This window comes from Nuphar pumila, chromosome 8, assembly GCF_984573655.1.
Source record: "Nuphar pumila chromosome 8, dmNupPumi1.hap1.1, whole genome shotgun sequence".
In the NCBI taxonomy this organism is placed as follows: domain Eukaryota; kingdom Viridiplantae; phylum Streptophyta; class Magnoliopsida; order Nymphaeales; family Nymphaeaceae; genus Nuphar; species Nuphar pumila.
The window spans coordinates 113,718,535-113,862,713 of NC_143256.1; the positions used below are offsets into that span (position 1 = coordinate 113,718,535).

General features: G+C 38.3%; 3 protein-coding genes and 1 pseudogene across 4 annotated transcripts; 2 read left to right on the forward strand and 2 right to left on the reverse strand.

The window, feature by feature from the left end:
* Positions 1-13,227: 13,227 nt before the first annotated feature.
* On the reverse strand, positions 13,228-44,328 carry LOC149830281 (ribosome-recycling factor, chloroplastic-like). Its single transcript, XM_090016414.1, has 11 exons — positions 44,127-44,328; positions 41,750-41,900; positions 41,481-41,550; positions 41,194-41,289; positions 40,345-40,442; positions 40,109-40,220; positions 14,657-14,698; positions 14,469-14,525; positions 14,315-14,365; positions 14,015-14,071; positions 13,228-13,456 (listed from the first exon to the last, which is right to left on the reverse strand). Exons 1-11 carry the CDS (start codon positions 44,221-44,223, stop codon positions 13,439-13,441), a joined length of 849 nt encoding a protein of 282 aa, XP_089872540.1. The 5' UTR covers positions 44,224-44,328; the 3' UTR covers positions 13,228-13,438.
* A 22,131-nt stretch (positions 44,329-66,459) lies between these two features.
* On the forward strand, positions 66,460-86,699 carry LOC149830282 (sm-like protein LSM4). 2 transcript variants are annotated; one of them, XM_090016415.1, is made up of 8 exons: positions 66,460-66,609; positions 67,056-67,104; positions 67,356-67,397; positions 68,323-68,421; positions 68,538-68,615; positions 83,997-84,039; positions 84,709-84,876; positions 86,450-86,699. In XM_090016415.1, the coding sequence occupies exons 2-8, from the start codon at positions 67,102-67,104 to the stop codon at positions 86,494-86,496; spliced, it is 480 nt and encodes a 159-aa protein (XP_089872541.1). In that variant the 5' UTR covers positions 66,460-66,609; positions 67,056-67,101; the 3' UTR covers positions 86,497-86,699. The 2 variants fall into 2 exon arrangements, with proteins under 2 accessions (XP_089872541.1, XP_089872542.1); XM_090016416.1 differs by having other exon boundaries at positions 66,461-66,609; positions 67,026-67,104.
* Positions 86,700-113,954: 27,255 nt separating this feature from the next.
* On the reverse strand, positions 113,955-127,491 carry LOC149830283 (cycloartenol-C-24-methyltransferase-like). Its single transcript, XM_090016417.1, has 14 exons — positions 127,379-127,491; positions 126,873-126,956; positions 122,894-122,960; positions 120,955-121,028; positions 120,670-120,754; positions 120,517-120,572; positions 119,669-119,723; positions 119,068-119,115; positions 118,669-118,752; positions 118,425-118,541; positions 117,794-117,877; positions 117,490-117,615; positions 114,658-114,755; positions 113,955-114,257 (listed from the first exon to the last, which is right to left on the reverse strand). Exons 1-14 carry the CDS (start codon positions 127,468-127,470, stop codon positions 114,197-114,199), a joined length of 1,131 nt encoding a protein of 376 aa, XP_089872543.1. The 5' UTR covers positions 127,471-127,491; the 3' UTR covers positions 113,955-114,196.
* A 3,644-nt stretch (positions 127,492-131,135) lies between these two features.
* LOC149830284 (putative monogalactosyldiacylglycerol synthase 1, chloroplastic) lies at positions 131,136-133,162 on the forward strand (annotated as a pseudogene).
* Positions 133,163-144,179: the final 11,017 nt, after the last annotated feature.

Consider the following 144,179-nt stretch of genomic DNA (forward strand, 5'->3'; position numbering starts at 1 on the left):
TAAACTCATTTGCAGCTGATGGGCTTTTTATCAACAGGCAAGGGAACAACTGTCCAAGTGTTATTAGCTTCTAATGCTTGAATTTCAACTATCATCGCATCTTTCCACTTGGGATCTTGAACCGCTTGAAGGAAAGATCTAGGTTCAATGGTTTGGGTGATGACTGCTAAGAAGGCTTTGTGAGAATTCAAAAAATTATCATAAGACAAGAAATGAGTAAGAGGATATCGAGTTCCTTTGGAAGTGTCTGTTCCGGACGAAAGGGCGTGTACGGCGATGTAGCATCTATAATCCTTGAGATACCCAGGTTGAGATCTTGGTCTGGTCAAATGGCTTGGGCTCAGATATGAATCAGTATGTAGCTCTCAGATTAGGTCATGAGGTGAGTCTTGCGCAGGGGCTTGGTCAGGTAGCATGATGTTGTTTGGATCTAAAGTTGGATTGTGGTGAGGGTATATGGTATCAGTTAACGATATTTGGTCTCTATTGGGTTCTTAAGATATATCAGAAATTGGTATAAGTAAAACCACACCCCCATCATCTTCTGGTGCATCAAGTAATTTTCGAAAGAAAAAAATATTTTCATGAAAAACCACATTCCTACTGGTGAAAATGGTTTGGTTATCAAGATTTTATACCTGATAAGCATTTTGGTCATAAGGATATCCAATAAACATGAATCATTTCGCATTAGTGTTAAACTTATGTGAATGATAAATGTTGTGAGCATAACATAAACATCTGAATACTCGTAAATTATTGTAACTAGGATTTTTTTCAAAAAAAACCTTATAAGGAGTTTTAGAAGTAGGGCTTTGGTAGGAACTCGGTTAAGTAAATATGCAGTCATGAGAATGCATTCTCTCCAAAATTTTATGAAAAGATTACCTTGGAACCGTAGGGCACGTGTCATATTCAAGACATCACAATGTTTGCATTCTACCACTCTATTTTTGGGAGGTGTATTGATGCAACTATGTTGATGTACTACCCCGTGATTATAAAGGAAATATCGCATGTTGTTAGAAGAAAATTCAGTTCCATTATCACTTCGAAGATGTATTTGAATACCAAATTGAGTTTTGATCATAGAAAAAAAATCTTGCATAAGTTGCAAGGTTTCAGATTTATATGTTATTAGATAAACTCAAGTGCTTCTAGAAAAGTTATCAATAATGGTTAAAAAATAATGAGCACCTGAAGTAGAAGGGGTTTGGTATCCTCCCCACAAATTACAATGTACCAATTGAAAAGGGGCACTAGTTAAGGTGGAGCTTATAAGAAATGGTAGACAAGATTGTTTAGAAAAACGATAAATATCACAATGATCATCAAATGAACAAGCATCTATTTTATTGGAATTAGCAAGAGTTTGCAAACGTTTATTAGAAATGTGACCAAGTATGGAATGCCAAATGTGATCAGGTGTTAGGGCAGCCAAGGCTATCTCACTGGTATTCTTAAAAATATAGAGACCATTTTGCCTCTTACCCACTCCAATTGTTAGTTTTGAGACACGGTCCTATAACAAACACCGATCATTGTCAAATATAGCTATACAATCCAGGTCTTGAGTATGTTTGCTAACACTACAAGAAAAATGTGGATTAGCGACGGATGTTATCTGTCGCTAATCCGTTGCTAAACAGTTTAATGATGGATTGGCGATGGATTAGTGACGTATAGCGTCTGTCGCTTAATCCTAGTTGCTAATTAGCGACAAAACTTATTTGTCGCTACTTTTGTCACTAATTTACGATAGATTAGCAACGAACATGATCTGTCGTGAGTCTGTCGCTAAATAAGCACTGATTTGGGTTAGCGATGGATTATACTCCATCGCTAAAATAGTGACAGAATTAGCAATAGAATATAATCCATCGCAAAACATCGAAAATTCATCGCTGCATATTAACGACAGATATTATCCGTCACAAAATTTAAAAAATAAAAAATAAAAAAAAAAGTGCCCTGAGGCATGCGCCTCATACGCCTTGAGGTGCATGCCTCGAGGCGAGGTGCGCCTCAAGCCGAGGCATACACGTCTTGAATTTTTTAATCAAATGATGGTCAAAGTCCTCATTTGACCAAAAATTAGGGTTTTTTATGCAGTTTTAACTAAGCTGCTAGTAAAAAATCGGGTTTGATCCATAAGACATCAGGTCTCAAACATAAGCCCAAAAAAAAATTCTTTCGAAGTGCACTGCCCCCCCCCCCACGACCCCCCGCCAGGGGCGGCTGTTATCATTGCAAAATTTTACTTTTGCAAGTCAAACTGGCCTTTGAAAAGGATTTTGAAAATAACTAGCCTCTATTTTAAAATGCAGAATAATTTTGAAGAATGGGACTCGCATGTCGGTACAATGTTCAACCATTTCTGATGCCATAACCAGGGGTAATCGAACCAAAGATCAATCATATGTTTTGCTTTGATCAACTTGTCTAAATTGATGTTCTATTTCTAAATGCACAAATAATCATGCATGTGCTATGAATTTCAGAAAATACAAATTTGAGAATATGATGTTTGCTTGGAATAACTGAAAATATTTGGAAAAACTTGGGAAAGAGAATATATTTGAAAATCGTGAATCACATTGAAAAATACTTTTGAAGAAAAGGAAAATCGATTTCTAAAGAATTCCTGAGTAAATTTTGAGAAAATCGATTTTGAGGAAAAAACAGAATGACTTTGAGACAATCAATTTTTTTGAATTGAATTTATGAAATAGGTCAAAAGGGATGGGTGTGTGGCCCTGTGAAGTCTTCTTATGATGCAATCTAAACCTAGATGAATGAATGAATGCAATTTGCAAAAATATTTTTTGAAGAATTTATGAAAATCATTTGAAAAAGAGATATTTGTGTCTTATAGAACTTAGATGAAATAGATTCTTTACATATCCCTGACTATGGTCACGAATATGTATTAAATAATATCTCATTTGGTTCTAAAAGAAGAAAATACTTGGAAAACCTTTGAAATATGCAATGATTTCTGAAGATAGCCTAAGAGTGTAGGCCGATTATGGCTTAGAAGAAGATGATAAATCTGGGTTTCGTTCGTATTCTGACTATGGTCATGAATACGAAACCCACCGAGTTTATCAACTTCTTAGAAGCTAGTGCACGTGTCATTCGTGTAGACCATGATAGATTTGAATATGCATGAATCATCATCCATCACACATTAACATTATTGAAAGAAAGAAATTATATGCAATGCAATCATATTCTAAACAGAAAAAGTAAATTCTTATTCTAAATTTACCATTACAATTTACATAAAAAGGAAAAATAAAATACACTCTTGAATGTTCCTGCAAAACTAAAAAACTTGTTAGTGAAAATATATCAACTTTTTTGGATTTATCCAATAATATCTGAAAATTACTAGATTTATCCAGATATAAGCCTTTTTCATATTTTCTTGAGATAAACATAACAAAATATGATATAAAATTGAATAAATAATAAAGATAAACAACTTTAAAATTCGGAATTTGGAAAAAAATGACAAAAATACCCCTGAAAACAAGACTATGGCCTTGAAATCAAGGTTTTTAGAAAAGATTTTTGTAAAAACTTTGGATTTAGGGCTCAAATGAATTCAAATCAAACTCAAATTGAGTATGAAGTGCCCTAGAATGATTATAAATATGATCAAACATTAAAAACATGAAACTGTTTATAAAAAAATCAAAATATCACAAAAATAGTGATTTTTGCCAGTATTTTACTCGAGCAGGGACTCCGCGGGCACCTTATTTTCATGATTTAATCAAATAATATATCAAATGAACTCAAAAATCTGTAAAAATCGATATGAATAGTTATGATAACTCTAAAATTAAACTGAATTCAAAAAATATGTTTTTAACATTATTTTAATATAAAAATTGAATAAAAGCCTAAAATACACAATTTTGCCTACAAGCACGTATTTGTCATAGTGTCAGACCCGAATTGGGTATCAAAACACCATAGAAATTCATACAAATTTATAGAGAGTTACTAGACAAAAAAAAGAGATTTCTCTTTTTACAGATCGAAAAAATCATCTCCGGTTAGAGAGATATCACTCCGGCAATATATGATTGATTCTGGCTTATATGTAATGAGTTGAAAAAAATACATTCAGTTTCGGGTACAGAAAAATATAGAAAATCATGTTCAAAAATTATAAAATTTTAGAAGATGAAAGTAGACACACAGAGGAAAAAAAAAATTACAGATCATCGATCAGATCTCTGGTGAGGGAGATACGATTGACACAAGTCAATTTAGGGTTTAAACAAGGTATAACAGGCTCTATGAAACCGATTCCGAGTTATGTTAGGGGAAAAATAGCAAACAGGTGCATAAAAATACAAAAATTTTACAGAAAATACTAAATATAATAATGAAGACACTACAACTTATGGATCATCGATCAAATCTCTGATGAGGAAGATATTACCTCGGCAAGTCGTTCTCGAGTCCACATAGCGATTTCACGGTTTAAAAAGTAAGACTCGGTTTTCTATTTTTTTGATAAGGTTACAGAACCCAAAATAATCTGATTTTTTATAAGAAATCACTGACATGTTCACGGTTTAACCCTAAAAAACACAGATTTTTTTGACAGAAAAACATACATGAAATAACATGGTTCCCGCATGCCCAGGATCGAAAATCGCATATTATCGATAAAACTTGAAAAAACTTAATCTAAACATGAAAAATAATAATAAAAACATGCAAATAATATCATGAATTTGGATTTGATGTTTTAAAAAAAATAGAGTGTTGGATCTCTAAAAAAGAGATAAAATGCAATGACATGATATAAAATGATGATAAATGATGAGATATGACATGGAATGTCATGTGAAATGCAAACCCTAGATAAAGGATTTCAAATATTGGACCCCGATCGATAGTTGTACCAGTTTAAAAAGTGATAAAATTGGTAAAAATAAACAAAATGATTTAAGAAATGGTTTTTATCCCTGTAGGGCCAAGAATGACACTGAAAACTGGGGTTTTAACTGGTTTAAGTTGGAATGAACTCGGTTCTAGGGTTTCAGAACTCAAATAAACTGACAAGACACTAGTTCAACTAAACTCCTAGACTGAACGATCAAGAAATGATATCATTTCTTAGAAAAATGGTGAGAAATGATCACTGGAGTGAAGTGAGTTACGAACAAGAACTAGGTTTGAGCTGGAACAAAGATCAATAATACTGAGATGAACTAAAACTAAAGCTTAAACACTAGCTCAACTGACTGGACTTACCTCTATTTCAGCTAAAATGGGCTAAAATGGACTCCTAGACTGTGGGAAATGGATTTGAACTGGAACCGCGCTACATGAACTCTTGGTCACCTCAAGTTAGACTCAAGGTAATAGGGTTGAGTGGATTTGACTGACCCGGGAACAATTGACTGGGATTCGGGTTAGAAATGAGCTTGTTTCTCAGAATATTAACCCATTTTGGTAGGAATGGTCAGAAATAAACATGATCTGCTCATCGTGAGCTCAAGTGGGCTAGAAATGACTGACATTCTAACTGTTTTGGGCTTAAAATGAGCTTGGTTGACTCTGATTGATAAGGATCTAAGGTGACCTAGGGGTAAAATAAGAATTTTACTGACAAAATGGGGGTAGAATGACACCTAAAAGAGGACAGACCTAGGGTTAAACTCCTACACTGACCTACATGTTTGGCATCTATGGTAGGGGGTGTTTGGAAGTGAATGAGGAAAACTTGGGGTGTTTACAGATGCCCCTATTTGTTACTAAGCCGGTTGAAAGTTGAGCTTAGTGACAAAGAAAAACACATTAAATTTAGACTATAAAAATGCTCCAATTAGAAGAATCTAACTGGGTATGAAAGAATTGGCTCGGGTGATGGTGGTAGATCTGGGATGGAGAATAAAGAAAAAAATTCATCTCATCGGAATGAGGCTTAGGCTTAGCCCTTAACCTGGATGGGACAAAAAATACCTCGTAGAAGAACGAGGTTCTGACTTGACCCTTAACCTGAACTGGGAAAATAGAAAAGGGAAGAAAATTCACCTCATCGGAATGAGACTCAGGCTTAGCCCTTAACCTGGATGGGACAAAAAATACCTCATAGAAGAACAAGGTTCAGGCTTGACCTTTGACCTGAATGGGGAAAATAGAATGAGAAAAAAAATTCACCTCATCAGAACAAGGCTCAGGCTTGACCCTTAACCTGAACGGGGATGAAAAACTACCTCGTAGAAGAATGAGGTTCAGGTTTGACCCTTAACCTGAAGGGGATAAAAAAAATGGAATTCTTGAAAGAAGAAACTATGATGGAACCTTTGGATTTTGCATAATAAATCTGAGAAGGGTTTGCAAAAGGAAGAAAATGGGGGTTTCTAAAGCTTGAAAATGAATTGATCTTGAACGTCTCATTGTTGAGGTTGAATGGCTTTTAAAACAGATGACCTTTTGCAAAAACAATTCAGGTTTAACCCTTACCCTGAACGGGAACTGTCTATGGTGGGACAGTGGAGAACACAGAAAAGTGTGTGAATCTGAGAGCCCAGGCGCTCAGATTAAAAACAGAATGAAAGGATCTTGAAAGCTCCCGTTATCAAGTCCTAAAGAGGGATAATAACAACGCAAGGATATATCAAAATAGACACCAAGCTCTCACTTCATGTTAGGATACCTCAAAAAGATTGTCAATAAGATAAAAATTGTAGTTGATTCAAAAATGATTGAAAATAAGCATATTTGTTTTAAATATATTTCCTCTTCTACCTAAAGTATTACCTCCAACTGGGCTAACTCCGCAGAATCCAGAATCAAAATCAAATTTATTGTTGTTGAGTTTCTTCAAGGAAGTTATCCATTTCCTTGATATGAAAAAAAAGGAAATTGTTCTCAGTATCATAAAAGCAATTGATGAAAAGGATATTGATAAAAAAAATTCACATAAATAGAGATAATTCTTGGTAGTTTGATATCTGAAGTTTATCCATGATGATCTTTTTATACTCTTTGGAGACATAGAGATTGAGCTTTCTTGAGATTTGGCAAGAATTTCATCACATCCGCCTTTAACTCGGTTATGTTCTGATTTCCCCTAGAAGGACACGTCACAAACTTCTTCAACTTGGAGATGTTCTGAGTCTTTTTTTGTCCTAGAAATTATATTAAGAATGTTGTCTCTTTAATTGAAATCTCTTGATGATCTTTTATGTTTTTTTGAGACATGAAAAGTAAGCTCTCTTGAGATTTTGCGAGAATTTCATCACATCAGCTTTCATCTTGGTGATGTTCTGATTTTTCCTGTAAGGGCATGTCACCTACTCCTTCAACTTGGAGAAGATTCGAGTCTTCTTTGCTCCTAAGTGGTAGATTGATAAAATTGTCTCATTTGATTGAAAATCTCTTTATGATAACAGTAATCAAATATCTTTTAGGGATTGGTGGGAGGTTCATCGCATCAGCCTTCAACTTGGCGATGATTTAAACTTTCCTTGGAAGGACACGTCAGATACTCCTTCAACTTGGAGATGATCCGAGTCTCCTTTGACCCCGGAGATCTAACTCATCCATCAGTCTTCAACTTGACAATGATCGAGAGATCCCTTTTGCAGATAGTTAATGTAGCTTGATTGGTTGGAGAGATATTAAAATTGAGTGGATTATTTTTCGCTCAGGATATTTCCACTGCCTTATTACCAGAAGAATAGTCTTTAAAAATATGCCCCTCCTTGCTTGTTTATTGCGCAGGGAAGGGGTCAGCTCCCTCCCTGCTTCCCTATTTCGCTGGGGAGAAGTCGAGACCCCTTTCCTCCCTTGGTTTGGGCAGGGGAGGGACTGAGCCCCCTCCCTGCACCCTCTTCTTTAGGGCAAGGGCATCGCCAGTTTTCGACAGGTAGAAGCGAAGCTCCCTGCCTCTGTACTTTTCGACATGCAAGGGAGAAGCCTCTGCCCCTGTTTCTTGCACGTAAAGAAGGTTTGTCGGGGGCACGCTACCCCTGCCTCTGCTTCTTTCACGTCAGGATAGCGGCAACGCCCCTGTCCTCTCTACCTTTCTGATTGAGATAGCATGTTGACGTCTCACTTTTGCAGCTTGTACGACAGATCCCTCTCATGCCCCGCGACCCGAGCCGTCCATCGCTTACACCCGCAAACGCCAGCAATCTCGCAACTCCCCGAGGTAGGGAAAGATTGCACGAAGGACTTGGACAATTGAATTAAATTTAATTAACTAAAAAGGAAAAATAAATAAATATATATGCATATATATATTTATACAAGTACGCATTTAACTCAAGGACACAGTTTCACGATCTTTGTCCTTTACTTTTTGTCATGTCTTTATTTTGCCATCGCGCTTTGCGCCCAGGCTCTTGCTTTTGCAAATGTTTCGTTATTGCCTTGTCATTGCAGATGACGCTCAAGTTTTTGCTCATTGCATGTTCTATAAAAGGCATCCTCATGGAGGATGCAAGAAGCATTTATCACCCTTCCTCTTGCGACAATAGTTGAGTCAGGAGCTTAACGATACATCATCGTCTAAGGAGAGGGATCCCTAGCAAGGGATCCTGGCTTTTTGAGTGAGCAATCCTGCAAAGTAGACTTGAGAATTTAGGGAGTTGCGCAAAAGCATCAAAGACTGCCCAAATCAAAGTATTTGGAAGGATGTGATTTAGTTGATTATGTTCGTCTATCTGACATATCTCAGGTAACCCCGAATCGGGGTTTGAGCAAACTTCTTAGCGGAAGTTCTGTTAAGAAACTCGTATCCCATTTATCGAGGCCGGTATCGAGTCATGCAAGGCATGTAGATACCACGATAGCGGATGAGATTCTAGAAAATCACATGCCAAATGTTGGCACAAGCTGTTGGCTATTTTAAAAGATAAATAATGTCAAAAGTAAAGTTTGAGAAACATTACATCTTTGTGAAACACTTTTATTGAAGCTCCTATTGAGGAACTATACCCCTTTCATCCTAGAGTACTTATAGTCGTGCACTATACGCTAGTGCTGTGATGATCGGATGAGACGGTCATGTGACCTCGAACAGTGCTAAATGCACAATGCTGTAAATACATAAAAATGGGATCGCCTTCACAGGTAAGATGCTCATTTGGTCAAAAGACCAGAGCATATAGAATAAGTCGTCAGTTATTTATCTCTGACGCACTCATTCGCTTCTTGTAGTCTGTCAAGAGAGAGGAAAGAGCGGTACACACTCCAATGGACAGGTTGTTAATAACCACCCCACGGGTAAAAATTCAGCCTCCCCAGTCATTGGAGTTAGGGAAAGGGACTACCAGACATTATCCTAGGTGGTAGATCCCATGAACTTCTGCAGAAGTTGAATGAATCTGCTGCCAAGTACCTGCCTTTGGGGAATCCTCTCTCGGCTAAAGTTGTCTCCTTAGGAGCGAACTCAACTAGCTATTCGGGTTATTGAAAATACATAGAATAAAAACAGATGCCTTCTCAGTTATTTCTACGATTCGTTTGTGCGTACTCGCAGACCAGTAATATCGAAACATAAATTTGTTCACACTAGTTGATGAGTCATAAGACTTTTGTGCATTTTGGGTACGTATTTTTTGTCAAGTAAAAGCTTATCGATGAAATTGCGTATGACTTTGGTGTCTCCTAGATTCTTCTAATTATGATGCTTATACAGGTAAATGACATGTCACGCTTACATAGTTGTATTACAGAAGATTGCATTATGATTGTTTGTGTGAATATATCATACATGTATAACATGATTAATAAGTATCATGAATATTTGATTAAAATGTCTTGAAGATATGTGTGTGAGTTACACGTTAGAAAGGTCGAATGCGATGTGCTTTGAGATAAGAATTGTGAATGCATACGATGATGCAATGATCTGAACTATCTTAGAAGCATATATGGCATGAATCTTGTGTGAATAACTTGAACTATGTAGGAGTTACATATGTTTATTCATATTATGTAATTTGTGTGTTCTCATGTGCATAGACTCATGCTTTGTTTACGCATGCTTTGAGGTCCTATTTGAGGAATGCAATGTTCTCTATGACAATAATGTGAAGTGTGGTGTAATATGCTTATGTATGATGTGATTGAAATGCCACATGATAAAAAATGTTGAAAGCATGCGATAAATGTTCATGGTTCATGGAACCTTATTGGAGGAATGTGTGATCTTGTGATTTGATTTACCATGTGAAGTGATACGATGCATATTGCTGGTATACATGCTTGTGCCCATATTGGTGGCTACTGACCGCAAGAGTGGATAATTGTTCAGAGCAGTCGATTGTATTGATGCATGTATCACTGAGTATGGTATCTGTTGAGGACCTGATCTTCAAAGGATTATCTGTGAGGGTATGTATGATCAAGATTAGGTGACCCGACTAAAGTGGTAGATCTCTATGAGGATGTACAGTGTCCAAGAGCGGCTAGCCGCAAAGACGACAAACTCCTGTGAGGAAGTGTATGGTCCAAGACCAGGTATACCATCTAGGGCGGTAATTCCTTGTGAGGTTGTACATTTCTCAGACCAAGTGATCCAGTGTTGATCTTGTTAATTATAATAGTGGCTATCGACCCTGAGAGCGATCATTTGTGTTGATGCATATATCATAATAATTTTTATTGAATATGACATTTATTGAGGACTGGGTTCCCAAAGGATTCTCTATGAGGGTATGTATGATCAAGATCTGGTAATCGACTAGAGCGGTAGAATCTCTGTGAGGAAGTACATTGTCCAAGAGCGGGTATCAACAAAGACGGTGAAATCCTGTGAAGAAGTGTATTGTCCAAGACCAGGTATACCATCTAGGGCGATAATTCCTTGTGAGGTCGAACATTTCCCAGACCAAGCGATCCGACGTAGAACTTGTGAATTTTGATTACCATAAAAAGTTGTGATGAGTTGTGATGATCTTCTGAGATTGATTAAAATAGTCAGTTATGAATCTATAGATTTGACTTTCTGTTTTAGTATGATTATATGCTGAACTCAGATGTGAGAATCAGATCTTTATTGATTTTAGATCATGTTTCGGACCTTCTATGGAAGGGTGGATTTTTTTGAGAAAATATGACGCCTTAAGTGAGTCATAACAGGTGACACTTGGCCGCGTAAGGCCTTGAGAGATGAAAATAAATTAAGGTTGTTGAGGACAAAGAGTTTGTTAGAAATAGTGAGAGCGACAAACGATGACCTAATAATGATTAAATACAGAGACCCCGTTCAAGGAACGAAAACAAGCTAGAACAATGTCTCATTGTGTCTCTTCATCTGTGTTGAATCAAATAGAAGATAGAATTCTTATAGTCTTTTGTTAAACCCCTTTTTATGACTCTGTATAAACTCTTGCGAAGACAAAAGTTTAATCAACATATGTTTTGTTCAATCGAGTTTTGAACTGCTTACCCGTTTTGAACTGCTTACTTGCTTTAAATTGCTTACCTGTTTAACTGTTGATCTGCTTTAAATTGTTTAGCATGCTGAATTAAATGCTCTTAATTCAGTTTTTTGTAGTCTCTCTTGTGCACCTACTAGTTTTTTGCGAAACTAACACATTCTATGGGTACAGGTGATGATTAGGTACACCACGAGCGATGGCGCGATGGCTTCAAGATTTCTTTTTTCTGCTTTTAGCTCGCATCCTTGACGTTTTTTGGTTTTGTCACGAATTTTTCTTTGGGTATCCGAATTTTGTACTATTTGAAAACTTCTTTAAATAAAAGTGGTTTTTCCAAGTGTTTTTCAAGTAACATGTGTAGTGAGTTTTGGTTCTTTTAGCTAACGTGCCCAAAGTTGTCAGCTTGCCTTTCTAAATTCAACAAAAAGATTGTCTTCTGTTGATTACATAAACAAACTCTGAAAGGAAAGACATTTTCTTCTAGTTTCTTACATGTTTTCTAAAAGGTTCGCAAGTTTGAAATTTTGGGGCGTTACAGTAAATATGCATGTCTATTAGGGACCTTTCTATTTATATTTTATTATTTTTTGTTTTCTTGTTTTTCTTTTATTTTTTCATTTTGCTTTTGAAATGGGCCCACATAAGAGCCGTTGGGATCCTCTCCAACAATCACAAATGTGACCATTGGAGGGACTCCCAACGACTCTATGGGAGCCCATTTGCTTCCATTTTTTGTATAAGGGGTCTTGCCCCAACTTTATATAATGCTTGTTAAAGCATTTTCTATAAGAGATTCTTTATATTTTTAAGCTCTCTTTCATATTGTATGTGTTTGTCACTTGCCACTTTGTGGCCTATTATATTTTGCCCATTAGTGGCTTCTTGTTTGTATGCTTGTGCATCTCTCACCATCACTTTGTGACATTGTTCTTTGCACTAGTGTTTTTTATAAGCAAGGTGCGACCAGCAACCATCCACAATCTTCTTCTCAAAACTAACATCAGATCTTTTTGCGATGAAAAATACACCAGAAACTCGTTCGAAAGCGCAGAAATGATCGGATTTATAAGAAGCTTTCATCGCTTACAAAGCTCACGAATATAAAATACTCGTTTCATTGCCCTAGTGTCCCACTTACAAACCAGACAATGGCCAAAAGATTTATGTTTTTCAACACAAATGATTGAGAAAGAAGAATAGCACGTTTTCTATCAATCATTGAGGGCTTGAAAAGGTTTTGACTAGGCAAGATCGATGAGCAGTAACTTTACACCAACTGAAAATGTACAAAAATACCCCTAAAAAGAATAAAATGTACACATATATACAATAAAGAGATAGCACTCGAGATGGTCATGATATGATACACAAGTCTCGACAAGAAAAACATGATCCAAAGAACAGTTTCTACTAAACTTAATATGTAGATCACATCTGATGGGCCAAATGTACAAAAAAATATGAAAAAAATATGAAAAATATTACATTTTTCACTAGGGGGGTCCTTGCCCACTAGCAAACATTAACCATATATATAGTGGACCGTGGTTTTGTACCATGAGTGCCAAGGGAAATTTAAAGTCCTCACCCGCGACTCTTGTGGCTCGTAAATCATTCAAGTCTACTCCTGGCAATCCAAGTTGAGTTTGAAGGGGATAACTCATCTAAAGCCACAAAGGCTTTGGAACAGTGGACAATGAGTCCTAACTACTCCCCAGTGGATTGCATTATTTTGCTTGTATGCATCTAGAGTACGCAATGTGCAAGATTTACATGCAACATCATGAGAAAAGCAAAAAACGTAAAATAAAATTAAATTAATCAGACAACGTTAGCATAGTGAGACATGTTAAAGCCTGTAGCCTGTACCAAAATAAAACAAAGATCTGGTGACATCAAAAAACATTCTAACATTATACCTAATTCACGTTCAAGGAGAACAAAAAAGAGGGGGGCAATGGTGATTGCAATGACTTAAAAGCCCAGTCTGCATATACACTTCCAAGTATTCTTTAAACCTTCAACAACTCCTGAAACGAAAATAAAGCGGATAACTACTAGGAAACAGAAAAAACTGCATAGATGATATTAAGAGAATCTTGGCCACACTCTTAGAGTACCAGACCCTCTAGCTGACACTCATAGTTGTGGGATTTATTTGATCAATCTGACACCATAGATGCATTCAGCATAGTCCATTTAGTAGGAAATGCACTTTGGATTAAGTGATTTCAAAGTAAAAACATGATTTTGTCAATTGTGAACTTTTAAGGCATTGTTGACTGCTGCATTTTTTAAGCTCTTAAAAAATCTGTTTACACAACAGAATTGAACAATCTCAAACATGCTTTGACTATGAAACATATTAGTGATGCTTAATCCACAAAAAATATCAAGAAAATGTGAAGAAACAGGGATTTTCTACTAGAGGGTAGCCAATATTTTCCCATGATACAGTATTGTCACACTGAGATTCAAATAACCTCCAAAATTCAAGTCTGTCGTTCAGACTTTGCCAATGAGGAATATCCTAAAAAGCATTTGGTAGAAAGGAAAAAGGAAAGAGTTTCATAAAGAGCTTAATATACCTTCTCTTTCTGTTTATAGAGAGAATCAATCTTCTTCATGTACTCATCTGTCAGTTTCTGAAATAAACAAGCCAGCAGCCACGTTTCATGAACTGGTCCACATAATAAATATTCTAAGATTTATTTCAAAATTTACTTGGCAAAACTTAAGACATAAAAGCTAGGACATCTATGTATTTTTGGGGATTTATGACTCGGTTACTGTGACACATTAATAACCATGATCTAAAATTCAAATAAAATCCTATGATCACAAACTTTACCCATCTACCCACATATGTGTGTGTTTTCAAACCATACCTGCAAATCGCTGGATAAATCCTTAACATTGTCTTCGGAAAGCTTTTTCTCCTGAAAAATAAGGAACAATCCACAAGCAATAAACAATTTCAACTCAATAGACAGGAGCAAGAAGTAATCTCTGCATCACAGTGAAAAGCATTGAATGAAGGACCTTCTCAAGTTTCTCATAGGCTTTTAGGGCATCCCTCCTTAAGTTCCTAATAGCGACCTGTATGGTAAAAGCGAAAATATCATTCAGATGGCAGAGAAAAACACAAAAGGGAAATGATGAGGAATGCAATTCATGAAATATCCATGAAGATCCACAATAAGAAAAATGACATGAACTATATGCATTACCTTGCCTTCCTCAGCTTGTTTAGCCACAACTTTAGAAAGCCTCTGCAATTACTCAAATGCAATTTGAAGTGATTGAACTATAGTGATAAGTTGTAAAAAGATTTCTTACATAATGTTAAATATTTTGCTGCATCCTTATGAAAGCACTTTAAAATTCAGAGCTCAGCTTAATCAGCATATCAGTGATATCACTTATCTTTACAGAAGTACCAAATATAAGCATTTCAGCTTCCAGTTTTCACTAGTTTGGTATGTCCTGAAGCAACACTTTGTGAAATGAATATTTGAAAGGAATTCTTATGCATTTAGAGGGCATAAGGTCAACTTGGAACATCTTATAACAGACCTTAGCTCAAGCTGGGCTGATGGAAGAGTATTTATCAGTATTGCATCATATTATTTTATACATACACCATGATATGTATCATAACTAGAGGGCCAAACCGGCTTCGGGTGTGTACCATATCTATATTGGGTATCACACGACACACTCATGTATTGTGTGATACACATACAGGTGAACCGGACAATACACAATTGGCACAACTTAAGTTGCAGCAATTTTTCTTTTTTTGGAAGCATATAAAAGCCCCTTAGTGCCGGTTAATATTCACTTTTAGAAGTATTAAGAGAGGCACACATACACCCTAGAGAGCTTGAGAACGATTTTGGGAGTGATGTTTTGCAAGGACAGGCTTTTCATTTTTCCACTAAGGAAGCATCTTTGCACAATTTTATTAAAGAGAGTTATCAAGGCAGGGTTGAAACCAGAAAATTTGCATAGGAGGGGCCATATATATATATATATATATATATATATATATATATATATATATATATATATATATATATATATATATATATATATATATATATATATATAATGAATGACATAAGGAAGCATCCTTATTCTTGGTGACATTCTTGAATCACTCATCCTTATTCTTCTTGTTAAAAATCTCACATAATATAATGAATGATAGCAATTTGTTAAAATCTCTCCATAAAATTTCTAAATTTTTACTGCTCATTTGTCTTTATATGAGAAATGGTCATTGAAATATTTTCATGCATCTTGCATTGAATATGCTTTAATTGCATGGTTAAGGATACTTTAAATTTGTTCCATAATTGGTTGTCTTGCGTGTTTTGCATGTATATATATTGATATTTGCAAAATGTCATTTCTTGATATTTGTGGGATTTTTTTAAAGAATCTCTCCATAAAAATTTTAAACTTTTTCTACCCATTTTTCCTTGTATGAAAAAATGTTTATTGATAAAATCTCATGCATCTTATATGCATTTCATATATACATATATTTTAAGATTGTTATTTGGTACTTTGTCCTTAAAACCTATTCTAGGTGGGTTGTGATATGTGAGATTGCTCTCATTCATTATTATGTGCAATAAATATGTTATAATTACATGATGAATATATATATATATATAATGTTTTATATTCATTATCTTGTTCACATTGTTATATGCATAAATATTAATTAACTCCTTTTTTCTTCAGAGTTCTTTTAAATTGGTATATTTTATATGCATGTTGTCGTGCTTGCTTAGTATAATTTGAAGTATTTTTCTAAAACTTTGGGATATTATTAATGCATGAGTGCTTAGCTCTTCTTGATAATTTATATGGCTTTTAGTGATTAAATTCTCTTGTGATCAATATTTATGTTTTCCTGAAAAATGTGTTGATTTTGGGCTTATGATTGTCTAATGTTGATCTCATAAAAAATTATTTTTGAAGTATGCTCCTCTTATCTTGTTTGAATTGATACTAATATTTCTAAAGATCTTAATATTATTGTTACTTTGTTTAAAAAATTTTACTCGAGTGTTATTTTTGTTCAAAATATACATATTAGTTTTAAAACCTAAAAACTATGTGGTTATAATATCTTCTTTTGTGCAGTTGGAACCTTTGTTTTGTTTTCTCTATGTTATCAAATATGTGATGCATTGAGAAAGGAATATGTTTGATGCATCATATCATAAAGATGAAGATAGCTGATGAAGGTGTTTGTGGATGATTAACAATGAAAACATTTGAGGACTTGTATTTGCAAAATTCTCTAATGCATCGTAAAGATGGAGATTTTCATTGAAGACACTTGAAGAGTTGGATCCTTCCCATTGATTCTTTTTTGTATTTTCAAACTTTCGATATATCACACCGTGAGTTTGAGGGAGAGTGTTGAGTTGTGTTGAGAATAGGTGGTTTTTAGGTTAAGTTGTTCCTTATTAGAGGTTTTCTGAAATCCTTTTTTCATAAGGTCTTAGTTGTAATTTCTTTGTTTTGCCTCTCTCTATTTAATATAGAGAGAAGCCCTAATGAGGATTAAGTTTTCTGTTTTCTTTGCACAGCAGTCTCCCTCTCTCTTTCTCTCCCTCTCTCTCTCTCTCTCTCAGGTTCGGTTTATCTTCTACATGGTATCAAAGCCACAGCCGATCGTGGGAACGTGATCGACTGTGAAGTGGGAGCGTGATCGAGATATCGACTGTGACGTGGGTGTGATCGTGCTCTACCAAATCTCAGTCGATTCATGGAGGCTTTCATGATCATGATCAAACTTCGATCACGCTGAGTAATGATCTAATCAGGTCAGCACTTTAAATATTTTTTTTTGGCATTCTGCTGGTCGTGGATGCCTGCTGTGGGTGTCGTATCATCTGCTGGGTGTGGATGCCTGCTGTGGGGGTCGTATCTCCTCGTGCCTCTCGTGAATACCTACGCTGTTGGGAGTTTGTTGCGACCTGGTGGTGCCGAGTCTTCCTGCTGCTATGACGAGTTGTGTGTTGGTTCATAAGGTGTCGAAGGATATTCCTGATGGGTGGAAATAACAGAATTTTTTTTCTGTTGTCGTGAGTGCTGAATTCTCGTCGAGGTGTGTTCCTGCTGTTTGGGAGCAACAGAATTTTTTTTTTTTTGTGGCCGTAAGTGTTGAGTTCTTGCAGAAGCTGATTTTGTGATATTTACTGGATGTCATGTCGTATATGTTGGAGAACAGCAAGTTTTGGTTAACAGTGTGTCTTGCGACTGCATTTTATCATGTGTGGTGATGTGTTTGGGTGCAGCAAGGATCGAAATTTCTGTGGTAACTACAGCAACTGAATTTTTTTTAACTCCCTGTTGTGTCGAGTGTTGAAGTTACTCTTCTGTCATGGAAAATAGCAAATGTGATTTCATGCTGGATTGATCTTTATGTTGTGGAACAGCAGGAGTGGTTTCCTGCTGAGTTGAAGAAATTTTTTTTGAACACTTGTTGTTCAAGTGAGTTTTTTTTTGGTATGGCTGAAACGTCGAAAGGTGATTCCAAAATGGAACATATTGGGGAGTATAAGGCGTTTGCCAACCCCTTCTCGTATGGCTCTTCTGTTAGGTTGAATGAAACCAACTATGTCAGGTGGTCCAGAACTTTTATGATGTCGGTATCTGGACATCGTCGAAAACATATTTTGTTGGAAGGCGAACCCTGGTATCAGAGTGAAGCATGTCAGTTGGGCAAGCATCATCGAAGTTCGTTCCCTTTGAGTCAGAGTCAGTCGAGTAATAAAGTTTTTGAACTTCTTCATGCAGATGTATGGGGTCCTAGTAAGATTCCTACTAGGACTCAGTGTCGGTATTATCTTGTTATTGTTGATGATTTCTCTAAGTTATCATGGGTATTTTTAATAAAAGAACGATCTGATGTTCCAAGTCTTATCAAATCCCTAATTCTTGAAATAAAAACTCAGTTTGAATCTAGTGTCAAGATTGTTCGCAGTGATAATGCTCTTGAGTTTAAATCAAAAGATCTGTTACAATTTTACCAAGATCATGGCATCCAACCCCAAACTTCCTGTGCCTATACATCTCAACAAAATGGGGTGGCTGAGCGAAAACATCGGCACCTCCTTGATGTTGCAAGGACCATTATGATTCAATCCAATGTTCCTGCGTCATACTGGGGTGATGCGATTACCACTGCTTGCTATCTGATCAACAGCATGCCTTTGTCTTCTGTGGGTGATCAAATTCCATTACATATCCTAAAACCTAATGCCCCACTTTTTTCTTTCTCACCAAAAATATTTAGATGTGTCTGTTTTGTTCATAAACTTGGCCCTGACCGTGATAAATTAGCAGCTCAAGCTACAAAATGCATATTTATTGGTTATCCGAAAAATCAGAAGGGCTATCGATGTTATGATCCTATTTCTCGCCGAGAGTATGTCAGTGCAGACGTATCTTTCCTGGAATCCTCTCCATATTACTCTAGTTCCGGTTCTCCGCTGCAGGTTGATCCAGCTGAGTCTTTTCCATTACCTATACCTCCTTTTCCTTTGGAATCTGTGCCCTCCTTACCGAACCAAACTTCATCATCTTCCAAATTTAATAATCCTCCATTGGTATATGTGCGTAGAGCTCCACTTCCGCAAGAGCCTTCATCTTCTTCTTCTCCTGAGGTAAGTTCTACTGACAATAGTGTTCTTCAGGATGATGATAACAGGCTTATTGCTCTACGAAAATGGACAAGACAATGCACCTTATATCCCATAGCTCATTTTGTCTCCCATGCCAGAATTGGACATAAGATGAAGTCTTTTATTTCAGCCTTGTCTGCTGAAACCATTCCTCTGAACTATCAGCAGGCAGCACTTGATAATCGCTGAAAGATGGCTATGCAAGAAGAAATGAAGGCTTTGGTATCTCAGCATACCTGGGATCTAGTTGATTCCCCAGCAGATGCTGACATTGTTGGTTGTAAATGGGTATATACAATAAAGTACAAATCTGATGGTTCTATTGAAATGTACAAGGCCAGATTAGTCGCGAAAGGATATACCCAGACATATGGAATTGACTTCTTTGAAACGTTTTCTCCTGTTGCACGGATGGGTACCATCCGTCTTGTTCTCTCAGTAGTTGTTCAGCATGGCTGGAACTTGTGTCAATTAGATGTGAAAAATGCATTTCTTTATGGGGATCTCTCCGAGACCGTTTACATGCAACAACCTCCAGGTTTTGAGGTTGAGGGGGAGTGTCATAAGGTGTGCAAATTGAGAAAGGCGATTTATGGCTTGAAACAAAGTCCTCGTGCATGGTTTCAAAAGTTGTCTGAAGTGATGTCAAGCTTTGGTTTTAACAGATCAGCAGCAGATCATACTCTTTTTATAAAGAAAACTAGCTCTGGCATCGTTGTTATGGTAGTATATGTGGATGACATCATTCTTACAGGAGATGATGTGAAAGCTATTGAAGCCACAAAAGCTCATCTTCACAAACACTTTGTTACAAAAGACCTTGGTTCACTCAGGTATTTTCTGGGCATAGAAGTTGCTAGAAGCCGTGAAGGGATGGTTCTGTCTCAACGGAAGTATGTTCTTGACTTATTAAAGGAAACAGGCATGTTGGAAGCTAAACCAGCAAATATTCCCATGGACCATAAAGTTCAGTTGGTTGAAGAAGGGTCAAAACCTGTTGATAGCAAACGCTATCGCTCCCTAGTAGGGAAGTTACTATATGTAACTGTGACCAGACCAGATATTGCTTTAGCAGTAAGCAAAGTTAGCCAGTTCATGGACAAACCAACTGAGGTACACTGGAATGCAGCCATAATGATTCTCAGATATCTAAAATCCTCTCCTGGAAAGGGGTTATTGTTCAAGAAAGGTGGAACTCTAGAGATAGTAGCTTATTCTGATGCTGACTATGCTGGATCTGTAGTAGATAGAAAGTCTACCACAGGATTCTGTGTGTTTCTGGGAGACAACTTGATTTCATGGAGAAGTAAGAAACAAAATGTGGTTTCCAGGTCGAGTGCAGAATCAGAATATCGGGCTATGGCCCAAACAACTGCTGAATTGATATGGGTTCGCACTGTTCTTAATGATCTCCAGGTGAAGGTTTCCTCTCCAATGACCATGATGTGTGATAATAAAGCGGCAACATATATAGCAAACAATCCTGTCTTTCATGAGAGAACAAAGCACATTGAGGTTGATTGTCACTATGTAAGAGATATGATTCAAGCTGGTCATATCACTACAAAATACCTAAAGTCTGAAGACCAAGTTGCAGATATGTTTACAAAGCCTCTTGCTAGGCCTAATTTTTCCAGATGCTGTGAAAGCTGAGCATGATAGATATCTATGCTCCAGCTTGAGGGGGAGTGTTGAGAATAGGTGGTTTTTAGGTTAAGTTGTTCCTTATTAGAGGTTTTCTGAAATCCTTTTTTCATAAGGTCTTAGTTGTAATTTCTTTGTTTTGCCTCTCTCTATTTAATATAGAGAGAAGCCCTAATGAGGATTAAGTTTTCTGTTTTCTTTGCACAGCCGTCTCTCTCTCTCTCTCTCTCTCCCTCTCTCTCTCTCTCTCTCAGGTTCGGTTCATCTTCTACAAGTTGTATATATATATATATATATGTTTAATATTGTATATATATAGTTTATTTATAATGATGTAATAGGTAATACCCCTAGGGGTATTTTTGCCATTTTACTAATGCAATAGGGACTTTAACCAATCAGTTTTTTCATGTTTTTTTATTATTTTTTTATAATTTTTTCATTGTCTTTTCCGATTTAGAGCATGAGCTCTATGGTCTTTTGACCATAGAGTCGTTGGGAGCTCCCATATGGTCTCTTTAGTATGTGTATAAATGGGGTTTTCTCCCCCTTCTTTCCTTAATGCTTCTCTTAAGCACTCATGCTGAATAAGATGAATATTTTTTACATTCTTGTATTCTTCTGTTAAGTTCTTTGATGTCTTGAATGCACTTAGTGTTTGTGTTATGCCCTTGTGCTCTTATATTGTCCCTTAGTTGGACTTGTGTATGTGCATGCGCACATTGTGTTAGCATTCAGAAGCAGGTTCGAGTTGGATCTAAACCAAGCAAAAATTAACCAATTTCATGCTTGATTCTTTGACCAGTAGTGAGTAATTGGTGATTTGCTTGATTAATAGCCAATTGCAACTTCTATAACTAATAAATATCCTTGCATCTCTAAGTCACTCACTTCTAAGTCACTCACTGTTGTCCAAAGCTCCAGGCCAAAAATGTGGTCCCAAGACTCCCAACACAGATCCATACTTGGTCGAGGTCAAGAACATTGAACAATTGGGTCTTTTATGAACTAGATGCAACTCTCAATATTAGGATTCACTCAAGACCCCTTTGTCTAAGTATTACGTCCTATAATCTCTCCAGCTATTACGTCTTGTTTCATGGACACATGATATTGCTTTTGTAACGCCCCAGAAGTTCGACTTGAGAGAAAAAGGTTCGCATAGAAATACCTTCGAAAATCAGAGTTTGCGGCAAAGATTTTTAAAGATACCAAAAGATTTTAAAAACATAAGTCAATTCTTCTGGGTACGTTAGCAAAAAGACTCAGCGCAAATACAAGCTCATTTTCTAAACCAAAATAGTGAGCAGAGGATAGAAAAAGTACATTTATAAAAGAAAGGGTTTAATTTATACAAGGCAGAAGGGTTATTCATCATCATCGCCTTGCTCTATAAGCCCTGGTCTATTCGACCCACTCGAGCATCTTGCCTGTGAAGGCGCATGTTTATCATTTATTTAGATATCCAAAAGCAGAACATGAAGCCCATTTACTTTGTACTACACGTCATAGCATCGCATAACGCAGCCAAGAGATGCGGCTAAGTTTATAGCCACAAGTCACCAGAAATACTTCAAAGAGCTCAAGTACTGACAGCAATTTCTAAGGGTACCTGCAAGGCAGAACAATAGCATAATCGAAGTCTATATGGCACAAGCAAGAAATGAGTCAGCATAAGCAAGCGAGGCAATAAGGTGCAAAAACATAATAGTCAAGGAACATATAGCGTGGCGGCAGCAGAAAGTAAAGTACTGGAAAGTAAACATGACAAGGATGGCGAAACCGCGTCCTTGAGTTAAAAAGACAGAAAAGAAAGTCTGAGCACATATAGCGCGGCGGCAGCAGAAAGTAAAATGCTGGAAAGTAAACAGGACAAGGATCGCGAAACCGCGTCCTTGAGTTAAAAAGACAGAAAAGAAAGCCTGGGCACATATAGCGCGGCGGCAGCAGAAAGTAAAATGCTGGAAAGTAAACAGGACAAGGATCGTGAAACCGCGTCCTTGAGTTAAAAGACGTACATATACGTATATAAGCAGATTGTTTAATTATCTTTCCTTTAGTTCAGTTTAGTTCATTCAAAGTCCTTTCACGCAACTTTCCCCTACCTTGGGGAGTCGCGGGTTCCTGCACGCCTGCGAGCGTAAGTTCGAAGGGTCTCAGGCCACGAGACACGCGGGCGCTCCGTAGTGCAACCTGCACACGCTAAAGAGATTAGCACAAGTCAAAAGTGAAACAAGAGCTTGGCCGCCAAGCAGAGATAGGCAGGCAGGGCCCCTGACGAACAACCCGAACGGCAGGCGGCAACAAGGGGTTGAGCCCTGCCGACAAACAAAAGAGACGACAGGGGGCCCCGCCCCCTGCCGGCAAACAGAAACGATGACAGGGGGGCCCGCCCCCTGTCAGAAAACAGAAAAGATCACAGGGGGCCTTGCCCCCTGCCGCCAAACAGAGCAGTGACAGGGGGCGAAGCCCCCTGCCGACAGGCCAAACAACGACCGGGGGATCCTCCCCCTGTCGGTAAACAAAACAGTGACAGGGGGCGAAGCCCCCTGCCGACAAGCCGAACAACGACAGGGGCCAAGCCCCCCGTCGACAAACCGATGGTGACAGGGGGCCAAGCCCCCCTGTCGGCAACCCAACGATGACAAAGGGCCAAGCCCCCTGTCGGCAACCCAACAGTGACAGAGGGCCAAGCCCCCTGCCAACAGACCGAACAGCGACAGCGGGGCGAAACTCCCTGCCGGCAAACAGAAGCAATGGCAGGGGTCCAAGCCCCCTGCCGCCAAACTGACAACGACAGGGGGCCAGGCCCCCTGCCGACGAAATCGTCGGCGACAGGAGGCTAAACCCCCTGCCGACCCATCGTCGGTGTCAGGGGGCCAAGCCCCCCCCCCCCCCCCCGACACACCGACAATGGCAGGGGGCCAGGCCCCCTGCCGACAAACTGCCGGCGACAGGGGGCTAAACCCCCTGTCGACCCATCGTTGGTGTCAGGGGGCCAAGCCTCCCCCCCGACACCGATGATGGCAGGGGGCCAGGCCCCCTGCCGACAAACCGACAACAGCAGGGGGCGAAGCCCCCTACCGACGAACCCGAGCTTCGGGAAGGGGGAGAAGGACGCTTAACTGCAGCAGTCCGACGGCAAGTCGCCGGAGAAGAAGGAGAAGGTGGCGGTCGACGCGAGCACGGAGGAGGGGAGCTCACCACCACCAAGGTGGCCGCCGGATGGCCGATCGAGCGGTCATCGGTCGTCGTTCGGCGCGTCGCCGGAGCTGAGCCGAGAACGGGAGAGAGAGAGAGGGAGAGGAAAGAGAATCGAGCGAGGGCAAATGCCCTCGCCCGAGGCACCCTAACCCTTTTAAAAAGAGGGTTGTACCGGCTTCTCGAAAATTCGAGAAGCCGGATCCGGGCTGGGCTCGGATCCGGGATCGTCAGCTGACCAAGACACGTGCCTGGCGCGTGTCCGACACATGTCGGACTCGATTTTTTTTTTTCAGACATTACATCCTTCCCTCCTTAAAAGAATTTCGTCCGCGAAATTTTATTGCGAAAAGACTCAAGCATACAATTCAGGGTATTTATCCCTTACATCAGCCTCTGGCTCCCAAGTACAGTCATCGAAGCCATGGTGTCGCCATCGAACCTTAACAAAAGGTATCGTCCTGGATCTCGTTACTTGCTCGCAACGATCAACAATCTCCACTGGTTTTTCCTCGAAGGTTAGGTCATCGCGAACATCCACGTCGCCAAAGCAAATAACATGGGATGGATCGTGGACGTACTTCCGCAACATAGACACATGAAAAACGTTGTGAATTTGAGCATATTGCGGAGGTAACGCCACCCGATAGGCTGTCCCACCTATCCGCTCTAAAACTTCGAAAGGTCCAATATATCTGGGACTCAATTTCCCTTTCTTTCCGAAATAGAAGACACCTTTTGTCAGAGATATCTTAACAAACACCATATCTCCAACAGCGAAGGAAAGCTCTCGACGACGGCGATCGGCATAACTCTTTTGCCGACTCTGAGCAATACGAAGACGCTCCCGAATACGTTGCACTTGCTGGGTATAATGCTGGAGTACGATGGGTGACTCAAGCCTTCGCTCACCTACCTCTTCCCAATAAACCGGTGCTCGACACGATCTCCCATATAAAGCTTCGTAAGGGGCCATGCCGATACTTGCGTGGTAGCTATTGTTGTAGGCAAATTCGGCCAAGCATACGTGAGAGTCCCACTCTCCATGCCAATCGATCATACAAGCACGTAGCATATCTTCCAGGGTCTGAATAGTGCGTTCCGACTGCCCATCAGTCTGAGGGTGGAAAGTTGTGCTAAACTTTAGTTTAGTTCCCAAAGCTTGCTGGAGCTGCCCCCAAAATCTCAAAGTGAACCTTGGATCACGGTCGGATATAATAGAAATTGAAACTCCGTACAGACGAGCGATCTCCCGAATATACATATCCGCAAGGCTGTCGAGCGACTGGCCGAGACGAAAAGGCAAGAAGTGCGCTGATTTAGTGAGTCGATCAACTATTACCCATATCGCGTCGTGCTTTCTCTTCGTTCGAGGCAACCCGACAACGAAGTCCATAGCGATATCCTCCCACTTCCATAGCGGGATCTCCATTTGCTGCGTGACTCCACTGGTCGTTGGTGTTCGATCTTAACCTGTTGGCAAGTCAAACATCTAGACACGAACTCTGCTACCTCACACTTCATGTCGCTCCATCAAAAATTCCTCTGCAGATCCTTAAACATTTTTGTGCCCCCGGGATGGATGGTATACTTCGATCTATGCACTTCGGTCAAAATTTCCTTCTTCAGGACAGGGTCACTAGGGACCCAAAGGCGATCTTTAAACCAAACACTACCGTCTTCCTTCAGACGGAACGAAGAACCGTCCTGAGCCGCACTCGCCTTAAACCCTTCATAGCGTGGATCAATCCTCTGCCTAGCAATAATTCGGGCAGACAACTCCGGAAAGACTATGAGGTTTGATAAACGCAACGAGCCTGTAGAAGAAAGGAAAGGTTTCCACGAGACAAAATCCTCGATCATCCTCCACTCAGCAGCCAATGTGCTGACCAAAACTCCAGAGGATTTGCGGCTAAGGGCGTCCGCTACAACATTCACCTTTCCTGGATGGTAGGAAAGCGAAAAATAGTAAACCTTAAGAAACTCGAGCCATCGCCGCTGATGCATATTTAGATCCTTTTGAGAAAAGAGGTATTTGAGACTCTGGTGGTCAGTGAAAGCCTCGAACTGCACACCATATAAGTAATGTCGTCATACCTTTAATGCAAAGAATACCGCGGCTAACTCAAGATCATGCGTAGGATAATTCTTTTCGTGCGGTTTGAGCTGACGAGAGGCATATGCTATCACTCGGTCATTCTGCATAAGAACCCCGCCCAGGCCCGTGCCTGAGGCATCGGTATAAATCATGAATCCTTCCTGGCCAGACGGCAAGGCCAGGATAGGAGCAGAGGTAAGTCGCTCTTTCAGAGACCGAAAGCTTGCCTCGCAACTACCGTCCCATACAAACTTAGTCTCTTTTTTCAGCAACTTGGTCATAGGTTGAGCAATCTTGGAGAAATCCTGAATAAATCGGCGATAGTATCCAGCTAATCCCAGAAAGCTTCGAATGTCACGCACATTTCTTGGTTGTTGCTAGTTCAGCATGGCCTCAACCTTCGCAGGATCCACGGACACCCCATCCTTCGAGATGACGTGCCCTAGTAACATCACTTCCTCGAGCCAAAATTCGCATTTGGAGAACTTAGCAAACAAGTGCTCCCTTAATAAGGTCTCCAAGATAATGCTCAAAAGCTCCCGGTGTTGCTCCCAACTCTCTGAGTAGACCAGGATGTCGTCGATAAATACGATCACGAAGGTGTCTAAGAAAGGCCTGAACACTCGGTTCATAAGGTCCATAAAAGCTGTTGGGGCATTAGTGAGTCCAAAAGGCATAACAGTGAACTCAAAATGCCCGTACCGAGTACGAAAAGCTGTTTTCGAAACATCGGCTCCCCTGATCCGAAGCTGATGATATCCGGATCTAAGATCGATCTTAGAGAAGACCCGAGCTTTCTGCAGTTGATCGAACAGATCCTCAATACGCGGTAACGGGTATTTATTCTTGATTGTGACCTGGTTGAGCATTTGATAATCAATGCACAACCTCAAAGATCCGTCCTTTTTTTTCATGAACAAAACAGAAGCTCCCCAGGGTGACACACTAGGGCGAATAAACCCCTGAATCATAAGCTCCTGAAGCTGTTTTTTGAGTTGTTCAAGCTCTGCAGGCGCCATACGGTAAGGAGCCTTCGAGACGGGTGCGGTACCGGGCAACAAATCAATACAAAACTCCACCTCTCGGGGAGGAGGAAGACCAGGCAACTCTTGAAGAAAAACGTCGAGGTAATCACGTACTATATCCAACTCGCCAAGGGGGATAAGTGCCTCAACTGACTCAATAAGATTCACAAGAAAAGCGGAACATCCCTTTCGTAAAAAGCTCTGCGCTTTAAATGCTGAAATTATCTTGGTCTCCCGCACCGACCGTGGAATCCGAAATTCCACCTTCGAAGAGCCTGGAGGAGACAGAACAATTCTACCCTCACGGCATAAAACCTTGGCATGGTAATTGTGCAACCAATCCATGCCCAGGACAACATCGAATTCAGACATCTCGACCAAAATGGCACAGGCTGGCATATGTCGCTCAGCCACGACCACATCTAAATCTGGCAAGTAGGTGATGCAAACTGTATTCTTCCCAATCGGATTATAAACATCTAAAGCAGAGTCTAATCGAAATACAGACAATTTCAATTGTGCAGCAAAACTTGCAGAAATAAACGTGTGAGTGGCACCACAATCGAAAAGAACAAAAGTTGCACGATCTGCAACTAAAATCGTACCTTGCACGAGATCTCCTCTAGTCAACTGCTCGGCCGTAGCTGTATAGACTCGTGCAGGAGCTTTCTTCACGCCGTTGGTCTGCGGTTGCTCTGGCTGGGTCGACGGCGGTGCCTGCAGCTGCAGAGGAGGCTGGGACGCACCACTGGCCTGCCTGAATTCGTCTACCGCCTTCTTGCGGCAATCGCGGATGTAATGGCCCATCTTGCCACAATATAAACAACCGCCTGTCTCGCGGGGACAAGGCTGGCCCGCATGAAATCTCCCACATTTACCGCAAGCTCCACTAGGAGGTCGTCGTGGCAGACGGTACTGGTTCCGCTGCCTTTTTGCCGGGGGACTTGACAGTTTCGCTCCTTCAATCTTCATAGGCAGAACTGGCTGCTTATCTTCTTCAATTTTGACCGGCAACAACGGTTGCTTGGCCTGACCGTGTGGATGCATCCTCCTTCGATCGCCACCTGTCGAAGGTGGCTTCCGGGTCTGAATGCTCTTGGAACGCTCACAGTCATCATTGAAGAAAGTAGCTGTCTCGACAGTCGTTGCTAAGGTTGCAGACATGCTAGTAAGGACTCGGTGCTTGAGTCCTTCCTTCAGGCCTCTAATAAATTTCTTTGTCCGCTCACGCTCATCTTCGAAGAGGTTGGGGCAATGCCTCTCCAATTGTTGAAACTTGGCCGCATATTCATTTAAAGTCAAGCTGCCCTGACACAGCTCCAAAAACTCGATCTTCTTTTTCTCCCTTGCATGAGGGGGGAAATAATTGTCAAGAAATGCCTTTTTAAAAGTTTCCCAAGGCACAGTGCCAATGCTCGAGAATCGAATCCTTCGTGTGGTATCCCACCAAATACGAGCATCGTCCTTTAAACGAAAGGACCCAAATAAAGTCTTTTTCTCCTCAGGAACTGTAAGGACGTCAAAGACTCGTTCGACTTCACTAATCCAATATTTTGCCGCATCCGGGTCTGCTCCACTGGAAAAAATAGGAGGATCCAATTTTAGGAATTTCTCGAAAGAGACCCCCTGCTCAGGAGCCTGACTTCTCTGCGCAGTCCCTTGATTTCGGATCGCTTCAGCTAACGCATTTAGAGAATCCATAATGAATCTCCTGCGTTCGAGCCCGTCCTCTGACAAATCCTCATCTGGTCGACGAGCCATCCTTAAAAATAAATATAAGATACGTCAGAATACACCAAGACAATTAAGAAACAAAGGATATTTTATAGATCTTCAAGTCACCGCATATACAAAATCCCAGCGATGTTGGTATACAAGACAAAAGAAAGAACTTTATCCGCATGAGAGTTCGCAGCCTCTCTTACAAAAATTGAACAACAATTTACAAACACTCTCTTCTAGGGACGTTCAAACTGTCGAAGGTATTCTCTCTTATTCCCCGTACGCCCAAACCTGCGTCGAGGGACAAAAGGGAGTGGCTCATCCGGGGGAACCTCCACATCATACATCGGAGTCGAAGGTGTGTAGTCCAGTGAAACCGAACCACTTGTGGACGAATCTGAAATGTTGATTGGAAAATCAACACCAGGAATTGGGAGAGCAAGGCCCTCTGAGATCACTGGGGCAAAGGTTGTTCGAGGACCGCCAAAGGTAGATCTGACACATTAAGGTCAGGGATGACGGCTTTAGTAGAATTCTGGACTGCAGTTGCCCTATCATGCTCCTCTTTAAGGAGACAAAACTCTAAGGTGTGTCCGGACTCGCCACAAAAGACGCACTCAAGTGGTACTAGGATCGGACCACTACCATCTGAGAATTCCGGCGTAGCTTGCCGATCTGCCTGGACTTGCGAGGGTAGATGTCCCCCCACTCGAACATATACCGAGGACCAGGTTGCTGCCAAAGGTACCTGAAATTCTGGGGGTAGTGGGCTACCCGTCTCATCAGTGAAGGTCGGTGGGGGTGGGCGATTAGCCCAACACTCTTCCCAGGACACCCTACGTCCTCCTCTCTCAACATAGAGGCCCCTACCTCTAACCGAACGAGCGCGCATTCTACGACCACCCCCGCTGTGGTGGCCACTCGGACCAGCTGACGGATCCATCACACACAAGTACTGATCAAAGTAAAAGCAATGCATTAATTTTATCAAAGCAAGAAAATTAAGCATCTACTTACAGTGCGGTGGGAAGCTCGATGATCAAGGCTCAATCGTTCTCGTCCTGGCTCTGATACCAAAAGTTGTAACGCCCCAGAAGTTCGACTTGAGAGAAAAAGGTTCGCATAGAAATACCTTCGAAATTCAGAGTTTGCGGCAAAGATTTTTAAAGATACCAAAAGATTTTAAAAACATAAGTCAATTCTTCTGGGTGCGTAAGAAAATACAAGCTCATTTTCTAAACCAAAATAGTGAGCAGAGGATAGAAAAAGTATATTTATAAAAGAAAGGGTTTAATTTATACAAGGCAGAAGGGTTATTCATCATCATCGCCTTGCTCTATAAGCCCTGGTCTATTCGACCCACCCGAGCATCTTGCCTGTGAAGGCGCATGTTTATCATTTATTTAGATATTCAAAAGCAGAACATGAAGCCCATTTACTTTGTGCTACACGTCATAGCATCGCATAACGCAGCCAAGAGATGCGGCTAAGTTTATAACCACAAGTCACCAAAAATACTCAAAAGAGCTCAAGTACTGACAGCAATTTCTAAGGGTACCTACAAGGCAGAACAATAGCATAATCGAAGTCTATATGGCACAAGCAAGAAATGAGTCAGCATAAACAAGCGAGGCAATAAGGTGCAAAAACATAATAGCCAAGGCACATATAGCGCGGCGGCAGCAGAAAGTAAAGTACTGGAAAGTAAACAGGACAAGGATCGCGAAACCGCGTCCTTGAGTTAAAAAGACAGAGAAGAAAGTTTGAGCACATATAGCGCGGCGGCAGCAGAAAGTAAAATGCTGGAAAGTAAACAGGACAAGGATCGCGAAACCGCGTCCTTGAGTTAAAAAGACAGAAAAGAAAGCCTGGGCACATATAGCGCGGCGGCAGCAGAAAGTAAAATGCTGAAAAGTAAACAGGACAATGATCGCGAAACCGCATCCTTGAGTTAAAAGACGTACATATACGTATATAAGCAGATTGTTTAATTATTTTTCCTTTAGTTCAGTTTAGTTCATTCAAAGTCCTTTCACGGAACTTCCCCCTACCTTGGGGAGTCGCGGGTTCCTGCACGCCTGCGGGCGTAAGTTCGAAGGGTCTCAGGCCACGAGACACGCGGGCGCTCCGTCGTGCAACCTGCACACGCTAAAGAGATTAGCACAAGTCAAAAGTGAAACAAGAGCTTGGCCGCCAAGCAAAGATAGGCAGGCAGGGCCCCTGACGAACAACCCGAACGGCAGGCGGCAACAAGGGGTTGAGCCCTGCCGACAAACAGAAGAGACGACAAGGGGCCCCGCCCCTGCCGGGAAACAGAAATGATGATAGGGGGCCCCGCCCCCTGTCAGAAAACAGAAAAGATCACATGGGGCCTTGCCCCCTGCCGGCAAACAAAGCAGTGACAGGAGGCGAAGCCCCCTGCCGACAGGCCAAACAACGACAGGGGGCTCCTCCCCCTGTCGGTAAACAAAACAGTGACAAGGGGCGAAGCCCCCTGCCGACAAGCCGAACAACGACAGGGGGCTCCGCCCCCTGTCGGCAAACAAAAGCGACAGGGGCCAAGCCCCCCGTCGACAAACCGATGGTGACAGGGGGCCAAGCCCCCCTGTCGGCAAACCAACGGTGACAGAGGGCCAAGCCCCCTGTCGGCAACCCAACGGTGACAGAGGGCCAAGCCCCCTGTCGGCAACCCAACGGTGACAGAGGGCCAAGCCCCCTGCCAACAGACCGAACAGCAACAGCGGGGCGAAGCCCCCTGCCGGCAAACAGAAGCAATGACAGGGGGCTCTGCCCCCTGCCGGCACACAGAGGCGACAAGGGGCTCCGCCCCCTGCCAGCACACGGAGGTGACAGGGGGCTCCACCCCCTGCCAGCACACAAACAAAGGCAGGGGGCAAGCCCCTGCCGCCAAACTGACAACGACAGGGGGCCAGGCCCCCTGCCGACGAAATCGCCGGCGACAGGGGGCTAAACCCCCTGCCGACCCATCGTTAGTGTCAGGGGGCCAAGCCTCCCCCCCCCCCGACACACCGACGATGGCAGGGGGCCAGGCCCCCTGCCGACAAACTGTCGGCGACAGGGGGCTAAACCCCCTGTCGACCCATCGTCGGTGTCAAGGGGCCAAGCCTCTGTCACCGTTGATGGTGATCAAGAAAAAGCTCTAGAAGGAAATGCTCGCATGAAGGCTATTGAAGATCACCAATCCAAGGTAGAAGATTGGGAAAGTAAGCATGCAAAAATTCTTGCATGGTTCATGAACAACGTGGAGCTAAAGATTTGCGCCAACATTGCTAAATTCCGCCTAGCAAATGAAGCATGGTTCTTTATGAAAGGTATGTATACCCAAAAAGACCTTGCTCGTCAATTTTTTATCCAAGAAAAAATCCGTACCATTAAGCAAGGTGAAATGAGTGTAAGAGATTACTATAGCACTCTTAGACCTTTATGGGATGAGCTATCCCTTCTTGAACCCAAATGGGTATCAAGTGAAGATGTGGAAATGAGGAGAGAACAAATGGAGAAAGAACATTTTTTCCAATTTTTACATGGGCTTAGGCCCGAATATGAACAAGTCCTCCCTTCTTCATATATCAAAACCGCTTCCATTGGAAGATGCCATAGCCGAAATATGCCAAGAAGAAACGCGTCTTGGCATGATTAAAGGAGGAGATGAAGTTCTTGCTGTGTCTAAACCCGGCAATCATATGAAAGCTTATAAGCCTCCACACTTTGGGAGGCAAAATAACTATAATGGCAATTATAGGAAAGCCATTTGTCATCATTGTCAAGAACCGGGTCATATAAAACCTAATTGTCCAAAGATAAATGAACCTCCAAAAGGTAAAGTTGCTATTATTGAAGAAATCCCACAAATGAAGGAGTAGCCAATGAAAGAGAAAGAGTCATTTCCCTTGCTCAACTATCCGAAGCACTTCAAATTCTACTCAAATCGCCGTCAACTTCGGGAGCTGCCATTGCCTCTTCTTCTCCTCCAGGTACGCCTTCTTGGATTCTTGATTCTGGAGCATCTTTTCATATGACCCCTATTGAAAATGGACTATCCAATGTATGTAGCAACTCCAAAAATTCTTTTGTTTCCACCGCCGATGGTACCTCTTTACAAGTTAAAAGTTTTGGAACCTTAGACTTTTCAAAAGATTTTTTTGTGTCAAATATAAGAGTAATACCTCAACTTAATTTAAATCTTTTATCTGTCTCTCAAATATGTGATCATGGATGTGAAATCTCCTTCTCAACCAAGGATTGCTCTATACAGGATCTCCAGTTCGGGAAGCGGATTGGGCAAGGCCATAGGAGGGGAGATCTCTACTACATGAACAATTTGAAACTTCCCACTAAATCATTTTGTAATCATGTCCAAGATAAAAATATAGAAACTTGGCCTCAAAGACTTGGACATCCAAGCTTCTCAAAAATGTACTCCTTTCCTTTTGGAAAGAAATTTTGTAATGAGAAACATTTTGTTTGCAAGAGTTGTATTTTTGGAAAAATGAAATTCACCCCCTTCCCAAAGAGAACATTTGTGTCCAAAAGACCATTTGAATTAGTTCATTCGGATGTTTGGGGTCCTTCTCCGGTCATATTAAAAGGAGGATACTCATATTATGTTACTTTCATTGATGATTTCACTCGATATGTGTGGATCTATTTTCTCAATCTAAAATCCGAAGTTTTTAATTTCTTTAAAAAATTTCATATGATTGTCAAGAATCAATTTTCAACTAATATCTCTATTCTTCGATCCGATTCCGGTGGAGAATATATGTCAAATGAATTTCAAGAATATTTGGAAACCAATGGAATTTGTCATCAAAGGTCATGTCCTAGGACTCCCCAACAAAACGGTCTAGCCGAGAGAAAGCATAGACACATCTTGGAAACCACTAGGACTCTTCTCATTTCCAAAGAAATTCCAAAATGTTATTGGGCCGAAGCCGCCTTAACCTCCACTTATTTGATAAATAGAATGATATCCTCATCCCTACAAAGTATATCTCCATATGAAAAACTTTTTGAAAGAACACCCGACTTTAATAGATTAAGAATTTTTTGGTGTAAGTGTTTTGTCCTTACACATAAAAGAGATAAGTTATCTCCCAAAGCTATCGAATGTGTGTTCTTAGGATACGGAGAAAATCAAAAAGGTTTTAGGTGCTTCGATCCCAAAAGTAACAAACTATATGCATCCAAAGATGTTACCTTTTTAGAAAATGAGAACGGCTTTCAGAAAAATAAAGATATTGATGAAAGCGAATATGCTTTCTTATTTGATCTTCTTTCTCAAGAAGATGTGACTCCTCACGTAGAGGATGTTCCTAATGATTTAGAGGATACTCCTCTTAGTAATGTTGAAAATGGAAGTAATGATTTTGAAAATAGGTCAATTCAAACCTATACAAGGCGTGGTCAAGAAACTCCCATAAGCGCTTTAGAAAAATATTCTCAAAGTTCCAACATAGAAGAAACCTCTTTAAGGAGATCTAGCCGAATCTTCAATCCTCCTAATAGGTTTGTTTCCTATGAGTCCCTAGCACCTAAATATAGGGCATGCCTAATTGCATTACACTCTTATCATGAACCATCACACTATAATGAAGTCAAAAACATTCCTCAATGGGTTGAAGCCATGAAACTAGAACTTAGTGCCCTTGAAAAGGCTAAAACTTGGGAAATAACTTCATTACCCACGGGAAAGAAGTCTATTGGATGTAGATGGGTCTTCAAAATTAAAACTAAAAGTGATGGGTCATTAGAACGTTATAAAGCTAGGTTGGTAGCCAAAGGATATGCTCAAGAGTACGGAATAGACTATGAAGAAACCTTCGCTCCCGTAGCTAGAATGACTAGTGTTAGGACTCTTATTGCGGTTGCATCCGTTAAAAATGGCCTATCTATCAATTGGATGTTAAGAACGCATTTCTTAATGGTGAACTAAGTGAAGAGGTCTACATGGATCCTCCACCAGGAGTATCTATTGGTGAAAACAAAATTCTTAAACTAAAAAAGACACTTTATGGGTTAAAACAAGCTCCAAAGGCTTGGCATGATAGATTTAGCAATGTAATGACTAGCCTAAATTTTCGTTCATGTTATACTGACACTGCGTTATTTGTGAAAAGTGCAGGGTCCTCTGTAGTTATTCTACTACTATATGTTGATGATATGATCATCACTGGAAGTGATGAGCAAGGAATCCATGATATTAAGAAAATTTTAAAAGAAAATTTTGACATGTCTGACCTTGGTTTCTTAAGATATTTTTTAGGTATTGAAGTTGCATATTCACCCCAAGGGTATATTCTATCTCAAATGAAACTTGCTGCTGACATTTGTTCCAAGTCTAGAATTTCGGATGATAAGAAGACAGAAACCCCTGAGGTTATCAATGCAAAGCTAAGGCTGGAAGATGGGACATTTCTTGAGAATCCTACTCCCTACCGTCAACTCGTTGGGTCTTTGACATACTTATCCATCACTCGGCCTGACATAGCTCATGCAGTTCACTCCGTCAGTCAGTTTCAACATGCACTTACAACTGTGCACATGAGTGCAGTCTTAAGGATTGTCAGATACATTAAAAACACCATAACTAAGAGAGTTTTTCTTTTCTCCTCATCATCCCTTGATTTAATTGCTTATACAGATGCTGATTAGGGAGGAAATTCCAATGATAGAGTCTCAACCACTGGTTTTTGTGTTTTCTTAGGTGACTATGATTTCTTGGAGATGCAAGAAGCAGCATAAAGTATCATTATCCTCAACTGAAGCGGAATATCGTGCAATGGCCACTACAACCATGAAGCTTGTGTGGCTTAGAAGTCTCCTCTGTGATATGGGCATCGTCATCTCAATTCCTTCGAAGATGTGTTGCGATAACAAGAGTGCTATCTATATTGCAAGCAACCACACCTTCCATGAGCGTACTAAACACATTGAGATGGTTTGCCACTATGTTCGAGATGAATACCTAAAAGGAACCATAGCACTGCCCTACGTCACATCCGAGTACCAGTTGGCGGACTTCTTCACCAAAGCTCTTGCTGCTCCTCGTTTCATGTTTCTTCTCAACAAGCTTTCCGTTGTATCCCCGTAAAGCTTGAGGGAGCGTGTTAAAATACATGTAATACATATTTATACATATATATATAAATATATTTAACAGTCACTACCCGATAAGGGGTAGTTTTGTAATCTCGCCCAATAGAGGCATTTTAGACTTTTTCCTTTTCTTCCTTTTTCTTTTTCTATTTTTTTCTTATTTCTTTTTTTGTCTTTTTTGTTTCTTTTTGTGCATTTAATGCACAGCCATTGGGGGGCCCAACAAAGAGTCGTTGGGCCCCCAACGGTCACAATTGTGACCGTTGGGAGCCCAACGATTCCTTGTTGGGACTCCCAATGGTCCCTCTCTCTTGCTTTTCTCTAACTCTCCCTCACTCCTCTCTTGCCTATAAATAAGTGGGGCCTCCCCCTTTGTAAAGTGTGGCTTCTTCAAGCCCTTTAGTGCATTTATAAGATTTTATGCTTTCTAGCCATTATTGGCTTTTGTGTATGTCCTCTTTTGGACTTGTTCTTTGATTTCTATGTGTGAATGTCCATTGTAGGACATACATTTCTTTTCCGCATATTTCATTACAGTCTTAGCCTAGGTCAAACCCACTTTGACCTAGATTGAGCCTACTTAAGGTGAGCTTGGACCCATCTAACCTAGACCAAACCCAGTTGAGACAAAACCCCTTAGCCTTGATTGCTTGACCTTCTCTACCATTTCCTTCACTAGGTCCAACCCATATATCCCCCTAGCCCACTTGAGGTAGGTTCGAACCCAGTTTGACCTAAACTAGGTCCAATCCGTTTTTGGTTTAAACCTCATCGTTTCGCAGCACCGTTGAGTTCTGCAAGAGACTCTTGGTTGTAACCATACCGGACGTAAAGGACGTGCTGGCCATGACCTAAGAGTGCCTCAATGCCTCGTTGAAGCACTGTCGTCTAGCTTTGGTTAGTTTGCGTACCAAACAGTGCCAAAACTCTTGTTTTCTCGATATATATGTATTTACTTATGCATTTGAGATTATCATCGCGTCAAACAGTGCCAAGGCTCTTGCTTTCCGCAATATATATGTATTTGTTTATGCATTTGAGATTCTCGTCGCACCGAACGGTGCCAAGGCTTCTACTTTCTGCAATATATATGTATTTGCTTTCGTCGCGTCAAACGGTGTCAAGGTTCCTGCTTTCCACAATATATGCTTTCTGCAAGTTATTTATTCTAGTTTCACCCGTCGGGCCTCACATATGCTTTTACATTGTCGTCGCGCTATATTGTGCACAGGCTCTCGCTTTTATTATATAGTTGCACATAAGTAAGCGTACAAATAAAGATCTGCTCTTTGTCACCAAATGTGATTCCAAATACCTATCCTCGTTCAAGACGTTGTTTGGCGAAAAAACCTCTATTGAAAAGGTTTTACTATTTGTGCAAAACAGCTTTTACGTAAACATCTAAGTCACTTGCGTATGGCCTAACTAAGGCCTGGGTTTTCAATAAACCATGGTAGATGTAAAGTACACACAATGGTGCGCATTTATCCCCGAATAAACGTAACGCTTTCTCCATCAAAAAGATGTAGTGCTACCGAAATTTCTAAAACGATGTTCACCGAGCATGAAAAAGCGCAATGCTTTCTCCGTCAAAAAGAGGAGGTACTGCCGAATTTTCTGAAAAAATATTCACCGAGCTTAAAAAAGCGTAGCGCTTTCTCCATCAAATAGAAGAGGTGTTGCCAAAATTTTGACAAATTACTTTTCATATTAAAAAGGAACGACACGCTTTTTCCGTCAAACAAAGCAACTTCTGCCAAAAATTTTGGCAAAATACTTGTTTGAACTACTATGAATGGCACGATGATGCCCTCATTGTCGGAAACCTACCTAGATAGCTCGTTCCACTTTCGCCTTCAAGGGCACCGTACTCGTAAGGGTCGTTGCGCCAGAGTAGTCGTTACACCTTGACTAGGTCAGTACTCATTGTGGCTACATACGTCGAGCAATCGATCCAAAGGGATCGTTGTCTATGCATGCCCATGTGAAACACTTCTACAACAAGACTCATAAGGGTTATTGTGTCGGAGTTGGTTGTCCACCTTAAAAGGGTGAAGCGCTCGTGAAGGCCGTAGATACCGAAAGCGAAGTCTTACATGCATATGAATAAAACATAACGGTAGACCCTGGACCACACGGGTGGCCCGTGTTTCGGAATACCGAGCGGAGTTTGGGGTACATATTTCCCTTGGTGCAGAATGCACTCGATTGCCTATGTAGCACTCGACGTCCTAATAAGAAAGATTATGTCATCGAACCCCTTCAGGACTTACGCTCACAGTGGAATGATGGTAATGGTACAACTGCGAGTGACCTGTATTATGTTATGAACCAAAGAGTTCAAGAGACTTTCCGTCAAAGGTCAGGTTATCCTTAAGATATAGGGATTGAACCCCGCTACTGCAGTAGAAGGATGCATCCGAAACGACCTGGTGGGGATCACCCAGTATGAGCTTTGATTGTCGCCCCATTACGGACATGGTCACTCAAGCATCTAGAGTATACCAAATAAATAGCATAATAAACCCCCAGATGGATTCGTTTGACACCGAAGCTAAGTTCTCTTGCATACCATGGGTGAACGAGTAAATATCCAAACAATGCATTAGTTATAGGTTCAGCAATGAATGAATGAATGTGCATTAGTATTACTCATGCATAACCTTGTGAAAGGTTTTGATATTGGTATCCACACGGCTAAGTTAAGCTCGAGGAGCTCTTACTTTGATTCGTGGGATACTGATACGCTAAGTCGTAGAAACTTGAGCTACGATATTTCAATTGTGGCCTTAAAGAGGCTTTTCGTGTTTATACATTAAGTCGTGGAGACTTGAGCTATGTTGTTTCCAACTGTGACCCTAAGAGGTTCCTTGTATTTTCACGGTTTATACTTGCTTTGAATTTGAATGCTTTCCTACCAGACCAGCGATGGTTCTGACCCCGTTTTATGGGGATACAGGTATTGAACCTGCGATATGATATGCAGAACAAGACGGCATCGAGTTCAAGGGTTTCTCTAGACTGTGTTAAACATTTCATTTATAAAACCAGTTTTATAGAATACTGCTTTTCTAAGCAATGATATCTGTAATAAATAACTTGTTTTAATAAAAAAAATACTTTCGTGATAAATGAGTGCTTGGCCACATACCTGTGACTTGCCCGACATCTTCTAAAATCGACGACTTATTATCGCCTATTTATGTTGCTAAAAACCTTTTCTAAATTTTGCTGCAAAGAAAAAAAAAGAGAAATCCATGAATTTTTTACCATGTTTTGTTTTGGAAATCCAGGGCGTTAAGGGGTCGTTGGCATATAAGCTTATTTATTTATTTTTAATTCTTCTGCCCCTCTTGGTTCGCCCCTAGATTAAGATAGAAAAAAAATCTCTCTTTTGGTTGTTTAATATACATACCATTTCATAATTTGCAGTTTTCTTGTAAGATATGCATGTCATTCATAGCATATTATCTTGATTATTGGATATTAAATGTTTAATGTAGTTCATAATTGTTTGATATGTGATAATTATGGCTCTATTTTGTTGCTAATATTATTTTTCTTGCATTATGATTTTTTTAGGAATTTTTTAAAATTTTTAATTTTTTTTTTGTAAAAAAAGCATATCCTGCTTTGGGCCCGACTGATGAGGTACTGGAACACTTTTTACAACCTTGGTATTCATGCTCAGCTTTCAAGATCCACAAGTTGTAGCTTTCAAGTTCATGCTCAGCTGACACCTCGAATTCCTTTCAAAATATGTAGACACTAAGAGGTGCATATCCAAACCCCATTTTCTGATTTTAAATCTCTTAACAAACCTGAGTAACACACAATGACTTTTATACCTCTCTCTCTCATGAAAAAAAATAACAGCAATTGGGTCTGGGTATTGGGTCAGGTTGGCTCAGGTCTAACACAACCAGAACCATACCCGTATGGGTACTTGGGACCATGGGGCGTACAGATTTGACCATTTTTTTTTCAAATTAGGACACGAGACATAAGCGCGTGCACACATATCATTCAGGATCACATTCATGTTAATGGCAATATAGGTGGATAAGTTAAGATGTTTTTGATGCATCAGATTGAAAGCCCCAGCTTCAAGAATATTAAAGAACAATATAGCTTCTGCAAATATTAGACAAGATAACAAACCTTCCTTCTTTCAGATGTTAATGGTGGGATAGTTAACCGAATCACCTCTCCATCATTATTAGGAGTCAGATCAAGATCGGAATTGACAATGGCCTTCTCAATAAGCTTTAAGCTGCACATGAGAATGCATCAGGAATATCAGAATACAAACTCTCTGGCTTTATAAACTGAAAACCAGAAGATGCCCAAAATACTTCAGAAACAGATAGAAATGAAAATTTAATATTTCATGTTACCTTGATTTGTCATATGGCTGGACAAGGAGAGAACTACTGTCTGGAGTACTAATCTGTGCGATGCTCTTTAAGCTTACAGGGCTACCATGATACTCAACCTGGAAGCAATTAGGGCTGTAGTCAATACATAGATCTTTTAGTTAATACAATCCCAAGCATATCTGCATACCTAAGTGCATATACAATGCAGTTATTTACTAATACAAGCAGAACATGTTTTGCAAGCATGCATGGGTGCATGCAGGGGGAGGGGTACGTGTCAGCGCATAGATAAGTTATTGCTAACAAAAAGTTCTCCAGTAAAAAGAAATTTCATCTATTTTCAATTGGGGGAACTAAGATGCCAATGACCAACGTATAGCAATTAAAAGTTTTACCAACAAGTAGTCGTACATAGAAGTTCCATTTTTGTGTCAACTCTTTGGTGAAATTAATTCACCCAACTGGGATGTCACCCAGCTTACAAACACGAAAAAAAAACTCTTTGGCCAAAATAACGTCAGTAGGCTTCATAATGCTTTGTCTTTGATAGCTTTATAGGTTTCTTCATGATGTCATCATCATGAAGAACGAAGAAAAAAGACACTTTTCAGAAAGTAACCAACTAACCATCTAAATAGGAAAAACTTTTCAACGGCTGAGTATCAGACTTAGCACTAGAGATGGATGAGGTAACACCTTGTCCTTTTCTCCAGTTGCACAAGCCCCATCAGAAAAGTAGAAGACTTGAGCTTGACAAAAGGTGATAAAGAAAGGCACTCTTTGGAGAGTCTCCTGAAGACTACAGATGAAACAAATACATACAGGAAGAAGAAATAACTGGATTAAAATGCATGTTGTACTTCTTACTTCAACGCGATCTAATATGGTCGGACTTGCTCTTCCAGTCCTCACTGCATTAAAGCTTGCTTTGATAGTATCAATAGTCTTTTCCATGTGATTTTTCTGAAATGATAAAAAGGGAGTGAAAATGCAAAATGTCAAACTAAACTTATCTTAAACCTATGAACATCACCTAGCCAAAAGAAAAATATGACCAGTCTTCACTTGACTAAACTTGCATCCATAAATGACGCATAAATAGATCCCTTATCCATGATTTACTTGTGTTTTCACATCAACAGCTAAAAACTTACAGCATCGTTCTCGATCAAAGATTTTTCAGCTTCTATTTCCTGATTGGTGGCACACCTACAAACTCCAACCCTGAAGAGGTGGCAGAAGGAATGAAATAGAGTGAGATCCACTCCAAGCAACACTATGTTGTTATGTCTCCCGTCAACATACTAAAACTGACAAAATCCCCTAACATGCATACTCCACTTGAGATATATTAAGATTTAATTCCCTGGAATATCAATATCATGTTTTCTGAATGAAATTTCATGTTTCAGCTGACTCTAACCTGTATTTTAGTGCACGTGTGGAAGAAGCATTTCTGAAACTGTTCCTAATGCTTTCTTGATGCTTTACATAATTTGCCAAAGAACCAAGTGCGGAGGCACTTGAACATATGGACAAGTTTTTGGTAGAATCTTCTTTTCCACAACATGCAACTGCAAGATTACCTTCAACATCAGATGGGTTATTGCATACCAAAGCACACAGTCAAGGCGACACAAACAAAAAGAAGCATTAGACAGGAAAAAATTGATTGATTAAGTCCTAGCATAGCCATGAACAAATCAAAGAAGTTGTATAACACGAAAAGCAGAAAAGATAAAACAGGAAGCAACACAAATATCAAAATTAAAAGCTTAGATTGTAGTATATATGATTCCCATGAAAACCTAGCCACAATTTGACAAAAGAATACTGAAAGACACTAAATCAGATCATGTTAGAAGCATAGTATCCAATAAAGACCTTGATTTAAGTCCACTTAGAAACCATAACATGCAGTAAAATCAATTGCAGATGTACTGAAGAGACAAAATGTGGAAATATGCCTCACCTATTTCAAAATTAATACTACTATAGACCAACATGGTAAATATCTGCATAATGTTTATTGAATTCAATTAAATAGCAACCATGTACATGTACAAGCACTGCTTAATGAACTGAAATTGCCGACTCTGGATCAATGTTTATTATGCTTCTCCGAAAAAAATATTAGACAAATCAAAGCACTATGAAGACATAATGACAAGGCATCAATCGATACAAGTAGAAATCAAGCTCACTTCTATTTGGTCAGGATGCTAGATATGCATACAAATACAAAAACATTCAAAAAAAAACAAAAGGGAAAGGGACACCACCTGCTTATAGTATTATATAGAACCAATTAAATGTATTGAATGCATTTTACACAAAAGCATCATGCATCATCTCATCGAGCTGAAGTTCATTTTCTAAACCATATTACTCAGTTTTATGCCTATCTTGGGCCAAAATTTATGTCATTCCACATTTATGGGTCTACATTGTATCAGCCAACTTTTCATTGGTCTCCCCTTCCTCCTGTTCCTCCTGGTTCCTTGACTTTTCATGCATAACGATGTCATTTCGATGACTCCAAAACATAACTTACTGGACACATCTCAATTACATCTACACATTCTTTCACCAATTTTATTGTCCAATATTCTACTTGATCATGCGACATACAAATTTATCGTTTGCTGATATAACCATCTGTTCAATTAGAGACCTACTCAACAGTCACCTATGTTCTCTGAACTTCATCATCCTACATCCTATGTCATCGGGACTCTTCAACTAGGTGAAGCACCCGCACCCGATGCGGTCAACCTGACCCTTGGTGCAGTCAACGCACCCAGGGTCGTTTATGTCCAACTTTCGGACTATATATATATATATATATATATATATATATATATATATATATATATATATATATATATTTTTTTTTTTTTTTTTTTTGCCGCACCTCCCCCCCCCCCGCACCCAAGTGTTTTTAAAGTGCTGCACCCCGGCACCCACACCCATGTGACATAGCCTACATCAAACTTGCACCTACTTAACACACACCTATGTTCTCTCAACTCCATTATCCTGCATCAAACTTACACCTACTTAACACACAGCTATGTTCTCTCAACTTCATCATCCTGCATCAATCTTGCTGGTCACTTCCTCCTTAAACTGGCCACCTAATTGCATAATATAACAAACCCTTCTAGTTAAGGGCCCAGTGATGAAGTCCTTGTTCTAATAGAACTTGTCTCAGATGGGAATCGGATGCATGTTGGATAGGCTTACTTTAAGAAAACAAGATAAATATAACTCTCGCTGCAATTTCTTTGACATCATACAGGAATTCCAACACAAGTCAGGCTTAGTGGTAAGTTCTGAGAAATCAGTCTACATTCCTTTCAGTATTTCGCCATGCGTCACACGGATACTCGATTTTGACTCCCGTTTTGTATCCCCTTATATGTCAGTCATATTGGAGATTTCACAAAAATGGCAGTATCTGTCCCCGTATCCGTAGCCATATCTATGTGACATAGATTTCGTCAAATCGACTTTATTGGAAATTAAGAGTCACTTGATAGCACTTTCTCTCTCCAATGTGAATAATTAGCAGAACCAAATCGAGCAAACACCCATTCGCACACCAAACAATAAGAAAATGAAGGTCAGAAAGACAGAATTCTCCGTGTAAGATTACATAATAACCAACAAGCATTGGCAGGCACCAAACTCCTCATACGAAGAGCACTAAGCATCAAATTTCATGAGATCTTCAGAGGTACCCAAGTAGGCAAAAGGTCACAAAACTGCAGAGATTAGAAAGATAAGCAAAAACCGACCTGTTTGAGAGTGGTTTCTTATGAGAAAACTTCTGGGTACCGCCCATTTGACGGAAGAGGAGTGCCCCACAATGGAGGAAGGCAATTGTGCAGCCATTTCTTTTGGGTGTCTCTGTAGCCACACCAACTATGTGGTGTAGAGTTCAGAAGAGGGAAAGAGGAGAGCAAGAGCGCCTAGAAAAACACAGTATATGAAAAGTGATGGAGGGGGGGGAGGCAATGTATGTTGATGCCATGGGGGTGTTGCTTCATTTTGTAGTCCGCTAAATTCCTAGGGAAAATATGACCCTCCGATGCCATTTGATAGTTTGGGGAAAACATATCCGTGAAACGTTTTCTCCCACAACAAGGGATTGCATAGTGCAGTCTTGCTCGGTCAACGAATCCTGACCTTAATGCTCGTTTTCGTAGGCCACACTGTAATGACACAAACGGCATGCTTTCTTTTCTGGCCCATGGTTGGCAAACTCGCCGAGTCATTCATTGACTGACTCAGCGACCAAGCCAAGACTCGAATGGTTTCTGGCTTGAGTTAAAACCAAAATTGACCAAAACTCGGTTTAGATTAGGTATAAGTCGGTATACCTGTTCGAATTCCTTGTTTGATAAGAATCAGCAAATTGAGTACATTTTGCCTTGTGAATTTATAAAGGAAAGGGATTGTGTCTGTCCCAGGCCGAGTTTGGAATGGGGCATGAGCAGTGTGGATCTCTACTGAGTGGAAAATGCATTGAGCGTAAGAACGTGCGGTATGCGTCAGCTTGATCGGTGACGTGCGGTGGTAGCATGGCATGCGATAGGCAACGATATCGTCGTTAGTGCATCGTTGTATGGTGGCACAGACGTGGAGCGTTGTTTGGCTAAGCAGTGCCAGCGGACTAGAGGGTGTTGCCTTTGGAGAGTGCTAAATAACCTCTCAACTTGTGGAAGTCCCACACGAGGCGACTGGACGCACGGGGGTGCGTGTGGGTTAGGAGTAATTCCCTCAGGAGTCACACTAGGTGATTCCAACCGAGTAAAAGATACTCGGGGCTAGGCAAGAGAGAGCCTATGCGCCAGCGAATGAGTTTGGGTGGTGCTCTTCGCTATGGCATGAAATCATCAACTGGTCTTCGGACTGGGGGTCGAAAGACTTGGATCCTTCAGTGACGAGGTTTCAACTGGCTTGTGCATGGAACTGCGATGTGCACCATGGCATGCCAAGCTAAGGCAGGTTGGTGCCCTTCTCGGAAGTGCTTAGTTGGTATGGGACGACTATGCACAAAGTGGCATTGATAACATGGAACGCATTTAAAGATGCGCTTGAAGAGCTTATGCTAGGCAGTTGTGCGCGGGGTAGTGCACAGGGCCAATATTCTGATTCAGTACATTGAAAGTGTTGGTGGGTGGCTTGTGGTCGTTAGTCTGGCCATATTGGCTAGTCTAGCGTGCTACAAGTTGCGAGCTATTCCATGTCCGTGGCAAAAGTGGCTATGAGATAGCGATTAGAAGGCTTGTGACGGCAAGGAGGACCGTTGCGCCGCATGGGCTTATTGAGCGAAAATTAGCCTGTGACAATTGGCATCAGAGCAGATCGATATCTTGAACAAGAAACACTCAAAAAGAAAATGTTCACGGAAACCTTGTTATTCATGTGCGACACTGAAAGGAACAAAGATGGTTTATTCTTGCGATGCAAAATTGCATAACTGAAGATTGGTGAATTGAATCGTTGAAGCAAAGTAGTGGTTGGATGGTATGGGACATCTTTACCACGATATTCTGAAGTGTAAGGTTGTTGTTCAGTTGCTGGCTAAGGGAACGCAAATAAACCAAAAAGATTCTCACCAGTTGTGTGTTAGGCTCACAGGTGGAGCGTAGCGTTTGCCTTGTGCATGCGGAGAATGCACGTTGGATTCGGCTGGAAGGATTTGCACCTTTGGGTCGGGGAGACTTGATAAAACTTGTGCTCTCTCCCAAGTTTGTGGGTTAGCGGAGTGCCCACGTTGAGCAAAGATGCTCGTCGGTTTGATCCCTTAAATTGAAAGTTCTCTGAGAAGTGTGTGTGCAGAAAGAGTTGTTGTTCTTGAATCGTTGATCCCTGCGAAAATTCTCTGCTGACTCTAGAAGAGAGTTGCAGCATGCGGGCTTCGGGAGGGGAGCAGCAGCATTGGGTCGAAGGTGCCTATGTGAGGAGGACGCAGCAGCATTGGGCCGAAGGTGCCTATGTGAGGAGGACGAGTGCCACGAAGACACTCTGAATGATCACATTGGGTTAATGCTCTAGCAAAGCATTTCCCACTTGAGGACTTAGATGGATCATTGGAAAACCGTAAATGTTGTCTTAAAGGGATAGAGATCTCTGCGGGAAACATTGGTGGTCATCTTTCTCTGAGAGGATCACAAAGGGCTCAAAGTGCCCTTGCTGAGGTTGGAAGGCAACCCAACCAGGAGCTTCATGACGACAAGCTTGTCGTGCAGGCAAAAATGTCCTGCTTGAGTTGGAACTACACTGGGGTTCCACGAGCATGGAATGCTCATTACGAGAAAGCGGAAAACTGTTGTCTAAGCGATCAGAGATGCGCTAAGGTATGGGACTTGGCATATTGAAGATTGTGGAGATGGTGGATGGACACCAGAACAAGTTGAGTTGGAAGAAAAAGAAGTTAGCCAAAAGTTAACACAAAAGGGAACTGACAGATCAAGCTAACTGTGTTTTTACCTACACCAACATTATCGAGGACGTATAATGGCTTGGGTGGGGGAGCATGTCCCGGGCCGAGTTTGGAATGGGGCATGAGCAGTGCGGAGCTCTACTGAGTGGAAAATGCATCAAGCGTAAGAACGTGCGGTATGCGTCAGCTTGATCGGTGACGTGCGATGGTAGCATGGCATGCGATAGGCAACGATATCGTTGTTAGTGCATCGTTGTATGGCGGCACAGACGTGGAGCGTTGTTTGGCTAAGCAGTGCCAGCGGACTAGAGGGTGTTGCCTTTGGAGAGTGCTAAAGAACCTCTCAACTTGCAGAAGTCCCACACAAGGCGATTGGACGCACGGGGGTGCGTGTGGGTTAGGAGTAATTCCCCCAGGAGTCACACTAGGTGATTCCAACCGAGTAAAAGATACTCGGGGCTAGGCAAGAGAGAGCCTATGCGCCAGCGAATGAGTTTGGGTGGTGCTCTTCGCTATGGCATGAAATCATCAACTGGTCTTCGGACTGGGGGTCGAAAGACTTGGATCCTTCAGTGGCGAGGTTTCAACTGGCTTGCGCATGGAGTTGCGATGTGCACCATGGCATGCCAAGCTAAGGCAGGTTGGTGCCCTTCTCGGAAGTGCTTAGTTGGTATGGGACGACTATGCACAAAGTGGCATTGATAACATGGAACACATTTGAAGATGCGCTTGAAGAGCTTCCGCTAGGCAGCTGTGCGCGGGGTAGTACACAGAGCCAATATTCTGATTCAGTACATTGAAAGTGTTGGTGGGTGGCTTGTGGCCGTTAGTCTGGCCATATTGGCTAGTCTAGCGTGCTACAAGTTGCGAGCTATTCCATGTCCGTGGCAAAAGTGGCTATGAGATAGCGATTAGAAGGCTTGTGACGGCAAGGAGGACTGTTGCGCCGCATAGGCTTATTGAGCGAAAATTAGCCCGTGACAGTGTCAGTTGAGTTGCTTATCCTATTTATTTGTTTCACGTACCTCTGTGTTTGGAAACTGGCAGTGGGATTGGGAGTTTCTGCATGCATGGTCAAATTACATTGGTGGTGGGTGTTTGGAAATTGGTAGTTAGCACTAGGGGTGGCAATCAGGTCGGGTTGGTGGGTCAACATACCTCAACAAGAACCCGACTCGTTTATTAAACGGGTCAGCTGTGGCAAACACGAACCTGACCCATTTATTAAACGGGTAACCCGACACGACACGGTTAACCCCGTTTAATAAACGGGTCGGGTTGAGTAAACGGGTTAGCGGGCGGGTATAAACACCCCAATTTTTCACTCACCTCCCTTACATCTCCACCAAACATCATCATTCAACCTCTGAAATCGTCGGAGGGCAAAATGGTCATTTTCTGAGCCCGGACCTTGCAAAAGTCCAAATTTCGTCTCAAACTCTCAATTTTTCTCTATTTTTATCTCAGATGTTCAAGATTTTACTCCTGACAGGAGACAAACATCTCCAGAGTCTTGGTTCAAGATTGCATTTCATAAGACATGACATTACATATCATTGCATGAGCATTTCAAATCACTGCGCTGCACAGCATGTCATTTCGAGGTCCAGAACTCTTGATTTCAAAATTTCCAATCCAGATTAGAATTTCAACTCTTTTCAAAATTGATTTCAAAACCCCGGGTCTTCAAAATTATCAATTCTTCCCATTTTACCCCCAGGGCTCTGAATTTCAAAATATTTTCTCAGGAAAACGATCTGGATAGTTTTTAATATGGATTTCAGTCACTTCACCTCAGATTTTGCCCTTTTTGACAATTTCAAATATCTTTCTTTTACAAAATCGCCCTACAGGAGCCAACTCTTTCCAAAATTTCCTGTTTTACCAATTAGTCCAGATTTTATAAAAATTCCAAAAAGAGGTTTCGTTGTTTTATCCTTATTTCAATAAAAAGCAATGTGGGACCCACATTGAGGTGGTGCCACACAAGCTTTTCTTTTGAAAAATTTGAATTTTGAAAAACCCAAAAATATAGGAGCCTTGTCCCCTGGATTGGTGCCACTTGTCTTTTCTCTCTCCTCCCATTTCCATGCCAAGTGTTAGTGTGGGGCTACCCTAAGAAGCCGCCACATGTCATCCCATTTTATCTGCCATGTGTCACCCTATCCATCCTGCGCCATGTGTCATTTCAAAGAACACCAGGAGATGCCAAGTGTCATAGGTTGTCCTGTCTAGAAAAGTGGAGCTTGTCTCCTCTGAGGTGGTGCCACTTGAAGTGTGTCTCCTGCAGGGGACACGTGTCAACCTCTCCCTCCTTCTAGAAAAGTAGCCTGACATATGTCTCTCCCTACTTTTCTCAGAAAAGTAGGAGACATGTGTCACTCCTAAATTCCTACAGAAAAGGTAAGCTTGTCTCCTCTGAGGTGGCGCCATCTGGAGTGTGTCTCCTGCAGAGGACACGTGGCAAGCTCTCATTTCCTCAGAAAAAGTAGACGCCATGTGTCGTTTTCTGCTTTCTTCAGAAAAACTAGAATTTAAAAGTTCAAAACTCCTCATAGGTGGCGCAAATCCTGAACTTCTACCTTTTCCAGGTTGTCTGAGATGGCGCCACATGGCCTGGCCCACCTTCTCTCCCCTCTGCCACGTGTCATTCTCTGCTTCTTTCAGAAAAAGTAGAGGACACATGTCTTCTCCCTACTTCTTTCAGAAAAGTATGAGACACATGTCACTCCTGGCCTTCTTCAGAAAAAGCAAACCATTCAAAATTCAAACAAGGCACTAGGTGGCGAAAATCCTGAGCTCTGATTTTTCTAGATGGCCTGAGGTGGCGCCACATGTCCTTTCCCTCCTTTTCCTCCCTCTTGCCACATGGCATTGTAGGAGCCACCCTGAGGTGGCACCACATGTCCACCCTCCATTCCTCTAGGGCCAACCTCCATTTGAAATTCGAATTCTCCTCTGAGGTGGCGCCATCTAAAGAACCTCCTCCAGCAGGCTGACACTTGAAACCATCCTGGACTGCCACATGTCCAGATCTCCTTTCACCAGAAAAAGCAAAATTCAAATTCCTCTGAGATGGCGCCTTCTGAGCCCACTGCTCTGACCTTCTGACATGTGTCAAACACCTTTTGAGGTGGCACCATTCCAGGACTCCACTTGGCTCCATTTTTATTTTTTATTTTATTTTTAATAAAGGTAGCCCACCATGAGGTGGCGCCACCTGAGGACTCCCTACAAAAGGTGAGTTTGAATTTCAAATTCCAAGAGAGCACCCTCTGAGGTGGCGCCTTCTGGGAGTTCCCTGTAGAGAGAATCAAGCAAACTTTTGAAAAATTCTAAATTCCCCCTGCTGAGGTGTCTCACCCACAAAATTTCCATTTTTTTATTTTTCTCAAAAATCAAAATAGCCTCATGAGGTGGCGCCACCTGAGGACTCCCTGCAAAAGCCAAATTCGAATTTCAAACCCCCAGATGGCACCCCCTGAGATGGCGCCACATGGAGGGCTCAGATTGAGCCTGTTTGAAATTCAAAATTTTCAGAAAATCTATAAAAACAAGGCTCCACGCCCAGAAGAGGGGAGCATCTTTGGAGACCATTTTTGTGAACTTGAAAATCCGACCTAGCCTCCCTAAAATCTGATTCTGAACTTTGGAAATTGTGCCCCCTTTGGCTCATTGGAGAAGGTGGAGTAAAGTTCGTGCAGTGGTCAATTCAATTCAAGCATAGGTCGATTTTGGTGAACCATCCGAAGCCCGGAGCGAAGGATGAAGGAAGCTCGTGATAGCCTCCCCTTTCAAGAACCTCTACGCTGCGTAACAAAGCAAGGTGCACTTCTTTTCCCCTTGATTTGATGCCATGATTCGATTCGGGAGTCGTTTGAAGAAAGAGCTCATCCGAGAGATGGATTGAGCTATTCTCATAAAACGACATATATAAAAATATTTAATTATGCTTCCTTGATGATTTTTAACATGCATGTAGTTAGCTAGATTTAATTTGCATTTTATTTCATTCATTTAGCACATTTCATGAATTAATTAGGATTAATTTAGCATTTATTTCAATTCTGCTTATTTTCAGTAGGTCTCTGTTTTTGTCAGTCAGTCCACACGTCATTTCATGCATTTATTTTTTATTAAAAATCCCAAAAAAATCACGGAATGCGCCCTTAGGTGTCCCTGAAATTTTGCCAAAAATTCGGAGGCATTTGAAATTGTTTACTGCGGTAAATATTCAAAATAGCAAGTCGGGTTTTTTTACCCGAGATGCGTTTTGAAAATCATTTTCCGAATTGTAAAATCGAGATATCCCTCATGGGAGATCCAATTTTCGATCCGAAAAATGTTCTAAACTCGGGAGAATGTCTAATTTTTAATATGATGTTTTCAAATTTTTATGATTTTTTTTAATATCTGACAAAAATCCGAGAGTTTGGGACACGTGTCAGAGCCTAATTTGGGCAGCTAAGATCTTGGATCGACTTAGGGCTATGGTTTCTCTTTGTGTATTGCTCTAAATCCAAAACTGTAAAAAGTGAAAGTTATGTCCGAGGTGTCCTCTGTTTGCATCTAAAAGCCTGTGATTTTTAGAATAGAGTTGATACCTGCTTTGGATTTTGTTTGTCAGTCCTTTGTTTTGCTACATTTGTCTGTTCTGTTAGTTTAGGCAGAAATAGTTATATTTTTATCTGTGTTTCTGTTGATCAAATGCCGAAGTCATAAACATGAAAGTTGTTCATATAGGTGTCATGCATAGCTTTGATTAATTCCATAAATTTCCATGACTGTTGTATATTTTTTTGGCATTTTACATCAGATTAGGGTGATTTTCACCCCTGTCAGAACTAAATCCCTGTTGCCGAACTCACCTTGGCTCAAATCCCAAAGCTGTAAAAACCAAAAATGTTCCATTTCAAGTACTTTAGCAGTCTGCAAAATATCAAAAGTTTTCATGGTGTGAATCTTGCATTATCATATTAAGCATTGCATTTGGTTCGGATCCATAGGCAAAATCCACCATTTTAGGACTTTCTTTAAATTTTAGCATTTAAATCATATCATTTTTATGATTTTTAGCATTTTAGGTTGTTTATCAGAGTAAGTAGATGCTTCATACTGAATTTGGTGCAATTTGGAATCCATTTGAGGTTCGGATTAGCCATAATACCAAAACAGGGTCCCGCAGGACCCAGATCCAAGCGAAAAACAAGCGAAATTCGTTATTTTGGATAAATTGCAAAATGCCAAATTCTGATTTTACAGTCTTAATGTGTTTAGCAGCATGTCATCATGCCTCATACTGCATTTCATCATCATTGGATTCAATTTGAATTTCGAAATCTCAATTTTACCAAGTTTTCCTTCAAAAAACCCTAATTTTAAAGGTGTAACTTTAATTTTAGGGGTATTTTGGTCATTTTGACCCCAATTCCGAATTTTAAACTGTTTTTCACTGAATTCCCTGCATTTTCATCATTTCAAAATATCAAGGAAGCATGAGAATAGGGTTTATATCCAATTAAATCCAATAATTTCATAATATTATTGGAAAATCTTGGAAAAACCCACATATTTGAGCTAACCCAATTTCAAGTTTGGCAGGAACAATCAAAAGAAGGAGCTGAAGTCTGCAAATTTCTTTTATTTCCTTTATTTAAGTGATGTAATAATGTAAATTTTGGAATAAGAGAGTTAATTTCCTGCTTAGACTAGGATGCATATCATATAGTTTAAATTTATGCAATATCCTGATTATATGATTCATGCATTTTATTTCAAAAGCACTATGGATGTTCACGAATGGTACGTGCACCAACTCTTAGGGAGTTGATGGACTCGGTGGGATCCATATTTACGGCCCTAGTCGGAATATGGACGAGACCCAGATCCATCATCTTTCTACTAGTCACATAGAGCCTACACTCTTAGGCTATCTTAAAATGCACATCATATTTCCAAAGTTTTCAAAATCATGTGCATCAAATCAACTAAGTTCTGAACATATTCATGGCCACAGTCAGAATATGTGAAGGATTTATTTGGACTTAATGCACATTTTCCAACCAATCCCTCAGAAAATCTTTTCAAAGGGCATTCATTTACTCATGTCATTTGCATCATGAAATCATTGATTTTCTCAAGATTTTCTCAAGAAAACTTCATTCTCAAGAAATCGATTTCTCAAGAAACTCTAAGGATTTTTCAAAATCGGTTTTCCAAAGACAAGTTTTTCCACAGTTTTCCCTGGAAAATGATATTTTCTTAAGAGATTCAAAAGAGTTTTCCAATCTTTCTCCAAGATCAAAATCGATTTCCAAGTATTTAAAGGGTAAAAATTCCTAGGATTTCAATTTCCCAAGTTTTGAATTTCCTTCTCCAATGAATTTACCTATAAATCTTCCATCATTTTCCTAAGAAAACTCTCAAAGTCCAAGTTTTCCTAAGAAGTGTTTCCCTTTTCAAAAAGTTCATCTTTTCTCAAGAATCACTTCCATTTTCCCAGGATTTTCAACCATTCGTGATTTTCCCAAGTCTTTATGAACTTTCCTGAGATTTCAAATCTTTTTCATCTGAGTTTCCTGAGAAATTGACTTTCAGCTTTTTCCTGAGAGAATCTTTTCAACTCCAAATATTTTTCAAGCATACATCATGTTTTCCCAAGCTGTATTTTCCAAAATCTCATAGCACATGCCTGAATTCTCTGTGCATTTAGGATAAAACATAACTTTGATAATTTCGCTAAGTCAAGCACAATTTTGGTCCTTGGTTCGATTACCCCTGTTAAAGGCGGCAGGAACGGTCGAACCTCGTACCGACAGGTCGAGCCCCATCCCATGGATTTTCCCGCAATTTTCAAAACGGAGGCGAGTATTTCAAAACAATTTCCAAAATTCGGTCAAGTTTGAATCGCGAAAGCGTTCCTCTCTCTCAATTCCGCAAGGAAGGGAAGACGGGGAAAAATTTCGCGACGATAACAGCGGGTTGGTGGGTCGGGTTCGGGTGAATGGGTAAACGGTTTGGCGGGCGGGTTGGCTAGTCGGGTTCGGGTAAACGGGTTGACCTGCCCGCCTAACCCGTTTATTAAACGGGTCAGCCGGGTTGGCATACCCCTAACACAAACCTGACCTATTTAATAAACGGGTTAGGCGGGTCGACCCGTTTATGACATGAACCCGTTTAAGCCAAACCCGAACCCGGCTAAGAAGCGGGTTGGCGGGTCGTGTCAGATTTTGCCACCCCTAGTTAGCATGAGAGTTTAGGCATTTGAGATAAAGTGAGATTGTCTCTATTTATATTTTAAATATTATAAAGGCATTAGCAAGGGTACTGGGTGCAGAAAATTTGATGGTTTATAACTTTGTTTTAATGGATATTCTTGTTGTGCATATTGAGAGTGTAATTAGAAATTTATAGGACATTTGCATCAAGTTTTTATAAGAAATAAGTCTTACTGACATGGTACATCGTAATTTCTTATGAAAAATTAATTACCCAATGAAAGTCATTGTCTGGAATGCAATGGGCCTCAATTCCAGTGAGAGGCAGCTCTTCCTTACTGATTGGAGGAAGGATTTATGTCCAAATCTTTTAGCAGACATTGAATCAAAACTAGAGCATGTTGATTCTAGTTTAACCAATTCTATTTGGCGAGATTGCAATTTTGCTTTTAAGCCTTCTTCTGGTGCTTCTGGAGGGATTATTATTGCCTTTTGGCGCTATGACTGGGTGAGTGTATTACAGACTGTGGGAAATTTCTCATTATCAATCAACTTCTCTGGTCTGTCTCTTAAGGATCCATTACTTCTCACAGTAGTATACGGACCTACTACTAGGTCTAGTAAGAGAGCATTTTGGAGCGAATTGCTTCATATAACTGCACAAGCTCCTCCTCATTGGTGTATTCTTGAAAATTTCAATTGCTTACAGTCTTCTGATGAATGCAACCTTCTTGTCAGATCAACTAGAACGATGTGGGACTTCAACAACTTTCTGGACAATTGCAGTCTTTATGATATTCTAACAGGAGGTCAATCTTATTCTTGGTCCAATAAACCTAATGTACCATGTCTTCGTTAATTCATATCATGACCTCTCGGTAACCATATGCCCTTGTATTGTTTCGGATCATGGTTCAATCCTAATGGAATTTGGTCGGAATCTAAAGCCTAAAAGGATATTTCTGTTTGAAGACTGGGGGCTTTCTCTGGTGGGTTTTGAAAATGTGGTTTGTGAATGGTGGGCATGCTCAGATGATGGAAGATTGGCTGCATTTCGTCTTATGAAAAAATTGAAGATGATGCAATTTTTTATGAAGTCGTGGGAGCAATTTTCCATGAAGTCATGGTTTTTTTCAGATTTAATGATATTCATAGATGGGAGTGTGTTGGAATTTTTCGTTTCATAATCAACATATTAGTGCAAATCAGATTATAGATTAACATAATAATCATGATTAACAGTTGATTAAAATCGAGATAAGGTATATGCATGTCGAGTTTCATATTATAGCATAATCCAAAAAGAGACAACAGAATAAACAAATGCATAGAGCAGAATAACAACATCAAATGCAACATGTCAGTATTCTGTTATAGGCTAAGGCGTATAAAAACACTCTCCTTAGAGAAGATTCGCCCCTACATCCGGTGCAAAAAGGGTATGACATCCTTCCCACAAGATACAATAGCCGTAGCGATCTGGATCAGTGCACCCCGATGGTAGATCATCCTTCGAAAATAACCTTAAAAACTACAACTACAGAAGCCGAACCTGGTTTCACGAAAGCAAGAGAGAGAGAAGGTGAGGGAACTGCAGAATCGTCTATCCTGGTTGAACCCCTCTAACCACGTTTTATAGATGTGGGAGAGATTTGTTCGAAAGAACATGACCCTTGATGAGTTGCCCATTTCGAGGAAGGAGGGAGGGTCGTCCTTCCTTCTTTCCTTATTTTTATTTTAAAAATCCAAGGCAACTAATACTTGCCTTTGTTTTACTATGATTTTCTACTTTTTTTTTCTTTCTTTTATTTCCTATTTCTTCTTAGCTTAGGCAAGGGATAGGGATGACCCATGTGGTCCCTTCCCCGTAATAGCTTGATTGGCTATTAAGTCCTTTGACTCATGGCTTAAGCAAGTCAAGGCTTACCAAATGTTTTTGGTAAGTTTTGACTTTGCCAAAATTTTCAAAATCGCTTTAATTTTTTTTTCTTATATTGACTTGGACTTTGCTTTTTACACCATTTGAGAAAATGCACCCCCCACTTTTGGATCTGAATGTTGATATGACCAACTAACAAAGTCTATGTGAAAAAATGAACTCGAGGCGAGGGACCCACCCCCAAACCCAACCGTTAGACAATCAATTCATGCCAAACTCAATGGTTGCAGCATAACAAGAGACAATTGAGATCTCACCCCTAGAAGCAAGGGACCAAATGAGGCTTGATCCATCAATGGAAGAAGTAGGAAAGAACAAAAAACCTGAAAAGCTTTAGAAATTGCCTTCTATATGGGTGAACCTTTTTTCTAAGAGTTGTGCTCAAACCAATCGAGCGGAGTCACCCAACTTAAATTTGTACTTCAAGAAATATGGAAAAAAAATTATCCCTAAATCCAAACACTACCACCACCAACATAAAAGAGTTATATTGAAAGTTGATAGCCTTTTAATGCCTAGACCACCTCAATTATGAGAGGAAGTAACCCTTTGCCAATTGACAAGGACTTTAGCTGGACCCGAACCATTCCAAAGGAGGATGGAGAAAATCTTATTAATCCTTTTTTCCATTTTTTTTTTGGCATGAGGAAAATGGCAACACAATGAAGCATCAAACCATTCAACACATGGTGAATAAGGGTGGCTTTGGACGATTTTGAGAGATAGATACCATCCCAATATTCAATTTTAGATTGAATTCTCTCTTCAAGAGCTAACACTTTCAGTGGAGAGCGCTTCTTCAGAATTTGAAGCCCCAAAAAAATCCATTGGGAGTGGTGAGTGACTACAACCAAACAATATTTCAGCAAGACAAACATTTATTGGGATGATTTCCTCCAAGGTGATGTGTCACAATAATACATTAGTAGTATCAGAAGAAACTGTGGAAAAAGGAGGTTGTTCAACCGAACAAAAGAGCACCTCGGATCAACAAACAAGTCTCTAAAATAATTGGTTATGTCGAAAATCAAAGCAGTACCCTCCAAAACTTAAGAGTTCAAAAGGATGAAAGGAATCCGATTAAGACATCTTTTATGCGATGCTGTAAGATGAAAATTTTTATTATTATGCTCCCCACTTTGCAGCCAACAAATTTGTGACCTTTGCTTCCATTTAATGTCTACACAGAAGCGCCAAATGTGAATGCTTTTCTCAAGATCCGAAAGATTAACCTTGAGGTGAACCAAGTTGGGGTCAAGGAAGTCACTAGATTCAACATGTTTCTACACATCAGGGAGCTCACTCTGTTGGATGTAGAAAAGAGGAGAGGGATTAATTCAAAGGAGAAAACAATTTTAGGGACCACTCCTTTTGGAGTACTTTTGGACAATGGTGATGTGGAATAGTCCCATATTGAAGAATCTCAAGAAGGTTGTGGGCTTTATAACCTACATTGATATTCTAACCTTGTTTCAAAGAACAAGGAATTGGGATGGTTACCACACACACGCGTGTGCGCCCGCTACGCCGTGCCGAGTCGGGTTCGGGTTTTGGTAATTGGTCTTTTAGGGCCATGTCCAATGTTTCCCGCTTTTTATTTTACTGTTTTTTCTTGGATTAAATAAAGGGAAAGAGTCATGCCTTTTCGGAACTGGTGAGCCTTTGCAGGATCACACCCGTTCAGAACTGGTGACCCTTTGCAGAGTCACATTTGTTCAGAACTGATAACTATTTGCAAGTAGTCATGATTATTCGAAAAAGAGCTAAGTAAGGATTTTAGAAACTCTTGCTCAACCCAATGTGAGAAAGAGAGATTATGAGAGAGAGAGAACCAAAGAAAACCAGTCAACCCTATCATCTCCATGTATCTTCTTCAACCTTGTGGAGGTCTGAACCAACTAGTAACTGCACAACAAAGAAGATTCTTTATGTGAACAAAATGTCGAGACGATCGTTCACTTATTTTGCTCTTGTCCTTTCTTCCAACTTATTTTTAAATCAGCTTGGAACGATTCAAGCTTGTTGGAGTCTCTATGTACAAGTTTCAGGAGTTTGGTTTTGGGGTCTTCGTTTACTAAGTTATCTAAAAAGTGGTGATGGGTTTGAAAGTGCTGAATTTCCTTAGTTTGGGGACAGATTTAGAAAGAGAGAGATATGTTTTATTGGGCCCTTGCTGCTTGGCCGAGACATGATTTTTCATGGCTTGGTACTCGTCTTTTAGGTCCTCATGGTGACTGATATTCCTCTAGAATATGTGTCTCCTGTAAATTCTTTCTCTTTAGCATTCTTTCTGTCTGTGTATGATGAATTCTTTTTGTCTTAACTGTTGCTTTTTTAATAATATCTTCAACTTTACTCACAAAAAAAAAAGAAAAATTAATTACCATTTATAATTGCTCCCTCTCTCTCACACACACACATACTCTCTTTCTCCACACTTATTTCTCTTCCTTTGATTACCAATTTACCATAACATTTAAAGGCTTCCTTTCTTTCTCACTCTTTCTAAAACGTCTCCCTCTCTAATAGGCATAAAACGAGGACTCTCCCTCTCTTTTTGTGTGAGTGATACACCATCTCTTCCTTCACTCACTCATTGACCATACAATAACAACAACAACAACAACTACGCCTTCATCCCAAAACAATTGGGGTCGGCGATATGAACCAAAAAAGAAAATCATTCTGGGTCTTCCACATGAATCCTTCTCCTCCAATCATTTCTATCCAATGCCATGTCCTCGGTGAGGTTCAAAGCATTCATATCCTTTCCTATCATCTCCATCCAAGTCTTCTTAGGTCTACTCCGACCTTTTTTAACTAATATATTTTCCCATTTCTCCATCCTTCTAACTGGAGCATCATTAGGCCTTCGCTGAATATGTCCAAACCACCGTAAACGATTCTCTCTCATCTTATTTTCAATGGATGCAACACCTACCTTCTTATGTATCTTCTCGTTTCGAATCTTATCTTTTATTGTATTTTCACATATTCATCTAAGCATACGTGTTAAAATGGAAGTTCGACTAAAGGCAAATCAGTTATACAATTCAAATTCAAATCTAAGATTTGAATTTGAATTTTCCATATCATCATCCGGATAAACCAAGAGCTACCTTCCTATTATTTTTCATTCACAGCATTAAATGAAAAATAATAGCTGTAACGTTACCTTATGTAAATAAATACCATACGTAGGCAGTTACCCATATGTAAATATAAATTGAATGGTTCAGCGTGGTTACATACCACAATTTTCACCATCTTAGTTCAGTGTTGATCCTCTTGGTTTTAACATGGTATCAGAGCCAAACTGAACCAAGATGGCTGAGATGATATCTGAAGGCGTGGCCAAGGAGACGACCAACCCAAATATGGATGTAGACAATCCATTCTACGTGCATCATTCCGACAGTCCGGGCACCACACTGGTCTCACAACCGTTGAACGGCGACAACTATGTTGCTTGGTGTCGTGCCATGACCATGGCGCTCACTGCAAAGAATAAGATGGGATTCGTAGATGGGACTATTCCGAAGCCATTTGAGCCACCATCTCTTGTTGCGTCATGGACGCGATGCGATAATATGGTGCAGTCATGGATACTTAACGCCCTCCACAAAGATCTGGCCTCTACAGTGCTATATGCAGAATCCGCGGCTGAGGTATGGTCTGAACTAAAGCAACGTTTTTATCAGACTAATGCCCCTCGTATATATCAAATCCAACAACAAATTATAAGTTGCAAGCAGATGCAGTCATCTGTGGCAGCATACTTCACAAAATTGAAGGGATTGTGGGACGAGCTTGCATCATACGTCACCCTTCCACAATGTTCCTGTGGAGGAATGAAAGTTGTTTTTGAATTACAGCAAAGGGATCAACTGATTCAATTCTTGATGGGTTTAAACGAAAGTTATAATGGTATACGAAGTCAAATTCTTTTAATGGACCCAATTCCTACTGTCTCGAAAGCCTACAATCTCATTATTCAAGAAGAAAGACAGAGGGAAATTAATACTATACCGGTTGGTTCAGAATCCATTGCAGCGGTTGCTTTACAAAGGCATGATCAAGAAAGAGAGTTTTCAATTAGAGGAAGAAACAAAAACCGGATGAGATGCGATCACTGTGGAAAAGTAGGACATATCAAGGCAAAGTGCTACCAACTCGTAGGATACCCAAGTAGATCTTCTGATGAACAACAACGGCGCATCAAAGCCAATGCTACTAGTGCATCCAGCATGGATTCCAAGCCATATTTCCCTCCCGAACTTATCCAAAAATTTACTGAGTTCATAACAAAGGAGTCCAAATCCAATGGTGAGCCAAAAATAAACCTCGCAGGTAATGACCAAACCCTCTCATACACTAATTTGACCTGGATTATTGACACAGGTGCGACACACCACATAACCAATTCTTTAGAAACTCTAAGTTTACCGAAAATAGCAAAATGTTCACCCGTGAGCCTTCCCAATGGAACGACTTCTCAAGTCACTCATGTTGGAGACGTGACATTGAGCCCCAATCTTATCCTTAAAGATGTCCTTCACATCCCCACATTTTCTTTTAACCTTATTTCCGTCCCAAAACTATGTCGTGATTCCAATTGCAAAGTCACCTTTAATGAGTCCATTTGTAATGTGCAGGACCTTCACTCGATGACTACGATTGGAACGGGTAGACTATCAAACGGCTTGTATGTGTTGGACAATGCATGCGTTGCTGCCACATCTTGCATGGGTGTCAATTCTCAAACTTGGCACAATCGGCTTGGACACACTCCTTATTCAAAAATAAGTTCTCTGCTTAATACTTGTTTTCAATTCAATAAAATTCTTGATGATTGTGAAATTTGCCATTATGCCAAACAATCTCGCTTGCCCTTTCATTCGAGCTCTATATCCACTCATGAGATCTTTGAATTAATCCACTGTGATATATGGGGAGGTTACCACGTTGCTTCCTTATCAGGGGCTCACTATTTTCTCACTATAGTCGATGATTTTTCAAGATGCACATGGACTTACCTTATGAGACATAAATCTGAAACCTATGGGTTATTAAAATTTTTTTTTGCATTAGTGAAAAATCAATATGGAATTTGTGTAAAATGCATAAGGAGCGACAATGGATCTGAATTCTTTTCTCATGAATTTCAAAAACTTCTGAATGATTTAGGCATTGATCGCCAAAACAGTTGTGTCGCCACACCCCAACAAAATGGAGTGGTAGAGCGCAAACACAAGGATTTACTCAACATTGCCAGGGCTTTGATGTTCCAAGCAAACCTACCTCCTCAATTTTGGGGGGAAAGTGTTTTAACGGCAGCCTACATTTTGAACAGACTCCCATCGCACCCTATTTTGAACAAAACTCCTTATGAAATCTTGCACAAAAAGAAACCTAAATATGATCATCTCAGAACCCTTGGATGTCTATGCTACGCTGTCAACATTCATAAGAAAGGTAAGTTTGACACTCGTGCCATTAAAGGTATATTTGTCGGATATCCATATGGGCAAGCTGCATATAAGGTTTATGACATTGAAAATCAAACCCTCTTCACCAGTCGTGATGTCAGATTTTATGAGGCAAGTTTTCCGTTCCAAAACGCACCAAAATCCCATGATAAAGAATGCACCGTATTACCCCTTCCCATAGGTGATCACAATTTGGATGAAGTTCAAGGATCATTACCTATCACTGAATCCACTCAAGCCAACTATCAATCAAACGAGTCAGAGCCAAACAACACTCATCCCGAATCAAGACATGATCCCGCCCAACTCCAGTCCATACCACTCGAAGAACCAAATCCGGAACCACAAACTCACAATGAGCATCCTAGGCGCTCTGTGCGGACTCGGCATATACCCATGCATTTAAAAGACTACAAGTGTTTCTCGGTCTTTCCCGCTTTCCATTCAGAAGCCTTGAGTGAAGGAATTGCACAATCCAAAGGTACTCGTTATCCCCTCATTAACTACCTCAACAATGACAATTATCTCACAACTCACAAGCACTTCCTCGCAGCCTTAGTAAAACATCAAGAGCCAACAACCTTTCTTCAAGCCATGCAGGATGCAAAGTGGCAGGAAGCAATGAGCGTTGAAGTACGAGCATTAGAAGACAATCACACTTGGACCCTCACACACTTGCCTTCAGGAAAAACACCCATTGGATGCAAATGGGTCTACAAAATCAAGTACAAGTCAGACGGATCCATCGAACGATATAAAGCACGACTGGTGGCAAAGGGCTACACACAGACCGAGGGAATCGACTACAATAAAACTTTTGCACCAGTCGCAAAAGTCACCACGATACGGTGCATACTTGCATTGGCAGCAATTCACAACTGGCATTTATTCAAAATCGACGTCAATAATGCATTTCTGCATGGAGATCTGGAAGAAGAAGTATATATGCAACTTCCTCGTGGTTTCACCCGGAAAGAGAAGAATATGGTATGTCGACTTAACAAATCCATATACGGTTTAAAGCAATCTTCTCAAAATTGGTTTGCCAAACTGACAAACCAACTCAAATTCATGGGTTTTGTGCAATCCAAGGCAGATTATTCCTTATTTTCAAAAACAAGTGACAAAGGAAAAATATTTCTCATCATATATGTAGATGACATAATCATCGCTGGAGATGACTATGAAGGAATGACGTCATTGAAAATCATCATCAACGATAAGTTCCAGTTAAAAGATCTGGGGAAACTAAAGTATTTCCTAGGAATTGAAGTAGCACGATCACGAAGTGGGATCTTCTTATCCCAAAGAAAATATTGCCTTGAAATATTGCAGGAGGCTCGCTACTTTGGAGTGAAACCCTCTCACATCCCTATGGAACAAAATCTGAAGTTGGATAATGAACAAGGAGAGCTACTCAAAGATCCAACCCACTATTGGAAAATAGTAGGTAAGCTCATATACCTCACTATCACAAGGCCCGACCTAGTACATGCGGTCCAGATTCTGAGCCAATTCATGCATCAACCACGCACTACACATCAGGAAGCTATGAACAAGCTACTCAGATATGTGAAAGGCACCATAGGACGCAGAATTCTCATGTCTTCCAATTGTCCGATTCAGATCAATGGATTATGTGACTCAGACTGGGCATCCTGCCTAATGACTAGGCGATCGACCACCGGGTATTGTGTTATGATTGGAAACAGTCCAATAAGTTGGAAGAGCAAAAAGCAACATACGATATCCAGATCATCTGCTGAAGCGGAGTACAGATCTATGGCGCTTGCAAGCTGTGAACTTACTTGGATTAAGAGTCTTTTGAAGGATCTGGGAATTCAACATAACCAACCCATGAATTTGTACTGCGATAATCAAGCAGCATTACATATTGCTGCAAACCCAGTTTTTCATGAGAGAACCAAACACATCGAGATCGATTGCCACACTATACGGGAAAAAATACAAAATGGAGAAATCAAAACATGCTTCATTCCCTCGTCAGAGCAAGTAGCCGATTTATTCACCAAGTCAGTTGGACGTGATGTGTTTGAGAAGTTACAATTCAAGTTGGCAATAGCTGATCCAGGATTACCAACTTGAGGGGGCCTGTTAAAATGGAAGTTCGACTAAAGGCAAATCAAATTCAAATTCAAATCTAAGATTTGAATTTGAATTTTCCATATCATCATCCGGATAAACCAAGAGCTACCTTCCTATTATTTTTCATTCACAGCATTGAATGAGAAATAATAGCTGTAACGTTACCTTATGTAAATAAATACCATACGTAGGCAGTTACCCATATGTAAATATAAATTGAATGGTTCAGCGTGGTTACATACCACAGTTTTCACCATCTTAGTTCAGTGTTGATCCTCTTGGTTTTAACAATACGCATCTCAGCTACACTCATTTTTTTAATATGATGTCTCTTGGCAGCCCAACATTCTGTACCATATAGTAAAACAGGCCTAATTGTCGTCATATAAAACTTTTCCTTCAATCGTAATGTCATTCTACGATCGCACAACACTCCAGTTGCACTTTTCCATTTCATCCACCCAACCTTTATCCTATGATTTACATCTTTATCAGTTTCTTCATACTTTTGAATGATAGATCCCAAATATTTGAAACAGTCATTCACCAATATTTATTGCTCACCAAGCTTCACTACACTCCCATCACTACTTTGTTGCTTACTAAACCGACATTCTATATATTTTGTCTTACTCTTACTCAACTTAAAACCTCTTGCTTTCAATGTCTGTCTACATAATTCTAACTTAGCATTAACCCCAGCTCTAGACTCATCAATCTAAACACTATCATCAGCAAACAACATACACCACGACACATTTTCTTGAATTGATCTCGTAAGCTCATCCATCACTATAGCAAATAGGAAAGGACTTAATGCAGATCCTTGATGCAACCCAACCATTATAGGAAAATTGATTGTTACCCTTCCATAAGTGCAGACATTGGTTACTACTCATTCGTACATATATTTAATTATACTAATGTACTTGAGAGAAACACCTTTCTTCATCATTGTCCACCAGAGAACATACCTAGGTACTCTATCGTATGCCTTCTCCAAATCAATAAAAGCCATATACAAATCTGTGTTCCTCTCTCTATATCTCTCAATAAATTGTCTAAGAAGATGTATAACTTTCATTGATGATTTTCCAGGCATAAAACCAAATTTATTTTTATGGTCACTCACTCATTGACCATAAAAATAAAAAACGGGTATGAATGAGGTTGGTCATTTCTATGCATAATTGTTAAGGTCATTGATTATTTAGCAATCTAGGGATATAATCATGTTGGATTCGGGTGAGGTCTTATCAGACCCAATATCAAATTAGGTCAGACCGTTGGACCAAAATCCAACTCAATTTAATACAAGTTCCGGTCTGGTTCCAACTACAACTAGAAATTGTGGACTCATATAAGTCAATAGGTTGGGTTATGTATCTGGTTGAGTCTTCAATATGCATGTTTTTTAATAGGGTATAAGAATTAAACTCAAACCCAGACCATCTTGTTTCAAGTATATTTCAATATGTTTATTATTCCAACTATTTTTACTTTTCATCTTGATAAATGTACTTGATATGGACCTGTTTTACCATTTGATTTTATAAGGCCTAGCTATTGGTTCTGTCTAGTTTGCATTAAAGTGTGGGTTTGGCAGCCTTCAAATCAGAGAGGCAGGGATTGCAATGGATTGGGTATGACCCAATCCCGACCCATATCCAAACCTAAAGGGTCAGGGTTTGGTTATAAATAAGAGAATCCGATTAACTATCCAGTTAAGATCATGACGTCTGATTATTAAACGGAAAAGATCGTATTGTACAACATATTTGTATAAAATACGTGATTTATGTAGAAATATTATACATTTTTTGTTTTTAGTAAGATTTAGTGAGATTAGGAGAGCGTTGGGACATAACACGCAAAATCCGAGTTTCGCTCGTGTTATGGGTAAAAATGTGCTAAAAAAGTCAAGAACTTGCAAAATTGGACATCAGATCGATTTCGAAATTTGTTGGAAATTTGGGAGAAAGCATTAAATGTGTCATACAATAAGGTAATTTTCCGATTACTAAATGGGCTAAGAATGGTTTGTGATTTTTTTATCAATCCTGGGTTTGACCTAAGTTCTATTTAAGATCCACACTATTTTAATGTAAAAAAACTTTTAAAAATGTTATTTTTACTGGTTACGAACGGGTCTGGTTTAAGTTTTATCAGACCGAGATAAGTTTTTTCTTATGAAAAAATATGATCAAACTCAAATATGAATCCCATACCCGCAACTTAGTCATATCCGAATTTGGACCCATCCATTTTAGCCAGGGTCCAACCAGTTGACACTAGCGGTGGCAAAATCTGACACGGCCCTCCAACCCGCTTCTTAGGCGGGTTCGGGTTTGGCTTAAACGGGTTCGTGTTGTAAACGGGTCGACCCACCTAACCCATTTATTAAGCGGGTCGGGTTCGTGTTAGGGGTATGCCAACCCGCCAACCCGGCTGACCCGTTTAATAAACGGGTTAGGTGGGCAGGTAAACCCGTTTACCTGAACCGACCCACCAACCTGTTTACCCGACCCGACCCGCTAACACGAACCCAACCCGCTAACCCGTTTACCGACCCGACCCGTTTATTAAACGGGTTAACCATGTGGTGTGGGGTTACCGTTTAATAAATGGGTCGGGTTTGTGTTTGCCACAGCCGGCCCATTTAATAAACGGGTCGGGTCCGTGTTGAGGTATACTGACCTGCCAACCCGACCCGATTGCCACCCCTAGTGGTATTCTGGTATGAGCTTTTAGCCATTTGAATCTGAACCTGAGTTCGAATCTGTTTAGCCAACATCCGATTAATCGAATATGGTATTTAACCGTATCCGACCCGAATCCGAACCGTTTACATTCCTACGAATGTCAACAACTATTGCAAACTACCATTTTGTTTTTGTTTTCATAAATGAGAACGGCTCATGCTAAGCCGAGGCGGCTCGAGAGTTTCTTTCTTTAGGACGGCCCCAAGCTCAAGTTGTTCAGCCCAATTTTTAATCGCACTCTCCTCTCTTCCCCTTCTCCACTCGCAAACCTTAAACTCTAACACCTCCGGCGAGATTCCGGCTGGACCAACGCTTGGTAAGCCTTTTATTTTCCTCTTTTCTCGACGAAAAACCGATTCTTCGCCTGAAAATAGAGGGGTTTCTCCTCATTCCTTGATGGCTTTTCCTTTTTCCTTTTCTCTACAAGCATTTCATTTTAGAGATCCCCCTTCTTCTTTTTCTGCGCAAGAATTTTTGGTGATTTCGTTCAGAATCCATATTATTTGTGATGTAATTTTTTCTTCTTTTATTAGGAAATAGTTATTTTATTTTCGCTCGTAAAGATTCTAGGGTTCGAAATTAGGGTTTATGGGGTGGTCCTCTTCGTTTTTTGTGGTTTATCTTTTGGTGTTAAGTAACGCTATTAGACGAGAGAATTTGGTCTGTTTATTTTTTCGTTATTTTTAAAGCTTTCCGGGGCCATATATATGTATTTTTTATTACTTTATGCAGATTTTGGATTGACATAAAGGGGTTTTCCAGGTGCACTAAAAATCGACTTCTGCGTGGGAGCTATCGTTCTGCGAAGATGGTATCTTGCTTTCTGGTTTTCTGCAAATTGGTGGTTACAGGGGCATTTAGATACACCAGCTTATCCAGAAGTTTGGGATAACTTATCAACTTATCCCAGATTTCTGCGTTAAGTGGATGCACTGTATCTTCTTGTTTTGTTGTTTTGCAGTTATGGGGTCTGGGAATGTGGGCAATGGGGGGTTCAGTTTTTTGGGTTAATTGTGCTGAAGGGTATTAATTTTTGTTTTTTGTTACTTGGTATCATTTCAGCTTCCTCTATCCCTGCTCAAGACAGCCCAGGGGCATCCTATGGTATGCATGCTAACATTTGGTTCTGTAATGAACTGCTTAGATGTTCCTTGAGGCGTGAATTGTGGCGATGATATAATGTTTGCACATATGAACGTGTTAATTACTGAATAATGTTTTACTCTTGGACATTGGAAATGTGTGATAAAACAGTAGAAATTCAATTACGACCATAGGCGGAGCTGGGGGGGGGGGGGGCAGAACTGGGCTGTAGCCCAGTCCTGCCTCCCGGCCAAGTTAATTTTTTTTTTAAAAGCCCAGTCCTAGCCCAGCCTTGATTCCATATGAAATAGATTTTTATCGATTTTTGTAGCCCAGTCCTAGCCCAGCCCTGACTGCAGCAAATAGTTTGATTGTTCATATGAAATAGATTTTTATTAATAATTGTAGCCATTTTTTATTTTATCTCAATTTTTTTTCGGGGTCGCTGCCCCCAAACCCCAGACTATCACACAAAATATATATTTTTTGCTACACCCCTGTTTGCCCCCCCCTCCCCCCCCTTCACATGAATCCTAGCTACGCCCCTGATTACGACGTATCTGTAAATGAAACAGTAGGAACGCAATCTCAATGCCTTTCTGAGTGCGAAGGTGGTGTTTGATATTTAGCGTGCAAGGGAGCCTTAGAAGTTATTATAAGATTCACTAAATCATCTTTTACTAGGTTGATGCAAGGGATCTACAAATCACTGTCCCCTTTTTTCCCCCTCTTATTTTTTTTTCTTACATAAACTTTCCAAATATTTTCTCGTTGGAAAATTTTGGTTGTGTTGGTGTCTTTTTTTTTTCCACTTTTCTGCTTGTTAAGTGAATTGTAATCGTAAACAATTTTTATGGTGCATGTGGTGAGGTCTGTTTATCTGGTGCCAGTAGCATGTAGGAAAATTTATGATTTACTCTGCCTTTGGTGGTGGTTCTTTTTGCAGTTAGTGGAGCTTAAGAATGGAGAGACTTATAATGGTCACCTAGTAAATTGTGATAGCTGGATGAATATTCATTTACGTGAAGTAATTTGTACCTCTAAGGTGAGATTTCTTTCTTCTGACTAGAAAGTTAGCACATCTTTCTTCTTTATCTTTTTCCTGTTACTTTTTTTTTTCTTTCAGTTGAAAGGTGGGAACCATTATATTTTTTCCTGTAGGATGGAGATCGGTTTTGGCGAATGCCAGAGTGTTATATTCGTGGAAATACAATCAAGTATCTTAGAGTTCCTGATGAGGTATGTGTGCAGGACTCATCTGCATTTGGGTGACACATTGAAAACTGACTTGATAGGCTGAACTATGAAACTTTCTGGTTCTGGAGAAGTAGACACAGCTAGTCATCACTATAATAAATTGGCTGTTGTATTTTATGGAATGAGGTGAAAGCATAACATGCCATGGTTATCTAGATTTGGTGGAATATTTTCTCTGCTAAAATATGAAGTTGACTGATCTAGCATGTTTCCCAAGAAAATCTTTTACAAATGGAGAGTATGTGGAATCCGTATCAGAAAATATGGTGTTATGGAACATTCAATTTTTTGCTGAGCTGAGTTGAAATCCATCTCCTGATATATATATATAAGTCTAAGGTGTGGAACAATGAGTTGAAATGCGTAATATCTTATTGCTTGTATTTTTTTAAGTGAATCCGACCTTATGGATATGATCTACATGGTCTGTTTGGTGGGGATTGACGTTTGACTAATTGAAATCTAGTGTGTGTACATGATTGTTTGGTGATTAAAAAATAACGACCCTAAAAGCTCTAAATTTTTATGACTTAAAAAATGTATTTTTTTTGTCAAAAAACCACAATCCAAGGGTTGATCTTTAATAAATTGACTATGCTGAACACATCTGCAGGGTCAAATTGAGTGAAAACAACTTGCACCTATGTGTTTCAACTCGTTGATACCTTGATACTTAATGCACCTGTACTAAAGACTTTTATATATATATATATATATATATATATATATATAGTCCAACCAAAGGAAATCTACAACCGATGATAATCGACGGTGTTCCTTCTCTAATGATCTAGTTTTTCATCGATCGAACTTTACATATTGGATTTTTATCATTGATTCAGTGAGCGAAATATTTTGGATTATGAGTTTTCGATGTTTAGATGTGTTTTTGAAAGAGCTAAAAATCAACGACTTACGATACTTTGTATTGTAGGTTTTAAATGTATTATGAGCCATCGATTTTTCACGTTTCGAAAAACATGTCTATATGTCGTATAAGTTTTTGTGTAAGGCATATTTCTTACTAAATAAATTATAAAGAACAAATATATGAGGTTCGAGCGATGAGATGCTCAAGCATTGGAGAAGGGGAGCTGTTCTATCGTTGTTGGTTGGGCCCAAAAATGAAGGAATTTTTTTTATGTGCTAGAGACAACCTATGAATGGAGTTGGGAAATACCTCTTTTACTATAACTTTTATAACAAGATCCTCATATGTGACAATAGCTTTTGGAGGTTGATTTCCCATTGCTTCCAACCACTGGTGAAATACCCAAGTGTATGATTCTAGAGTTTCATCATTTAATAGAGCACAAAAAGGAAATAGAATGGTAGTGATGATTTACTTCGGTGAATGGGAAAAATGGCATTCGAAGATATCGTATGTGCAATCAAAAGTCACTACATCACCAAAGTAATGATCTTCTCGTGCTCACCTACCCAAAAAACAATTGCATATTTGCCCTTCTTCTACTTGGATGCTATAAAAAATGGGGATATTCATCATTTTTTCTTCTAAAAAATTAAATTTCAATTTATGAATCCTTTCCATAAGTTTTTCGTACTATTTTCCTCATATGTCCTTGAACTTGATTTTGTGTAAAAGGAACTCTGTCATATCCACCATCCTCATGTGCAAAAAAAGGCATTACTTTAGATGCTCATTCCAGCTCTGTGTAATGTATCAATCTATGTCACATGGACTCGGCTCCAAGGTCGACGCACCCGCGTTGACACGCACTGACACGAGTGCGGCTCGGACTCGGTCAACCCGACCCTGGGTGCGGTCAATGCACTCAGGATCATTTTGGTCCATTTTTTGGTTTTTTTTTAAAGTTTCCTGGGCTACAAAATTTTTAAAAAATTTTCTTGGGGGGGGGGGTGCGCTGCCCCCCTATAACCCCCCGCCAGGGGCGGCCCTTGCCCGCTGACCGCGCAGCGGGACCTGCACCGGGGGGAACCCCCCCCCCCCCCCCCCCCCCCCCTTAAAGGAAAAAAACCCTGAATCAGGCTTCACAACTCATCACCTGTCCCCTAATGGGCACAACTTTGACCGAGTCTTTTATTTATATATATATATATATATATATATATATATATATATATATATATATATATATATATATATATATAAAGACTCCGCCTGTGTATAACTGTTTCGTTATACACTGCCAGTCCCAAGCCCGGATAAAGGAGGAGGGTTGCGGTAGGCCTGTGACAGCCAACATAAAAACTTAGTCATACCCTATGAATATGAACCAATATGAGAATTTCGTTGGGGCGTTCCCCACTGAGCGACGCGTTGTACTCTATAGGTTTGGAGGCAGTGATAAATGGGCAAGGGTTGCTAGGTCGTCGCCCGGAAGCGACGCGTCACACCGGCGCCCGGGTGTGGTGTCAAATAGGCAAGGGTTCCCTCACTTTGTTGGACGGGTGGGGGTAAAGAAGTTAGTCCAAGACCATAAACTTAGGTTAGCCTCTTGGAACATAGGGTCTTTAACTGGTAAGTTGGTAGAGTTAGTAGATGTTATGTGTAGGTGAAACATTGATATTTTATGTCTACAAGAGACCAAATGGGTAGGTGAGAAAGCAAAAGTGATAGAACCTTGGGGATATAAGATTTGATATACAGGAATAAATAGGAATAGGAATGGAGTAGGGATTGTTATGAGTCGTGAGTTTATAGATAATGTAGTTGAGGTCCGTAGGAAGGGTGATAGGATTTTACTTATTAAATTAGTATTAGGTACAAATATTATTAATATTATTAGTGTTTATGCTCCTCAAGTAGGTTTAGATGATTCCATTAAGCGTCAATTTTGGGAAGATTTAGATGAAGTAGTGCAAGGGATTTCTTATGGAGAAAGGCTTTTTATCGGCGGTGACCTTAATGGGCATGTAGGCATTAGTAGGGATGGTTTTGAGAGTATCCATGAAGGCTATGGTATAGGAGAAAGAAACGAAAGTGGAGAAAGGATTTTAGATTTTGGTTTGTCCTATGATATGATCTTAGCAAACACTTGGTTTAGGAAGAGGGAGTCTCACTTAGTAACATTTAAAAGTGGGGTTAATACGAGTCAGATAGATTTTTTCCTACTTAGAAAGAAAGATAGGGGTTGTTGTATTGATTGTAAGGTTATACCGGGAGAAAGTGTAGCTACACAACATAAAGTCTTAATTTTAGATCTTAGAATTAGACAATGTTGCAAAAGGGATAGACATAGGATAAATCCTAGAATTAAGTGGTGGGCACTGAAAGGAGCTAAACAATGAATGTTTGTAGAGCAAGCAGTTAAGGAAGCTGATTGGTGTCTCGAGGAGGATTCAGAATCAATGTGGAATAAGATAGCGGGTGGCATGAGAAAGGTGGATAAGGAGGTATTGGGTGAGTCTAAAGGCAGTGCACAGCTAGGTAAGGATACATCGTGGTGGAACGAGGATGTCAAATTAGCTATTAAGGTTAAAAGAGAGTGTTATAGAAATCTAAGTAAGAGTCGTGATAAGGAGAATTTGGAGAAATATATGATAGCAAAGAAGGAAGCTAAAAAAGTAGTTCGGAACGCGAGGGATAAGGTATATAAGGAGGTTTATGACAAGTTGGATACCAAAGAAGGCGAGAAGGATATTTATAGGCTTGCAAAGATGAGAGATAAGAAATCGAGGGATCTGGGTATGGTTAGATGTATCAAAGATGAAACACAAAGGGTTTTAGTCAAAGATGAGGAGATTAAGGAGAGATGGAAAAATTATTTTGATAAGCTATTTAATGAAAGTCATGCTCAGGATCTTGGAGACTTCTCTATTCCTTTTCATGAGATGAATCGTGACTTCATGCGCAAGATTCAAAAGAAAGAAATTGCAGAGGCTTTGAAGAAAATGAAATCAAGAAGGGCAGTTGGCCCAGATGGTATTCCTATCGAGGTTTGGAAATGCTTGGGAGAGAAAGGTTTAGAATGATTGACAAATCTTTTTAACAAGATTTGGCGGACAAATAAGATGCCTAATGAGTGGAGGAAGAGTACTTTGGTGCCTCTATATAAAAATAAGGGTGATATACAAGATTGCACAAACTATCGTGGTATAAAACTCACGAGTCATACTATGAAACTTTGGGAGAGGGTGATTGAGTCTAGGTTGAGGAAGGTTGTCATGATATCGGAGAATCAATTTGGTTTTATGCCTGGAAGATCAACTATGGAAGCTATACATCTTCTTAGACAACTTATCGAGAGAAATAGAGAGGAATAAAGATTTGCATATGGTTTTTATTGATTTAGAGAAGGCATACGATAGAGTACCTAGGGACGTTCTCTGGTGGACAATGATGAAGAAAGGTGTTTCTCTCAAGTACATTAAAATAATTAAAGATATGTATGAAGGAGTAGTAACCAATGTCCGCACTTGTGGAGGGGTGACAACCAATTTTCCTATAACGGTTGGGTTACATCAAGGATCTGCTTTAAGCCCTTTCCTATTTGCTATAGTGATGGATGAGCTTACGAGATCAATTCAAGAAAATGTGCCGTGGTGTATGTTGTTTGCTGATGATATTGTTTTGATTGATGAGTCTAGAGCTGGGGTTAATGCTAAGTTAGAATTATGGAGACAGACATTGGAAGCAAGAGGTTTTAAGTTGAGTAAGAGCAAGACAGAATACATGGAATGTCGGTTTAGTAAGCAACGAAGTAATGATGAGAGTGTAGTGAAGCTTGGTGAGCAAGAAATACCGGTGGATGATTGTTTCAAATATTTGGGATCTATCATTCAAAAGTATGGAGATGTAAATCATAGGATAAAGGTTGGGTGGATGAAATGGAAAAGTGCAACTGGAGTGTTGTGCGATCGTAGAATGCCATTGCGGTTGAAGGGAAAGTTTTATAGGATGACTATTAGGCCTGCTTTACTATATGGTACGGAATGTTGGGCTGCCAAGAGACATCATATTCAAAAAATGAGTGTAGCTGAGATGCATATGCTGAGATGGATGTGTGGAAATACAATAAAAGATAAGTTTCGGAACGAGGAGATACATAAGAAGGTAGGCGTTGCACCCATTGAAAATAAGATGAGAGAGAACCGTTTACGGTGGTTTGGACATATTCGGCGAAGGCCTAATGATGCTCCAGTTAGAAGGATGGAGAAATGGGAAAATATATTAGTTAAAAGAGGTCGGGGTAGGCCTAGGAAGACATGGATCGAGGTGATAGGACAGGATATGAATGCTTGGCATTGGATAGAAATGATTGGAGGAGAAGGATTCATGTGGAAGACCCATACTGATTTTCTTTTTTGGTTCATATCGCCGACCCCAATTATTTTGGGATGAAGGCGTAGTTGTTGTTGTTGTTGTATATATATATATATATAGCCGAGTCCCCGTGTCCAAAATTTTTGAAATTGTGCCGCACCCGCACCCGCACCCATGTGACATAGGTCTCAATTGATACCTCTTGCTCTTTGCTCATAGTAGAAAATGATTTGTGATACTTCAATTTGCTAGGAGAAGTCAGTCCGTGATTATACTCTTCTAACAAACTTTTAACAACCCATTTTCTAGTTACCTTATCAAGTGCAAATTGACATCTTGCTAACCACCACATCTCTTTTCTGAACTTTCGCCCTTCACATACTTTCTTCTTACCCTCCTTTGAACGTACATACTCTTTATGAACTATAGCCCCATGATTTAATTTTGAACCATTTTTCGAATGCCAAAACCACTCATTTTTGCATAATCCATGTAAAATTTGTAGCATTCGTCTGCATTTTCAATTTGCCTTCCAGCATGTGGTTTGAAATCAATAATTGCTTTCCAGCATATGATTTGAAATCAATAGGTACCGATGGGCAATGCAATTTGAAAGAACCATCATCAGCTACAAAATGTCCATTGCTACCTTCATCAATAGCTACATCTTCAACATCATCATTATCCATTGTCATATCTTCGTCTTCACAATCACTATGCTCTTCTATGTCCTTTACATTTTCTTCTTCAATTAATTCTACATCTTCTGTCATTGTAACATTTTCTTGATCCGACTCTAAAAACAATATGCTTACAGCATTTTGATTGATAAGATGACCATCCACATCCATTATCTCACCTGCCACAAAAATGCATGATATTTCACTCAGTTAGCAATCAATAAATTGGCATACACGTCAAAATTATTATTTTTATTAAAATTATTAATAGTTAAATAGGTATTTTATTAAAATTATCAATAGTTAAATAGGAAAACAACATATTAGAATGACAATATCTTGTTGGGATCATGCTAGTTTGAAACATTCACCAACTAGGGATCTAATATGATCAAGTTATTAAGTGAAACTTTATCAAAGAGATTCAAGAACAAGCAAAAAGGTTTTTCACCATCATAGAGACACCTAGTTTTGTGTTTATTTACATGACCTGCCAATCATCACCATACACCATATTGGTCAAAAAGGGTCACAAAGAAATAAAGAATGCAAAACCACCATGAAAGGGAGAAGAAGCGACAAACTCTAAGCACAATTGCAGCTCAATCTCCCAAGCGTGTGATTGCCATCATGAAAAAGCACAAAACAGGGGACAATATCCATAGAAAGTGAGACAACACCTTTCAATTCAGAGTGGGATTTCAGACGAGGTGGAACAAGCTATGAAGATAACTGTAATGGCTGCCCAGGCCCCAGGGTCATCAACGTGCACTCTATCCATGCACAGAGAGGATTCTGTTTTGGCAGGACCCATGCAGAGGGAGAGAGAGGCCGAATTCTATTTTGGAAAGTGAAGAGTCATGCTTTTTGTTTTGGAATTTGGGGACCCTAATTTATTTTGGAAACTGAGGAGATAAGGGAAAACCATCCGATTCATGCTTTTAATGGACAGTCCATGATGGCTTGGACGGTTCCCTTTCTCTCTCTCTCTCTCTATATATATATATATATACACACACACACACACACACTCACACACACTCACACATGCTGTTATGACTGAAAGTTAGTACAGTGGTTTTTCGATTGAAACTTGCAGGTAAACCTAGTTGTCAAAAGCGGCACCTAGGCACCTACTAGGTCGTCTAGGCTTATGAGTCGGGCCCTGTTTTACTGCCTACACCGCTTAGGCTGCGGGGATATGATTGTGTTTTTTTTCTTTCTTCTTCTTCCCGTCCCAAACCCTTTCTTTTTTCTTCTATTCCTTCTTCTTTCCCTTTTTTTCTTCTCCTTTTCTTTTTTCTCCTCCTTTCACCCTCCCCCTTCTCTTTTTTTTCCTCTTCTTTTTCTTTTCTTTCTCTTTTTCCCATTTTTTTCCTTTTTACCTTCTTTGTCCTTTTTTTTTTCCTCCTCTCACCCCTCCACTCTTCTTTTTCTTTTTGTTCCTTTTCCCCCCTTTTTTCTTTTTTCCTTCTATTTTATTTCTGTTCTTTACATGTATGCCTGTGTTTTTCACAGATATATGTGTGTGTATCTTATATATATATGTTTTATGTTCATGCAATTTTACGAAGTTTGCGATATGTTACACTTAACTACACACTTATACTTCATTCATAGTTACAATCATATTTTTTTACTAAATTTAATATTTATTGTATCATTTTTGCTTTGCTTTTTGTTTTATCTTTTTGGTCTCGCCTAGGCCCCGACTAGTCCTTTTAGGGTCTTCCGCCTAGCGCTTTTGACAACTAAACAAGTAAATGAACACGTGTATCTTTTTCTTTGTGTCATGGTTTGTATGGTTAGTTGGATACATAACACAGAATGCTAGACTGTGGTCAGGCTATGTTACATAGGCATAGGTGCGGATACTGGACACAATATGAGCACACTTGGTATGACAAAAGTTTTGTAAAATTAGGTCATAGGGACATGATTGTACAATAAATGCATAATATATACATATATATGTATGTATTTAGGTATATATGATTATGTGCATTGAAAATCCTTAATCTAAACTCTAAAGTGATAAAAGCACAAATATCATCTTAACTACAAATTCTTAAGCAATAATTCTAAATAATTTTGATTAAAGTCATTGAAGAATACATCTAAGTTGAAAAGTGAAATATAATGTAATCAGTGACAAATTTAAAAGAAACACAAAATAAACATCCAAGATCACAAAAAGAAATATATAATGTTAAGGACATGATATTGATTGTTCCTGACACAAGTTTACCATGTCCATGAAGTGTCGTTGTGTGTCCAGTTGTCGATGTGAGATATGCATTCTAAATGAAGTGCCCATGTGATAAGGGATTTAGGCTATCATGCAGTGTTAATTGTGGCACATACTAAAAAAATCAATTACCCTGGTTTAAACTTTAAACATTCATTCTCTGTCACATAGATGCGGATGTGGGTACGGGACACGATACTGATACACTAGGTATGATACGTAAATTTTCAAGAATTAGGATTCAGGGACACATCCATACATACATTTTATATAGTTATATAATTACATATAATATATATTATTTATACATTTAAATTTTTTTTAGCTATAGGCTATGTAACTGTGACACGCCATTTGGGCGGCCGTATTCGTGTCAATATAGATACAGATACCGGATGCAGTGCGGGTATGCCTTGAGTCGGGTCCCGCACTGCATCGGGTCAGGTCTAATTCAGACCCGAAACTCAAAAAACCAAAAACAAACAAAAGCAAATTGCCCCCTCCGAAACTCTCGACTCTCTCTCTTCCCCTGGGTCTCACTCCCAAAACCCTCGTCTTCCCCTTCTCTCTCTCTCATCTTCTCCCCTCTCTCGCTCGGTTCCCCTCTTCCCCCTTTCTCTGGTTTGAAAAACGAGACAAATACTAGAGAGAGAGAGAGGACAATAGAGATAGGGGGAAACGAGAGAGAGATGGGGGGAAAGATGATAGGGGGAATAGAGAGATAGAGGAGAGAGGGGGGAAACAAAACTAGAGAGAGGGAAGAAGAAGGAAAAGAAGAAACTAGAGAATAAGAAGAAACAAAGGAGAGAGAGAGAGAGAGAGAGAGAGAGAGAGAGAGAGAGAGAGAGAGACCTGGGGTGCTGGAGGGAGAGAACACACCCACCACCACCCAAACCTGCTTCTCTTCCTTCACTGGCAGCGGGGTACCCCAGCGGGCCAGGAACTCTCTCTCTCTCTCTCTCTAATGTCTTTCATAACACCTGCACACAAACTGGGTGTTATGATAAGATCATGGTATCATGTCTGAATGGACCCAAGTCTTATTAAGACCTTGGCCAGACCAGATCTGGATCAGCTTCAACCTAGGTCCGAATCAGACCTATGTCAAAGCTGACCCAGATCGTAACTAGACATATGTCAAAGTCCAAACCCAAGTCTTATTCAGACCAGATCCGGATCTGTTTCATCCTAGGTTTGAATCAGACCTGTGTTAAAGCTGACCCAAATCGGAACTAGACCTGTGTCGAAGTCCAAACTATATATATATATATATATATATATATATATATATATATATATATATATATATATGTGGTAGCTGTGCAACCCTTAGGTGCGCAGCTACCTACTGGATGCTGCTGAGTGTCCATCACAGGCGTGATGGACGCTCAACAGTGTCAAAAATGCCGAAAAATGGCTTTAGCGGTGCTTTCAAACTGCGGCTAAAGTTCTTTTTAAAAAAGGACAGGCATGTCCTTTATAGGCTTTAGCGGTGGTTTTGAGCTCCACCGATTCCTTTTCAATGCGAAAAACTCGCTTTTCAGCGTTTTTCTGCATTTTTTGCACTAGCCATCCATCACGCCCTGCGATGGAGGGCCAGCGTGACCCCGTAGGTAGCTGCACACCTAAGGGTTGCGCAGCTACCACTTTATACATATATATATATATATATATATATATATATATATATATATATATATATATATTGTACCTGTACCGGTACTAAAAATGAATGCAATTATGTAACATGAATATGTCATGAAAACTGAACATTTTTATCATATGGATTTTTTGTCTAAGTTACCAATAATTACATATATATAAAAAGAGAAACACCTCTAATCATGTAAATACATATGATACCAATAATACACTGCAACACACGTCCCAGCTTGCTATGCAAGCAGGCAGACATGGTAAGCAGTGGGAAAATTTGAATTTGGAAAACCAAATTCAAATGAAAAAAAATTAGGACTCAAAATTGTTTTGACCGTGTCTGATTCTTGTTTGACCGTGTTGGGTGCAGCATTGACTGTGTCCTATGTGTGTCGTACAGAATACCACGTCCGAATCCGTGTTGCATTGCATCGGCACATGATTCAGATGTTAAGTTGTGTGTCCTTGTGACAGTCTTCATTGCTGCTGATGTTGTCACTGTTATATCAAGCCTAGGATTGTGTAAACCAGGAATTATACACGTCAACTAGACAATATGTTGCCTAAGCCCCTGTCAGCTGGGACTGGATTTGTGTAATACTTTTTGGTGCCTAGAGTTCTCACTACAGTTATGGTTTGATTTCTTTCTCATTAAGGTTAATCTGTTTGCATAGGATTTATATACTCCTTAGATTTAGCATGAAAATATTAAGGTTGTCTTTATATGGTGCTGATACATATTTTTTGTGCAAAGAATGTGATTTTTTTCCTTTTTCCATTTCTTTCTAATTTACCAGGCGGTTTTCTTCTACTGAAAGAAAGTAAAATGGTTATTGTCGTTTAGAAGGAAAGGCACTAAAATTTATTACTTTACACTCTTGGATCCTTAATGGGAAGAAAATCATGCTTAATGACCCTGGCTGACAGTCTAGCTTTGTGACATAGTCAAGTATTATAGGCATTGACTAGTCAATCTGTGATTGGGGTACATGTGATCCTAAGTCAGCAATTAATCAGTCTCACTCAGCATGCAGCTGATAGGGTTCACATGTCTTTGTAGCAGAATCAATGAATTCCTTCCCATTGAATTGAAGAGAAGAAGCAGAAAAAAATGTGTGATGACAAGGTCAATGCCAGTTTCCTAACATCCAATATATTTCACATTCTTGGAAAATAATAATTAATCCAGGGCCCAGGCATAACCTCCTGTCTAATGCTTTCATTTCACCAACCAACTGCAAATGCTTTTTCTAATTTTTTCGAAAGACATCAAGATATATTAAGAGATTTTGATTGGTGGATTTTCTTCTTTTTTGGAAATTTTATATTTAGATTCTTTTCAGTCTTTTCCCTGACTTTTTTCTCAATTCGTCATTGCTATAATGCTTTCTGCATGCCTTTGATTTTTTTTCAGTATCGCCATAGATTTCCAACAATGCTCGATAAACAAATGCAGATTTGGCTATGGTCCATTAACATTTGTGGTTTCTTTGATCTGTTTGATGTTTCTTTGCGTGAACTTAAGGAGCTGGGGTTCTTAATATTAAATTAATTGTGCATCCTCATCTAGAAATGCCTAAATGTGAAATCTTTTTTGTGGTAATTTTGGTTTATACAAACATTCCCAAAGATCTTTTGAAGCATAGTTGTAATTAGTCATACCTCTGTAACAAGTATTTTTTTGATAGTTTAAAATACTGTGATAACTTTGCCAAAATCCTCCCTAGAGAAAAGGATCACTGAAAAGTCATGATATTTATAAAAATATTGCAATGGTGGATGTTTTCATATTATATGACATCAGTAGGAGGTTATCGAGAGATTATTCTAATTGTATCTCAAAACTTGAAAAATGTAACAAAAAAATTTCCCTCATTTTTTGTCTTTTATTGGAGTACACGAGACCCTAGGTAAGATTTTCTGGGTGAAAAGCAGATTTTCTTAAAATATCTCTTGCTAAGAGATGCTCTCAAGTAGCATTTTGGACATTTGTACTCCATGGTAATGCAATGACCTTTGTCTAAGCTTTCAACTTGGCTGAATTCTTCATTAACCTCATCCAAATAAAGTCCTTTTCATAGGTATTAAAAGCGTTAGTTCAGCTGAGTTCCTAAATGATGCAGGCTATGTTACACGGGTGCGTCCGAGTTGGGTGCGGGGGTGGGTACCGCCTGCACGCCAGGTGCGGCATGGGCTGGGTTGGGTCCAGACCCGGCCTGTCCCACTCGAAAACGTTGTTTTTTTCTCGTTTTCATTCTGGTCAACGGAGAGAGAGAGAGAGAGAGAGAGAGAGAGAGAGAGAGAGAGAGAGAGAGAGAGAGAGAGAGAGAGAGAGAGAGAGTTTCATACCTGTCCCCTATGTCACAGGGATTTGGCCAGACAGGTGACCGCACCCAGGGTCATTTTGGTCCATTTTTGGATTTTTTTTTTAAATTTGCCCTATGAAATGGGCTGTGGAATTTAAAAAAAACCTGCGCCGGGGGAACCCCCGCCCCCCCCCCTCCTCTCTCTCTCTCTATATATATATAATTTTTTTTTAAATTTTTTTTGCCACACCCCCGCACCCAAGGTTTTTGAAAGTGCCGCACCCACACCTTCTCCCGCATCCATGTGACATAGCCTGTCCTCACCTCTCTTTTATTTTTCCTCAAGAAAAGGGCCCTTTCTTTTTACCTAAATAATATGGGTTGGGTTTGAATTATTATCCAATCCAAACCCAACATATAGGTTTGGATTGGGTTCTAATCCAAACCTAAACCCATATATATGGACGTACCCTCGTACCCATAGTTTTAGAAATTTCCATGTCGGACTCTCGTACCCATACCCATGTGACATAGTATGCAGGTATCCATACTTAAAACTTCTTTCCTTCCAAATCTTCTCTGATCTTAAGGCATCACTTTCTGCATTCACTTCCAGCATGGCTTCTCATTTTCGCTTCTTGTCGGCAAACTGTGGTCCTGTTCCCCCTCTTTACCCCAATAATTACTGACTTGCCCCTAAGTACTGTTGAAGTGCCATCTTTTTATGATCCTGATGGGATATGGTGGTTGTGACATTGAGTATCAGCGTCTATAATGTGGCAAATTCATAGGTTGGATCTTATTTGGCATGCTTTTACCAGTCGTTTCATGTATTTTTTTTTGTTTTCCATGATTTCATGGACCTGTTATGGCAGTTATATGTGCTTGGAAGAAAAGTTTCATGATTTGATTTGGTTGCTTCATTTAACCTCTATTGGTTTTCTTTAATACTTCCTGAACTGAGAGGGAGGCTCTCTATATTTCGAAAAAAGCAAAAAAAGTTTTGCACTATTGTCTAGACCTTCATTGGGTTAATTTACCACATTCTATGTTCTTCAGATTATTCTTTTGTTGGCTGGAGCATGTGTCCATCTGTTGATTTTCATTATGTATGTCATGGAGATTTTTTTTAAATAACTGTTTCGATTAATGTTGATTGTTAGCCAAAATGTCTCATCTTACGTCATAGCACATTTTTTTTCATGTACTAGTACCTGATCACCATGTGTGATACATGCAAATCTTTAACCTTGGAATTTATGTGCGGCTAGATTTTTATCTGTGGATGCGCACACATCCGTGTGTCCTTGTGCACATGTACAGGGGAATCCCTCTTTTCTGATATTGCATTGAATCTTCCGTCTCCTAACCACTAGAGACTAGAGGAATGCTATCTGAGCTATCTTTTTAATGGCTGTGCAAAATGAGTACCCAATGATCCTGTCTTTAACCAATGAGCGATGTCTTAATGATCCCCTCAGATTTCTCACAGATGACACTGAAAGAGACACATTTATCTACCCCATCACCTGTCAGTGAGCTGTATCCATACCTCTATTATGCTATTATGCATTTCCTGAAGGCATCCTATATTCTATTTATTTTTAAAAAAACTGCTTGATAATGATGCTACTGTAATGAAAAAGAGGCAGAAGCACCAATAGAGCAAAAGTCACTCTTTAAGAGTGACCACTAGAGCCACGAACACAAACACCAAATGTGCACACACAAAACTCTCAAATATAGAAAATGACTTAAAGTCATAAGTTGGATATTATTGAAGAAGGGAAGAAAAGGGTGAAAAACCCATGCTTACAAGAGGAGAAAACCTCCTCTATTTATAGAGGAGGGAGGCTCTAAGAAGGGACCACAAAGGGGCTCCCTTGTAGACGTTGGGAGCCCCAACGGTCAGAAATCTGACCGTTGGGGCCCCAACGACTACAAGAGTGGGGCCCCTTGTGGTCTTACAAAAAGACAAAATAAAAAAAGGAAAAAGTAAAAAGGAAAAAGGAAAAAGGAAAAAGGAAAAAGGAAAAAAAGTAAAAAACAAAAAATACATTGGCTGTTTTACAAGAATACCCCTATCGGGTATTTCACTAAAAGAGAAACAGTGTATATATATATATATATATATTTATATATATATACTTATATATATACGGATGTGTATATATATATATATATTTTAACAGCTACAAGCCATAATTTTCCCTGAACCATTTTTCGTTTTGTTTATCTCGAAATGGGCAAGGCTTGGGAGAGAGACTTGGGGATTTGTAGCAGCTGCAAGTCTAACTCAGCTATCTGATCCACCAGGGTGCACCCAAACCTGCCCAAACAACAAGCAGCGGGTTCTGCTTATGTTGGTTGGGGAAAACGGAAGCCCAAACCTGTCTCGTAATGTAGAGGGTAGTTCAAATATATATATATTTTTATATAAAAACACATAATCACTTGGTTCAGCCAGGTTGGGTCAGATATCTGGCAAAATCATAGCTCAAACCTGACCCACATGTTACTTGGGTCTGGTTTGGGTCATCCCAAATAATATTCAGGTCCTTATTTCTGTGCCTATGCCTGGATATCCAGGTTCAGGTTGGCCTTGGTACCTGACAAAAACCTGACCCATTCATGTCGTAGTCCATTTCAGCCTGAACCAAGTCCTTTAGTAAGTGGATGTTCATTATACCCCACAACAGAACCGGCTAGACCTTAGGTTTGCTAGTCTTGGCCAATTCATGTTTAGGTCCGTGGCTACATTGAATTAATTAGTTTTGGACTTGGTCTTAGGTGGAGAAAATTGTATAAGGGTTTTGTATTGGATGTACTCCAACTTCCGGATACTCCGAATTCTTCCTACCTGCCTGATATGTTGTTGCTTTAAAACTATCGGTTTAGGAGATGATTTCATTTCCTCTCTTTCTTTGTTGCTGGCTTAGCTTAGTTTCTCTCTGGGTGCTTCAATGATACACCCGTTGCAAGTTAGAGAACATCCTACCTTTATGCTTCTGTAACTTTCACATGGTTGGTAATGTGCCCTTCTCTAGATAACTTTAGAAGGACATAGTGATTTGGAACACAAATACATGTAAATATCTATTTTCCATTCGGTCTATTGCATTTCAAAATCATGGTGTCCTTTTGATTTCTATTTCTGCAGCTATTTGTTCTTAACTGGTGTAAAACAGGGGCCACAGTTGTTGATTTGCACTTTTTGTATTTCAGGTGATTGATAAAGTCCAGGAAGAAACTAATAAAAGTCGAACAGGTGTGGTGTAATCTTCATTTTTTGTTTGTTTTTTCTCTCTCCATCAGTTTCTGCCAATGCTAGGAAAAACAGAAAAACATTTGCTTAATCGTGCATCTTTGACAACACGACTTTTTCTTTTCCAGTCAAAATCACTTTTTTCATTATTGCAACAAATTTTTTTGACAGCATAATAAATGGTGCATGGTTGTAAGGGCCATAGTCAAACATCACAAGTTTATTCCACTGCTGGTTGGGATAAAATGCATATAGCATGGTTTGCCATTGAGCAAGGATGGTGTATTGTCTGATTGCTTGATTGAAGCTTCATGTTGAAATGCCAAGGGTTTCAATTAGTCAATGCACACATACATAGACATGCAAATGAGTACATGCACATGGAGGCATTATGGTATTTGGCCAGTTAACATTACTTTTATCATGTCATTAAGGTGTGTACTCTGTAAGTGTGCCACTATATGGTGTGATTGCAAATACCTGCCAATATTGCAGAAGTAAACGACAGGCATGAAAGTTGTCACTAGTTCTGTCAGGTTTAATCCAAAATTTTTGTTTTATGTGTTGGGCAGATTTTTTACTGGTGGAATTGTTTCTTTTTATTTTGTTTTCCTTTTTCTGAAGTAATAACTGTGAATCCTTACTGAAACTTTTGGTGCTACATCTGTCCAGATAGAAAACCTCCAGGTGTAGGGCGTGGAAGGGGAAGGGGCAGAGAGGATAACGGCAGTGGAAGAACTGCAAAGGGCATTGGACGCAGCCAGGAAGAGGGAGCTGGGAAAGGTGGTGGCAGTGGTCGCGGTAGGGGTGGACCTGGAGGCAAAGGTGGTGGGAGTAAAGGTACTTAAATCAAACTTGTTACCCAATTTTGAGCTTGAAAGGAAACGGGAAATTGATAAAATAGCACCTAATAAATGGGCAATAATAAAAAGCACACCAAAGCATTTCAGATTGTTGGTGCACACCTAATCTTTTCTGTCAAAAGAAAACAAACTTTCTGGTAGGTTAACTTGGGTTAAGTTGTGATTTTTTCTTTGTCCAATAACAAAGTTGATGAGAAAGATGGATGATGATGGTAGGCGGTGCTGAAGGGTATAGATAAGAAGTGAATGCTGCGGGTTGAGAGCATAGTCACAAATATTGTTCGCCGGAATTTTTCGGCAAGAGAAAATCTTGATTGATTTTGAAAAAGATGGGTTTTCTTGTCTAAGTTTTGGGAAAATATTGGCAAATAAAAAAATAAGAAAAAATAAACATAATTTCCTCTTCCCTTATTTTGAAAAACAAGGAGAGGGATTGCATCAGCTGAGCCCCAATATATTTAAATTACTAATTTGTTTTTTAAGAAAAGGAACAATTGCAAGGGGTTGATGCATTGACCATTCCCAGCTATCCCTTCCGTATTTGAGAGGAGAAGGTACAATAGGGAGCTCCCATCGGAGAGAGAGAGAGAGAGAGAGAGAGAGAGAGAGAGAGAGAGAGAGAGAGAGAGAGAGAGGTTCCCCATGTCCCAACTTACTCGTCTTAAATGCCCATGTGAGATTACATGCATGTGTCATAATTATACGTAAGTTGTAACCTACTTCAATTTAGTAGGTTGACTGCATATATATTAGATGCGCCTATTCATTAGTGTTAGAGTTACGTACATAAGACGTTGGGAATTTTAAGTCTCATATTGATGAGGCGCAGAGAGGAGTCCTCTCTGCCTATAATAGCTCTCAAGAGGGTGCTCTTTCACATAGAAAAGCTTCGGGTCCCGGAGCCAGGCTGGAGTATTTAAACGAAAGCATTGATATTGCATTTTTTTTCAAAATTTTGCTAAAAAAATGGGAGAAATTGAATTTAATCTGTATTTTGAAAATATTGCACATAAAACGGGAAAATAATTTTTGCATTTTCGGCAAGAAATTAAAAAACGGTGATATTTGTAACTATGGTTGAGAGAGAGAGAGAGAGAGAGAGAGAGAGAGAGAGAGAGAGAGAGAGAGAGAGAGAGAGAGAGTTTTTGGTTTTTTCTGTTGCAAAGGTGAGAACACTGTTAAGACATGGATTTAACAGTGGATTAGACTGTTTGTGGAGTTTTTTTTTAACCAAAAAAGTACTTGTGCTTTAAATTTTTTTAAAAAAACGTGGTTTTCTTTATTATTACCTAAACTTAGGTGTTTTTTTGAGAATTTCCCAAAGAAAAAGATCATCTTATGATCTATGCTACCACAAGGGCTGACGTCCTATATTGATTGTTGCACTTGGTCTTCTTGGTGGGGTTAGGGCTAAAAGCAGAGCCAAAAGGGTTTTCCATGGATGAGAAATGGGAACTGTTAGCCCCACACGAGGGTCTGTCTCTGTAGAATATATGGTTTTATTTCCTCTATATGATCTTAATGCATGTTTATATCTTCTGTTGAAATAGGTGGTGGGCGTGGACGTGGTTTATCTGCTGCATATTTAGCGGCATGAACAAGGTATACAACTGATGAAGCCAAGTGCTACAGCATTTTGTTGAATGCATGATATTTCTACGCAGGGGTGAAGTGTGTGGATGTATGACTTTTGTATCAGCGTGATCTTGTGCTTTGTGCTGATAAATTGGTGGGTTGTGAGACAATGGATTAAAAGCAGTATTCAGCAAAAGAAGTGATGAAACACATGCATTCTGTTTCTCTCTGTCTGCTATCGTAGATCATTGACCTACCTTTTGATGTGTTTTAGCTCTGGTGCAGTCTTTCTCTCTCAGTTTGTGATGGTTGTTGCGATCTAGTATGCTCTAGAAAATACAAGTTTTAGAAAATGCGATGTTCATGATTATTGGTCTTTTTTATGATGAAAATAAGAGCCGTGGAATTCAAGTTCGTTGTTCAAATCTTGCATGTCTAAACTGCTTGCCACTCTTAATAGTTAAATTTGATTGCGGTGTCTAATAAGAAAAGCACACTTTTACATCAGGAAAACACGACCCAAGGCTTGATCCTTGACAAACAAACCATGCTGAATACATCTGTGGTTAGATTGAGTCGATACAATTTGTACCTATGATTTTGAGCTCATTAGTTACCTTCATTATTTGTAAATATTTTCTCACATATATAGTATTCCTTTTTTTTATTTCATGGTCATTGTTTGTTTCAGGAGTTTGTATTTGCCATATAAAACGGAATACACGCAACCTCTTTCATGGTATAAGGTTGTGCTTCCTTAAACCTTGGTATCCACACAATCTAGTATTTTGGGATTGAAATTGATACTAGTTAAAACATAGATTCAACTAAAGTTATTCAAATATGAGTTTCAATTGCCAAGATTAGTGTTGCACAGTTTACTATATCCGAGATTAGTCTGCTGAGTGTGACTTTGTAGGCTAAGCTAGCTAACACCTGGGGTTTACTACCAAGATGGGCAGCCCTGTGGGTCCTGTTCCTAGGCAGGTTTCTCGTCATCATAGAAAAAAGAAAAGGAAAGATTCTGTTAAGTTTGTGGCCAATATCACCAAGTTGATGGGCACCCACGTTCGTACTATATGGAATAAAATAAATGATTGTAATTTGACTTGTTTTCTTAAAAGCCTTCTAATTTTTTATATTCTTTTTATGTTCAAAATCACAAATATTTGGATTTAAAAAGACCTCTTACCCTTTGTACATGTGAACTTTTTTTTTAAATATGTGATTGTTTCTTTTGGAACAATTTCTGTTTTCAAGTATGTATCTTTTCAATCAGATGTCTAAAACTTGTGTTTTTAGCTGTTGAAAAACTAAAACACATGCCTATAAATCGAAAACCCTAAGAGGGTTTTTGTTTTTGAGTTTCGAAAACGGAATAGAAACATGCATAGCACCTTTTGGGGTTGCATATTTTTTGTCTGTTTTATGTTATTTTCTTGCTATTTGTACAAAAATATGGAAAAAGAAAAAGAAAGAAAGATTGAGATGTTAGCTTTTCAATGTCACCAAGATCACTTTGATCTGAGTGGTTGAAAGAAATGTTATTTGAAAGATAAACTCTTCATTCTAAACATACATAGGCAAGAATAAGAAAGTCTATATAAAAATATAGGCGGATTTGAAGAAGTTTGCATAAAATATAGGCAGAATTAAGAAAGTTTGCATAAAATATATGTCGATTTTCTCAAGTCTGCATAATAGACTTGAGGAAGTCTGCATTCCTCAAGTCTGCATAATATATATGTCAACTTTCTCAAGTCCTCATAAAATATATGAGGACTTAAGAAAGTTTGCATCAAATATATATGGACCTTTTCATTTTATTCAAGTTTTAACTCACATATAATTTTATGTGAACTTTGTAAAGTTCAAAAAAAAAAACCTACGGACCCTATTTTAAGTGGGCATATGCAGTACTCGAGGAGCAGAGCAATATATTGCTTGAACTTTATAAGTTTTGCACATGCAAAAGATAAAAAGGATATTCTAACTTTGTCTATTTACAATTTTAGACATTAGGAGAATATCATAAATTGTAAAATTTTTAGGAAAACATGATATTTTCACAATACAGTAGGACAATTTTCTGTTATGGATTTTCATATACATTGTACTCGTTAGTCAAATTTTTACCTATTTGGATCTACTTTTACTTGTTTTCTACGTATATAAATTTAAGCACATTTTTATAAATAAGAATCGTGCTTTTACTTTTAACAAAGTGAATGTTTGAATCACCAACTATTTAAATTATAATGAAGAAAAAAAAAAAGATTTTTAGCTAGTGGTGACAGGGGTAGATGGTGGTGGTAGTGGTGATGACAATGGTAATGGTGTTGATAGTAATGGTGGTGGTAATGGCGGCGATGATAATGATAAAAGTGGTTGCCATGTCTATGAAAATAATAGTAGTGGTGGTGGTAGTAGTAACGATGATGATTAGTGATGCACATGAGCCAAGTTCGAATTGAGCCTGGGCTGTTCTAATTTGGCTCGTTTCAAAATGGCCATATTCAAGCTCGTAGCAGAACTTCAATGACATTATTCAGACTCGGCTCGATTTTGAGCTTGAGCCAAGCCGAGCTTGAACAACATTCTAAAAAGGTCTATACAATGAGAAGGTGAGATTTGAACCCGACCATGAGAAGGTGAGACCCGACCATGTTTTTTTGTTTATTGTGGCTTAGAGAAATATACAAATATTAAAACCCCTAGATTAAGGGTCCAACTAAAAAAAAATATGATGTAATAAACTCGATCTCAACACCTTTGGAAGAAGAGGATAACGCCCATACCAGAAACCTAACAATAAATCATATGATTTAAATTGGAAACATTATATATATATATATATGCACGCCTAATCAAGTTTTTTCAGCTAAAACAAGTCCAACGGCTTGATCAAGCTTGGCTCGTTTATGGACACCGAGCCTAGACTTGTGTTCAAGCTCGTCTCATTTATGTTGACGGATAAACTCAAACTGAGTTTAAATGAGCCAAGCTCAAGCTAGATCGGTTCGCTGGGCATCCCTAGTGATGATGGCAATTGTGATGGATGGTGGTGGGGATAGTGGCAATGGTGCTCGCGGTGATAATGGTGAAGTGGTGGCAGTCGTAGCCGCGATGTTGATGGGGATGATGGGAGTCAAACGAAAGAAAATAAGTAATTATAAAAAAACAGTTTCCCCTTATTTTTGAAAAAGTTAAATTTATAAAGTACCATTAAAAATAAATAAAAAAATTTCAAACACCAAAACTTTGTATTTAAAATAAACATAAATGGAAACTAAAAAGTCTGCGGTACATGTATCGAGCTAATGAGAAACTCGAAAGTATGCTCACAGGCTCAGCGGTTAAAAGCTGTAATTTGCAGTCATTGGTTATGTCTCATTGGCGAAATCTTTGTTATTTAGTAGAAAACGTTAAAAGTCCTACGAGTTGTCGCTATGCAGTCAGTTGATATGAATTATGAACACAAATACAAGTATACAATACTAACTTGGCAAGACTTTTAGATTTTGTAAAATCTTTTCTACTTAGGTTTTGTTTTGTTTGGGAGCCTTGAAACCTAGGTGTATTGTGGTTTCCCTAGCACTCTCATTCTCTCTACTGTCTGCGAGCAGAGATGTTTCCAAAACATTGCATTGAGAACAGAGTTGATAGACCACATTTTCACATAGATGCTTTTGGCAACTCCATCCTCAACACCACATTTTGGTAATACAATATTTTGGCAGCACATGAAAATGGCATTTCCATCTCAATTGCAGGGCTCCCAAACATGGCCTTAATGAAAAACCTTTGAGGTCAACTATAGCAAGGAAAACCTCAAATTGCCATGACGAACATCAACATGCTTTAATTCTATGGAAAATCACCGTATTGTACGACAAAAATAAAATATTTAAAAAAATGCCTTATAATTTACCAAATTCGCCGAATGGACAATATCGCAGGTTCTTATTTTTTTTTATGCTTTTATCCCTTGCAGGTGTGAATTTTCGATTTTCGCATGTCATGACGCTAAAATAATTCACCCAAAGAACTCATCAAGAAAATCACATATGAAGTGATTTTTTTAAAAAATATTATAAAATTTTAAATAAATATTGTAAAATTTGTGATGAGTTTCGTGCGATCACCTACGAAAATCATAAAATTTATGGAAATTCGATAATTGCGAAATTATGAATGATTATCACATGCAAAATTCAAAATATTTATGAAAGTTCTATATTGCAAAATTTCTTATTTGCATCTCCCATATATTGCAGAATTCTTTTTTCCTAGGAAATTCCATCCCATATAATTGCAGGTTTAGATTTTTTTTTCTTGTTTGTATCAGGAAAGAGCGGTAACCCTAATCTTCCTCCCTCTAGAACCCCAACCCTTCTGACGATTCATGTAAAAGAAGGACATTTGTCGTTTTTCCTCTATTTCCAAAAGCAAAGGTGAGATTTTTCTTTTCTTCCTTACTGTTTCATGGTGATTGTAAGGTATGGTCTAGCATGAAACCGGAACAACTTTTTGCATCCATTTGCATGCAAGGATTTTGGTGGATTAGTTGCATGTGACGTGTTATGTAGGTCACGTTCTACTTTAGCATATTCATTTTGTTGGGCTATGCCGAGTTTTTTCTTCCTTCTTCTTGAGTGCTTGGGGTTTCCACGGCTTCCGTCATGGCCTAATGGGGGCTCCAGCTGAAGGGAGAGCCCAGTGGTGTGGCTGGAAGCTCCCTCGCGGTTGCGGCACCTCGACACCCTCTTGTTTTTATATTTCTTTTTGTTTCTGCTCTTTTTTTCCCTCTGCTTGCAGCTTTGACGTGGTCTGGTTCGAGATGGTCCAGACCTGTCAAGGGTGGCCTCCTAGCCGAATGAGCTTCGAACAAGAGCCTTTGGCCATGCCATAAGGCAGGCATCCGAGTGCCGTGGGCACTCGGTTTGCTTTGGGCTGCAGGCAATGCAGTGCAGGCCGCCGGTCTGCACCATTTTATTTTTTTTCTACAAGGCTGCAACCGTGGGTGGTGGCCCTACTGAACTGTCTAGGTTCGGCTGGGGCCGGTTTGAACCCTAGTGGTTCAGACCCTGCATGAGCCCCTAGTCCAAACTGGGTTCAAACCAGAGCTCATGTTTTGGGGGCCTTGTTGCAGGCTGGAACCAGGTGTAGGAAGCACCTGGGTTCTTATATTTGTGGTGGTTGCAGTTTCCCAATTCAGGCTACCGCCTGTTCTGGGTGAGACCAGGCCTTAGCCACCCTGGTTCAGACCAGAAGTGGGTGAGGTGTGCAGTCTGGTTTGGTCCTGCACGAACCAGACCTTATAGTCTGCCGGTGTGTAGGTTGGACGCCCGGACTGGCGTAGTTCTGGGCTATCCTCTGTGGCTGCCTCTCAGTTAGGAGTCATGTCGTAGCCGGTGTAGGCAGCAGGCCATGACCTGCTGCTGACCGCCCTTTTATTTGGAGTGTGTGTAGGGTCGCAACCCTGCTGTGTTAGCAGCCTAAGAGCTGCTAAGTCTTGCAGTCCTGCGATCTGTTGTGGTGCTGGGCTCAAGGCAGCAGTCCATTCACTGCCTTGGCGCCCCTTTTTCCTTGTGTTCTACGTTATGTGTGTGGCCGTAGAGCGCAGTCCCTTAAATCCCAGCAAGTGGACGTTAAAGCATGATGCATTCCGTTGCCCTCTTGTCTCACAAAATGCATGCGGTAATGATGTGTTCCTAATTGACCGTGGAAGCGCTAATGTAATTCTCATACGTGTGTGGTAATTCCACTTGCACATCATGACACTTATGGATGATGTTCACTGTGACATTTTATGTGAATGATATAGCCATACATGGCGTTTGACGGAGGTTCTTATCACTTGGCACTTGCACCTATTCTCACGTGATGTCGTGGATGTTATTTGATTTGTGTAAATATTGTCATTTAGGGATGTTCGAGGGAATGTATTAAATGCATGGCATGCGGCACTCTCACACTCGGCACACCATGACACATATATTGGATTATCGATTTCATACTTCGAGTGTTGTATCATTGTTTGTGTGCTATCTTATCGTATATTGCACCATGTCACTACACTGTTGCTTGTCGCACACTACACATTCGTTGTATCTCAGCAAAGGGTTGAGATTTGTACAATATAAGGTATTGGCACAAAACACTTTGTGGTTTGTGACTCCACTGGAGTCATGTTGGGCAATGATCCCAAGTTCGTGAGAGAGCTCACGTGTCGTGATACCCTAAAGAATAAAAAAGGTGTTGTATCGCTTTCACAGGCGATGTGCTCTTTCATTAGCCGTGTGAGGCTTGAGCACGTGAATGAGTGGGCCAAGACCTCGTTTGTGTGACCCTGCAGGGATCACAGGGCCTGTGCTCCTAAATGCCTCAGAAGAAGGTGTTGTCAATCAGTTTAAGAAAGATAAACCGCCTATTTTCCCATTCACAGAATGGTTCACCTTAGAAAGGGTGGATGGTACAACCTCGAGTGACAGGTCGTTACTATGACACATTTATAGGAGCTGAGGCGTCCTTTGACCTCCAATCACTCAGAGTTAGGGGGGTCGAGGTTACTTGTTGAGGTACCTCTGCTACTGCAGTAGTGAGGATTGCAATCCATTACCTATGCGTGGTTTCTCTTAGCCGTGGGCTGCCCGCATGAGGTTACTCGGTCTGTAGCTTTCCCGGTTACCACCTTAAAAATTGAATAACAGACGTCGGGTGCATGTCTCACAGAATGCGAGGTTCCTTCGCGTACCCAATTGAGTAAGCAAGAAGAACATAATCACTAACCAATCAGACTGACTTATTTTGTTTGGGTTGTTTTGTGTAGGTTTACGTGTTGCAGTACTTGTGCTTTCCTGTTGTACTTTGGTTATATATTTATGACTATCACATCATACTTGTGATCTGATTAGTCCTTGTATCACTATGCACATAGTTGCTCACTGCATCTGTACTTCAAACTCGCGTATCATTTTATCATGACTATGGTGATGGTCACATTGCTTTCTTAGTCTTGAATAGTGTTGGTAGTGTTTCCATACACGTACACTTTGCACCTACCTGCTTACACACACTTGTACTTGTTTCGTACCTCGATTCATGTTAGTTGTATTGTGCTGACTTTGTAACTGTTGCCCTGCTTTTGTTCCATAAAATGGTATATTCAAATTTGATGTTTCACCAACTCACAAGAGTTTTGACTCCGTTTTATGGGGATGCAGGTGATGAATAGGTTCAACTGCGATGCGATGGTGTACGGATAGAGGCTTGTGACCCATACTTAGTTTGCTAATCTTGGCTTCATTTTTTTTTGGGTTTGAGGGGATTTTTCTCCAGTTTGAGAGACTGAAAGAAATGATATATATTGTCTCATTTTGTACATTTTGGTACTATTGGCTCTTGTAGTATTTTGAACTTTGTATATTTTGGATTTTGGTTATGTATGTATTTCATCTGTGGCCCGCTCAGACTTGCGGCCTTTGCCTTTCCCTTTTTCTTGTATTTCTTCTATTTCACTTAAACATTAAAAAAAAAATGCTCAAAAACCAAGGGTTTTTCCAAGGTCGAGGTTTGGGTGCATCACAGTTGGTACCCTCGACACGTCCATCCCAGCCTCAGAGGGACAAAAACCTTAGATTTGATCTTTTTGCTTTCAGCGAGCTTAGACTAACTGTCTGTTGCTAGTTCGGGGCTCTATCAGATTCAAGTTTGAAACCTTTAAAACCAACAATATGCAATTCACACAAACCAAAAGTAAAGACGATAACTGCTTTGCATTTAGGCAAAATTCAGACCTAAGCAAGGTTTAAATCACCTTTAGTTGATAAAGAAGAACCCTTAAGAAGGGTGAATGAGTCAGGAACTCACAAGGGAGAGAGATAAGAGGGAGGCGAGTTTTAAAGAGAGATTGAAAGGCAAGATCTATTTTTCATTTCATATCCAATACATTAAAATGAGTCCGGTTTTATAGGGTAAGAGAGCTCTTATAAAATCTTCTCAAATAACAAAGTATAATTAAATAAAAATACCCACTTAGGTAAAACCTATTTTGTACTTTGAGTCTTTAATTGAAAAACCCATTTCACAAGAATTACTTGGGATTCTCCAAGAATCTTAAGAGGGTATTTGAAGGGGCTGCACTACCTTTCTAGAGGTCTTAATGTCTTTGGGTCATCAAGAGGGTGGGGCCACACATCTTTCCTTGGCCTTCTAGGAAGGCCGTCCCTTCTGGGTCTCACTTGCATTCATTGCATCATATTCCATGAACATCTCTTAGAATTACACAAAGAACAAGAAGCAGCCCAACTTTTGGGCTCTACGGTATTATAACCAGTGTTGTTAGAGGCGAACGCCTCAGTACCTGAAGCGTACGCCTCAGAGGCGAAGAACAAGCTCAAGAAACTGAGGCGTTGTAGGGAGGCATTTGCAAGGTTGAAGTGCACACTTCACATGGGTGAAGCACACGCCTCGCATCGAGGTGCGCTTCGCTTCTAAGGCGTATGCATCATGTTACTCTTTTTTAAGTTGGATCAGGAGATTCAGGACCCTAAATTAATCTGACTTGTTTAAACTTTAACCCATCTTAACTCTTAAACAAACAAAAACTTGTAGCTCAGTCTTGGAGTCTTGGAGGCTTGGAGCAGATGAAACAGTGAAGGGAAGTAGCAGCAAGAATTCAGAACTCAGCAGTAGCATTGGCGGTTCAGCGCTTTGCCAGAGACATCACCATGAGCTACCTGTTGGACAAGGTATTTTTGAATCTCTAATCCCTTTTCTGCTCATCTGCTGCTATTTTTTTTAATACTGAAGGGGAACATGATTCTTGGTTCAATATTTTTTTTAAATACTGAAAGAGAACATCACCGCGAGCTACCAGTTCAATATTTTTTTTTGAATACTGAAGGGAAACACTTAACAGATCCTCCAGATCGATTTTTTCTCAAGCTTCTTTGACTTCTCAGAAGGGAGAAGAACTGATGAGATATTAGGGTAAGAGGAGTATCATTAAAAAACAAGATCATTTCTTGCAAATGATGAATTTGGAAACCATTGCAGAGATTTGGGTAAAGTTCCATTGCAGAGATTTAGAACTAGTGCATCAAATGTTTGAATGAAATCCACTGCCTTATAAGAGTATGTTTTAAGAATACTCTTATGAAAATTTTTAGGTTTTCAGTAAAGATTACATATATGATGAAGGTAGTAGTTGAAACTAGTTTTTAGGTTTCTCTGCATGAAGATGGTATCTGTATTCTAGCTGATCACCAACTAGTAAAGATTAGGGTTTTTAGGTTTTGTTTTACATCTACCAAACTGTTAAATATTTGATATTATTTAAGACTTGTGATGTTGAAAAGATTTGACTTCATGTTATTTGCCTTTAAGGAGACATTTAAGACTTATGACTTGTAAAATATTTGATGTTATTTGACTTGAAGATGTATCTTATTTATATTTTGTTAAATATTTGAAGAGATATTTTTAATTTTATTTATTCATTTGTGATTCTGTGAATGTTAGTTTTGTACAATAGTTGAGGAATTAACTTATTTTATATTAATTGTGCATTTGAACTCTATTATTACAACAAAATTTTTGTGCATGGAAGGTATTTCTAAAACAGGCCGATTTGGAGATGGCCCCACATGTATTCAATATAATTTCGTGATTGTAGATATAACTTGTTTTATCTTGCACTATGAGTCTAACTTAATTGTGGTTTACATGTGCATGCATATAAGAAAATGAATAATACGAGTTAATTATAGGAAAGCAATATTTATTTTATACTGTCATTTATTAGTGGTTCTTATTTATAATTTTTATAATTTTATTAATATTATATATTTTATTATTTTGATCATGAAGCTTACGCTTCAACGCCTCGCTTCATAACAGGCTCAACGCCTCGCTTCGCCTTATCACATTTAACAACCTTGATTATAACTCAGTCTAATGTTTCTCCGAGTCCACGACCAACCTCTGAAGAAGCAGAAAATAAAGGAAAAAAAACTCAATAAATAACGAAATCGGTTCCACACATAGCTATCTTCATAACCTCTCAAATATTATGATGCTCCATTTCATGACCATGTTCAGAGCAACTGGGTGAATGCCCATCACCTTTTGGGCCAAAATCAGTCTCAAAGCAGGGCTGGCATAATTTAAATGTGCTGGCGAAAGGCCTTTTCCCACTTGAACAGATTCGATGTATTCTCGTTGATAAAAACAGGGGAGAGGGTTGTCAATGGGTTGGATCTGGTTCGAACCTGTGAGTCCAAACCCAAATATGTTTTTGAGGTGCTGGTATGGGTTCCTGACTCGGGTCCTACAAGTCTGCTATGAGAAAAAATCACACCCAGGTTCTATAACGATTATTACATGAATCAAACCTGATCCACACCCTGTAAATCAATAATACTTTCTATATTGTTTATATTGAAAAATCAGGGATCTTAATCAGCACTCGGGTTCAGACTTGGGTCCGGTATGAAATTTAACAAACCGCTCCATATATTAATCGGACCCTTCAGGTACAACCTGGTTTCTAATCAGACCTCATTTTTCATCACCGAAATCTACCTATAGGGTTTGGTATGGATGGGCTCGGGGTCAAACCCGACTCATTGATATTCATAGGCCAAACAATAAGAACATTACTGTATAGAATAGTCCTATTTGAACACTTGTGTCCAGCACAGAGTTGTTCTGGACAAGCCAAGTTGAAGTACACCTCCCTGTTTTCTTATTTTATTTATTTTTTTGGTTTTTTGTTCCAAGTGTTTTGAGCATCACTGCTGCAGGAGGCAAGGGCAGAACACTATGGGACACATCGCTGGACGCATGAGACGCCGTGTAGGATACATTCACCAATTGCGTCAGGCATGTGGGACAATGACAACAGCGATTGTGTCCGTCCAATCAAACGCACCTCAAAGCTTGACCCTCCCTCTATTGAAAATGGTTCATGTACATGCTGGTGAAGCTCGCAATTCTTAATTCCTCCTTCCTTTTAGTTTATGGGGGCTGGACCACCTTTCAACCCTTTCAATTTCTTAATTAAAACCATTATCCGCATTATCCAATCATTCACAGCACTTGGGCACCAACCTCTTCCCAACTGCAACAATCCTTACAATCATGACATGATCTTGTCAGAAATCCAGCATTTATCTTGAGTTGCAATCCTACACATTAAATCATCTTTTTAGATTGAAAATCTTATGAAATTATTGACATTTTCCCTAAAAAATAAAAGACATTATTGACATTCACAGCTGTGCAATTCCGACGATATAATTGTAAATTTTTTAAAATATCACCCGTTTCCAGTGCATCAGAATATCACTTAATTTTTTATATTTTAAAAATTTTCAGTTTATATATATATATATATATATATATATAGAGAGAGAGAGAGAGAGAGAGAGAGAGTAATTTGTAAGTTCCAGACCTTTTATCTTTTAGTATGTCCCCGACCCCTAGAAAAACATATTTTATTGTGTTTTCTACTTAATCTAAACATGTACATGTTAGCTCTTAATTTTCTACTTAATATAAAGCATGTACATTTTTTTTTGACAGGCAAGCTGGGGTTTGGCAAACCCCTACCAGATATCTCTTAAGCTTCACGTGGTAGAGGGATTCTAACCTCAGCCTTCAACTTGACACATGACCCCACTTATCACATGGGATACCACCGTGGTAATCTAAACATGTATATGTAATATCGTGTATTTTCATACTATGTCAAGTTCTGAGATTTCAGAAAAATTGGCTAAGTGTTGTAGAAAAAATGATAAATGCTCGATATTAAGTAATATTAATTGAATCTGGGTCAGGCTCATGTCTCATCGATAAGACCTAAATGAGCCAAACAAAATATGATAGAAACTTTTATTTTTGACTTTTAAAAATCAATCCAAATTCAAGTTAAATTCAAGTAAAATTCAAGCAATACATCGTTAGATGTGTCTCAAAATGCTGAATTCAATGATATTTTATTTTTTTGAATTCAGGCTACGGTTGACCCAAAAATCACATTTTTGCAAAAAAGGCCCGTCTCTATGAAACCGAGTTTGGGTTGGATCAGACCAGATCCGATCCGTATGATCCAAGATAATATGAATCTGGACTAACTCCTTGACCCATATTAATTAGGATCTGATCCAGTTCAGGATCTATATGGATATTGGACATATGTTTGGATCTTGGATCCAAATCTAGATCCAAGACGTAGGTTCAACAAAATTAAAGCTTTAAATTTAATGTAAAGGTTTAAATTAAGAAAATTTAAGGTTAAAATGACTCTCGGAGGGATAAGGCACCCTCTAATTTTTTTTGAATATTTACTAATTAATAAATAATAAATAATTAATTAAATTAATATTAAAAATAATTTAATTTTAAATTCCAGTTAATATAGTAGTTACCAAATGACGGGGGTCTCTAGAAGAGCCCAATTTTGTTGGATAAACAAGAAAGTAAGTAAAGAAAAAAGGTAATTAATTGGATAGTTTAAGGAGTTGGAAAAGTAAAAAAAAAATCCTTGAATGAGATTAAGAAAGGGAGGTTGGAGATAGAGTGCCATATGAGAAAGCTCTATCTCTAGCCCATATGAGATTCTATAGGGGTCGGCGTCACCCTCTAGAGGCCTCCTTTATTATAAAACTTAAAAAAAAAAAGAAAGAAAGAGAGAGAGAAGGAGAAGAAAGCTCTTTTTCTCTTCAATTGTCCGATCTTTCTCCTGATCTCTTTTGAGCTTCAAAAAAAAGGTATGGGCTTCTCTCTTGGTTTGAATGTGGAGAAATATCATAGATGAGGTTTATGTAATGTTTTTGGTGGAATAAAAAAAGAAGAAAACAATGAAAATCCGATTTTACTAGGTATATATATATACATAACGTTACATTGGTTATGTATATATATATGTGATACTTTCTTTTCTTACTATATATAAAATATTAAAACAGTCCATACATTTTATTCTTTTACCCTGTGAATGCTGTTTTAATTTTGGGTGCACATAGTTAGATTTGTCCCACCGTCTACAAGGATAGATATGTCCTACCATGTGTACTGACAAGTCTACCCACTACAATGCTGGACAGATCTACCCATTGCAATAGTGGGCAAATCTGATGAGCCTCACAAACATGCAGATCTGGTCTAAATCTATGGATGCGAATGACAAAATTTTCGGCCTATTATGTGACAGATTTTCAGCATGTTATATGATAGATTTTTGGCTTGTACATGACTAGTTTTTGGCTTATGACATGACAAGTGTTTGGAATGGACATGGCTTGTACATGACTAGTTTTTGGCTTGTGACATGACAAGTGTTTGGAATGGACATATAACATACTAATATCCCAATTTAATGCAAGATATAAAATTGTTCATGTTGCACATAGTGTCACCAAAATCCAAATTTCGTAAATTCTGGTTTTAGGATTGATTTTTGAATTTATTTCAAAATAGTTTTTTTAATGGACTGTGAACAGCCCAGCTGACTGTAGTCGGTTGAGAAAGTTCTCCTTTACACATGCCCAACCGACATGGTTCAAAAAAATATGGGACACTAATATGCCCAGTCGACTGAGCATACTTCAAATACTTTTTTACCCAACCAAGTCCAGTCGACTGAGCATATTTTATAATCTATCATGCCCAGCCGACTGCAATAGGCTGAGCAATTTATAAGACTATCAAGCCCAACTGACAGTAGTTAGCTGGGATGATCTCAAGTGTTACACCCCATCTGACTGCAGTCAGTTAATGTAGACTCAAACACAAATAAATAATAATAATATGATGAAATGGGGTTGATGTCTGTGGGTTTTTGCCCAGCCGATTGTCATCGGCTAGGACCCCTATCCAACTTTGTTTAATGTTGCTATTCAGGCCAACATCAAAATCACCTTTAAAGTTTTATCTTGAATTCTAAGTTAACATTAGGTATGCTGCCACAATTAGATTGAATGTGATTTGTTTTTTTGCTGCCAGGCGAACTGTTGTAAGTCTGTTTTTTTTAGCCTACACCAATATGCCCAATATATATATATATATATATATATATATATATATATATATATATATATATATATATATATATATATATATATATATATATATATATATATATATATATATATATATATATATATATATATATATACAATGGAAACCTTCCAGATATATAGAAAATGTACTAACCCTACCTACTAAGATTTTTTTGATATTTTGTGTTCAGCATGATTGATTTACTAGAAATTGACACTTGGATCTTGTATTTTGGATGAAAAAAATGGTATTTAAAACCTCAAAAATTTATAAAAATTATAGGTTATTGATTTTTGAACCTGATAAAAAACTATCCATGCATAGGAATCAAATGATTCAAGTATCAATTTCTAATAAATCAATCATTCTAAACACATCAGTAAGGTCAAAATTTTGAAAAAATACCAAAAATTGATGGTTCCAAGTAATTGGGTACCATCTGGTAGGGATGGAATCCAGTAGCTTTTCACTATATATATATATATATATATATATATATATATATATATATATATATATATATATATATATATATATATATATATATATATATACATCGGGCTTGTGCACGTTCATAAGGAATAGTGAATTTAGAGGTAGTTATGACCATCACTAAATCAATTTTTTTTGCCAAGACATTTAATGATGGTTAAAGACTGCCACTAAAGGTGCTTTTACATTACATTCGGATGTATTGAGGCCCCTTTGATTTTTGTCTAATGAAAGGGGGTTTGTCATTCATGTATATATACTGTGTAGGTTTCACACCATTATCTCTTAGTCCTTGTCTCAAACACCTTTAAAAAACACATTTGCATGTGTTTTTTACTTAATCCAAACCTATAAATGTGTTCATCATTACTAACTCACTAAGAACCACACTTTGATTCAAATTAATTTAACAAGATTTCTTGATTTTTAGTTACTCAAGTTTTTTGTGTAACACTATTGATTTTTTTTTGTTAAGCTAAAAACACATCTAAACATAAAAAATTTAAACTAATACATATTATTTTAAATAAACTAATAAAGTATTAAGATAACATATATTGTAATGACCCCAACTCATCCCCATTGAAAAGTGATTTTTTCTTTAAACAATTGCGGAAACCAAACCCAAAAATCCGAGGCCTTACAGACATAACACAATCCAAACTACAAGAAATTTTACATTAACCCAACAATCAATTAATTAACTTTATTTATCATTAATTAAAGTTTAAGATTATAATCAAATAAATATCAATAATAATAGAGTCACATTATCCCAAAGAAAATATCATAAAATAGTCACGCAACCTCGTAAGCCCTATATAGCAGATGTCAGGTCCTGTGAAAAACATAAAGGGTACAAGGTCAAAAACAAAGATCTTGCGTACGAATTTCTCTAAATATCCAAATAGGCAAGAAACACATAAATCAAATCTATGCAATATTTTTAATGGAACATAAACTACAACTATCTCATAATCCAAATAATCAATCATGCATTTAATAATAATTAGCATGCAACAACAATATCTCACATGAAAAAAGAACATGTAAAGATGCATAAACTAATTGCAAAATATTAAATATGAATGATATCAATGCACATGCATGAGTAACTTATTAAATTATCATCAAATTTTTTTTTGTATGCATGTTTCTATTAAATGCACACAAATTTAGTTTCACTTTTCATTAAAACTCGCGCATACTAAAAAATGAGCACAATAATTCTCGAAGTTCAAGATAGGTTCTCAGTTTTAGCTTAACACATAATTTATATTTTATTACTGGGTTTCACACTTGACCCTCGACCGATATTATGAATCAACACTATCTATCAGAACATTAGAAATCATCATCTAATGTTGGGATACTAAAAAAATCAACATCCACTGATGCCACTTTCTTGGTATACCAATAACAATAACTTTGTCTACACACCACCCCCAGGCAAAATAGTAGAAACTCCTTAAAACTGTGGCTGAGAGGCAAACCACCATATCAGATTCAAGGGCACAATCACACACGAAGTTTTAGTATCATCACGATTCCCCAAAATCACTACCCAAGATTCCTACACTATAAAAAAGACATCTATGAAGAAACATTAATTACATTGTTTTATTTCTTTTATCTTTTTTTATCAAAAGACAGATTCTTTACAAAAGCTTCATTTTGTAAATCAACATGCAAAATACAATACGGGACCTTTGCCTGTTATAAAATTTAATAGTGCAATTAATTTAGAAATCAATAGTTTAAAATAGATTTTGCAATGCATAAAATAAAACTTAGAGCAACACCTGTTTGTGGCCCACATGGCCTACAGTGGTTCACATCTAACCATTGATGCATCTTATGTAAAAACTACAGTGAACATGTTATGACACAATTATCCAAATATGTCCACAAATGCACATTTATTTACACACACTATGAATATACACGAATAAACAATTTAAATATGCATATGAACACATACCTACAATATACATTTTTATTTTCATGATTCACCTGATGCATATCATGCAAACGTGCACATGATCATTCTAATGCAACAACAATGTAAATTTCAGAATTCACGTGTTCACTATATGCATATTTAAGCCAACATAATATTAAAGTTTATGAGCATATGTAAATAACCATATCTTTACCAAATTCGAGCACGCTCGGGTTTCCAATCAAAACATATTGAGCCCAAACCTATCCTGCATGGGAGAACACTAAAACTTCATTGGCAATCAGCTGGGCTTAAGCAAAACCATCCCAGCCCCAACCAATAATCATATGCAAGTCTCATGTTACCTTCTGCACATATGTGGTCTCTTCACGACACTTAACCATATGATTTCATTTTGTGACATGTTATGACACATGAAGAGTCATATAAAAGTATGCATAACAGTTGCATAAAAACATGCCTAACAGTCACATAACATATTTTTAGTAACATTAATAAGGCATGACAGTCCTGTAAAAGTGTGCATAACAGTCATATAGAAGTATGCATTATGTAACATTTTATAGAGCATGAACAGTCTTATCATGACATACATGAACAATCACATGATTATGCATTTAACCAGCCCGATAATTTATCATGTAATAGGTTGAAAATCAACTATATTACAGGTTAAAAATTTTGTTATGTAACAGGCCATAAATTGGCTATATGATAGGCTAAAAACCTGCCATATATCAGACCAAGAATTCGATCATGTACAGGCCAAAATGGTGAGACGTGTGTCCATGATTAATTTGTGACAATTAGGGTGGTCACGACCACCACTAATTGTCTTGGTGAAAAAAGACAATTAGCAACAGTGCTGTTGCTAGTCATTTTTCAATTAAAAAAAATCATCTGATGTTGATCCACACACGATCAACGACATAAGTTTCTCCGATAACAATGAATGATTTGCTCATCCACTGTTACTGGTTACTCTATATGTATAAAATAAGAAAATATATTTGTTACAGTCCATTGTAAATATGATAAACTTGTGAAAGTGAGAAAACTCTTATTTTTTTTCAAATCTAACACCATAATGTGATCTACACGTGTTATTTAGTGGGAACCAACTTTTGGATCACAATAATCTGACCTCTATACAGGTTTTTTCAGCGATCCAAAAAATCAATACTATCAATCTATCGATTTTTCTCAACTCATAAAAATATGTTTTTGCGTCAAAAAAGCATGATCCAAGAGACAAACATACTAAATCGAGCATGCTGAACACACCTAGTCTAGATTGTGTCAAGACAACTCATTCCAACTCGATTGCAGGTACAATCAATTATAACAAAAGGAACCCAATAAGTGTAAGTTCAATGGTGAAGGGTTTTCAAGTCCTTTCTTGATAAGCAAACTAGTGATAAGCCATGCAGTGCCACCTAACCATCTAACTATCTCATTCGACCCCTCCTAAAGTGCTCACCTTTTTAGCATAAAAATGTGAGTTTGAGTCTTGGAGTTCTTATCAAAACACAAAAATGCTAAGATTGGCCTTAATCCAGTCCTCCCCAAGACACTGAAGTACGAGATTGCACTGAGCGTACGGGCTTCTTTTTTTACTGTGTTTTGATATCGAGTGCTGGTTTCTCATTAGCAAGCTGAACAGGTCTGTTCCTGTGTTTTCCCAACGGGGACAAGTTGGCTTGCTTCCACATATCCTGCCTTTGATAAGTTTAACGCATGACATGGACACAAATATGGATTTTCATATTTATTTATTTATTTAAAATTTCACAGTATTGGTGTGATCTAGACGCTTGGTTTTATAGAAATAGACTCTTGATCATCTAATTATAATGTATAAGAAGGATATTTTAAGGGTTGAAAATCAATGGCTTAGATTTTTTATAAATATTCAAGCATAAAAAATCACATTTCTTGATCCGATTACGATGATTCAATAGTTGATTCCTAGCAAATGGACCATGCCGAATGCATTTACAGAGTTAGATTTGCAAAAAAAAAAAAAACATGAAAATCTCGATTCATACCAGCAAACATATTTGGTTGGTAAACATACTTCATTTTTCCTGTATACATACATACAGAGTTACTAGAATATGAGAACTGAAAATATGTATGAGAACTATTTTGTGAACGTGATTTTCATGGATTTTTTGTTCTTCTCTTTTGAATCTAACCTTACAGATGTGATCAACATGTTTAGTTTTATAAGAACCCTCCCTTGAATAATCCAATTTTGATTCATAAATGAGATTTTTTTAAGGCTTTAAAATCAATGGCTCATACTCTTCATAAATATTCAAACATTAAAATATTACAGTTTTTTCATAAAAAAATATACGATCCAATGGTTCACCATGCCAAAAACATCTACACGGTTGGTTTTGCAAAAAAAGTGTTGAAAATGCCCATATTTCTAGTTCTCATATTCTAGTTCTTATGAGAACTAATGCGTAAACTATGATTTTCATGGAGTTTTTGTTATTTTCTCTTGTGATCTACATGCTTGGTTTTATAATAACCTGCTCTTGAATCATCAGATTTTAATGCATAAATGAGATTTTTTAAGTCTTTAAAATCAATGGTTCATAATCTTCATAAATATTTAAGCATTAAAAAATCACATTTTTTTTAATAAAAAATACATGATCCAATGGTTGATTCCTAGCAAATTCACCATGCCAAGTACATCCACATGGTTGGATTTGCAAAAAAAGTGTTGAAAATTCCTATATTTCTAGTTTTTTCATATTCTAGTTCTCATATTCTCTTCTATCATAGCCAAGTTGATTTATTGTCTAATAACGAGTGATTTATTGGCTAATAGCAGGTATTGTTGCTTAGAAATTTTATCAGAGGTCGTGGGAAGCTCTATTCTTCGGTTTAGCCAGGTGGGCATTTAGGGACTTTGTAAAAGCTTTGTTAACCGTTGACAAGCCACTGTGATAAAATGGCTGTAAGATTATTATAAGCTTTAATCAATTAAATCATAAGAAAGCCCAGATCAATCATCTTACATAAGGACTATGTCACTAAAAATTCTAGCTCAATATGTTTCAATTTTTTTAGAAAAAAGTATCACCAATTAGAAAATCTCAAAGGTAAAAAAAAAGTATAAGAAACTTTTCAGTTTCAATCAAAATTTTATATCAAAACAATAGAAAAAACCCTTTCCATAACAGAAAAACAAGTATCCTAACAATTGTTTGGCGATAAGAATATAGAAACAATGAAAGCTAAACAAATGTACAAATATGCCCATCCGTGACTTGTATAAGTCGCTAAAAAGGATTAAACACAACAGTATTAGTCAGTTTAACGGACTGTCAAGATCTAAAATTTACATATTCTCATATTCTTTAATATTTTTACAGATTTCTCTGTGGCCCTGACAGGTCCTCATCTTCCTAAGGTCAACTCTAGACCTAGATACTTCTGGGTTTAATATGAAACCCATTACAGTTTATATACCAGGTGACCAGCTTCTTAATTTCCAGTTAAAATAATAGATTTTATCTGCATTCACTGGATCCAGTACCATAGTATCTCATTTTCCAACATATCTGAAACTTCATTATATGGTCCAATTCATATCCAAATACAAAACCAGAGACACTATTCAAATACCACATCCAGTCTAACCTGAGTCAACCCACCATCGATTCATTTGCAACCCTATTTGTCCATAACTATTCAACACCTATGCACGAATCAGGGGCGTAAAATCCCGATTGGTCTTCAAGATGAGGTCAATCTAGCACACAATCATATAGTTTCAACCAATGTTATCAGTATGCGTGTTGGCCGATACGTATCGGCGATATAGTTCACCCCTGAATCGGCTATTTTTAAATAAATACAAAAATGCTAAAAATTAATTTTTATTATTATTTTAATGGTTTTAACATGTGTCATATTATGATTGACACATAATATTTTTTTATTATTTTCTGGCTAATACAGAATGATTCACTTGAGTATGATCAATACCGATACAACTGAATCGGTGACCCAACGATTCAGGGATGGTACCTACCGATACTGACAACATTGGTTTAGAAACATGATCTAATAAGAGAACATTTTGATCAAATCTGAATCGAAATGACTCTACCATAATACATAAATAAAAGTTGTGCATCAACCAGTGTCTGTCAAAGTTCCAAGACATTGCCATCCCTTAGGTAGTGTTTGAATCGCGGGCGAGGGACAAAGTGGTCCCGCTCACAGTGTACTGCATTTGATAATGCTGGAAAACTTATGCCACACGGGATGTACTGCATCTCATGGGTGATGCGCCAATCACACCTGATGAGTGACACGACCCGGCTGGACTAGCCCATTAGGTGCGTGCCTTAGGGTGTGCTTAGTTGGTTCTAACCTTGAGCCCTAGGCTAGTTTGTTGTATTTTGTCACATTTAATTTAGTTTTAGTAGTGTATGAGCGAAATATTGGCCAACAAGTTAGGATTACATGTATTTTGGTTTTGAATCCATCGTTAGCCCAAATGTATGCGAGTAGGCCTACTTGGCATTATGGATTGAATTGAATTGAGATTTCCTTTGACCCTCTTCTTCACCTCTTTTTCTTTTCTTGTTCCTTCATCTTCTACTTTTGAAAGGGAATCGAGCTTCACATATTTCATAAGCGAGTGTCCTAAAGCTTTCCTACTTTCGAAGTAACTTTCTTGGAAAGCGAGCTTCCCTAAGTAGGGAGAAGCTTTCGGTAGTACGATCTAGCCAAGCTTATCAAACTTAAATATAAGATTAAGAATGTATCTCATTTGCTTTTCCATTGAATCTTTATAACATTTACCATTTCACATATATTTTTGGTATCACATTCTTTTGGACATCTCTCCTAATTCGTTAAGTTTTAATATAATCATAATGTTGCAATCTATCACTTTAAAATTGTTGAGAAAATGAGTAGGTATAACAACTGAGCTTGATACAAGGTAGGCTTAATGGTACATGCTGATACTTGTTCTAAGATCAAGCCCTTGGTGCAATGGGCTACATGTAGCCTTGTTCCTAGGATACAACCAAGCTTTGCCTGCTCGCATGGTTGATTCATGCCCTGAGACTGAAATACTTGACCTGACCATCTTTGAATATCCTCTTGACTTGAATCGATGTAGTGCTTAGACTAAGGAGAGAGAGAGAGAGAGAGAGAGAGAGAGAGAGAGAGAGAGAGAGAGAGAGAGAGAGAGAGAGATCTTAAGTGCTCGATAGTAAAAATGATAATAAATATGTAATGGTTAGTAATAAAGTCACAATACTTTTTTATTTTAGATAGGCAAAAGCAAAGCCACAATAGGTTGCAATAAAGCTACATCGGCTAATAATGAATGACTCAACAACTAGTCAGGTTGGTCATAATGCTAATTAGAGTTAATGGGCTAGGTGCAGTCAATGGATCAAAAGGGCAGTCATAGGTCCAAAATGATCTTGAAAAACGAAATGAGTTCATTAAAAGGGCTGACCAACAATCAATTACAAAGTTGGACACTAAGACAAATTTGGAACCATTACGACTATTAAAGGGAGCATGCAAGGGTGTTGAATAGGTTATGACTGTTAAGAAAATGAACTTATATTTAGCTGATCCTACCCAAATCAAGGATCTAACATAGGTAAAGAGTCCCAGATGATGAATCCTAGAGAAACAAAGATTCCCTGCAGTAGAAGGTCTCTTCATATGAAGACTTCTGACCCAAAGATGTCACCTCAGGTGAGACACCCAATTTGAAACTCCTATCTATCAAGGAGATCAATCTTGTATGGACTCCAAGAAGCTTATAAATTGTAGAGTCCTTCTAAGGCTAGATTGTACTAATGACAGACCCAAACAAAATCTCTCACATTTATGTGGTTATTTAATTAAAACTATCCTCTCCCTCTTTGTGCCAAGTAGAGAAAGAGAGAGAGAGAGGGAGTGTTTCCCATGGTCATAGGTCACGATAAGGACTGAACCCTGCAAAAATGAGTTTCTTTGTGTGTGTGTACATTCTAAAAAATCATGTATTTGATTCTTTATATAGTATCAGAGCCACACCTAGCCCTTGCTCTTCTAATCATTGTTTAATATGGCATCAAGTTCAACAAATTCATCTTCTCTAAGTCCCAACCCTATAATTTAATTAAACACATTCTCTTCCCTGGTGTCCATCAAGCTGGACAAAGACAATTATCTATTATAGTGTTTCCAAATCGAGTTCATAATGTATAGTTAGAACCTTATTAAATATATAGATGACTTATTCTTTGTACCAAGTTCATATATACGAGAAGGTGAGTTGTTAAAACCAAATTCAGATTTTTTTTTTATGAAAATTGACTAATCAACTTGCATTAAGTTAGATCAAGACCACAATTGTAGAAGCTTTATTGGCCCAAATTATTCATGTTCTATATGCGAGGAAAGCATGAATTGCATTAGAATAATCCTATGCCTCACACTCGAGTATTTGTATCCTTCAGTTGAAGCGTGACCTCCAGAATATGAAAAAGGAGGAAAAGTCTATGTTGAAACATTTAAATCATATCAAGTTTCTTATAGATTCTCTATACATAATAAATGAATTTGTCTATGATGAAAACTTAGTTTAATACACTTTGAATGGTCTCTCCTAAGAATATAAGAGTTTGATGACCACAGTTACTACTTTCGCTCTAAATAAGCTGCCTAAGTTTTTTTGAGTTTTTCTTTACTTTTAAATAAAAAACAGAGACTTCAAATGTTGAATCCAAAGTTTTCATAACCTATTGAATCATCTACCACATCCTTTTTCTCTCAAAAAGGGCATGACAGAGGCCGTGGTGGTAGAAGAAGAGGGGGACATTTCAATCCCTTCTTCTAGAATTTCCAAAATCCTCAAGGATAGCCCTAGACATGCCAACGTAATTAGAGAGACGGTCAGATCACTTGCCAACCTATTGAATCATCTACCACATCCTTTTTCTCTCAAAAAGGGCATGACAGAGGCCGTGGTGGTAGAAGAAGAGGGGGACATTTCAATCCCTTCTTCTAGAATTTCCAAAATCCTCAAGGATAGCCCTAGACATGCCAACGTAATTAGAGAGACGGTCAGATCACTTGCCAGTTTTGTAGCCGCACCAATCATACATCTCACATATGCTATGACATACCAAAAGATTTTGTTGTCATGATACTCAATAATATGCAAGACTTTGTGTGGTACCCCAACATTGAGGCCATACACATGTTAATTCAAAAGTCTATGATAAGCAAGAGTAAATATCATGGGACAAATGGTGTTATGGTAGAAAGTGATTCACAATTACCTATCTCCAATTAAGGTAATATATCTTTGCGGTATGGAAGTAAGTATTTTAAGCTAACAAATGTTCTTCATGTTTCCACTATATATATTGTCAATAGCTAAGTTGTCTCAAGATAATCAATGTCTATTTCAGTTCGATGCTAATGACTTTTGTGTTAAAGAAATACAAAGTGAGACTACTCTTCTAAGAAGATAGAGTACGGGAGAACTTTACCCATGACCAGAAGGACAACGAGGATAGGAAAATCAGTCTCCTAAAGTCAGCTTTGCTACTGTTAGCTTAAATAAATTTAGATGTTCTAATGAAGTATGACACTGCAAGTTGGGTCATCTTGGGGTTAATGTTTTGAAAACATTAGTGAATAATAAATATTTTTTTTGATAAAAAGAATAAACATGGTTTATGTTCTACCTATGCAATTTGTAAATTTCACAAGTTTTCCTTTGCTAGTGCATAATTTTCTGCTTGATTCACGCAAATCCATGGGGCCTTTAATTGATGCCATTTCGTGAAGAAGATTATTTTTTATCTCTTGATTATTGATGATTTTTTTAAGTTTTCATGGTTATTTCCTCTAGTTAAAAAATTGGATGTCCTTTTATGATTTATAAAATTTAAAAATATTATAAAAAAAAACTTGATAACCAAGTCAAGATATTTCACTGTGAAAGTAGAGGAGAATTTGTCAGTGATAGCTTCACATGGTTATTAAATAGGTGTGGTATTAAATGTTGAGTGTCTTGTCCTCACACTCCTGCACAAAATGGTGTAGTAGAGTAAAAAACAAACGTGTTGAAACTGGGCTGACTTTGTTGTATCATGCCTCCATTGACCATAAATTTTGGGTAAATTCCTTTAGAACTGCCGTGTATCTCATTAATTAGCTTCTTATAAAGTTATCTTAGAATGTGTGTTTGGGTTTGACCATCTAATTTTTTTGGATGTGTGTATTACCCATATTTGGTTTCTTATGCCAAGTCCAAACTAGATCCAAAGTTCAAACCCAACATTTTTTGGGATATGGTGCCAGCTACAAAGGGTATATTTGTTATGATCCTTTTGCCAATAAGACATTTATCTCAAGACATGTTGTCTTTGATAAAAAAAAACTTCTTTATGCCGGAAAGAAAGAGCCTGTTACAATACAAGAATTATCCCAGTGGATAAAAGGTCTTCAATTTAGTCCTACTAAAAATCTCACTTCCAGTGGGACAGCTTAAGAGAGTCCACCTATGAATCCAATACTATTACCCAACCACGTTGAAAGTGTGTTATCAACTGAACCTTCCCATATATCCAACCCAGAAACCATGTTACCTCTTGAGCCGCCTGACCAACCTAGTCTTGCAAGTGAGTCTCCAAGCAATAAACCTTTAGCTGTCCTCCCAAGTCCTATGCCTCTCAGATCCCATCATATGGTCACAAGGTCTCAGGATGGTACATTAAAATCTAGATTATTTTTTTTTCAAATATTTCATTACTCTCTTAAGTAAATGGAGTCAAGATGATAAAGAATCATCCTCTTTTAGTCAAGTTGTTTCTGAACTTAAATCATTTCATGCAATGCAATAATAAATTAAAGCTTTCTACCAAAACAAAACATGAACCCTTATCCCCTTGATGAAGTCATGAATCTTGTTGGGTGTAAGTGGATCTACAAGGTTAAAAGACACTCAGATGAAACCATAGTTTAATATAAGGCACACCTAATAGCCAAGGAATACAATCAACAAGAGGGGGGTCAATTACTTTGAAACCTTCAGCCTGTCATTAAACCCACATCTGCCTGGATGATTTTATCTGTTGTTATTAGCTTGGGATGACTCATTCATCAATTAGATGTTAATAATGTTTTTCTACACGGTACTTTAAAAAAAAGTATTATATGAGTCAACTACCTGGTTTTGAAGATGAGACATCACAATTCTGTATGCAAGTTGAATTGTGTCATCTATGGGTTGAAACAAGCTCCTCGAACATGGTTTGCGAGACTTTGTGTGTACCTGAACAAGTTGGAATTTATTGAGTCCAAAGTTGATCCATCCTTGTTTATCTATCACAAGAATGATTTTTATATATTTGTTCTCATATATGTTGATGATATTATTATTACAAGGAACTCATATGAGAATGCTAGACAAGTTATTTACGATTTTTGCAGTGAATTTTCTATCAAATTCTTGAGTCCTTTACTTTTTTGGGGATTAAAGTGTTTAATGAGCCCTTAGGGATAATGTTGTGTAAGAGAAAATATATTATGTATCTTTTGGTTAGAATAGACATAACAGACTCCAAACCTATGGTTACTCTTGCCGCTCCTAATGCAGTTCTTTCTAATCATGATTGTACTCAATTAGAAGACACAACTCAATACAAAAGCATCACTGTGACCTTGAAATATGTCATATTCACCAGACCAAATGTAGCCTACTCGGTCAATAAAGCCTGTCAGTTTATGCATGAACCTATTGAAGGCCACTGGGCGCATGTGAAACAAATTTTAAGGTATCTTAAAAGGACCTTAAATCTGGGTTTACAAGTTCAGAATTCAGAATCTCTCTATTTGTTTGCATACTAGATGCAGATTGAGCAGATTGTAAATCTACTAGTAGTTACTTGACCTCCATGAGACCAAATCTACTATCTTGGATCCCAAGCAAACAATGGACAATTGTCAGGTTCAATACAAAAGCTAAGTATAAGGTAGTGGCTGAAGCAATTGCTGGCATAGCTAAACGTGACATCTGAAGAAGCACCTTGTTTATGGTGTGACAATCTGGGCACCACATATTTAGCTATTAATCTTGTATTTCATGCCTAATATAAATATATTGAGATGAACTATCATTTTGTTCAAGAAAAGGTTTTCATAGGTGATATTATTGTAATATTCATTCCTTCTCAAGATCAAGTGGTAGATATTCTCACCAAACCTTTGACGGGATCAAAGTTTGGCCAATTTAGAGACAAGCTCAATTTCAAAAAGGTCAACTTGAGGGATCTTGTTAAGAAAATAGACCAACATTCAGTTGATCCAGAAGACTCCTGCCTAGATCTAGGATCCAACGTGGGTACAAAGTCCCGGATGATGAATCTCAGAGAAACAAGGATATTCAACAGGAGATATCTTTATATGAAGACTCATGACCAGAAGATGTCAGATCCAGGTGGGACACCTGGTGATACTCCTCTCTATAAGGGAGATAAATCTTGTATAGACTCTAAGAAACTTATGAATTGTGGAGTCCTTCCCAAGGTGGATTATACTAATGAGTGACTTAAATAAAATCTCTCTTGTTATTTAATTAAAGTTATCCTCCTTCCTCTATGCATAAGTAGAGAGAGAGAGAGAGAGAGAGAGAGAGAGAGAGAGAGAGAGAGAGAGAGTATTTTCCGTGGACATAGGTCACTATATAAGAACCACGTAAAAAAATGTTGAGTGCGTGCATTCTCAGAAATTGTGTCTTTGATTCTTTACAATGATCAAATATGAGAAATTGTGTGTTTGATTCTTTACAATGATCAGATGTGAGAACTGAAATTCTGTGTAAAAATGTCAACCACAACTAAGTTTCTATAATTTTGAAACAATTACTTAACATCAACTACCATTCAAAACACTGAAAATTATGATCACCACAAATTACTAAAACGTTGACAAGTTTTTAGACAAAAACATAAAGTCCTTGCATTGAAACATCACTCAATGCAATACAATAACAAAAACAAAAGAAAAAGAAACACAAATGCTGAAAGGATGACACTGTCTTGCAGGATGTCACATATTACGAAATTCAACATAGACAATAATGCTACAACCACATCCATAAAATTTGGCCTAAAGTTTGGCGAACCGCATGCACATCTTTTTAGGAGGGCGATAAGGGCTTCCGAACCAGGAAGAAGTACAAAGGAGTGAAGAGCTCTTTCCTGAAAAAGATAAGAAATAAATGTTTAGATAATAGTTAACAAGGGATGTAGTTTCGTTACAATGATTTATGATTCATGACTAAATGGACTGTCATAACGTCCCTTGAATGAGCATGCATGTGTCTCTTGATGAGATGTGAGCCCACTAGAAATCTAAATGGCTATTTTTTCATGTCTGACAGTCCATGCAAAGTGCCAAACTTTCATGTCTTTATATATGTTTATTTTGCACTCCTTGCGTTTTCTTGTGTGCATATGTGCATGCACGCATGCAAGAAACTATAGGTCATGCAACATAGTATGTTGGTACAAAGCAAAAGAAAAAACAAAAACAATTCACTTGATATTATAAACTGAAGGTTGATTATAATTCTATGTTATGATTATGGATATAACTCACCTTGAAGCTGCATGAAGACCCTCCTTAGCCTTTTGAAGAAGTGCAACAACACGCTGACTTCCTTTAGGTGCCAAGCCTACGTATTCAAAAGTCTTGATCTGGATTCATAGATGATAAACAATCATAAGCCTTTGGTTGTGCTGATATATCCATTCGCCAAAAAAATAACGGGTATGTGGGTACGGTGATATATATATATATATATATATATATATATATATATATATATATATATATATATATATATATATATATATATATATATATATATATATATATATAAGGTGCACCAAATAGAAGATTTAATTTTTCAAATTTCTTTAATTTTTTTATTGATCAGACCCTATAGATATGATCTCATAGCATTTTTTAGTCGAAAACAAGTTCTGGATCATGTGATAGTTTGGGTTTGGATCAAGTCTTATCAGACCCAATTCTGAATCGAGTCTAAAAGTAAGACCCAAACCCGACACAATCTAATTCGGGGTCAGGTACAACTAGAAACTGTGGACCCTTATTCATACTGGCCAAACATTTTAGGTTGAAACAAAAAGAATGATATATCATATTAAAAACTATATCAAATTCAATGAGTTCTCAAGTATTATTTTGGGATGCACTTCGATCCGAAATTTCCATGCCAAAAGGGCAATAGGAAGTATATGCAAAAACGTAAAGTTTAGATTACTAAAATGCAATGCATATTAATTCTAATCTTATCAAAAACTTTAAATGTTTAATTGAAGATATAATATTTACCAATTAGAAACTTTCAAATGGATCAAGTGTGAAGTGGGTTCGGGTATGGGGGGATTCAGGTGTATAATCAGTTCAGGTCAGTTCAGTTTTAAAATATGGAGAACAATTTGAGCCCAGATACATAATCAGGTTGGATCCATTCTGGTTTGGTCCTTCATTTACAATACCCAAGACCTGACCCATTTTCAATATGGGTATATTTTTTAGCGGACCCAAACTCATGGGTCTACCAATATCAGTTTGGGTCGAGTATATGTATATATATATATATATATATATGTGTGTGTGTGTGTGTGTGTGTGTGTGTGTGTGTGTACCCGACCGAGTATATGGTTTCTACTCGGTGTGTGTGTGTGTATATATATATATATATATATATATATATATATATATATATATATATATATATATATATATATATATATATATATATATATATATATATATATATATATATATATATAGAGAGAGAGAGAGAGAGAGAGAGAGAGAGAGAGAGAGAGAGAGGATTATCCTATTCATTTTTTCCATAATGTCAAAGTTATGACCCTCCAAAAATCACAGTTTTTGGTGTTCTATGCTAGATGACAGTTTTAGGTTTTTTATGATAGATGATGCATTTTATCAAATAGATAGAATGAGTTGAGTAAAGTCCAAGATTCAGTTGACCCATACCTGATGTACCCAAGTATGAGTATGGATATATATGACATGGATACAAGAGGTTGGTAGAAGTACCCATGTTACATGGGTCAATATTAACTAACCATTGCTAAAATTGGAAAGAAAAGAAAACTCTTATTCTTTTGTAGTTGGGCCCAAGTCATAAAATATGGCCAAGTTAAGACACCAAAGTCCCAACTAGGTGGATATCGGGTTGGGAAGCCCGCAGGCTCTCAAGTATCTGGCCAACTCCGGACAGGCTCCGGCCCCCTTTTGAGAAACTTGTAGGAAAATTGCCAAGCTCGAGCTTGGGTCCAGGCCCCGGTGGGACTCTCATAGAACCTATTAAACTAAATATTGAATCACATAATGGGTCATGTTTTATTAAATCCACAACATAAACCCGTTTGGATTTTAATGAGTGTATGTGTTAAAGTAGTAGAAGGCTATTCCTTTTATAGCTAATGGAGAGCCTTCAACTTCCTTCAATCCATTCATATGAGTGTTCTTCTTTAAGGTATTTAATGTAAAAGCCACCTTTAATAAGTGCATTACTATTAATGTCCTCTTTATCTCTCTCATATAAAGTCATATTCTCTTTCTCAAAACAAGGAGTATTGATATTCTTTTTGACTTTTAAGCAAACGTTGAAAATGTATGTTTCTGGTATTGGTCCCATATTGATCAAGGAGAAAAGGAAAGACCTTTCCTAAACCTATGGATAAAGGGTCCTTGAAACATACAACCTTGGGTTTTTGGGCTCTTGGGTTACTTTTCTCTGACCCAACCCATTTTCTTATTCGGTGGGTTTCGGGTAAAGCCCTGATACCTGAGTTCAAATAAATAAAGTCGGGATCTCGGCAGACCGAAATTCGTGTCGAGAATGCCAGGCCCTAATAGGGTCTGGATTGGGCCGGCCAGACACGACCCGATGTCCACCCTTAATCCCAATAGCACGTGGACTTTTCTTAAGCTTGGTACTCAATGTGCACAGATCAAGAGTTGAACCACAAACAGTCTTTGTAGTTGGGTGTCTAATCAAAACCAATCAAGCACAATCCCATTTTTAGCAACACATTTTACATACTACGTACTCCTGACTTTTGCCAAATATCAAGTGAGATCAAGTTAAGGGATGTAAGTACCAGAAACAGGTCCTTGCACTACATAAAATATTGATGCAAGCTTAAACACAAAGTCCAAGTAGTTGCCTACTTGAATGGGCTCAAACCTTCCGTGTGGGCACTAGTGTATATCGTATGTCTACCATCTAGTGAAAGTTATTGCATAAATAGATGACTATTTTCACATGTTATCAAATTTCCAGATAAACTAAATGAAAATAAACAAACCAAGTTAGTAAGAAAAGAACAACTAGTTTTCAAAAAAAGTAAAAATAGATATTAGTACCATGGCCTTAGTAATGAAACGACCGAGCGCTGCTACAGGCAAGGTACCAATAGCAAAAATACTCGAATCAATTGTCGAATGCCAGGGAACAGGAGAACTCAATGCAAGATCCATCTCTCTCAAAACCTGCACGTCAACCAAGAACCAATTGTATCTAGGTTTTTATGTTTGATGCTGACATTTATATGTCTACTTGAGCTAGTGCGACCAGGTCTTTGTGCCAGGTGCAGTTTCTTCATGTCATAAATATAAGAAAAAAATAAACGCCAACAAAGTATAAGGCCAACGAAGCATGAAGTGTTACCTCAAAGCCAACCTGCTTCAAAGCATCCAGGCACTGCCCAGTTGTTCTTAAAACTGGAAGGCCAATACCAAGCTCTAAATCCTCCTGTCATGAAAGAAAAAGAAAAGAAAAGAATGTCTCATTCTGTTTGTGCTTAGGCCTTACCAAATTAAACAAATATTAATATCATCTTTCCTATTAGATGTATGGTTCTTGCGAAAAGTTTACAATATTTCAGTAGGTTTTAGATTAAATGCAAATAATCCATACAACCAGTCTGATGCCAATGATGCATTGAGAAGATATTGAATTATTTACAGAAAAGAAGAAAATAATTATAGCTTTTAAAAATGATTAATAAAAAATGGGAAACAGTTAATTTAGTGTGCAAACTGCCTTCAACTAGATGGGTTAGCCATCAAATACCCTGAAGCTTCTTATGTAGTAATTCTCCATGTTTCCCTTCAAAATTTTAGGGGTTTTAGGAGACAACTTTAGTGGATCCCATTTCAGTCACATTCTAGAAAATACAAGTGCTACTCATTTCAGTCACATTATATATATATAGATATAGATATATAGAACATAAGCATGATCACCAATAGGGCATGAAAAAATGCATGCACTGAATAACTTCATTTCAGGTCATCACCTTTATTTTCTGGTGTTCAGGGTTGTTGGGATCGTAGGAGTTTGTCATACATAACTCATATGCAGCAAAACACTGACCGGGCTTTAAAACTCTATAGACCTCCTTATAGCATTTACCCTGTTTCCACAAAATTATATCATCAAGTTAAATTAGAGAATCTTATCAATCAACATTCAGTGATCTACACTATTATATTAAAGGACAAAGAAAGAAAAAAGCCTAGCAAGGCCATTAGAACACATACTGCATCTGGAGAATAGCAGGTGGCTTCAATTGCATATATTGCATCAAAAGTATTGTCAGGAAAAGGCATTTTCATGAAGTCAGCCTATGGAAAAAACATGAGAAGTTAATAATTTTTCATGTCACGTCTCTCAAACATGATCTGCGCAAAAATTATGCTATTTTTTGTTGTTAATTGAATGGAGAAACCACATCTAGGATCAGATTCCTGGTAGCGCTGGTCTTAGCCTGATGTACCTACGGTCACCATCTGGGCTGTGTAAAACTCCATGGGCATACAAAACTATATTACTACTAGAATAGAATATAAACCCTAAAACAACAAATAAAAGAAAAAGAGGAAAATAAAATATTGGCAAGAGAAGAAGAAAAGATGGCAACCATATTTAAGGAAACAAACCTTTACAAGATTACAAAGCTTGTCCATTCCATTCACACGGTTAAGCACCTGTTTTGTCATGAGCAACTTAGCACAATAAGCTTCGAGGTCAAATAATAGGGTCCTGTCTTTTGTATAAAAAGAAATAGCATACTGGAAACTCTGAAACTTGCAAGTGCATATAAAGAACTTTTTCTCAATACAAGGTTACTACATTTTCCCAAAACAACATATTCTTGTCAGATGCATAAGATACCATTGGTTTCAGACTGTCTAACATCTCAAATACACTGAATCTGTGTGTGTGTGTGTGTGTGTGTGTGTGTGTGTGTGTGATCATGCAATTTTATCCATTTCAATTTTTTGTTATTATGTAATTTTCTGCAAAAAAAGCCACTTCTTCTATAATGTTCTGAGATATTGCTATGTTCTGCTTCTTTTGCGTGTGCATGCATGCACATGCACATTAACCTCTTCAAACCAAGCTTTAAAAAGGCACACAATTATTCCAGTACAATTCCCAATCAAGCAATAGCTTGAAATGTTTATTAAATTTTCAAAACCAAACTCTAGAACCATATGTTCAAACTCACAAAGCGACCAAAAAAGAAAGAAGGCTTACATTTGCTCTTGATATCTGGTATTCACTGATGTTCAACCCCGTAATATATACATGACTGCAAATATGGCAATAAAAAGATAAACCTTTTATATTCTTTCTGTGGATTATATCAACAGACAACTAACATAGATGAGTAAAATTTACCTCTACAATTTCAATGCAATGAAGAAGTCCAGAAATTTAACACATAAAAAGTACTAAAATAAGAAATCTATAAAACATTTTAATGTCATGAACATCTAAAATAATTGAATAAATTTGAAAATTTTGAGAATGGGCAAATATAATATTTTCTACATTTCAGAGTTTTATTTCGAAGGCTATTTGTAGCAAGACCCATGATGTCCAAATAGTTAGTTCCATGCTGGAAGGTAATTCACCATCTACTAGAAAATATGAAGGATAAAGTGGTGGTATAGACTTCGGGGAATTCTTTGGCTACACCACACTAAAAAACAAGAGAAGGAATAATTTCCTCTTATTATTCACCAATGCCCTAGTTCCATACACCAACAAAATTAAATTCTAACTATGCTTTTCTCTAAGTTTTTCTTTTTGATGACGAAGGAAAACCCTCACCTAGATGGGCCCACCTTCGTATGAGGTAAAACTCCAGGTTGAGTACTCAACCATCGAGTCATACATGCCCCAACCGATTGGACCATCGACCATCAGCCAGGCACAGGACCCTATTGACCACATGGGTTACTGTCGTGGTAAAACATTTTTATGTCATGAACTTTAAGTTAAATGTGTATAAATCCAAATAGAATCATCGATCATCATGAATACATAATACTAAGAAGAAGACTTCTGATACCTAAAATAGAGTTATGCATTGAAAATACCTGAATCTAGCAATTTCTCGAAGTGGTCCTCCAATACCACAACCAACATCTAACACCTGCATCCAAAACACATTTCACTTCCAGACCACCAACTACATAGACAAATAGGAGGAACTTGCCAATGGTTACTGAACAAATCTTTTCTAGATGCACCTTCATTCCGGGTTCTAAACGAAGTTGTAAAGCAAGAAAGTGTTCATGACGCTTTATACTTTCCCGAAAAGATTCTCCTTTCCACCTGCAAAATGCAAGAGTTGCAGGTCTGTTAAACAAAACATTGAACACAAAGATATGGGCAACTAAAAACAAAAAGTTAAATCTGCTGTTTTCTGCAAGAATCCTCTTACATGTGCTGTTGTACTCAAGAAAAGTGAATGCATGCACATATGAACTTAGCAAAAGCGTATTGATCAATGTAAGAAAAGTAGGATTGCGAACCTGGCAGCAAAATGAAAGGACTCTCCCCAAGCAAATTCAGAGAAGCATGTTGTAAGATCAAAATATATCTTCACCTGGTACATGAACGAGAAAAACACATCAAATGCAAATTGCAACAGAAAAAGGTGCTTATATGTTAAGCGAAATGCTGATTAAGATTCAAAAAATGAACAAATTTAGCACAAAACTATCCTGATGAGAACCTTGATTCTCTCAGGCTTTTCCTATGCTTTCCACACGTTTCATCTATTCTTCTTATATGTTTTCTTAACTTTTCATATTTTTTATGTGTTTTCTCACTTTTCCGACTCACTTCCACGTACGTTCTCTAAATTGGTAGTCATCATTTTTAGATTTTGTTAAAAATTTAATTTTTACACTAAAAAATCATTGAAGTTTAATATTAGTCACTTTTATTTTAGTTTTTATTTGTGTGTCATTTTGATTCCCATTCAATTTTTATATATATATATATATATATATATATATATATATATATATATATATATATATATATATATATATATATATATATATATATATATATATTATTCCTCACTTCCCGCTTCCTATACATGTTAAAATGCATCGCTTCTTGCTTTCCTGTATCATTTCCCACTTCCACTTCCTAATATGGTAACCTTGGTATAAACTAAATGTCGATTAAGCAATCTAAACATTAATATATTTCAAGTTTTAGCTTTTTGTTAGCTCCAAAGGGTTTGGCAAGTGGAGGGGGCCTTGCCATTTGGTGGGTGGTCAGGGTTCCATTCCCATGAGCATCAGCCCCTGACATTATTCAAGGCAAGGGATAAGCCCTTGCTCAGTCACAGCTTGTCGGCCCCCAAGGGACATGGGGTGTACCACGGGTTTACACCGTCGGGACAATGACTGTAAGTACCACAGACTTAGCCATACGAGACTAGGTCCTCGATCTCGATGGTGGTTTCCACATCTTTTGTGAAAAAAAAAGTTTTTTGCTTTTTGTTGTTGCATATATTATGGTGTGATACTGAAATTCTCTAGTTAACTGTTACCAATATTAAATTAGATAAGTGAAAATCACCCCATATGAAATCAGAAAGGTTCCTATTAACATTTAATTACACCAATTCCCTTGGAAAAAAAGTCTAAAATCAAGTCAAATCTACAGTTTTGTTGATCCACCAAAGACAGTACCTGAAAAAGAAAATATTTAGTTCCCCATCAACTCCAGTTGCATTTTTCTTTTCCTTTTGCCTTCCATTATTTAATCGGTGGCTTGGTTGCTTGATAGAACTCGGACACATTAACATTGTGATTAAGTAGGCATTTATCCAGGCTCACAAAAATTTTCTGTAACTCAGCTCAACAAGTTTTAGTGTAGTCAAACTGGTCAAATCTTATTTCTCCATTTGACTTATAGACAATGTTTTGAGGTCCAATAAGATTTTAATGATATTACTTCAAAGTTTTAAAAAGATATTTGATGACATGCACTTGAAAATAATTCAATACTCAATGGCACATATCGTTCCTTGAAATTGCAAACTAGCTGAAGAAAGTGTATCCATTTGATTTGTAACACTGGTATGTATCTATACAATACCCAGGAGTGGAATAAGTAGAAGCAAGCAGAAATTCTTGATATTTATTTCTTAAAATAGATTATCAAACTAACTGAACATGACAAAAAATATAAAAATTTCAAAAGAAGGAAATCAACTTGGGCCAACTCATTCAATGTTTGGGATACTATTAATTCACAACCTGAGAAAATTCACAAATCAGAAATGCAAGTGCTGTTGTAAGAACTATGGCTTTTAGTGGTCAATAGCTTAATCACTAAAAAATATAATAATGAAAAAAACTAAAAGCATAAAAAAAAGGAATTAAAAATAAAAGGGAAGGAAATACCAAATCTATAGACATTTTTTTTTGGTTTAAACAGAAATATTACCAATTCTTCATAATTAGATTTTCTGTCCTCCTCTTCACCTCCAAAAGAAGCATGATATTTCTCATATCTAATATATCACAAGAACAAAAGGTCAAATTATGTAAACAAGGCTATAAATATGCAGATTATTTGCATAGTGCAAATAAACAAGAGAAATAAATACAAGAAAAAATTAACAGTGAAATCTACAATATGAGCATGACAAACAGAATATCAACTACTAGAGACCAGTATCTGATGCTTATGAAAAATTTAAATTTTCTTCTTTGGATAACACTTGAAAAAAAATTATTAATAATAATATATCATTGTGTTCAGTATCTAAGCAAGAGTCTTTACCTCTGGTTATAGAATACGACTATGTAGTACTGTTAGACCACGAGAGTGAAGGGGTCAAGTGCGGGTCTTTACTGGCACACTGCTTTGTATTTTGTATGCTGAGATGGATGTGTGGAAATACAATAAAAGATAAGATTCGGAACGAGGAGATACGTAAGAAGGTAGGCGTTGCACCCATTGAAAATAAGATGAGAGAGAATCGTTTACGGTGGTTTGGACATATTCGGCGAAGGCCTAATGATGCTTCAGTTAGAAGGATGGAGAAATGGGAAAATATATTAGTCAAAAGAGGTCGGGTAGGCCTAGGAAGACATGGATGGAGGTGATAGGAAAGGATATGAATGCTTTGAACCTCACCGAGGGGAAGACATGGATGGAGGTGATAGGAAAGAATATGAATGCTTTGAACCTCACCGAGGACATGGCATTGGAAAGAAATGATTGGAGGAGAAGGATTCATGTGGAAGACCCAGAATGATTTTCTTTTTTGGTTCATATCGCCGACCCAAATTGTTTTGGGACGAAGGCGTAGTTGTTGGGTACAGTTTTTGTATAGTTTAATTGGCTAGGGTGTCAACTGGGTTCAGGTTTACCAGGATCCGACCAGGACTAAACCCTATAGTGTCTGGGTACTGTGATAAATAAGAAGACCTGATTAAGACCCAGGTTCTGACCCGTCCGATTGATACTTGGATCAGGGTATTATTTTATCTGGTCTGGGCTCAATCTGAGTTTCGATTAAGACCCACAAATTTTCAATGTATAATTGATAAAAATATCATTTTACCAGGTATGGTCTGGGTTTGGTTCTTATCGAGTCCGGGTATGGTTTCTCTTATAGTGATTCTGATTAGACCTGAGTCCAGATCCAAGACCATACCCAAAATCGAATCCAAATCTAATTTCACCTGGGTCCGAACCAAAACCGAACCTTTGACACTCATATTCTTAAATAGCAGGGGTGTAGCAAAAAAAAAAAAATTTGTGCCATAGTCGGGGTTTCGGGGGCAGCGCCCCCAAAAAAATTTTTTTTAAATAAAATAAAAAATGACTACAATTATTAATAAAAATCTATTTCATGTGGACAAATCAAACTATTTGCTGCAGTCAGGGCTGGGCTAGGACTGAGATGGGCTACAAAAATGGATAAAAATCTATTTTATATGGAATCAGGGCTGGGCTAGGACTGGGCTTTAAAAAAAAAAAAAAAATTAACTGTTTCGGGAGGCAGGACTGAGCTACAGCCCAGTCCTGCCCCCCCTAGCTACGCCCCTGTTAAATAGGTTTGCTGATGTTTCATCATACTTGCGTGAGTAATAACAATAAAACCACTAGCTTTTTTTTTTCTCAGATTTCTTTCTTAGGTGAAACAACCTACAGATCTCATCTACAACAAACCGCTACACAAAAAGTTCTTTTTAATTTTTGATTTTTTTATGGTGAACGGCTCCAAAATCAAGAACAAGGCACAAGATAAAAGGGACCAGAATATGAAAATAACTTCAATGTCACGTTAATATCGATTAGCCTAAAGAAACAACATGAGTCTAAAGCTTATGATGTTGAGGACCTCTACAAAGAAAAATCTTTCTTAACCATACTTACTACTAACAATTTAATTTTTTACGTTAACCAAACAGCTGGTCAAAGAAGAAAAAACTTGTCAGATATTTATTGGAAGCTTTTCCGTTAACCATCCGTATATTTCACCTTATTTTTACCCGTCCGTTAGGACGGGCTAGGGGTGTAACCGGGGGTTGGTTTTGGGTTGGGTCTTATCAGACCCGATTCTAAATCAGGTCTAAAAGTAAGACCAAACCTAACCCAATCTAATTCGGGTTCAGGTACAGCTAAAAACTGTGAACCTATATGGGTTAACGGGTTTGAGTATACATGGGGTCGGGTACATCCATGTTGGGTATATTAAGTTGGGGTCTTTAGTAGACTCATTTTGATTGGGGGCAAGTTCGGGTCTGGGTATGACTGAAAGAAGTAGACCCATATAGGTTAACGGGTTCGGGTCTTAACAGGTTCAGGTTTTAGCTCGGATCTTGATATGATCTGTAATTCTAGACCTAGTTACACACTAATAAAATATTTGTATATTAATAGAATCAACTGTTTATTAAGGAAATTACATGCTAATAAAATATAAGATTAATAACTATTCTAAGTAATGTCAAAATATGAATATAACATGCATATATCATATTCAAAATGTATCAAATTCAATGAGTTCTCCAGTATTACTCCGGGATTCACTTCAACCCACATATTTCATGCCAAATTAAAGGGCAATAGAAAGTATATGAAAAAATGAATGAAAGTTTAGATTATTAATTAAAGTTTATCAATTTATTTGAATATATAATATTTACCTTAGAAACTTTTAGATGGATCGGTTATGAAGTGGGTTTGGGTACAAATCCGTTCATGTAAGTATATAATCGGGTTGGGTATGGATTGGTTCAGGTTCGGGTGTATAATCAGTTCGGGTACAAAGGTTTGGGTGCATAAATGGGCCGGGTTCGGTTTTAAAATATGGAGAACCATTTGGATCTGAGTACATAGTCAGGTCAGGTACATTTGGGTTAGAGTGTTCATTTATAATACCCAAAACCCAACCCATTTTCGCTACAGATCTATATTTTGAACCCACCTCAAACCCACGGGTCCACCAATATTGGTCCGGACGGGTATACCCAACCCAGTTACACCCCTAGGATGGACCGCTTATTTATTAAATACGGTGGTGCCAGTCACTCATTTATATAATAGCAGGTGTGTGTGTATAAACTTCTTTTAAACGAAACAATACTCCATGTCCATATCACAGCCAAAACTTTCAAATTCTGTCACTTCGTTCATTAAGTGCCATTACCAAAATATACAGAATGTACATACCCTCGTGGGGTCGTTGATGTGGCCAACGGGATGGGCCTTGAGATGATGATTAGGAACAAACCATGTTGGTGCAGGGGTGTTTTTAGCTTTTAGAAGTTAGACCACATAAGTTGACAGGGTGGTAATTAATGGCCCCATTACAGGTTTTCCTTGCTTCAATGAGGCTTTCTCATCATTATATATATATATATATATATATATATATATATATAATATGGATATTTCCAACCCTTTTTTGCAAATCCAACCGTGTAGAGGTATTCGGCGTGGTGAATTTGTTAGGAATCAATGGTTGGATAGTGTATTTCCCATAAAAAAAAATATGATTTCTGAATGCTTGATGATTATGAGTAGTTGATTTTATAGCTTTGAGAAAATCTGGTCTATGCATCGTAATTGTATGATTCAAGAGCTGGTCCTTATAAAACCAAGTATGTAGATCATTTTCGTACGGTTAGATTTAAGAGAAAAGAACAAAAAATTCATAAAAGTTGCTGTTCATACGTTAGTAATCATATTCTAGTCTCTTATATATATATATATTCACTGAATGTATAAACTATAAGAGCATTTATCATTGTGCAAATATGTAAAAAAATAATGATAAAGAAAAAACATGACATCAACTACAAGCAATCTAATAGGTAGGTAAGAAGAAAAGTAGCTTCAAAAGTGCATATACGGAATTCAATCAGAGCATCCTATGAGTTAACCACTATATCATGCATCAACATACGTATGGACAGCCGAAAGCACCTCCTTCCTATCCATCTTTCCTCCAATGCCTGTAGCAAGATCTAGTGCTCCAGATTTCGACATCCTGCACCAGGACAGAAAAGAAAAGAAGCCGGATAAAAAATCTATAAAATCAATTGGAAGCCAGAATAAGTATCAGAAATTAAAACAGCCGAGAATAAAACAAAATTTGACGCCGACAGCAATAGATACATACATCTTCTTTCCTTCTTTAGAAAAAAAACAAAAAAAGAAGGAAACAAAGTTTCATTTGAACTCTTAGTAGACAAAAGTAACCAGAGAAACGACCAAATTTCACAGTTATTTTCCTATTTTCCAAATGAATATGCCAAGAAAGAGAAATCCTGCATTCCGTAACTTCCCGAGAATTGAGAAAACCTATTCATTAAAACAATCCATCGGCGAAATTTAAACGCTCAAGAGAGAGAGTAATCTCATCATATCTCTTGATCTCTCAGCACTACAAGAAGAAGACGAAGAAGCCACCTTCTCGAGCGATTCTCCCAGTTCACGACAAACCTCTGAAGAAGCTGAAAATAAAGGAAAAAGAACTCAATAAATAGAAATTGTTGCTCCATTTCACAATCATCTTCAGAACAACTTGGTGACAGGCCATTTTGCCAAGAGGGGCCGGCAGAATTTAAATGCGTGGGCTCCATAGTCCTCCTGCTTGGACACATTCGATGTATTCGGTTGATAACCAATAATAATCATGTGGCCTCCATCTCTAAGTACAGCATGTCGGCTGTGGGGCTCAACAGTGACATGGAGGGCAACCAGGTGCAGTGCACACTTTTGGTGTGCAATGTGATTGCACTTAATACATGGGGACAGGGTGTGGAAACATAAACCTCCTGATTAGTTTCGCACTCCTGATGCATTGTAATGAATATCAAGTTTTTCTGGCTGACACCACCTTCTCTCTCTTTTTTCTCCATAATCAGAGACGTAAATCACACTAGTTCTGTCTGCCAGCTTTTCTGGTAGCGTAAAACTCATGGAGCTTACCTCTTGCCCCCATGGAGTCGCCAAGCTTTGGCTTGTGCAGAAGAGGGTGATGCCCATAGGATTTGAAACCCCGTCTAGCAGCTTAGGCGACCACATCCCACTACGCCAAACCCCTTAGTTCTCTGCCTAACCCCTTCTAGCCAATACAAAAAATGAAAGTCCAAGGGTGTCAATGGGTTGGGTTTACCCGCCCTCGACCAGACCAAACCCTATAGGATCAGGGTATGCTTACAAATAAGAAGACCCGATTAAGACTTGGGTCCGGACCTGAAGGTCCGATTATATAATACATGGACCCAGCATAGTTTGTGAAATTTTATACAAGACCCAGGCCCGACCCGAGTTCCGATTAAGACCCACAACTTTTCAATATAATAACAAATATTATTTTACCGGTTATGGTCTTGTTCATGTAGTTCTTCCGGGTATGATTTCTCTTATAGTAAACCCGATTAGACCTGCATCCAGACCTGATACCACACCCGAAAACCTGGTCTAAGTTTAGTTCCATCTGGGTCCGAGTCCAAACCCAGATCTGTTTTAAGGTGCTGCTACAGGTCTGGATTAGGTCCGTATAATCAGGTTAGCTTTAAAAAATACCATACTCGGATTCTATAAGGATTGCATGAATGAGATCCAATACATACCTGTTAAAATAATATTTTTTATCTTTTTTATATTAAAAAATCATGAGTCTTAATCAAAACTCGGGTTGAGACCTAAGTCTAGTATGAAATTTCACAAACCATACCCATCTCCATATGTTAATCAGACCCTTTGGGTCCAACCTGTTTCTAATCGAACCTCCTTTTTCATCACCAAACCTGGACTCTATGGGTTTTGGTCAGGGCCGGCTCTGGGTCAAACCTGACCTATCGACACCCATATAGAGGTGAAACAACGGACAAACTTGTGTATGTCTGAACAATGTTGTGTTGGCTGGCGCAGAGTTATTCTGGACAAACCGACTTGAAGTACACCTCTATTTTTTCTTATTTTATATACTTATTCAGTTTTTGTCCAAAGTTATTATGGACAAACCATCGACCCTTTCAATTTCTAATTAAAACCATCTTTTTCCCAAAAATAAATAAATAAAAGCATTAACAGCAACATCCCATCATTCCATAACCTGGGAACCAACCTCTAACCAATTGCATCAATACTGCATTTATCTTGGGTTGCAACTATAGCCATAGATCTTAACGGTATCAATCCAGCAACTATCTTGGGTTGCAATCATAGACATAAATCTTGTCACACACACACAGCTGTCAACGGGTTGGGTTGGGTTGGGTCAGGGTTAACCAGTACACCGTCCATATAACTAATAACCCGGTTCGACTTTTGTCGAGTCATGAAAATAGAATCCAAATGAGAACTCACATAATTTTAGAAATTTATTTTTATTAAAAATATATATAAAATACTCGAGTTGGGTTAGGCACCCAATAAAAATCATGACCCAAAACCGGCCCACATATTGCTTGGGTTGGGTTCAAGTCAACCCAGATATTATTTGGGTTGGTACTTTTCATGCCCATACCCAAAAATTTAGATTGGACATCCAATACAAACCGCACTTGTTGACAGCTATATATATATATATATATATATAAAGAGAGAGAGAGAGAGAGAGCTGAACATATTAGACCCCATTTCTCGATCTATTCCATTATGCCCCATAAGTTTTAGGTGTTTTATGATAGATCTGAACTGTTAGATGTGTTTAACATGCTCGATTTAGTGTGAATCAACTCTTGAATTATGCTTTTTTTTTTTATGAAAAAAACACATTTTTTTTAGCCGGGAAAAAACTGGTGCCTTCATAGCCATTGATTTTGGATAACCAAAAAAACCTCTTTAGGTCAGATTCCTGCGATCCAAAGTCAGTTCCCACTAAACAAAACCTATAGATCGGATCTATGGTGTTAGACGTGAGATAAAACAAACTTAAAACTATGACTTTTGAAAGGGGGCCTAAGAAACACATTACTCATAAACCGATGAAACCAACCAATCAATCACCAAATCATTTTTCGAATGAAAAATAGAAGAAAAGCAAACACTAATTAATCATCAACTATTACAATACAAAACCCTTAAAAAAATCATGAGTGTACTAACCCTGACCCTGAACAAACCCTAACAAGCATTCACTCAATAGACTGAAAAATTGGAGTTTAAAATGCAAAATCAAGACCTGAGAAAGGATTGCGAGAGAGAAAGGACCATTGAAGAGAGGTTAAATAAAAGGTGAGAGAGGCGAGATGAGAGAATTAGAGTTCAGGGTCGGGGTGAGAGAGCAAGAGAAATGGAGTTCGGGGTCATGTGGATGAGGTGAACGACCTTTCACATGTCCGTCGTGTCTCACATTTGTTAGAAGACTTGTGATGAATAACCATTTAATAGACAACTTTGACTCGTGAGAGCAAGCGACCCCTACGCTTCTATCGATTCTCTCACAACCCACATGTCAAGCCACTCACAATAATTGCTTTCCCGCTCATAATATTTGCTTTCACATCTTACTTGTAGTTCGAATCAATCCATTTTTTAAGACCAAAACCAAAGTTTGGTATTACCTAGAGTGAGTAGGGTAGAAAATGAATCCGGTATGCTCAAATATCAGATCTGAGTTTGACATGGTATTTGCATATATGAATCCTTCAAGTAAAATCTGAATGTGCATTCAGACAAGAAATCAAATTATTTTCATATTGGGATCAAAATTTAAATTCGGATATATAGTTTATTTGAATCAAACACTACAAGAAAAATGCTAATTAGTGACGAAATAATCCATCGTCAATTTATGACAGATTACCTAGAGAAAACTAGTCGTCCGTAAAATTGAAATTAGTTACAGAATTAGCGACAAATTTTTTTTATCTCAAAATCCGTCGCTAAGTAGCGACGGATTTGCGACGAAAAAATTCCGTCTCAAAATTTGTCGCAAATTAGACGCAGATTAGCAACATTTTTTTTCACTAATCTATCGCAAAGTAGCGACATATTTTGCGGCAAAATTTTTTTTGTCGTGAATCCATCACTAATTTGCGATATAAAAAGGTCCGTTTAAGACACGATCTCTCTCTTCCCTCCTCCCCCATTTAGGGCGTCAAACCCACAGCAGAGGATCATCGAGCCCAGGTGATCGCTTGCATCGGCGACCGGATTGGGGTTAAGGTTTCCCTGCAAGGAGGCCAAGAACCCTCTGTGGCTGCCGAGATCGATGCCGACATCGAACGGGTTGGAGCAAACGGTGTCGAGGAGGGAAGAAAGGCAGGGTTTCTGCGGGAGGAAGGAGGGGTCGAGGTTGAAGACAGAGAAAGAGAAGCAAGAGGAAGAGGAGTCGACGGTGTGGCACAGATACTATTTACAAATGTTTGGCACAGATATATGTTACAGACTTGTGGTCGGATCATACACCTTGGCCTTTTAACCAGTTGCCTAGTAGCTACAACTTCTTGGTGAAATATGGGGAACTCTAGAGGATGACGTATTACGCATCAGCTTCGTGCTTGGTCCACCAGCCACATTTCACGGCGACTTCCGCTTTCATAGCTCGGTGAGGTTTCTTGTTTCTTGATGGATAAATGTTGAACATATTGTTTTACGCTTTCAGTTGTATTTGGTGTTGAGTGCTCGCCGACTGTTAACTATCTATATATGATTGGAACATGGGTAAACTTATCTATGTCAAAGCTACTGAAAGTAGAATGTGCATTGTACAAGTGCCTTCAATTTATTCATATATTTTGTGGATTAAATTGCTTAACAAATATCATTAAAAGAGAACATAGGACATGAGGGATATCTGAGATTGATTATGGTTTCAACTGTGGACTTGTGTTTTATAGGCTATAGTTGTTTTTTCCCCCCTTTTTTTTTTCTGGATAGGAATCACCAAGTATTTGCAGCATGTTCCAAATTTGTCAAATATATGCCAAGAAATTTTTTTCTATATAAAGTCAAATTCTGTTGAACGTGTATGTTATTTGAATGTGAAATGACCTGAAGATATCTTAATATGTTTCGTTTATCTTGTCCATCGCATAGTAATCCATTTGAAATCTATTGTTTTTACATACTTGGGCCTTTGTAATATATTTTTTTCTCATATAGGTGCATGTTTGTTTGAATGTTGAATATTTCCTCGAGTATTGGTATGATCCCTACATTAGAGTCTGTTATGGGACAATCACCTGCTGGAAATTTGCAGTGCTTAGTTTCTTACACTTAGAACTTTCAATTCAAGATTATTGATGAGTTTGAGGCTTTGAGCTACTGATTGGACTTGAGATATAGGAAAGAGTCTGAGAGCTTCAATTTCACACACATTATCATTTTGGAAGCTGGAGTAATTGGTAAACATTTGTATGTTTCTACATCTATTGGTGCATCAATGTGCATTTCCACTTTTCCAGAGAGGTTGCAAAAGGACTGATGAAGTACCAACCAGATATCATAATTAGTGTACATCCTTTAATGCAGCATGTGCCGCTTTGAATCTTGCAAGCAAAAGGACTTTTGAAGAGAATAGTGTTCACTACTGTTGTAACAGATCTAAGCACTTGCCATCCTACATGGTATAGCTCCCTTTTTGTGCACTTAGCACTCTGTCGGCATCTTTCATATCATATAGTTCTTTAATCTATTTGCTGAAGGGATTTTTATGTTGATTAAGTATAATACCTCTAATTTCACTTCTCTGGTCAGGTTTTACAAGCTTGTAACTAGATGTTATTGCCCAACTGCAGAGGTAGTAAAAAGGGCTTCAAGGGCCAGACTGCATGCTTCTCAAATTAGGGTGTACGACTTTCCTGTGCAACCTTCTTTTGTTAAGCCTATTCAGCCAAAGGTTCTTTTTTAAGATTGTTCATTTGCTTGCCATTCATTTATTTTGTTCCATTTACATCTATTCTGAGATGTTCTGTCATAATTTGACTAAGGTTGTCTTCTTTGTCATGGAACTTCAATTTATGAGCTTTTACGTTTTTCCTCATCTTTTTGACACTGCCTTTTAGGATGAACTAAGAAGGGAATTGGGAATGGATGAGCAGCTACCTGTTGTTTTACTCATGGGGGGAGGTGAAGGTATGAGGCTCATTGAAGCCACTTCCCATGCTCTTGCAAATGCATTATATAACGAGTCTATTAGAGAGCCAATAGGTCAGATTATTGTTATCTGTGGAAGGATTTTAAAAACTTGTGAGTAGGTTGCAGTCGATTAAGTGGAACATACTTGTTCAGGTATAGACAACCATCCTTGCTTATATGTAATTGAAAGTTTGAAACTGCTTTCTTTATGTTAGTTTTTCGTATTCCTAATTATGCTTGGAAGTTTTGACTTCAGATCCTCTTAAGATTGTGCTATTTTTTTTACTCACATTCTTTTCCTGCTACTTATTGGGTTACATGTTAAGATTCTTGTTATTTTGATATTTCATCAAAACACATGGATCCTTGTTGAAATTGCTTTTAATATTCATTAGGTAACATAATTTGGTGCACCTTTGAGTGGAATTTGTTCATGTTCAGAGGTTTGGCATGCCTTAATGCTTGTTATCCTTTCAATCATTTAGCGAAGGAGCTTACGATTGAGTAATGCTCAATTCAAGGCATGTGCGCCTCGGCTTGAGGCGTGCCTCAAGGCGTATGAGGCGCACGCCTCAGGGCTCTTTTTTTTTTGCGACGGATAATATCCGTTGCTAATATTTAGCGATGATTTTTCAATGTTTTGCGATGAATTATATTCCATCGCTATTTTAGCGACAAAATTAGCGAAAAAATATAATCCATCGCAAACCCAAATCAGTGCTTATTTAGCGACAGACTCACGACAGATCATGTTCGTCGCTAAACCATCATAAATTAGCAACAGAAGTAGTGAAAAATCAGTTTTGTCGCTAATTAGTGACCAGGATTATGCGATGGATGCTATCGGTCGCCAATCCGTTTAGCGATGGATTAGTGAAATTTTCTTATAGTGAAATTTTGATTCATTTGCATTTTTACCCGTAAATAGTTTTTTTTGTTCTATTTTTTTTTAAATCTAGTATTACAACATGTATTTCATAGTCATATTCAACATTACCTCCTTCGATCTGTTTCGGATCTGGATCTGATTCCACATTTACAAGTAACATTTCATATTTGGATCTTGAAGGATCTGACCTGAATTTGATCCATTTGCACCCCTAAGAGTAAGGAGTTCAGTTTATTCATATCCAAAATCTCCAGTGTCTCATTTAATGGCCAGATTATTCATGTTCCCAATTTTTTACGAGCTGGTGTAGGACTCGCCATTAGTCCACACTAGATCCATTATAAGCACGTTGTTGGATGAATTTCAAATCCATGTAGATCCAGATTGCAATTGAAACTTAATATATTATAGGTTTAAAATTTAGATATCTAGTTCAAAGAATGGGATTATGCTTTCCCTTTTTCATTAGGTCACTCTTAAGATCCTTCAAAAATTATAGTTTTAGGTGTTTTATTCTATATTTGAACCTTTAGATGTGTTTATCATTATTTACTCAAAAAGAAAATATGTTTTTTATTAATCATCATTATGCTCTTTTTTTAAAATATTTTAGAAAATCAATGGTTGATATCTAATAAAATATCCATATTCTTACATTAAGTCAGTTGAAATAAAGCTTGTTTATTAATAAATGAACAAAGATAAACGCATCTAACAGTTAATATCTAACATAAAACACCTAAATGTATGATTTTTGGAAAGTCTTAACGAAAAAGGGGCAGCCTAATCCCTATTCTCTCTAGTTCAAATTTAAAGTAGGAAATTATTTTTTCCATTACTCACTTTTTGTGCCCTATTCTTTGTATGTCTATTTCTCATTGCATTAGGGTTGTTAATGAAGAATTAATTGCAGGATCTATATTTAATGAAGTCTCAACTATGTATCCAATCCAGCTGAAATGGTATGATGCAGAGTTGTTTTGACTCAACCTAGTTTTTGTGCATGATTCTAATATTTGTCCATTATCATTGTACCAGGGCTGGAAATGCTGCATTAATTGTGTGGGTTATATTTAATGCAGCCGATTGTAAGTATAATCTAGTTGTAATATCATGATGCAAGTTATTTTGACTCAACTTCACCTTGCAGATTTGTTCAACTCACCATCATCCTTAGTAATTCCTCGAAAACTATCCTCGTCAATGAATCATGATTAATCAACAAACAAATCTAGCAATCTTGACATTTGGATTACTCAGTAAATTGTGATTAATCAGATAAAAATCATGATTAATTGCTAAAAAATAGTAACTTAACTAGGTAATTATGTGACTAATCATGATTAATGGACTATGCAGTTATGGATCCTTAAATTTTTTATAGCACCCCAACCCTACAAGTTCGGTATTTCAGGCTGAGCAATATTTCAGTATTGTCAAGACGCCCGAGGAGGACCGAGTGACCTTTGTCTTGATCTACCTCGAGGAAGATGTCATTTTTGGTACTACTAGTTGGTATCTCAGCTTGGGATACCTACTCGGGAGGGTTTTTAAGATCCCTAGTAATATGATTTTGTCCTTCTGCTTATGCCAATCACTATTTCTCATTGTCCAAGATTCGTCAATTGGGCGACGTTATCGACTACCAGGCAGAGTTTGATAGGTTAAGTCACCTCATCACCGATAGGTTTTAAGAATCACTAATTGGAACGCTTATTGTGGGTCTTAAATCAGACCTGCAAGTCAAGGTTCAAGCCGCAAGACCAATATCCTTGATGCAAGCTTTCAAATTGGCACACGTGGCCGAGGAGAAGCTGTTACAGAAAAATTCAAGTTGGACCCGACCAAGTGAAATGTCCAGTCAAAAGTACACATCCCTAGGGAACCCGGCTTGTAGCTGGACCGTGTCCTTCTCCATAGAGGAGGCTGCCTATCCTAGGTCTACTGAATAGGCCACGATTTGCTCTTGGCCACCTAGTCGATCATCCAAACCATTACCCAAGATGCAAGTAAAGTGACTCTCTCGAGAACACATAGAAGAGCACCACAAGAAGGGCTTGTGTTATCACTGTGACAAGGTATGGACCAGGGACCACATGTATAAGGTCATGAACTTGTACCTTATCAATAGTGAGGATGAAGTCTATGAGTTCAGTGATTTTGAGTTGATCGATACAGGTGATAACGTTTTGGAGGAGGCTCAAAAATACCATGTGCTAGCCGGTGTGGAGGTGTGTCAGACGATGAGGGTACCTAATAGAATTAGTCTATTGATGATTTTAGTGCTGATCGATATCGATTTGACTCAGACGGCTAAACGAGCCAAGTGCACAACTACCTCTCAACAGCCCTTCGAGGTAGTGGTCATAAATGATTGCAAACTCCAGTGCATCGCTCTATGCCCTGGAGTTCAGTTGGAGATCCAGGAAACCATCCCGACCACAAATATATATGTACTGCCAATTAAGGTTACAAACATGGTTCTTGAAATTTAGTGACTGCAACCCTTGGGTCCTGTCCGTTGAAACTTCAAGGACATGATGATGAAATTTGAGTGCAGAAGCCACCAGGTTTTAATTCAAGCTCCTCCCAAGACACCTTATATGGCTGAGTCTAAACAACTCGCTAAGTTCATTCATGAGGGTGTATCTTAGGTGTTCTTGATGGTGGTGGCAGATGGGGTACCCACGACCCTACTGAGACCTTGGTTGACCTATAAGACTTGCTTCAAGAGCTGAGCATAGTGTTTGATGAGCTCAAGGGCTTACAACCCTCTCGGTCTCATGACCATGCGATCTTGATAGAGCCTAAGTCCAAGCTGACCAATGCTCAATTGTACAAATTTGCACACACTCAGAAGTTGGAGATTGGGTGGCTAGTGAAAGAGATGCTCTTAGATGAGATCGTTAGAGTTAGCAAGAGTCTGTATTTTATTTTAACTTTGTTGGAGAAGAAGAAAGAAAAATCTTTGTGGTTATGTATAGATTACCAAGCCCTTAACACCACAACAAAGCAGGGTATTAGCGACGACCACATTCCATCGCTACGCCTGTTAGCGACGGATTAGCGACGGTATGCTTACGTCGTGATTTTTTCGACGCTAACTGGCGACGGATGTATTCCGTCACCAGGTCCGTTGCTAATTACGACGGACTAACGAGCGCTATATTCCGTCGCCAATCCGCCGGTACTAAACGGCGACCACGGCTTGGCGACGGATGTACGTCCGTCGCTATGCCGTCGCTAGATTTATATGACTAGCGATGGATGGTTCCGTTGCTAATCCGTCGCAAAAATGAAAAAAAATTAAAAAAAATTTATTTGAAAATTAAATACCGAGAACGGTACAATTTATATTTTCTGTACAATTTATATTTTCTGTAAATAAAAAACAAACCACACAAAAAATTCTATATAACAAGATTCTACAACAATTAATCGTTCTACCTTAAAATTAACAACTTTAATTATTTACAATTACAATTAGGAAACATAAAAAACTAGAACTTCTTCAACACAGTTCTCTAATCATCGCCAAGATTTTGTTCGTCTTCTTGTTCATTGTCTTTATCTGTCCCTTCAGCTCCGCTACGCTGATTATCGCTAGCAGCCTACACAAGAAAAGAACAATCAGTATTGATAAACAAAATATAATGAAATAAATTACACACTATATGTGATTCTATCATGTGCTCATGTGTGATCTAAGGCAATAAAAAAACTCTATATGTGATTCTATCATGCTCATATGTGCTCTAAGGCAGGCAAAAAGTTATATATGTGATTCTATCATGCTCATATGTGTGCTAAGGCAGTCAAAAAATTGAATATGTGATTATAGCATGTTCATATGTGTTCTAAGGCAGACAAAAAAACTCTATATGTGATTCTACCATGCTCAGATGTGCTTTAAGGCAGACAAAAAACTATATATGTGATTCGATCATGCTCGTATGTGTGCTAAGGCAGTCAAAAAATTGAATATGTGATTATAGCATGCTCATATGTGCTCTAAGGCAGGCAAAGCAAAAAAAATTATATGTGATTCTATCATAAATTATATATGTTCTAAGGCAGTAAAAAAACTCTTTATGTGATTTGTGCATGCTCATATGTGTTTTAAGGTAGTCAAAAAACTGAATATGTGATTATAACATGCTCATATGTGTTCTTAGGCAGTCAAAAAACTGAATATGTGATTATAGCATGCTCATATGTGCTCTAAGGCAGGCAAAAAAACTTTATATGTGATTATAGCATGCTCATATGTGCTCTAAGGCAATAAAAAAACTCTATATGTGATTCTATCATGCTCGTATGTGTGCTAAGGCAGTCAAAAAACTGAATATGTGATTATAACATGCTCATATGTGTTCTTAGGTAGTCAAAAAACTTAATATGTGATTATAGCATGCTCATATGCGTTCTTAGGCAGTCAAAAAACTGAATATGTGATTATAGCATGCTCATATGTGTTCTAAGGCAGTCAAAAAAACTTTATATGTGATTCTATCATGCTCATATGTGTTCTTAGGCAGTCAAAAAACTGAATATGTGATTATAACATGCTCATATGTGCTCTAAGGCAGGCAAAATTTTTTATATGTGATTATAGCATGCTCATATGTGCTCTAAGGCAATAAAAAAACTCTATATGTTATTATAGCATGCTCATATGTGCTCTAAGGCAGACAAAAAAACTTTATATGTGATTATAGCATGCTCATATGTGCTCTAAGGCAATAAAAAAACTCTATATGTGTGCTAAGGCAGTCAAAAGACTAAATATGTGATTATAACATGCTCATATGTGTTCTTAGGCAGTCAAAAAACTGAATATGTGATTATAGCATACTCATATGTGTTCTTAGGCAGTCAAAAAACTGAATATGTGATTATAGCATGCTCATATGTGTTCTAAGGCAGTAAAAAAACTTTATATGTGATTCTATCATGCTCATATGTGTTCTTAGGCAGTCAAAAAACTGAATATGTGATTATAGCATGCTCATATGTGCTCTAAGGCAGACAAAATTTTTTATATGTGATTATAGCATGCTCATATATGCTCTAAGGCAATTAAAAAACTCTTTATGTTATTATAGCATGCTCATATGTGCTCTAAGGCAGGCAAAAAACTCTATATGTGATTCTATCATGCTCATATGTGCTCTAAGGCAGGCAAAAAGTTATATATGTGATTCGATTATGCTCATATGTGTTCTAAGGCAGACAAAAAACTGAATATGTGATTATACCTGAGAGGGACCTGAAATCGAAGATCCCCTGTTCAGAACAAGATTGTTGATCTCATTTCGGAGAAAGTGGGCGACAGTGTATTGAAAGTAGTTATTTAGTGATTCTGTAATGATCTGACGTACATCATCACCAGAAAGAATAGTCTGTTGCTTGGAGCTTATGTCGGCGCAAGAAGTCGGTGAGCCGTAACTGGAAGAAGCAATAACTGGTGAAGTGTTCATATTACTCCCAAACCCGAACACACGACCTTTTTTGGGTTCACCTGCTGCAGTCACCCATGCTGTAGGATCAAATGATGGATGCTGAGTAGCGTTATCGCCATATCGCTCTACCATCTGTTGCTCATATGTCTCCTACAAAATAATGTTTAAAGTATTCATTAATAATTAATGATAACATTATGATAACTTGCATATATATTACAATGATTATTAATTGAATAAATACATACCGTTGTCGTTCTCGCCTTCTTTGATACAAAGACTCCCGTGGTCTTCCGTTTATGTGTTTCAACAAACAAATCCTTATATGGTACACTGCCTCCTTTTTCTGCTTCCTGCGAAGTTAAATGACAAAAGATTTAGTACACAAGTTTGCAACAATACTTATAAAATTAATATTATATATTGATGAGTTACCATTTTCTTCAGGTGGCTCCCAAATGTCTTAGATCCACCTGTGTGTAGATGGGCTTCGGGCATCTTCGATCGATTTTGTACAGCCTTCGCAGAGCGATTTCTAAATGCATCTCCCGCCCACTTATCGCACATTTCATCCCAGTAATCTCTCCTGATAGTAATAGGGTCATGGCCCTTCTACAATAATGGATCATCTACTACGCCAGATGCTTTTTTGCTGCATTCTTCATAGTGTGCGGCATGTCTGCAAATCGATTGGCAGCCACCTTCCTTGCATCATTTTCTTCCATCGTAGTTGCGAAGCGATTTGAAGCCTACAAATATTTTCAGAAAGTTAGTAGACATTACTTAAATAAATTAAATATGAAACACATTAACTATGAGAAACAACTGTATACCATGAATGAGGACCACAATCTGTCTAACACCTCTTTTGGGTACTCTTTCCATTGAGCAACCGGTCCTGGTAGATGTTGAAGAAGTGAATTCCTAATCTCCCGTACTACTTCTTGTGGTTCAAACCTCGTGCTGCACATGAATTGTTACACAGTAAATATCAATATAAAATATTTATAAGATATGCAATAATTGAAAACAAAATACTTACGGTCGATTATCGATATACACTATTCGAATGAGTCTTCTTGTGCCAGCCTGAGAAGACCCTGTTTCCTGTGTTGGCTCCTGACTTGTGTGATCAACTGGTGTAGGTGGGTCGTGTACAGGCGCAACATCATCTGTAAAAAAATATGTTAGAAATTCTCAGAATGCGCATTTGAACTAATCAAGCATTCAATTAGTTATATGATATACCTATCACAGGAGCCCATGAAGATGGAGGCTGAGCCTAGCTACTACTGAATGAGCGACCACTATAACCTCCACGAACCATATTCTAACAAATAACACATGTCATACAATACATTCAAATAATTCACATCAAGTATTACAATACATTCAAGTCATTCACATCAAGTATTACAATAATTCAAATAATTCATATCAGGTACTGCAATGCATTCAAGTCATTCACATCAAGCATTGCAATGCATTCAAATCATTCGCATCAATTATTACAATGCATTCAAATAATTCAAATCATTCACATCAAGTATTGCAATAATTCAAATCATTCGTTGCATAAATTATAATACATTCAAATAATTGAAATCATTCGATCACATCAAGTATTGCAATGCATTCGAATCATTCGTATCAAGTATTACAATACATTCAAATAGTTCAAATCATTCACATCAAGTATTACAATGCATTCAAATAATTCGTATCAAGTATCACAATACATTCAAATAAAATTTTTAATCATTCACATCAAGTGTTGCAATACAACTCATGCATTCGCATCAAGTATTACAATATATTCAAATAATTGAAATCATTCACACCAAGTATTGCAATACAACTCACATCAAGTACTGCAATGCATTTAAATAGAGGTTTGTAGTATAAGATTTTGCTCATTAGCTTGAGAATTCTTCTTCGTCACTAGTTTGACTTTCTTCTTCTTCTTCTTCTTTTTCATTGTTTGCCCATCCACTTGGTACATCATTTGGATCACATTCCTCTATGAATGTTTCATCGACCAATGGAGATATGACATGCATATCATGCGCAACATCGTGACCATAAGCGAAGTCATAGACATCATCTGATTGATAGTAATTGCTGTCTTCAGCTAACTCATCTTCCTGTAACTGATCATACTCGTGGTATAATTTGGAATTCACCTTGCAAACTGCCCACCATTCATTTCTATCTGACTTTTTTATACTCGGATATGAAGTATAATAAACTTGTTGAGCTTGCGAGGCTAATATGAATGGTTCATATGTTCCAAACCTGGATTTATGATTCACCTCCACAATGCCTGAAGCTTTGTCAAGTCTTGTTGCAGTTAGATCAAACCAATGACACTTGAATAAAGTAACCCTGTTATTCATGCCTAAGTAAGTCAACTCCATTATTTCCTCTATAACACTGTAGTAATCATGTTCATTTTCACCGTAGTTGCTACCCTTGACACACACGCCATTATTTATCGTTGATTTGTTTATACCGTAATCTTTTGTATGAAATCGATAACCATTTACGATATACCCGTTGTAGCATTGCACAACTTTGGTCGGACCATTTTCTAAATCACATATTCCTTGCTCTTTAACATCACCATGGCGAACCTACTCACAGACATAAACAATGATTGTGATCACGATCAATTAAGTAACATAGTGTTGTTTATAAGTACAAAATTTATGTTAGCTTCTTTACCAACTGTTTCAACCACTCCACAAACTTAGTTTCACGTTCTTTTTGTACTTCTGCATCAATGAGATGTGAAACTTTGCTTTGCAACTCCAGATCAAATCGTCTGCAAACCACAAATACTTATATTACCGAGCCATGTATCCACATATAGAACATAAAAGGATTTATAATTTAGTTGCATATACATATACTTACTCGATGTATGGGTCGATCGCTAAGCAATTAAAAAGAATATAGATGTGTGCTGCATCTTGCTCTCGATCTGTCAATAGCCTTGATCGGCAACTACCAAATGCATGCCCAAGTGGTTGAAATATCGACAGCTTGTCAGCTACAGTTACTTGTTCTCCATCATCGTTATGGGGCGGGCATGTGTAACGTGTTGGAATATGAGGTTCGAAGTACATAGATGAGAAATTTGAAATCTCTTCTAAAGTGTACGCCTCACAAATAGAGCCTTCTACTCTTGCTTTTATTACGAACCTTTTTTTTTAGGTCGAACATGCATCTGACAAGAATATACATTTCAACTTTTAAATATTTGTCATTAAAGAGACAAATATAAAAAAACATATACCTTTCAAATGGGTACATCCATCGATATTGCACAAGGCCACCAACCCTTAGTTCATATGGCAGATGTATGATCAAATGTTTCATAATATCGAAAAATGCTGATAGAAATATCTTTTTTAGCAGAAAAACAGTGGTGATGACAGAGTCCTCGAGATTCTTTACATCTGATACTACGACCTCCGATGCGCACAATGTTCTGAAAAATCCACTCAACTCAGACAATACCCCCATATAGGTTTGTCTAACATATCATGGAATGCTAGGGGTATCAATCGTTGCATAAAAATATGACAATCATGGCTCTTCAACCCATATAACTGTCCATCGTCAATCTTCACAACCTGAGCAATGTTAGAGACATATCCATCTGGAAATCTCAGTTGTCTCAACCATTGGCATACATGTTTTATTTGATCAGGTTCGAGCACGTACTTTGCCTTTGGTTTCAGTACTTTACCATTATACTCTTTGGGTTCCAATTCTGGTCTTTTACATATTAATTTTAAATCCATACGGGCCTTCGAATTATCCTTCGTTTTTCCTTTAATATTCATTATTGTATTGAACACATTATCAAACACATTTTTCTCTACATGCATCACATCCAAATTATGTCGTATCAATAGGGTCGGCCAATACGGTAGTTCCAAAAAAATAGATTTCTTCGTCCAATTGTGATCCTTCCCAAATCCACGGAAGGGTGTAGGACTGCGGGCATCTGTTAATACATCTGGAAAGTATCGCAATCTTCTTAGAATCTCTATGCCAGACAATCTTGAGGATGGACCTTCGTTTCAGTTGTGCCTGCTTTAAACACATTCTTTTGTCATCAGAATGGATGATCGCTGGGTAGAAATTGATGATGGCACTCAAACCAGCAAGGCTTCCTTCCATGCCTCAATCTAAAAGCTTTGGAATCCTCCATGCAGTACGGACAAGCCAACCTCCCATGTGTGCTCCAACCAGATAGCATACCATATGCAGGGAAGTCACTAATTGTCCATAGAACAACAATCTTCATGTTGAATTTTTGTTTTTTGTGGGCATCATACGTGATAACACCGTCATCCCACAGTACTTTTAGTTCATCAATCAATGGCCTTAGATATACATCAAGATTTTGGCCAGGTGAGGTCGGACAAGGGATCAACAGAGACAAGAAAAGATTTGGACGTTTCATACACAAGCTTGGTGGAAGGTTGTATGGAGTTACAAATACTGACCAGCATGAGTATGGAGTTGATCTACCCCCAAATGGATTAAATCCATCTGTACATAGATCGAGTCTAACATTTCGCACTTCCATTGTGAAGTTCTGATGAGTACGATCAAAGTGCTTCCAAGCTTCAACGTCAACAGGATGCGTGGTCTTTTTTTCATCGTGTCGAACTTTATTTGCATGCCATCTCATGTGTTTAGCTGTCCTTGAAGACATATACAATCGCTGCAATCTAGGAGTGATAGGAAAGTAGCGGAGCGACTTGTATGAAACTTCCTTTGATCTCGTGCTACCATTGCCTCTTGTCTT

Excerpts from the sequence above, each read along its gene's own strand:
- LOC149830282 (XM_090016415.1), top strand. Across the intron at positions 84,040-84,708 it reads AACTAATAAAAGTCGAACAG|ATAGAAAACCTCCAGGTGTA; the intron begins GTGTGGTGTAAT and ends ACATCTGTCCAG. Across the intron at positions 84,877-86,449 it reads CAAAGGTGGTGGGAGTAAAG|GTGGTGGGCGTGGACGTGGT; the intron begins GTACTTAAATCA and ends CTGTTGAAATAG.
- LOC149830283 (XM_090016417.1), bottom strand. The coding sequence starts at position 127,470 with ATGGAGCAACAATTTCTATTTATTGAGTTCTTTTTCCTTTATTTTCAG. Across the intron at positions 122,961-126,872 it reads GTGCTTTCGGCTGTCCATAC|ATATGAGAAATATCATGCTT; the intron begins GTATGTTGATGC and ends GTGATATATTAG. Across the intron at positions 118,542-118,668 it reads CCTGCTATTCTCCAGATGCA|GGTAAATGCTATAAGGAGGT; the intron begins GTATGTGTTCTA and ends TTGTGGAAACAG.
- LOC149830281 (XM_090016414.1), bottom strand. The coding sequence starts at position 44,223 with ATGGCTGCACAATTGCCTTCCTCCATTGTGGGGCACTCCTCTTCCGTC. Across the intron at positions 40,221-40,344 it reads CAGCCATATGACAAATCAAG|CTTAAAGCTTATTGAGAAGG; the intron begins GTAACATGAAAT and ends TCTCATGTGCAG. Across the intron at positions 14,366-14,468 it reads CCTATGAGAAACTTGAGAAG|GAGAAAAAGCTTTCCGAAGA; the intron begins GTCCTTCATTCA and ends CTTATTTTTCAG.